The 144,179-nt window shown below is 39.4% G+C and overlaps 7 protein-coding genes across 13 annotated transcripts in view; 2 read left to right on the forward strand and 5 right to left on the reverse strand.

Annotated features, from left to right (window-relative positions):
* Positions 1–33,920: 33,920 nt before the first annotated feature.
* On the reverse strand, positions 33,921–38,205 carry LOC307134585 (uncharacterized protein). The gene is made up of 7 exons (XM_079830445.1): positions 38,145–38,205; positions 37,023–37,328; positions 36,485–36,805; positions 36,196–36,351; positions 35,990–36,067; positions 34,895–34,959; positions 33,921–34,809 (listed from the first exon to the last, which is right to left on the reverse strand). Exons 1-7 carry the CDS (start codon positions 38,191–38,193, stop codon positions 34,720–34,722), a joined length of 1,065 nt encoding a protein of 354 aa, XP_079686571.1. The 5' UTR covers positions 38,194–38,205; the 3' UTR covers positions 33,921–34,719.
* A 6,773-nt stretch (positions 38,206–44,978) lies between these two features.
* On the reverse strand, positions 44,979–61,613 carry LOC307135568 (uncharacterized protein). Of its 2 annotated transcripts, none has more exons than XM_079832142.1 (8): positions 61,535–61,613; positions 60,053–60,355; positions 59,571–59,885; positions 59,306–59,437; positions 59,046–59,123; positions 48,286–48,350; positions 48,058–48,198; positions 44,979–47,429 (listed from the first exon to the last, which is right to left on the reverse strand). In XM_079832142.1, the coding sequence occupies exons 1-7, from the start codon at positions 61,581–61,583 to the stop codon at positions 48,085–48,087; spliced, it is 1,056 nt and encodes a 351-aa protein (XP_079688268.1). In that variant the 5' UTR covers positions 61,584–61,613; the 3' UTR covers positions 44,979–47,429; positions 48,058–48,084. The 2 variants fall into 2 exon arrangements, with proteins under 2 accessions (XP_079688268.1, XP_079688269.1); XM_079832143.1 differs by having other exon boundaries at positions 47,397–47,416; positions 61,535–61,589.
* A 9,200-nt stretch (positions 61,614–70,813) lies between these two features.
* On the reverse strand, positions 70,814–85,783 carry LOC307135295 (uncharacterized protein). Of its 5 annotated transcripts, none has more exons than XM_079831614.1 (9): positions 85,714–85,783; positions 78,265–78,364; positions 77,318–77,620; positions 76,838–77,152; positions 76,606–76,704; positions 76,344–76,433; positions 71,925–71,989; positions 71,706–71,846; positions 70,814–71,042 (listed from the first exon to the last, which is right to left on the reverse strand). In XM_079831614.1, the coding sequence occupies exons 3-8, from the start codon at positions 77,361–77,363 to the stop codon at positions 71,733–71,735; spliced, it is 729 nt and encodes a 242-aa protein (XP_079687740.1). In that variant the 5' UTR covers positions 77,364–77,620; positions 78,265–78,364; positions 85,714–85,783; the 3' UTR covers positions 70,814–71,042; positions 71,706–71,732. The 5 variants fall into 5 exon arrangements, with proteins under 5 accessions (XP_079687740.1, XP_079687738.1, XP_079687741.1 ...); XM_079831612.1 differs by lacking the exon at positions 85,714–85,783 and adding an exon at positions 78,593–78,754; XM_079831615.1 differs by lacking the exon at positions 85,714–85,783 and having other exon boundaries at positions 78,270–80,779.
* A 17,248-nt stretch (positions 85,784–103,031) lies between these two features.
* Positions 103,032–106,574, reverse strand: LOC307134551 (junctional adhesion molecule-like). The gene is made up of 4 exons (XM_079830361.1): positions 106,384–106,574; positions 105,367–105,666; positions 104,895–105,209; positions 103,032–104,761 (listed from the first exon to the last, which is right to left on the reverse strand). The coding sequence occupies exons 1-4, from the start codon at positions 106,430–106,432 to the stop codon at positions 104,613–104,615; spliced, it is 813 nt and encodes a 270-aa protein (XP_079686487.1). The 5' UTR covers positions 106,433–106,574; the 3' UTR covers positions 103,032–104,612.
* An 11,801-nt stretch (positions 106,575–118,375) lies between these two features.
* Positions 118,376–127,005, reverse strand: LOC307134829 (junctional adhesion molecule-like). 2 transcript variants are annotated; one of them, XM_079830850.1, is made up of 8 exons: positions 126,769–127,005; positions 125,092–125,394; positions 124,613–124,927; positions 124,357–124,479; positions 124,099–124,188; positions 120,558–120,622; positions 120,330–120,470; positions 118,376–119,655 (listed from the first exon to the last, which is right to left on the reverse strand). In XM_079830850.1, exons 1-7 carry the CDS (start codon positions 126,815–126,817, stop codon positions 120,357–120,359), a joined length of 1,059 nt encoding a protein of 352 aa, XP_079686976.1. In that variant the 5' UTR covers positions 126,818–127,005; the 3' UTR covers positions 118,376–119,655; positions 120,330–120,356. The 2 variants fall into 2 exon arrangements, with proteins under 2 accessions (XP_079686976.1, XP_079686975.1); XM_079830849.1 differs by having other exon boundaries at positions 118,394–119,668.
* Positions 127,006–128,634: 1,629 nt separating this feature from the next.
* LOC307134777 (tripartite motif-containing protein 16-like protein) lies at positions 128,635–136,690 on the forward strand (the record flags this gene model as incomplete). The annotated part of the gene is made up of 4 exons (XM_079830774.1): positions 128,635–128,715; positions 132,236–132,466; positions 132,574–132,706; positions 136,137–136,690. The coding sequence occupies 4 exons, from the start codon at positions 128,635–128,637 to the stop codon at positions 136,688–136,690; spliced, it is 999 nt and encodes a 332-aa protein (XP_079686900.1).
* A 1,528-nt stretch (positions 136,691–138,218) lies between these two features.
* ginm1 (glycoprotein integral membrane 1) overlaps positions 138,219–144,179 on the forward strand; it is an 11,314-nt gene continuing 5,353 nt past the window's right edge. Inside the window, exons 1-6 of the mRNA XM_079831243.1 lie at positions 138,219–138,387; positions 138,664–138,726; positions 138,821–138,920; positions 139,034–139,179; positions 142,480–142,639; positions 144,082–144,179. The exon at positions 144,082–144,179 is cut by the window's right edge and continues 111 nt beyond it. Coding sequence (XP_079687369.1) covers positions 138,298–138,387; positions 138,664–138,726; positions 138,821–138,920; positions 139,034–139,179; positions 142,480–142,639; positions 144,082–144,179 — 657 coding nt within the window. The 5' untranslated portion in view covers positions 138,219–138,297. The remainder of the gene's footprint in view (positions 138,388–138,663; positions 138,727–138,820; positions 138,921–139,033; positions 139,180–142,479; positions 142,640–144,081) is intronic.

Raw genomic sequence — 144,179 nt, forward strand, 5'->3', positions numbered from 1 at the left:
ACTTTACTGGTGAAGTATTCACAATACAAGTAATAAACACAGGAACATACACGCTTTGCATAACTGTGACCAGACAACGAGTGAATGAACAGGGAGGAACTTAAATAGTAGAATAGAAACGAGATAATTAACAAGACACAGGTGAACAGAACTAGACTAACCAAGGAAACAGACAAGTGGCAGGAAACTAAGACAAAGGAACATGTGACAGAATCAAAAACACAACCAAAACAGACTAACATGTGACACATCTGCGTCATGATCTGCGTCATATTCTCGCGCATGCGTCGTGGAGGCATACAAGGAAGACAAGAACAAGTTGGATATAGGCAATATTTTGATTATATATATATATAAAGATTATTTATTAAGCCTACATAAATGGAAGAAATGGTCATATCTTCATGACAAAATCAATAATGCAAAATAATAGTCTCAAAAGCTTTAGATTTATTCACTATTAATAACAACCATAATAACATAAATATGCAGGGTTTCAGGGCTTAAACCTAATTACAACAGCAACCTTCTGTGAGCCATGTGCTTGAAGATGTTTATGACTTCGCTGTGATCCACTGGGATGTCCCTCTCTATGGCTATGAGCAGAAGATCTGAGAGTCTCTCCTCTGAGCAGAGGCTTCGGAGTTGGTTCTTAATTAACCTCAATTTTGAAAAGGATCTCTCCACAGTTGCTGTTGATACAGGTAGGGTGGCATATACTTTAAGCATTTCTACCAGTGTAGGGAAAATGTGCTGGCCACTGGTTTCTTTTAGAGTGGAAAGCATACTCTTCATGCCACTTGACTTGAAGGTGGTTTGGTAAACCTTCAGCTCTGTCTTCAGTTGCTGCTCCTCCTCAACACCATAAAAGTCACACAGTGTGTGTATGGCTTGGGCAGCCTCTGTGTTGGGTGTGCCCACCCAGTTGTCATGAACTGTTAGGCTGTGGAATGACTGCAGTATTTTCCCTGTGAGCATCATCACAGTTCCTCTGTGATTGTATCCAGGAAAGTGAAAAATACCTTGGCCCGGTAAAACTCCTCAACAGTTTGGAAAGAATGGCTGTCTTGAGCAGCTGTGGCGCTATGCATGTATCGTGCTGGCACTTTCCTTTTCCTTTCCTGGCCAGGAGGTACTGTGGGAATGTCGATACCTGCATCTTCTGCCTTTTCAGTGGCTTTCTGGAATATGGCTTTAAATTCCTCCTCAGACCTCAGATTCTTTACTATGTCCAGCACACCATCAGTTACAGTGTAGGCAGTGGAAAGATCCAGATCTTTTTGTTGCAGAGCATCAGAGGCCACTCCAGTTACCTGGAACACTGGGGTGGTGATTTCTAAGCAGACAAGGAATTCAAAGTCGATAGCCTTCAGGTACATCTTTGCATCACCAGCAGCTGTGTCAGGTGGGTCTGACTCACTGATGTCTGTCAGGAGCTTGATTAAAGGTTTCAGAACTTTATTGATGGCTTTCAGGGATCTTTCTCGGCAGGCCCATCGAGTGTCAGACAACTTCTGCAGCTCAATAACATGCTGACCCGGATACAAGGACTGCTGGCATTTTAAAAATGCTGCATGCCTCTTTGTGGAGCCAGTGCAGAAAACAAACAGTTTCTCCACCAAGGAGAAAAATGTCACAAAGTGAACATTGGACTTTGCACTCTCAACCAGGATCAGATTCAAGCAATGTGCCTGGCAATGAATATAAAGAGCCTTTTCATTGTGTGCACGTATCCGGGACTGTAGACCTTTGTACATTCCACTCATGTTTGCAGTCCCATCATATCCTTGGCCCCTGATGTTCTTCAAGTCAAGCCCATTTTCCTGGAGGAGAGAGATGACAACATTCTCCAACTCTTTTCCTGTTGTGGACTCAACAGTGCAGACCTGGAGAAAACGTTCCTTAATTTCCATGTCACTTACGTAGCGAACTACAAAGGAAACTTGCTCTTTGTGAGAGACATCTGTGGTCTCATCCAGAAGGATGGAGAAGATTTGAGCATCTTTGATTTCATTCTGTATTTCCCTCCGAATGAAGGTAACTATGGACGTTATAATGTCATTCTGGCTCCTGTTTGAGAGAAGGGACACTTGGGGTCTTTTCATGGAGGCTTGTTTTTCCTGGATGGCATCCAAATGCAGCTTCATTACGCTATCATAAAGGGCCAATGTTTTCACAAGTTCAAGGAAGTTGCCTTGGTTTGCACTTGAGCTTGACTCATCATCTCCTCTAAAAGCTTGCCCTTGTCGTGCCAGATACAAGGTAATATCAACCAAACGTGTTAGGATTTCCCTGTTCCTTTGTCTTTCTCTCTCTCGTGTTGCTCTCCCCTGAATATCTGATGTATCAAACGCAGCTTGTAGAGCTTTTTTGGAGTATATGTTCCATCTCACCATACTCATCATATGGGCCTCTGTGCTGGCATGCTCTTTAATTTTTCCAGTGGCACTCCTCCATGTATCTATGCCTACTGTCTTCCAGGCTGTTTTGTTCTTGAATTTTTCTTCTCTTAGAAAAACGCGACAGCTAAAGCAGTACATGGCATCATTTTGGGGTGAATACTCCAACCATGGGCGATCCATGTACCATCTTCTCAAGAAAGACCGTCCATCTGTGTTTTTTGGGAATGTCATAACAGGCTGGCAAGGTCCGACTTTCTCACACATCTCAATATATCTGTCACTATAATTAATATTAAATGTCTGCATGTGGGCAGGATCTGTAGGACAATTCAACACCACTAGTTTGGCAATTACATCCTCTTTATTTGCAGCAGTTCCATACTGGCTTTCTTCACTTGTTTTTTCTGGAGGTAACTCTCCTGCACTGGTCTCCATCACATTCTCCTCCTGATCTACACTAGCAGTTCCATGCTGGCTTTCTTCACTGGTTTCTTCTGGAGGTAACTCTCCTGCACTGGTCTCCATCACATTCTCCTCCTGATCTACACTAGCAGTTCCATGCTGGCTTTCTTCACTTGTTTCTTCTGGAGGTAACTCTCCTGCACTGGTCTCCATCACATTCTCCTCCTGATATACAGTTCCAAGCTGGCTATCTTCTCTTGCATCTCCTTCTGGTAACTCTCCTGCAGGGGCTCCTGTATCTTGTTCACCAGCAAAGTCTTGCACATCATCTATTGCTTCTCTTTCTAAATCTGAATTACTACTTCCTTCCTTTTGTTCTTCCCTGCTACAAACTGGCCTGATCCATGAAGTGAGTGAGCTGCTACCCTTGGCTGCCTGCTGTCGCTCCCTCTCCTTCTTTTTCTTATTTCTCTCTTTACGGGGCATTGCACTGCAACCACCAAGTAATCAAAATTCATATAAGTATGATCTTTAAAACTGTCATGATTGATATGTAGAAGTCACTAGAGGTAAGCAATGCAATGATGATTGAACAAGAGGTCTACATGTTATACACTAGTATAATGCATTGCATATTATATAAGCATGAATGGCTTTTAAAGACTACCTAATTTCTAAATCTCAAAGGTGGAAGTCAAGACTAATAGTCTGGAAAAAGGACATGGTATGATAGCTTGGCATTATACAAAGGATATCTGGCCTTCTAGATGTAAATTTGGCTATAACAATGTGCCTCCTGGGTGGTTGTCAGTATTATTTGTAGGGTCCTGTGTTTGTTAATTGCTCTTGTGTACTCCTTTTTAGAGTTAGCTAAAAATATATTTTTATTGAACTTTATGTGTGCAAAAGAGAAAAAAGTGTGCGTGTTTGAATATACACACACACTTTTTTCTCTTTTGCACACATAAAGTTCAATACAAATATATTTTTAGCTATTCTGTTTAGTGTTATAGGCTAATTTGTATTATTTGGTTAACATGTTTATGCATGACATTGAGAAGAGGGGAAGGTAGAGCAAGTATGAGCCAAGTATTTTTGACAAACTATTTTGAAATATAATTTAAATAATTATGTCCAACACAATTCCAGATTATAAGAAACTATAGCCACATCGTTACTATAGCATATCCAACATGTATCTGATCTGCCTACCTGACAAAAACTTGATACTGTGGAGGACCAGGGATGTTTGGTCTCTTGAAGGTCTCTTATTCACTACACTTTCCCTAAAATAACCCAGCACTGAAAAAAAAAATAGAGTGAAAAGTACAGTTGCCGTGAAAAGCAAATTAAAAAAGATTTCTGAAGGACCACGTGACACTGAAGAGTAGCTTTGGTCACAGAAAAAAAAAGACATTTTAAAATATACTCAAATAGAAAACAGTTATTTTAAATTGTAAAAATATTTCAAAATATTACTGTTTTTGCTGTATTTTGGATCAAATAAATGAAGCCTTTGGAGAGCAGAAGAGACTCTTTTAAAAACATTTAAAAAATCTTACCGTCCAAATATATATATTGCATTCTACATGATAAAATATAAATATTTCACATTGATCTGATTCTGTAATTTTTTTTTGTTACTACTACAACAAACCATGTTTTACTACATTTATACAAGACAAGCAGAGAGAGTATAGAACACTGTAGATAAAAAAATAGCTAGATAACGAATAATGTGTGCATATTAACAGCCTTGAATAATAACCATCATTTTATATTATTACCTTAACACGATTAAATGTTAATAAATCAAGTGTTTCATCAGCAATCATGAATCAAAGATATGTTACCTAGGTGACAACGAGGATCACACTAGTCGCTTTGTGTAAGTTCCAGTATGAAACAGCGCGGGGCGAAAAAAAAAACAAATTATATGTTGTTCATATGTTGTATTAATTATCAATATATTGTTAACATTTTACAAAAGTCGAACTCAAATGCTATGCAGTTAAGTATGGGGCGCCGTTTATAAAGCGGCTCATATGGGGCGCCGTTTGTAAAGCGGCTCACGCTGAAAATAACAGCAACATTTTGACACATTTAGCTTCAAACAATGTTTAAAAAACTGGTATGAATTTTTGGCGGTCACTTTTTTAGCACATTTACAACAATATTTGTCAACTTAGAGATATTTTAAATAGTTAAATCTAAATGTTAAATGTTAAATCTAAATGTTAATTGTTAAATCTAAATGTTAAATCTAAATCTAAATGTTAAATCTAAATCTAAATCTAAATGTTATATCTAAATGTTAAATCTAAATCTAAATGTTAAATCTAAATCTAAATGTTAAATCTAAATCTAAATGTTAAATCTAAATCTAAATGTTAAATCTAAATCTAAATGCTAAATCTAAATGTTAAATCTAAACGTTAAATCTAAATGTTACATCTAAATCTAAATGTAAAATCTAAATGTTAAATCTAAATGTTAAAACCGGTTATCTGCATTCTGAATTTGCATATTAGTTAAATATTTAGTTTCACCCGAAACATTTAGATTCAACATTTATATTTAGATTTAACATTTAGATTTAACATTTAGATTTAGATTTAGATTTTGCATTTAGATTTAACATTTAGATTTAACATTTAGATTTTACATTTAGATTTAGATGTAACATTTAGATTTAACGTTTAGATTTAACATTTAGATTTAGCATTTAGATTTAGATTCAACATTTAGATTTAGATTTAGATTTAACATTTAGATTTAACATTTAGATTTAGATTTAACAGATTTAACATTTAGATTTAGATTTAACATTTAGATTTAGATTTAACATTTAGATTTAACTATTTAAAATATCTCTAAGTTGATAAATATTGTTGTAAATGTGCTAAAAAAGTGACCGCCAAAAATTCATACCAGTTTTTTAAACATTGTTTGAAGCTAAATGTGTCAAAATGTTGCTGTTATTTTCAGCGTGAGCCGCTTTACAAACGGCGCCCCATAAACCAGATGCATTTAGTACACTTGTCCGGTTTCGTCTGAAATGCTTTCAGACCACCTTCTGAATTGGTTTGTTTGAGTGATCGGATTTAAATCCGTCTCGAAAGAATTTCAGAAGGCATTTAGACCTACTCCTAATAATTTCACAATCAGATAGATATCTGGTCAGAGAAAACGAATGAAGGGACCAGTTCTAAAAAGGCCATAAGGCCATATTCTTGCAGCTGCGCCGAAGGAACGCTCGCTACTGCTGCTGGCGCTGGCCGCAGACTCTAAACACTGTGCAAGGCAGTCTTGACAGTCACGGTAGGCTATCATGGTCTCATGTTGTTACCAACAGCGCAGCACATCTCATCTCAATGTTTCTTTTAATTAATAAAATAAATATAAAATGAAGGAGAAGCCTAAAAAAAGGCCCAAAGCCCTGCCTGCGTTTGAGGTATGACGTGAAAATTGGCCCAAGGCCAGGGTTAGTTCACCCAAAAATGAAAATTCTGCCATTAATTACTCACCCTCATGTCGTTCGACACCCGTAAGACCTCCGTTCATCTTCGGAACACAAATTAAGATATTTTTGTTGAAAGCTGATGGCTGAGAAAGGCTTCAGATAGGCCTCCATTGGCATTCAGTATATTTACACTCACAAGACCCATAAAAGGCACTAAAAACGTTGTTACAAAGTCCATCTCACTACAGTGACCCTACAATTATTTTACGAAGCAACGACAATAGTTTTTTGCGGATTCTTTTTTTTTTAAATAACGACTTTATTCAACACGTCCTTGTTTTCCGTTTTGGCCAATGCACACTTTAGTCCCATTTTGAGCAATACGCCAAGACCTAAAGCACGATCAATGTAGAATTCAACAGCTTAGATACGGCGTGTCTTCCTCTGCTTGTAAACAAATCTCCTCCTCGCTTCTGGGTCATGTGTCCGAACGCCGGATCTACGTCATATTCTCGCGCATGTGTCGTGGTGCTTCGTGAGTTCACGTCCGAAGCCTACACGGAAGACAAGAACTTGTGGAATAAAGTCGTTATTTAGATGTTTTTTTGCGCACAAAAACTATTGTCGTCGCTTCGTAAAATTATTGTAGAGCCACTGTGGTGAGATGGACTTTGTAACGACGTTTTTAGTGCCTTTTATGGGTCTTGTGAGAGTGAATGTACTGAATGCCAATGGAGGCCTATCTGAAGCCTTTCTCAGCCATCAGCTTTCAACAAAAATATCTTCATTTGTGTTCCGAAGATGATCGGAGGTCTTACGGGTGTCCAACGACATGAGGGTGAGTAATTAATGACAGAATTTTCATTTTCGGGTGAACTAACCCTTTAAAAAAGGGCTCTAGTCAAGAGTGTTTGGTCTGCACGCAAATATTTTATTACATTTTAATAAATAAGCCAAAGTGGATACAACTTCCATTTTCATCTCTGTTTTGTACCAAGTTTTCCATAAATTATGGTTTTCTTATTTGCCACATGGGATAGAAACACTGTTTTGTTTGCAAATTGTTTTTGCGAACTTGCGATATTTCTTCCAAGTTCTTAAGGAGGTATCTCCGCAACTTAGAGGGAAACATTTCAAATGTGTCATTCATCGACAGCTGATAATCTTCACAGAATTACATGTTTGCGTAAAAGGCTGTTTGCACTCAACCTCTTTGTGAATCAAATGTGTCATTTCAGAGAGAGAAGAAAGGCCTGCTGAAACTGCTGTCTAATAAAAAGAAGCTCCGCCCTTCTCCCCCATCCTCCCCTACACTGGAAGCGGAGCAATCTATTGCCATGGAGATGCCCCAGGGGGCCATTGGACCTGAAATGGCTCCGCCCAGCTCAGCGGCGGTAGGACACAATGGTCGTCCGATGGATTCTGAGCTCTCTGTGTCCTCATCTTCATCAAACTCCCAGGACAACACTGCCCCGATCGCCCCGCCTCCACGACAGCCATGCTCCTCCCTCCTCTCCATGCAGCACGACGGACGACCAATCGTGTGCGAAAGGTACAATAACACCCAGGAATCAACATTGACACCTCATACTTGCTTGAGCTCTAAACGTGGTATTTTACTATTCCTCCAGGTACCGCGTGGTGGTGTCTTACCCTCCCCAGAGCGAAGCAGAGCTGGAACTCAAGGAGGGCGATATTGTATTTGTGCACAGAAAACGAGAGGACGGCTGGTTTAAAGGAACACTACAGAGAAACGGTCGAACCGGGCTGTTCCCTGGCAGCTTTGTTGACAGTATCTGACGCACATGGTGTCGAAGAACATAGTTATTAGATATCAAATTCTCCATCACTGAAAATACAACACTGAACTTAATAGTTCAGATTGCTCGGTAGGACTGGGCTGCTTGTGACTGCGATCCAACTGCTGGAGTCTGCAAACTATGAGGCTCATCAGTTGCATGGATTTGACAAGAGTCTTACGAAAATCTCAAAACCACCTTGACCGTTCCTAGTGGGTCAGCATTAGATCAAATACTTTTCTCGAAACACACGGGAGCGAGAGATTTTTAGCCGTTCGCTCTAGGTACCCTATTTTTAGCACAGTAGATGAAGTCGTTAATTTATGCATCTGCAACATTTCAAAGACGTTTAATGTGTGCCTTGTACTGTCTCACTTTACTGTATATAAGCCAAGCGAAGCTGATCTGAGTCATGACAAGAACAATATGAACTTTTTTCATCTGAAAAACATTTAACTTATTTTTGTTTTGTAGGAACTGAGTTTTTGAGGGAAGGTTTGTTATGTGAGCCGATTGGTCAAATGCCTGTAGAGCCTGAATAATGTCACTGAAGAAATAAAACAAACATCAATACCAGATGAAGAACTCAGAAAGGTTGGTTTGACCATCCATATTTGCTTCAGCTTGCATGTAATTGGCTCTTTGAGTCATGATGAGGAGTTGAGACACGGCAAGCCTGTAGTCTCGTGTTCTGATTGGTTGTGGTGTGTGTAAACCGAAAAGGTGATATGACATTTGTAAAGGTTTACTGTAGCTACACTGAGTGAGGGAATGAAGGATGGCATTTTTTTTTTTTTTAAAGAACAAGATTACACTCTTTTAATCAATTACTAATAATTCTTTGCAATAACATTATAGTCTAATTGATGGTTTTGGATAATAGAGAAGTCGTTGAACAGAACAGAAACAATCACCCGGTATCTTACAGTGTTGATGCCATTATGCTTTCGTGCACATGTGTTTGTTCCCTGTTTAGTTTCCTTCAGAATGATGTACCGACCCATACATGGACACACAACTGACCTGTTTGACCTCCCGAAAATCATCTTCATTATTTCAGTTATGCCGTTGACAGTAGCCTTTACATTACATTACAAACGGTTTGATTTCATACGAGCGAGTTCAAATGTCCTTTAAAAACAAAGTCTAACCCCAAATTCACAAACTTTGGTTTTGCTTCTCTTTAAGTCGGGTCTGTTCTGATGTTGTCTGCTGTACTTTAGTATTTTATGTGATATTTTGTGTTCTGTATACTTGAAAATTGTGTTTGTGTATTTCTATGCTTTATACAGTAGATACAAATTTTATTATTATTATGAAAGCACAAAATTGATCTTTGATAGTTTTTTTTAGGATTGATAGATATGATTTATGCCCCTTAAAACATTGGTTCATTTTGGAGATTGCTCTCTTCTGTTTTTGTCTTGATGCCTTTACAGCGAACAAGATGGCCGTCAGTTGTTGTGTTAGTGAAGTTTACCAGACAGCCTGTTAAAAGGTTTTATTTGAATCATTATTCTCATGGACTGCCTGATGTCCCACTGATACATTACTGAGCCCTCTCTAGAAGAAACCAGGAGCATTTCACTGCTGGAATCAAGCGCTCACAGTCGATGCATTCAAAAGATTTCAGTCTCTAATCTCAGTCAAGAGTGCGAGTCAGTAAATGGCGTCACAGCAGAACAAAATTCACTTAACATTTAATTTAAACTCATTAAAGCTACACTGTGTAACTTTTTTAGTCTATTCTTAGCTAAAAACACTTAGTTCTTTCAAAAATATATGTGCTCATTAATGTATATTTACTTCTTTCAAGTAATAAAGTATTCTCGTAAGTTTATAATATGCCATTGAAAATACATAAGGTAATGGGATCTAACGGTGGTCGCCATGTTGCCCCTCCATCTTGAAAGTACATTAGCCAAAGAGGGACATACCCGTAAATTCAAGCTTCGCTTTTCGCGTTTTAACCGGTTTTAATACTCGATGGCACTGTACAAAATTCTCTGCCTCGCGCATGTGCGCGTCAACTTGTTCAGACTTGTCTGGTGCATGTGCAGAGAGTTTTCATCTCAGCAGCTCCAGTAACAGAGTTATACGGAGGTTTCCTGGCTTGTTTATTCCTCAAAAGTCTGTTATTCCTTGTGTGGTATTTCTGTGCGTTAATAACTCCGTAAGTAATAATAGTTATTGTCATTGTAGATGTGTTTCAGAGTGTGTCATCGCGTAATTCAGTTGATGTCACCTCAGAGGTATTTTTGTGTCAACATACAATAGCGTAATGCTCACCTATTTGAATAATCATTCAGTTATTTTGTTATCAACAATGTTTATTCGTTTATAGAAAATATTTGCTTGCAATGTATGTTGATGGAAATATGTATCAGGTCTGATCGGCATATTAACAATTGCGGTAAAAAACGGTAAAGCGCCGCACACACTTTTGTAATCCGACACCGCTTGTTAGCAGCAGCTGCGGCAGCTCCGGCGGTGTCGCAAATCGCAAAAATTGTGGCAAATCGTTTAGGCTGAGTGCAAAGTGAAGTTTCAGTACTTGTTTATTTTTAGGCTATAACTGTACGTTACCGTTGTAAGTTAGCCGACTAGCACTGACTTTGAATGTTTGACCGAATTGTTTGCTTTATTTCATGTGAAGCTTATTATACGTTTTGTATTATTAATCATACATAAACTTGCATTTAACAAAAAGAGACTGGGTTGTGTTTCATGTCATTTAATGTTATCACAGTGATAATCATATTGTCTGAAAAAACATTAACAAAAGATAAATCTCAGAGAGGCACGCATAAACAAAATTAGTTTCTAACATTTTTGGACAAAACGAATGGGCAATATTTCTCATGAAAAAGTGGATAAGTGTTCATACACAGCGCAGATCATAATGAGCGAGCGTGCTTTTAAATAAAGTTTGAGGAAGCTTGATGATGACGTTGATCCGCGACCATGGTGTGCTGTAGTCCGTTTATAGCCTACCGTTAGCATTTTATATCTGACGGCTTTATTTCGGCTTCAAAATGTATACATTTTGGATTAACTTGTAAAGATTATCTTGGTAGACAAAACGTGTAAGGGTCATAACTCTTTGTTGAACACAGATCTTATTTTTTGCGATTTTCCAAAAGTCTATGGGGAAAATGAATGGCTTTTTTATCGAGGGAACCCATGCGCCGCTAACTTCCGGGTTGGCCTACAAAGTGACGTCATTACTTCGGCACTCTATTCAACAGCTTGGTACCGTTTTTTTTTTACGGTCTATGGTACCGACAGAGCAAAAGGGCAAGCTGGCATTTGATAGGCACTTTTCAAACTCTTGGAGCCTTGTGCTTCAGCCAATAACAGACAGGTTTGACTCAGGTGCAAAACCAATCAAAACTCCCAGTTTAGCAGGGGGGCGGGGCGTTCAAACCGCGCATTCTGCTCGGGTTTTGAGTCGGTACCGCTGACGTTAAGTGATTGTAAGTGCGCTATGATTTTAAATGTTAATTTTGGCAGCTTCTGAAACCATTTATATTACCAGAGCACTGCAGCTGAAGTAAATAGGAAACTGGGCTCATACAAGGATGCAGTTATTGCATGGACGGAGCAAGAACAATGTAAGTGTCTGAAACGCATGCACACAGTTCAGTTTAATGGTAAAGCTTGATCTCTGTAACAATACAGTTAAACTAAATGTACGAAGCAAACTTTGTACAAAGCTAAAATAACCGCAACATTAACTTTATAAACAACAGTGAAATAAGAGCGCTTGGTTTATCTGTCAATCAGATGCTCGTAAAAGTGTAGTTTGTTACTATAGCAACAGTGGGCGACATTTTCGGTAAAACGAAAAAAAAAGCATTTTATTTAAAGGTCCCGTTCTTCGTGTTTTTTTGAAGCTTTGATTGTGTTTACAGTGTGCAATATAACATGTGTTCATGTTTCGCGTGTAAAAAAACAGTATTTTTCACACAATGTACTTATCTGTGTACCGCTGTTTCCACTGTCCTAAAAACGGCTGGTGATTTCCTTGTGCTATGAAGTCCCTCCTTCAGAAATACGTAACGAGTTCTGATTGTGCCAGCGGTTCCCGTGCTGTGATTCGACCACAGCTTAGCGCACATGAAAGCGGTTCCTGTGTTGTGATTTGACAGCAGCTTAGCGCATGTTGGAAAGGTCACGCCTCTTAACGGAGAGATGTATGCGTTCAATAATCTCTACAGCGTCCCTGGGAAAGCCAAACAAAGGTGATTTGACTCCTGGATGAAAATAACAGCGTCTCGATGACATGGCGATAAAGACACTCAACGCAACAGTTCCTTTTCTCCACGCGACCGTCCGCTTCTCCACGTGGGACAGCAACAAGACCGCGCCCCCTTTTTCGCGTTTCTTTGTGGGCGGAGGTTAGTCTGTTCTACTGCTCTACTGACGTAATTAAAGAAGGAAGTACCAGGATGTAGTCCAAACCGGCCGTTCGCTGTAGGCTTTGAAAGGGAACTTCTGTTAAATAAAATATCTCGCTTGGCATTGAACTTTGAGCTTTATAATTTTACAGGTATTATTTATGCTCTAACAGCAACATTACACACTAACTAAAGTTTGAACAATGGAATCGCGAAGAAGGGGACCTTTAACATGAACAAATGAGTAATGCATTATTAACATTCTAGTAACTACTATCAACTAACAAGAAACTCTGATTAAAGGATTAACTTAGTGAAAAATGAAAATTTCCTGATTATTTACTCACCCCAATGCCATCCAAAGATCATGTCTTTCTTCCTTCAGTCGAAAAGTAATTAAGTTTTTTGAAGAAAACATTCCAGGATGTTTCATCACATAATCAATGCGGTTTCAAAGCACTTCGAAGGGCTTCAGAGGCTATGCGTGATCCCTGAGGAATAGAGTCTTATCTAGTGAAACCATCGGTCATTTAAAAAAAAAATTTAAAATAAAAGATTATACTTTTTAACCTAAATTGTTCATCTTGTGCAGCTCTGCGGAGCTAAGGATGATGTAATCACGTTGGAAAGGTCACGCTAGACGTAGGCAGAAGTCCCACCCTCGTGCTTATGTGAAGACTAAATACAAACGCCCCTTTAGCAAAAACACTCAATTTTCAACTTCAAAATCGTCCGATATCGTTGTTTTAGGCTACCTTTTTTGGCTAAATTTGCTAAGCTGGGCAGGATGAACAATTTAGGTTAAAAAGTATATAAAATTTTTTTTTAAATGGCTGATGGTTTCGCTAGATTCATTTCGTTCACTCATTCTCAATTCCTCATCTGGGATCATGCAGAGCCTCTGAAGCCCATCGAAGCGCTTTGAAACTGCATTGATTTTTTGGACCTTCAGCATTTTGTTTGCAACTGAAAAGTATTATATGATGAAAAATCCTGGAATGTTTTCTTCAAAAAACTTAATTTCTTTTCGACTGAAGAAAGAAAGACATGAACATCTTGGATGAGATGGGGGTGAGTAAATTATCAGGACATTTTCATTTTGGGCAGAACTAATCCTTTAACTAATTAGTAAATTAGTTTATTGTGGTGGTAAAGTTCACTATTAGCTAATCTATAACTACTATTTATTTTCTACTACGAACTACTAAGAACTACTGTATACATATTCATAGTAATGTGAATAATGCAAAATATATATAATTAATTCTAAAGTTCATAGTAACCCACTATTAATTACTCAAGTATAACCAAAACCTTCAGAATGAATTACTAATTATTTGGATGAGTATTTTAAAGTGAAAAACATGATAACACCCTAATGACTGAAGTCACTTTTGAGGTTTATGGGTAGTAATGGGCTAATGGCTTCTAACGGATTTGGTAACACTTGAGTAATTACTAGTGGGTTATCATGATCTTCACTTTAGAATACTGATCCAAATAAGTAGTAATTACTTTAGAAGGATGTAGTAGCACTTCAGTCATGAGTCATCATTACTATCCAAAACTTTACAAAACCTTTAAAAGCTTACAATGACTTCAGTCATTACTAGAGAGTTTAGGGCATGTGTGAATAGTTTAACGATGGATAAAACGGTCGAAAAGGGTTGTACCTCGTTCTTAATGAGTCATGGGTGTGTTTTGGGCGTAACGTGCAATAAACCAATCAGAGTCTCATCTCCCATTCCCTTTAAAAGCCACTTGCGCTTGCACCGGCGGATTCACTGTTTACATGGGGGAATTTGAGCGGAAAGACTGAACGCTTCTCCAGAGAGAAATCCTTTATTTTTAATATTTAAAAATGTTTGTGTTTTGCTGCGCATCCCTGTGTGTGTAATAAGCAGAGTGTACGCCCATTGTGCACCCGCCTATAGGCAGCGGCCCATATTACTATTCACACATTTGTGTGTTTATTGTCTTTTATCTGTTATTCGGCCGTATCTGATGTCAATATAAGGGATTTCCTGGAACGTCATAAGTTTAATACTTCTATTAAATATTATTATTAGGCCTGCTTCTATTAAAATATTCTTTGAGCTGTGTCTCATTTCGAAGGCGTGCGTCCTCTGGAGGTCACGTTTGAAAACGTCATGGATGTCTTATTTAAGAAAAGTAACAATAATAAAATTGACTTTATTCCTCGTTGGGTGTGAAATGCTGTAATTTTCTTTCTCTTTCTGTAACTTTTCTGAAACTTTCTTTCTCTCTTATATCTAACAGTTACTTTTCTTAAATGCGATCGCCTCGATGAGGTGTACAGTAGAGACCCAACGACGCATAGAGTGCGGTGCGGGACTAGATTTGATGGCCGAGTGTGTGCGCGGGCGGTAAAGCGGGTTAAAGTGTGTGCGGGTTGTGGGAGATCCCGCAAAATATAAATATCTAAAAATCTTCATCTATTGCACAAACGCAACAAGAAAAACTAAAACTAAATAAAAACTATTCACAGGCACAAGCATAGGCAGAGTTTCTGTTTCTGTTTTTGCTGCATTGTGCAATGTAGTTGTCTGGCTATCACCAGATCAAGCTCAATTTGAGATTGAACATTGGTCTGGAGAGTCTGCTCTGTATTTTCTACTGCACAAGAGGCGTGATAAACGAGCATAAGTTAAATGACTCTGTACGCAATTGGATAGTCCTTCAACCAATCAGACCACAAGAGGCGTAATCAACTGGTAACGAGCCATCGCTTCTCTATCGGTCGTCGTGTTAAACCCGCCAATAGCACACCAGGTGGATAAGCCAGTCTGTGATTGGTTACCGCAAAAGTGTAACAGAAGCAGTAGAAATGAATGTACAGGTTTCTAGAGTTGCAGGGCGAAATCAAATCGCCAGCAGATCAGGCTGGGTTTACCCAGTCTAGCAATGTAGCCAATACATGTTTATTTCTAGAACCCAATGGCCAAACAGATGCATGTAAGATCCGCTCACCGCTCAAAACGTCAGAGTTTTTGCTCAGTGCTGAATCCTGTATCTTGGCAAATCCTCTGATTATAACAAAAAAAGATTAGACATAATGGAAGATTCATTGTGCAGTCATTTTCATTGATAACGGAGCTTTGTATGATTGCGATGAACTGAGATGATAGCTTTAGGAATTATGAAGGGAGCTCACTTTGCGCGCAAGCCATGCACGCTTTTGCCTTTATGTTAAATTATTAGTAATTTAAATTACTTTAAATAGAAAAAATCTATTTATACTTTTTTGCGGGCGGGAGCAGGACAAAACATGAATGTTGAGAAGGTAACATATTTTTCGGGAGCGGGACAGAATCCTGTGGGAGCGGAAAAATCCGTCCCGCACAGGTCTCCAGTGTACAGCCTTCAAATGCGACCTCTGGAGGACACAGTCTTCGAAATGAGACACAAGAAAAATAATACTAAAGTACTTTGAAACGTAGTAACTACGTATTTACTCTTACTTGAGTCATATTATGTTTCAGTACTTCTGCTTGTACTCAAGATAATTATTTCTTAAGTAGCAATACTTTTACTTAAGTACAATTCTTAGTACTCTTTTCACCACTGGAGCTGGTGTAGATGCGGTTTGAACATAGACTACAGTAGTATACAAGTCATCCTGGAAAGAGATGAAAAGAGGGGATGATTACAGACAGTATTGCATGTTTTAAGTAACCATTGAGCAACAGTGAGTTTGTTCTGACCTGATCATCTTGTTCTTCTTCATCACTCGTCTCCTTTTTCACATTTCTGCCTCCTACAACATAAAACATCTCAGCCAGAATATTTTAATGTCAATTTTAAACAGTCTTATGAAAATATTAGGGCTGGGACTGGGTAAAAAAAATATTGATTTCTCGATTTTAATCGATTCTCATTTTTACGAACCGATATTGATTCTTAAATCCCAAGAATCAATTAGTCTATCCTGTTTTCAGTTGATGAATGAACAAGCATTGTAGCGCGCATCCAATAAATCACAGTAATCTTTTGTGCTTTGTTACTTTTGATATGAAACAAAGTCTCAGATTTCAAATTACATCCATTTTATTACGAAATTTTGTGCTGTGAATTTTAAAGTTAGTATTAACTTAGTAATAACTAATATTATAATTTAATAACTATTAAAATGAGTAATAACTTTATTATTATAAAAAACATCCTTGAGTGTAATTTAAGTGTTTGTATACAAATTAGTTCATTTTAATCTTCAATATTATAGTAATGTAGTACCAACTGACTCCCTGTAGAGTTTACAACATTGGTTGAGAGATTTTATTTCCTTGAAAAAATTTGCCAAGTACTGTCCCTGATATATATATCCAAAATAATCGACATTGAATTGAATCAAAAGCTTATGAATGTAAATCGAACCGAATCGTGAAATTTGTGTCAATACCCAGCCCTAGAAAATATGTTGTAGCTTTTCAATATTAGTTGGTTGTGTACCGATTATTCTATAGTGTTTCAAGAGCACAGCTCCATTATCTGGTGTATATGGTGTATGCTCGAGTATATCTGTACAGAACGTGAGATTATGTGTGTTCATGTACCTCTGCATCTCCAGTAGATGAAAGCCAGAAACAGGACTGAGAGAATCACTCCCACCATAATGAAAACATCTGTGGAAAAAACATAGGCCTAAATGACATGACAAATGCATTTTTTAAAATGCATAAGGCTACACATTTTCCACGATATGAGCTCATAAAATCTGTTTGCAGAATTAATAAAAAGGATGAAATAAAGACACTTGAAAGATAAGAAAACTAATTTTTGTAATTGTTGCATAATGAAAACCAAACCAAGCCAATGACTTACACTGAGGTGTGTGTTGTGGCTCTCGAGGCGGTGTAAGTTCTTGTGTTTGGTGTGAAGGTTTATGAGTAAGTTCTTGTGTTTGGTGTGAAGGTTGATGTGTAAGTTCTTGTGTTTGGTGTGAAGGTTGATGAGTTGATAAACTGACTGTCTGGATGTGTGGTTTCTCTGTTCAGAGGAGAATAACTGTTAATGATAATATAACAATGCAAACAGCATTTCATCCTTTTAAATGTTTAGATTCTTCATAATCAACATGAATGATGATCAAAGTAACAGCATCAACACAGAACAAAACTACCTTTAACCTGAAGTCTGTAGAAGGAGATTTGAGATGAGACAGAACACGTATAGTCTCCTCCATGCTCTGCGGTCAGTGCTGATATGTGTAGAGAGAGATTTCCTGGAGTTGTTTGATTTAACAGTTTGACTCTGTTCTTGTGGCGCTCACTCTTTTCATTTGGGTAAATTTCCTCATAAGTGTTGTTCACTAGATAATACTCCCATCGTATCTGTTTAGGTTTAGCCTGTAGTTCAGTGCAGGAGCAGGGCAGAACCACAGACTCTCCTGAATATCCAGTCACAACAGTCCATGACTCTCTGTTCTGAACCAAATTACAGCCTAAAGAAATATTAAAAAGCCATGAATGACCCGCTTTGTAATTTGAAACTCAAAGGTCAATGGATGTAAAAATTTAAGTCTGTTTCTGGGTTTCCAAATTTCTTAGGTTATCTTTTTTATTCTCTTAAAAATAATAATAAAACATTTTAATGTCTATTCCTGAGCTATCAATCATGTCTAACAAGAGCTATTCATATAGAAGAAGCATTCACTTACCTTTAAATATTAACTGAATGTATGTGAGTTGTTCAGTCTTACACTTATAGTACCCCTGATCTTCCTCTCTGAGGTCAGAAATGAGAAGAGACAGATTGTTTGGAGAACCTTCATTAAACAGCACACGTCTGCCGCTGAACTTCTCATCCTCAAATACTTGAATCCATCGGTCACTATAGGTGTTAAACTGCCAGGTGAATGTGTCGGCTGTAGACTGAGGGTCAGCACAGGAGCAGGGCAGCAGCACTGAACCACCTGTGTACGCTGTTATTACTGTCGTCTGACTCTCATCTGTAAGAATACAGCCTGAGAACAAGAGAGTTTGTTAATAACAAATGGCTTTACTGGAATATATAATAATCAGATGAAAACTGAGAAGAGAGCAGGACTTTATTGAGCTTATTAGATCTATAAGTAATTATATTTCTGTTCTTTGAAGGTTGATATTTGTTGATATTAAAATGCCAAACATCATTTACATTGCATTAAACTACAAGTTTCTGATAGAAAATCCTTCATCAGAGAGGAAGTTATTGATATTATAAAGCCATTCATCCAGTATCATCAATGAAAATTATGTATGGATGTATGGCATTTTAATATCAAAATCTGATTTCTGATGAAGGATTTTCTATCAGAAACTTGTATTTTAATGCAATGTAAATGATGTAAATTAACATAATTTTAAACATTTCATGAGGACCTTCATTTAAACCTTTAGAACTTTTAATGAACATAGAAAGACAATGTTGCTCAAATCAAAAAAAAAAAAAAAAGTCATATGCACAAATAATAATTATTTTTAGTTTCTGTATGCACAACTTCCCTATTTAAAAATAAAAAGCTGCCTTCCTGATTTATTATAAAACAACCAAACTGTCCATTTCATCCTTTAGGAACTCAAAGATCATTTCAGTTTGAATGTCTCTACAATACAGATTAACTCAACGCTCTGCAGGTGTGAACAGACACAGTCCGGTCTTAGAAAAACTACAAAATACAATGTTCTTAAAAGATGATTTATTATGGTTTATTCATTTTTTTAATTGAACTTCACACTGATCTCACACCAATTCCTCCTAAATTAAAATAAATAAATACTAATAAAATCTTAACTTACCGGTGCTACAATGAATCATAAAGAAGAAAAGATATAAATGGTCCCTCATGACTGGTTCTCACTCACTAATGGCACGACTCTATTTTATTAGGTCCTGTTAACACTTCCAGCAGAAACCTCAACTTCATGAGGCTGGAGAGAGCAGAACTGAAACAAGCCACAACCCTTCAGAGGAAACATGAAGAGAAGCTCTGAAGGTGAGACAGATGACCACTCATCTATGATCTAAGGCACACAGATGACCACAATTATTTCTCCAGGTATGAAAATGCTTCTGCCTTGCCCTGTGGTTTTATTCATTATACTCTGTTTTGTTGTGTAAAAGCCTGAACGAAGCTGCATGAGAAAACAGAAGAAGAGCACATGATCAGCAGCTCTTGCAAATCACACATCTTTATATATTCTTACATTTGTGCAGTGTCATTTTCCACATGAAACCACAGGTACTCTCACACACACATTAATACACTCAGATGCTTCCTTAAAACACATCTATTCATATCAATCACACTCATGCCCACACAATAAAGTTGCACTATCGTTTTATAATGAGTGGAGTTTGCCTATGGCAGAGCATCACTTTTGCTCTCTTGAGTACTTATTCTTCTTCTTCCACACAGTTTGGCACGTAACTCGTTTTCACACACACACACACACACACACACACACACACACACACACACACACACACACACACACACACACACACACACACACACACACACACACACACACACACACACACACACACACACACACACACACAACTTATCTTATCAAGCAGCCAATAAGTAATGACCCAAAATCTTCATATCCACACCCTAGAAACCAGTTACAGGTCCCTAACAACCACTTCATAGACTTCCATTGAAAAATAGATGAGAGGGATATAAATGAATCAGAATCAGAAAGAGCTTTATTGTCAAGTGTCCACACACAAGGAAGCTTCCAGTGCACATATGCTATACAAACACAACAAGAACATAGTAATACAAATTCTAAGAATAAAAATATGAAAATAGTATAAAAAATATAAGGTCACAGTTACGTTTAGTCAGAATAGACATTACAGATTATGAACATATTTACAGTATGTGAGTAGTATGAATAAATATCACCTGAGTTTAGAGGGATTGCACTAAACAGTGGGAGTATTGCACTTACAGGCATATGCCTTGGGGGTATTTAACTGTTCAAGAGGGAAATGGCCTGTGGGAAGAAACTGTTCCTGTGCCTAGATGTTCTGGTGGCCAGTGATCGGAGTCGCCGTCCTGATGGTAACAGTTCAAACAGGCGGTGTCCAGGGTGAGCTGGTCTGTGATGATTTTCCCTGCTCTCTTCCTCACTCTGGAAGAGTACAGGTCCTGGAGGGTTGGCAGGGGAGCACCAATAATCCTCTCCGCAGTCCGGATTGTACGTTGTAGTCTCTTGATGTCTGATTGGGTAGCTGAACCAAACCAGACAGTGATGGGACTCAGTGACAGCCGAGTAGAACTGAATCCGCAGCTCCTGTGGGAGGTTGAACTTCCTCAGCTGACGAAGGAAGTAAAGTCTCTGCTGGGCCTTTTTCACAATGGAGTAAATGTGATTGTCCCACTTCAGGTCCTGAGAGATGGTGGTGCCCAGGAACCTGAATGACTCCACTGCTTCCACAGCGCTGTTCATGATGGTGAGTGGGGGAGAGCTGGGCTGTTTCTCCTGAAGTCCACTATCATCTCCACCGTTTTGAGTGTGTTGAGCTCAAGGTTGTTATAACTGCAGACTCATCACCGTTTGGGATGAGGCCGATGACAGTGGTGTCGTCTGCAAATTTCAGGAGCTTGACAGAGGGGTCTTTAGAAGTGCAGTCATTGGTGTACAGGGAGAAGAGCAGCGGGGAGAGAACACACCCCTGGGCGGCGCCAGTGCTGGTAGTGAGAGTCCTGGATGTGAGTTTCCTCAGTCTCACTCGCTGCTGTCTGTCAGGAAGCTGGAGATCCACTGACAGATTGAGGATGGCATGGAGAGCTGGGACAGCAATCAGAGTATCATAGAGACACATGGGTTTGGCTCTTTTGATTTGGGCAGACATGCAGTCTATTAGTTTAACACTGCTAACTGTCTAGTCATGCCCTAGCAACCATTTAGAGCACCCTAGCAACCGAAACAGAGTTAGGGTTAGGGTCTTCAAATGAATGTCATGGGATTGCTGTTGGTTTCATTCATACTGACAAGCAGCCTTTGAAATATCATCACCATTGGCAGCTGCCAAGCCACTCCATAGCAACCAAATAGTGTACCCTAGCAACCATTCAGCAATACCTATTTCTCTGCATCTGATCATCGTAGAGACATGGCTGTTGGCTTTTTTGACTTGTGATAGCAAACTGGACTTCCAACATGCTACACATGCTAGCAGTGGTAAGAACTCGATTAAAACTCCAAAGTAGCCATCTGTGGCAAATACCAAATGACCAGCAGCACCATAGCAACCACACAGAACACCCTAGCAACTGCCGAGCAACTACCAGAACACCATAGCAAACACCTAGCAACACCCAAACAACCACCCAGAACACCATAGAAACACCCTAGCAACAACGCAGAACACCCTAGCAACACTCTAGCAACCACCTAGAACATCTTAGCAACTGCAAGCCCAACTCACATTTTCTTAAGGAAATGTACATTTTAGTTCCTCTTCTTATAATTAGCTGGTAACACTTTAGAAGAATACCGTTCTGTCATTAAAGAGGGATCTAGATCTAATGCTATTTCATGCACTCCGACTTATTTAGTATTTACTCTGTTAAAGAGTTGGATTCTCATGCTAAACAAGGACAACATTTAAAAAATGAGTTGGACGTATGACGGAGTATTTCTGTGCCAAATACACTCCTTCAGGATTCAAACAAGTTTCGGAAAGTATATGTATGACGTCATAAAGGGCAGAATTTCTTATATGGGCACTTCTCCTGGATGAGCCTTTGAAATATCATCATCATTGGCAGCTGCCAAGCCACTCCCTAGTAACCAAACAGAGTACCCTAGCAACCATTCAACAATACCTATATCTGATCAAATAATGTCACTAAAGAAGTGTGTTTTTGAGGGAAAGATAACATTGTTCAGCTTCCCAAAAACCCCAGCGTTAAGGAAACAGTGGATGCAGTTTGTTTTCCCGGAGCAGCAACAAAGTTCTGCAAGTGTGTGTGTTTGTTCCTGGTCATGAGTGGAAACCGCAGGCGGTGAGTGAAACTGCATCAAATGTCTGTGTTTTGTTGACAATCGGCGCGTAAGTGCATATAATGTGAACAACAAAAATGCATAGTGAATCGGTTGTCCAGGGATAATGGCACGTTTTCATTGGTTGATTTAGTCATGTGATGCTCCGCTCTGTTTGTCATTGGCTCATTGTTTGATGGTTTACAGGTGTTTCTTGTCAGTGATTAGTCTGTGTAAATAGACCTCATGTCACCGTTGTCTTTTCTTTATCTTGTTTGTGTAACCCATTGTTGGTGAGTCTTTTGTTTGTGGTTTTTTGATCGAGTTTTTGTCAAGTCAAGTTCACGTTTATTTTGTATTTAGTTCACATTTATGGTAATAAAGAAACTGCACATGGGTTCTTAAATCGATTCAGTGGACTTTGTTACAAAAGTGAAGATCATGGAAACACACTAGTAATGACTCAAGTACTAAATCCTTCAGAAGGAATTACTACCGCATTTTCCGGACTATAAGTCACACTTTTTTTCAGAGTTTGGCTGGTCCTGCGACTTATAGTCAGGTGCGATCGGGAGCCTCGGGAGCGGCCTTATGAGTTAATCAGCCACACGTCTTCCCTCTGCAAGGCCTCCGGTATGGCGACGGCCATCTTGGCCGAAGATGCTGGGTGAAGGTCCATAACCGGTGTGTGGTGGGGCTGGACGATGGTGATGGTGTCTTCCTCCACTCTGCCAACCTCGAACGAAGACCCATCTATCCAGAGTGCAGAGCTGATATATTGTTCCAGCGTCCCTGATGCATCTCCCCGGGGCAGTAAATAGCAGGTCTCATCGTCCAGCCCATACCAAAATCCCTCCATAAGGGTTAGGTCACTGCATGTGGCTTGGTGGCAGGTGTCTAAAAACTCCTCCACATAGTCCTCTAGACACCTGCCCCCCTGGAAGATAAAAACAGTACCTCCTTCAAGAAGTCCATCTCCTTCTCCAGGGGCAACGTTGATGGAGGCTATCTCCATATATCCCTTGTTTGGTCTGGTCATCTGTCGCGAGTCGGCTCAGGCAGGAAGGCAAGGACAGGTAAATATACACTCAAAGAAACTTTACTGGTGAAGTATTCACAATACAAGTAATAAACACAGGAACATACATGATTTGCATAACTGACTAGACAACGAGTGAATGAACAGGGAGGAACATAAATAGTGAATAGAAACGAGATAATTAACAAGACACAGGTGAACAGAACTAGACTAACAAGGGTAACCAAGGAAACAGAAAAGTGGCGGGAAACTAAGACAAAGGAACACGTGACAGAATCAAAAGGCTTGTTCGACTTCACCCAGCGATGCGCAGACCGATCGGCGGCTGACTTGAAGCAGTGCATGCCGGTTAGAAATTTTGTCCGGATTGAGGCAGCGCCGACGCCACGTGACAGTGACGTATGTCAACAAAGTGCCGCGAGAGCGATTCGAGAGCAGCCGGCGATTACAGCCGGTGCAGTTTCTCGAGAGCGACTGCTTGAGGCTGCACGGGCTCTGATGACGACACAGCCGTTCCACGATTGGCCAGATTCACCGCATGACAGCGATCACGTGTGTTTCGTGTTTATTCTAAACCTTCAGCTCCACTAATGCGCACAAATCTGTTATTTATAACAGTAAAACCTCCTTTCATGTAGTCGCGATGTTATATTGTCATGTTTATCAAAATATAACTGATTAAAAACATAGACCCCACTTCATTGATAGTGTAGGCTTATATGTTGAACTTTATTCTTGTAAAAACACACGCTGTATTAAGCAGTGCATAAAGTATTACATGACAATAATGTCTCTGAAACATCTGTGTATTGCCAAATATTGCATTTATTTCACTTCAGCTGATAAAGTGTGCAAACACAGCGCGAGCGTCACCGCGGGAAGCAGAAAGTGTCCGACTTCACGTCTGTGTTTGCAGCTCCTCCCCGCCTGCACGCGGCTACTCTCGCCGATCAGTTGCATCCAGCCGCAGCCGATGTCGAACACACCTAAAAACACAACCAAAACAGACTAACATGTGACACTGACAAGAAAAAACATTACGTCTACAGCCGTGAGAGGGCGCTCTATGCTGCTCCTGTAGCCCACCCCTGAAAAAATGACCTGAAAACAACTGTTAACTGAAATATTAACTTTAAGACAACTGAGAAAGACTGCACACAAACAAAATGCCCCCCAAAAGAAAATCCTATTCTGCACATTAATTATTTGTCTATTATCTTCATCCAACAGTCCTTTAACAGCAGGTTTTCGCTATAAAATTTTACATGACAGTGATTGGTTTATTTTTATTTAGTTTGCTTCAAACATTTACCAGACATGTTTTTAAGAGTGGACTCCTCCAGGTGTTTAGGCTGGAGGGTTACCGAACAACTAAAGAAATGTTATCAGAAAGATGGAAGAAAACTGTACATTTCTCGTCTATTTCCACCCACTGCAACTTATACCAACGACGGAAATAAGTGCAGTTACAATAGCAAAATATGTGGGAGAGTGTTAGCGTCGTCATACTCAATTCTAGTCAGAATATGAGTCTGATACTGCTCTGTTGGGCTGTGATTATGGGGTGTGTTTCAACCGAACCAGGAAAGACCTCAATTGGATAGACCTACAACCAATCAGAGCAACGGAGCGACTGATAACGTTAGTTGTCAAATGTCAACAGAACTCAACTGCACTTTGTTGCCAAGTCCGCAGGTTGAAGTGACCCCAATTATGTGATATACAGACCCAGCAATGCGAATTTTAGCTGCCAGCCCTGCCAAAATAACACATATTTTACCCCCCAAATGCCTTTTTTTCCCGGAGAACCCCCCCGGAAAGCTATTGGGCTTGTTTTTGGCTAGTTTTGAGTAACGTTAGCAATTGGGCGGGTTTTGTTGTAAAAACTTGGCAACCCTGTCTGCACGCTGGAATAAGTAGCCTAACGTTAGAAGAAAAAGATGAGTGTAAACGATCTCTGCCGGTGTTGTAAAAAATAATTTAAGGATACACAGAGTACTTACCAACACGATCATCATTTCTGAGAGAAATAGTAAAGGTGAATGCATATACGAACAAGTTCTCTGTTTAGGATTAGAACAAATTCAACCCAAGCGCTCTTTGGTGACGTGGATGATTTACTGTGATACGTTACTGTTTATCATTTGTCCATCATCGTCTAAAGCCCGCCCTGACAATTTCATTGGAACAGTTTCTGTTCAGGCATAATTACTTCTCTACGGATCAAGTCCAGACCGAACTGCCCGAGTTAAAATGTTGTAGGCGGGGATAAGTTCGGCTGGCATCCAGGCTGGGAGATCGTTGCTATAATTTGACTATATTGTATTGTAATAGGGAGCACTTCAAAGTCAATGCCAAATCATGACTAGTTAGCACAGTATTTGTAATAGAAAGGATTTAATGACAAAATCTGGTTATGGGTACACTTTAAATAGTTTCAAAATGGATGTATGAGATGATAAACTTATACCGTTAATCATACACAGCATGAATAGAATGTTACCTGAGGGATAGAGAGAGAGAAAGAAAGAGAAGAAGAGAGCAAGAAAGAGAAGGCCCAAAGACCTCAAGAGCCAGAGAATAAAAGAGACAGAGCAACAGTTACAACTTATTTTTATCTCTCCTTGACCATGTGACTGAAACCAAATGTGAGACATTCAAAACTGACCAATCCGACCAAACTTCCCCCACTAAGGTGTGACACACATTTTGCCTGCAGGCCTTCAGCCTCCTTTGTCTTTAGGAATTCCAAATGGCCCTTCTGATAAGAAAGATGGGGGTTGACAACAGTAAAGCAAATTTCTTTGTTCAATTTCAAATATCAAATATCTTTGATTATTTTCAATTCCTTCATGTTGCACAAAACAAGGCTGTTTCAATACATAACTCAAAAAATGATCATTAGTAGATTCATTTTCTACATACAATTATAGACAAGATTTTTCTCTTGTTTCAATGGTTGCCACTTTTAATCAGGTGAATTTACATATCCTCAAAATGCAGTGAGTATTAAAATAAAAAAACTGAAAGACAAAACATTACTGTCATTCTAACATTGACACAAAGCTCTGTTACGGTGAATACAAGTAAAATGGGCATTTAAACTTCTATCCTATAATGCATCTATTATTCTTTATGCTAAATTGTAAAACTAGTATGGGATAACAAATGAACAGTGTCTCTCTGCTTTCAAATGTGTTGCAACAGTTTGGGGAGGTTCTTTCTCTGTTCCAGCATGACAACACTCATGCAAAAAAAGAGCACTCAGTTCTCTAGAATTTCCTTCTGTTGGGTAAGATAAAGACTTTTTTAGCAGAAATAAGTGTAACAGATCCCTACCTGTTAAAAAGAAGAGTCTCCCCATACTTTTGCCCATGCCGTGTACCATAATTGCAAAGGTCATAAGCTTGATGACGAAATATTTTGAAGGTGAATTCTGAGTTCAGTGGCGGTAGGACACAACGGTTGTGCTGCGGCCTGTCCGATAGATTTCTGAGGGAAAGTTTGTTATGTGAATCACAAACTTTGGTTTTGCTTCTCTTTAAGTCGGGTCTGTTCTGATGTTGTCTGCTGTGACATTTCGTGTTCTGTACTTGAAAATGGTGTTTGTGTTTTTCTATGCTTCTTAAATTAGAATTTATTTTGAAAAAAATTATCTTTGATATAATTTTTTTAGGATTGATAGATATGATTTATGCCCCTTAAAACATTGGTTCATTTTGGAGATTGCTCTCTTCTGTTTTTGTCTTGATGCCTTTGTAATGAACAAGATGACCGTCAGTTGTTGTGTTAGTGAAGTTTACCAGACAGCCTGTTAAAAGGTTTTATTTGAATCATTATTCTCATGGACTGCCTGATGTCCCACTGATACATTATTGAGCCCTCTCTAGAAGAAACCAGGAGCATTTCACTGCTGGAATCAAGCGCTCACAGTCGATGCATTCAAAAGATTTCAGTCTCTAATCTCAGTCAAGAGTGCGAGTTAGTAAATGGCGTCACACAGAACAAAATTCACTTAACATTTCTTTTAAACTCATTATGTGTGTGTTAGATGTGAGGGGTGTAGCCCTATAGTAATTTTGGGTATTTGCTAAGAAACACTATTTTTATTTTTGTTTATTTTATTTAAAATGTACATTTCATAATGTTAAAAAATGTTTAAATAATGTTTATGGGGGTTAAAAAATTAAGTGAGTTAAAATTCATGTACGCGGAGGAAAGATCCAATCAGGAGTGAGTGTGAGAGGTCACGGAGGAACGAGGGGATGTTGTGGAAAGAACGAGACGAGAGAGACACGAGAGAGACATGAGTGAGAACCACGCGGGGACAGACACGTTTATAACTTGGTAAAACACCAAATTAATGCGTGTGGGATAGTAAATGTACTAGTAATCTACACTAAGTGTGAGTTACGGACATTTCACTAAGTTTCCAGTGTAATAGTGTTTTGTTGTGAAGCACTCGGTTAGAGTTTTCCACGAGGAGGAAGAGTGAACGGCTTGTCAGCACGACTTAGTTACAAGGACATTGCGAGTGTGTAGCCTGCTCGGTTGCCCTTTTGTGCATCGCCTGGAGAAGCACTCATCTCCACAGCTATTGCCTGGCTAGCTGTCAGACGGCGCCCTCAATCACAAGCATCGCGTTGCCGAGGCGTGAATGACGACGCTCTGATCAGCAGTACAGCCGCAGTGAGTTTTGTTTTCTATAGATGCAAATTGTACTTTTTGTGATTCACAACCAGAAACTATCTTGCATCTTTTTTGGCATTGTGGTCATACAAGAAAACTTTGGCAAGATATTTGCCAGTTCATTGTAAACATTCAACATTCATAATAAACATTTAATAAACATTCATATATAAAGATTTTGAGCTCTATTTCAAGGATGTTTTGTTTGGGTTTTTCATTTATGAGAAGCAAGATGAAAATATTTTTTTTCTTTGCAACCTAATAATTTTTCTTGCTAAATATTTTATCCACAAATGTAAAACTATTAAAGTTACCCCCAATTTTTCTCACTTTCAAGAAGATGTTAAGATCTATATTAAATCTATATCTACCTCTTGTAACAAAAAGGCTACTAAAACTCTGAATGTATGCTCAAATTTTGGCGTTTTTGTTTAATTAATGTATTGGTAACAATGTTGATAATGTTGTTTCTTTCGGGTTTTTTTTTTTTTTTTTTTTTTTCTCATTTCATTATTATTATTTTATATTTTGTGGGAAGACTTGTGTTTAATTGATGCTTCCTCATCTGTTTATTTATTTTCATTTTTATTTATTTATTTTTCTCCAAACTCAAATTATGTAATGTTTCTCCGTCCCTGAACCTCTGGCTATGTTTTCTGGTTTATGGCTTCACCTTTGCATATTGTAAGTGAATGTTTAATAAAAAAAAAAAAAGAGTTTTGTTTTCTGCGCCACGGCGCGAAACGGCCATTGTGTTTCTGGTCTCACCGCTCGCAAGCAACATTACAGGCCTGCAACGTATCCTCATCTGACTGTCTCAGGGGTATTTATTTTATTTCATTGAGTGGCCATTTATTCATATTTGCCGGCTTAGTTTAAATTTTGGGAACTGGATTGTGTTTCATTTGAATGTACTGTTGTATATTTGATCTGTATATATGTACATACTATTTTTCTTAAAGTAAATAGTTCAAACGTATTTCTGCGGTAGCTTTGTACTACATTGTGTTTATGATATTGGAGGATTTTAATACTTAAGGCAAGGTAATATATAAGTTTACAGTATCCTGATTGAAAGTTAAAGTGTTTGATAATTCTGATTTAGATAAGTGACCTGTAAAGTGATTCATATTGACTAAAATAATTGATAGTCATTTAAAAGGGGTGAAATATTACTGTAACTATAGTGTTGACATTTGATTAACCGAGCACTTGAAATAATTCCCTACAATTAGTGTTATCCTCTAATTTAGCAATAAAGACATTGTATTGCCACTTTTCATTCAATTAAAGTAGTTATTCAGGTAAATGGTTACAAGTAGGTAATAATTAGAGAATTACATTTAGAGCATTAATTTCTCAATAAACAGGAATTCGGGGAGCGCACTCCACACTACTAGCTAGACACGCTAGGGGGCGCTACAGGGGTATAAATAAAGTGATAACTTTTATAAAACATGTTGTGAGTGAAGTGTGTTTGAGATCTATTTGAGCTTTGTGCAAGTGTTGTGTAATGAACAGACAATAGAACCCCCTTCAGACTGAGTGCATTCAAAAGCTCTTCTGAATCTTTTATTGCTCATCTTTACAGATTCTTACATTTATGCAGACATTTTACACATGAAACCACAGCCGTTCTCACACATAAAAAGATGCTTTAGGACACATACATTTGTGATGCAGATACATGTCCAGATGCCCACACAATAAAGCTCCACAATCAGATTATTGTATGCACGAGGAGTCACAACAGCCAGTATGATCTGATCTCCCCATCAAGTCCGTCTGTGATCACATGAAGAAACGGAGACAGACTAAATCTAGAAGAACTTGTCACACGGTAGTTGCAAGGGAAGTAGAGACAGGATCCAATTGCAGCAGATTTCAGGGTTTATTGCAACAAAGAACTTAAATGCCACAATAACAGGACTAAATACATGCTTAAATACACAGACAAACAGTGAATGGGATTAGTCAACATGAACTGGGTGTCACAGGCAAACATCACATGAACACAAATGAAAACTACACTTGAAACGTGACAGAACTGTGGCAACGTCTCCACAACGCTTGAAGAAACCAACCTGCATATCTACCTGAAAAACTGTGCACGTGAACTGAGGACAAAAGCTGTTGTAAATGGAAAGGGTGGTCACACCAAACATAAATTTGATTTAGTTAATGGAAGTGAATTGATAAATAAGATCTATTTAAGACGTTATCTTTGAAAGCTTCCTCACTTGACAGCATTTTTTCACAAGTGCCTAAAACTTTTCACAGTACTGTTGCTTTGCAGGAAGGTTTCTTCAAGCATTGAGGAGATGTTGCTGCAGTTCTGGATTTAGTCTGTCTCGGTTTTTTGTTTTTTCATGTAATCCCATACGGACTCTATGATGGTGAGATCAGATCATGCCGGCTGTTGTCAGACTTCTTGAGCATTCAAAAATCTCACTGTATTATAACAATTAATGGCAAATCGAATGCTTGGAAATGTAAACTGATATGTCTTTCTGATACAGCAAAAGATACAAATAACTGACTCAAAACCATTTTTTAAACCTTCAAACCATCTAGCCTAAGAATTTTGTACACTACTGTATATATATGAGACACTTTAGGGAACACATTCAATATTAACTACACTGAAAAAAATTACTTGTAGGATTTACTTGATATAATAGATATCATGCAGACACCACATCTACATGATAGAAGTAATACAGCATTTGAACACAGAGACTTGAATACTTGGTACACCATACACAGTGATGGTAACATTCAATAGATCGATTTGAGTATGCATGTGTCATTTTGAGTAGAAAATGAACTTAAGATGTCACAAAATTGCAAGTTACTAAACCTAACAACAAAAGCAATAATAAAACAGTGTAAATACAGCTGGAAACCAGAGAAAAATCAACCTTATTAAAGGGATAGTTCACCCAAAAATGTTTATCTGTTTGTGTTTATCCCTCAGGGCATCCAAGATATAGGTGACATATAGATGATATAATCCAAATTAAGACACGAAACGATTGGTTTGTGTGAGAAACCGAACAGTATTTATATCATGTTTTATAGGGGTGTAACGATTCGTTTTAACAACGATTCGATTCGTATCACGATTTGAGGTTGTCGATACGATTCAAGGACGATATTGGTTCATTTAGAACGATACGATCCGAAACGATTCAGTGACTTGAAATCGATTCAGTAACGTTTTAGCCAAAAATTGTGTGACTGAAATAAATATCTGGATACTGCTCAATGCAGGTGAAGTTTCCTAGATTCCTGTTGTTTCTTGTAAGGGAATCAGGTATCAATTAATTATGGATATAAACAAACAAGTAAACAACAATTAATGGCAAATGCATTCAAATTTTATTTGAATAAAGTGCAACCAACAGTTTAGGTTGAATTAAAAGGAAGTTAACCTTTTCTGCTCTCATCTTCAATTTTCAATACATTTTCAATAAAAGCACAGTAAGTGCAACCAACATTTCAACAGTAGGTTAACCTGCTACTTCTGCTTTTGTTTTCCAACATAAAAATATTACAATATTAGTATAAAAAATAAAGTGCAACTAACTACTCTTCAGGTTTAATTAATAGTAGGTTTACCTGCTATTTTTGCTGTTGTTTTACAACATTAAAATAATACAAATACAATATTAATATCAAAAATAAAGTGCAACCAACATTTCTTCAGTTTGAATAAACTGGCTGAATCTGCTACTACTCTCAGTTTAATAAACAAACAATATTTAACAAAGATAAAATGTAACCAACTACTCTTCAATGACTCTACAGATTTCTTTTTCACAAATATCAACATGATCTGACCTCAGAACACTTCTCTGTGCGTTCACTATGTCGCCAGCAGTACAAAAACTCGCTCTGCTGGCGCACTGGTGTCAGGAATGCACAGGTAACATTTAGCAAGGGTTGAAAGTACAGGTAACACGTTACTAACTTAGCTCTTTCTCCTGGTGGCTTGATAATTTCTCGCACGTTGGCTTCTCTGCCATCCGACATGCTATGTTTTGTTTTCTTAGCGCTGCTGCTGGTGCGTGCGTTGCGATGATGTCACAGATAGGCAGACTTAATCGAGTAACGTTTAACGGCTTTATCATTAAAAGTGCTAAGAAAAAATATCCATATAAAGTCTGACGTGCTTAAATCCAATGTGTTATTTCCCATGATCGATACAATCGATTGATTACCTTTTAAAACGATGTTAGATCGATATATGTCGTCCGGAAGGCCATCTTGCCGAGCACAGATCGATGTAGTTAGATCATAGGAAAATAAATCGATACATCGATGTAGTAGATGAATCGTTACACCCCTAATGTTTTACCTTTAATACACCACTATGTCCAGCAGCCTTGAGCACGCGATCACTTCCGGTGAGTGAGGTCTGTACACGATCTGGCGTAGTTTACATGTACAGACCTCACTCACCGGAAGTGATCGCGTGCTGAAGGCTGCTGGACATTGTGGTGTATTAAAGGTAAAAAAAATTATATAAATACTATTCGGTTTCTCACACAAAACGATCGTTTCGTGTCTTAAGACATCAATGTGTCGTCACGAGCCGCAGGGTCTAATTTGGATTTGTCTATGCATATTTTTTTTTTACTCTCATAGATTTTGTTACCATTGACATGTATTATACGACTGACACACTGCAACGGTTGGAGTTAAAAATCTCCATTTGTGTTCTACTGAAGAAACAAAAGGTCTATTCGCACGGGATTAGTATTATCTGGGGACCTCGTGTGATTTAGAAATTACTCCCCCACATCTGAATTTTGTGTGGCACATTCGCACGGGATAAGCAAGCCTGTGATTTTACTCGAATTTACTGACTTATCTCCCGGATATGATGTCAAGTCTTGTAAATGTTTTTTCGTTATAGATATAGCTGTATGAAATTATAAACAGTCGTATCGATATCATTTTGATTGTTTTATAATAATAAAAATAATTTAGTTCAGTTAGAGAACAGACGCTACAATTAAAAATTGAACTGAGCAATAATAACAATATACAGCGAAAAATTCTGTTTCAAACCTAAATGTAAAAGCGCCCATTTAAGCGAGTTTGTCATTGTCCTTTTCTGTTTTTGTGTTTTTCATTAAGAATAATATTAAACACACCATTCAAGCAATTTACTCCCAAACTGGTGCTCATTCTAAAGTAAAAGTATAATCCGCGCGGCCGCAAGGGAAGTCATAACGGTGCGCATTTTATGCAGCCTAGCTCCATTCTTCGTGAAAGATAAAGATAAAAATGCGCACAGGAAACAAAAACCTTGCAAAAATTATATACGATCCGCCTAATCCCGGCCAAATCACAGAGATGCCAATTTGCACAGGACTAATATTATCACAGGACCTCGGTGTTTGGCAAAATATGGTAGGTAATTTGCGGGGGAATTTTTACTTTACATACTACAGACAAGGCCGATTCGCACGGGATTAAGATCACAGACATTCACTGCAATTATTACAAATCACCAGAGGTCCCCAGATAATACTAATCCTGTGCGAATAGGGCTACAGTCACCTATATCTTGGATGCCCTGGGGGTAAGCAGATGAACATCAAACTTTCATTTTTGGGTGAACTATCCCTTAAATTAGTCATGCCCCAGTGCATGATGGGAACACCAGCATAAGAAAGTTGAGTAAGTTTTACTTAATTTTATATTCTTGATTTTTATGCTTTAATTTCTACATGCTTAAATTGAGTACTAATATATTTTATTCTTGCCTGAACTAACTTTTTCATATAGAAATTACATTTGGTTTTCTGAAGTATTTACTTAATAATAATAATTTGTTACATTTATATAGCGCATTTATGAACGTATAGATGAATTGTTTATTATGAGATCAATAATCATTTCATGGCAAATTTAAACCTTAAAGCTACACTGTGTGATATTTTCCCCCATCTAGCGGTGAAAAGGTATATGACCATCCAGTGAATATTAGTTTCTGTTCCTCTCAATTCCGATTTAGTTTTAACTCCTACGGTGGACGATTTAGTCCAAGAATAACATGGCTTCCAGTTCGACCTCGTCCACATTCGACACGGTGCCATTGAGTGTTAAAACGCGAAAGGCGAAGCTTGAATTCACGGGTATGTCCCTCTTTGGCTAATGTACTTTAAAGATGGAGGGGCAACATGGCGACCCGCATTTGAACCCCTCACCCGTATGTATTTTCAATGGCATATTATAAACTTACGAGAATACTTTATTACTTGAAAGAAGTAAATATACATTAATGAGCACATATATTTTTGAAAGAACTAAGTGTTTTTAGCTAAGAATAAACTAAAAAAAGTTACACAGTGTAGCTTTAAATGTGTCAATTACTAAATCAAAAAATTGCATTTTCTTCTCAAACTGAGGTTACACAAAAACCCTCAGTATAAAATGTACATGTTTCTCTCTCTTTAAAATGCTCACCATTAGTTTGACTATATTCTTTGGCGTTTAGCGCTTGACTTTGATTACTCTGTGTCCTCTGCTGGGTTACTCTGTGTGTGAGCTGATGTGGATGCTCTTTTAACATGGACTACAGCAGAATACAACACCTCATCCTGGAGAGATGAACAGATGGGATTATTACAGACTCAGTATTACATGTTTTAATAAACCATTGAGCAACAGTGAGTTTGTGCTGACCTGATCGTCTTGTTTTTGATTGAGTTCCTCATCATCACTGGTCTCCTTTTTCACGTTTCTGCCTCCTACAACAAAATATCTTAGCCAGAATGTTTTAACTCTTTCCCTGTCAGCGTTAAAACAGATATCATGGCCCAGAATATATTGTTGTAAGATCTAAACATGCAATATATCAAAAAATGTTTAAAAAAAAAATGTTTATGAACACTTGAATGTGGGTAAGTTAAAAAAATTTAAGCAAAAAGCTGAAAAAAATCACAGTGTGGGAAAGCAGTGCTCATTTACAATCATTTCTATCGCCAAAGGTACTTACTTATTTGAGGGACACGGAGGAGAAAAACAATGCATATGGCAAGAGAAGCTGTTGTACCTTTTATTTTACATTATATGTATATATGTTTCATAAACACTGCATCCGTAGGGGCTGCCATTGTTGTTTCGCGGGCTATGTGACGTCAGAGCTCGTAACTGGGAGTACATCGATCTAGTACGAGTGAGTTCATGGATTTGACTGCCGTCCCAGTGCACTTTCACGGGTAGAAGGAAAAACACGGCTTCTGACATGATAGCCAGGGGACTAAAGTTTTCACGGATGAAATAGTGCACATAGACCTACACTGTCTTTGATTTAGCACAACTATTCGCTGTATCACTGCCACAGTTTGACCAAACTCCCCTCCACAACCATTCCCTTTAAATAGACTATAATGGTTTGCCAGCTGATGTACCTTTGGATAATATAATTAAAAAGCTAACACACATCAGTGTAATGACAATTGTATTTTTTGCATGAAAACACTTCAATTAACAGATTTATATTCATATAGACTGAGATGTAAAGAAACATTGGCCACTATCGGAATGAACTGTCAGTGATAAGGTATAGCTAAGAGTGATCCAGCCCAACCTTACGAACGAATGACTTACAGAAGGCATACATAACTAAGAACTTTTCGGGAAACACGTATTAATATTATGGTACAGCTTAAGGTATAACTTAAGAACGACGTAGCGTTAAGAAGGTTTCAGGAAATGCAGCCCTGGTCATTCATGAGTTTATCTGTACAGAACGTGTGATTATGTGTGTTCATGTACCTCTGCATCTCCAGTAGATTAATGCCAGTAATGCCAGTAACAGGACTGAGAGAATCACCCCCAAAATAATGAAAACATCTGTGGAAAAAAATATTTTTAAATCTGTATGCTACAAATTTTCCACAATATGAGCTCATAAAAGCTGCTTGCATAATTATTTAAAATGATGAATTACAAACAAGATGATGAGAAGCAAACCAACTTACACTGAGGTGTGTGTTGAGGCGGTGTAAGTTCTTGTGTTTGGTGTGAAGGTTGATGTGTAAGTTCTTGTGTTTGGTGTGAAGGTTGATGTGTAAGTTCTTGTGTTTGGTGTGAAGGTTGATGAGTTGATAAACTGACTGTCTGGATGTGTGGTTTCTCTGTTCAGAGGAGAATAACTGTCAATGATAATATAACAATGCAAACAGCATTTCATCCTTTTAAATGTTTAGATTCTTCATAATCAAAATGAATGATGATCAAAGTAACAGCATCAACACAGAACAAAACTACCTTCAACCTGAAGTCTGTAGGAGACTAGTTGAGATGAGACAGAACACGTATAGTCTCCTCCATGATCTGCGGTCAGTGCTGATATGTGTAGAGAGAGATTTCCTGGAGTTGTTTGATTTAACAGTTTGACTCTGTTCTTGTGGAGCTCAATCTTTTCATTTGGGTAAATTTCCTCATAAGTGTTGTTCACTAGATAATACTCCCATCGTATCTGTTCAGGTTTAGCCTGTAGTTCAGTGCAGGAGCAGGGCAGAACCACAGACTCTCCTGAATATCCAGTCACAACAGTCCATGACTCTCTGTTCTGAACCAAATTACAGCCTAAAGAAATATTTAAAAAGCCATGAATGACCCGCATTGTAATTTGAAACTCAAAGGTCAATGGATGTAAAAATTTAAGTCTGTTTCTGGGTTTCCAAATTTCTTAGGTTATCTTTTTTATTCTCTTAAAAATAATAATAAAACATTTTAATGTCTATTCCTGAGCTATCAATCATGTCTAACAAGAGCTATTCATATAGAAGAAGCATTCACTTACCCTTAACTCTTAACTGAATGTATGTGAGTTGTTCAGTCTTACACTTATAGTACCCCTGATCTTCCTCTCTGAGGTCAGAAATGAGAAGAGACAGATTGTTTGGAGAACCTTCATTAAACAGCTCACGTCTGCCGCTGAACTTCTCATCCTCAAATACTTGAATCCATCGGTCTCTATAGGTGTTAAACTGCCAGGTGAATGTGTCGGCTGTAGACTGAGGGTCAGCACAGGAGCAGGGCAGCAGCACTGAACCACCTGTGTACGCTGTTATTACTGTCGTCTGATGCACATCTGTAAGAATACAGCCTGAGAACAAGAGAGTTTGTTAATAACAAATGCTTTACCGGAATATATAATAATCAGATGAAAACTGAGAAGAGCCTTCAGATTTCTGTTAATGAGCAGGATTGTATTGAGCTTATTAGATCTCTAAGTAATTATATTTCTGTTATTTGAAGGTTGATATTAATGGAGGATGATATTTGTTGATATTAAAATGCCAAAGGTCATTTACATTGCATTAAAAGTTTCTGATAGAAAATCTTTCATCAGAGATGAAGTTATTGATATTAAAAAGCCATTCATCCAGTATCAACAATGTAAATTATGGATGGATGTATGGCATTTTAATATCAAAATCTGATCTCTGATGAAACATGTATTTTAATGCAATGTAAATGATGTAAATGAAAAATTAAACATATTTTTGAACGTTTCATGAGGACTTTCATTTAAACCTTTAGAACTTTTAATGACCACAGAAAGACAATGTTGCTCAAATCTCATCAGATAAAGTTTTTTTTCATATACACAAATACAATTTTTAGTTTCTGCACTACCTCACTATTTATTTGAAAAAAAGCTGCCTTCCTGGTTAAAACAAAACCAACTGTTCATTTCATCCTTTAGGAACTCAAAGATAATTTCAGTTTGAATGTCTCTACAATACAGATTAACTCAACGCTCTGCAGGTGTGAACAGACACAGTCCGGTCTTAGAAAAACTACAAAATACAATGTTCTTAAAAGATGATTTATTATGGTTTATTAAAAAAAAAACACTGATCTCACACCAATTCCTCCAAAATTAAAATAAATAAATACAAATAAAATTTTAACTTACCAGTGCTACAATGAATCATAAAGAAGAAAAGATATAAATGGTCCCTCATGACTGGTTCTCCCTCACTAATGGCACAACTCTATTTGAGGTCCTGTTAACACTTCCAGCAGAAACCTCAACTTCATGAGGCTGGAGAGAGCAGAACTGAAACAAGCCACAACCCTTCAGAGGAAACATGAAGAGAAGCTCTGAAGCTGAGACAGATGACCACAATTATTTCTCCAGGTATGAAAATGCTTCTGCCTTGCCCTGTGGTTTTATTCATTATTCTCTGTTTTGTTGTGTAAAAAGCCTGAACGAAGCTGCATGAGAAAACAGAAGAAGAGCACATGATCAGCAGCTCTTGCAAATCACACGTTTATATATTCTTACATTTGTGCAGTGTTATTTTCCACATGAAACCACAGATGCCCTCACACACACATTAATACACTCAGATGCTTCCTTAAAATACATCTATTCATATCAATCACACTCACGCCCACACAATAAAGTTGCACTACCATTTTATAATGAGTGGAGTTTACCTATGGCAGAGCATCACTTTAGTTCTCTTGAGTACTTATTCTTCTTCCTCCACACAGTTTGGCACGTAACTCGTCCCGCACCGTTTGTCACAGACCCATGAATGAGGTGTAAAAGTGACCGGCTTATTGAGGAGAGGTGTGCTATCTCTTCTTTAAGCAATCGGACCTGCGATGTTCACACAGCGGATGAAAAAAGCAGGCTAAAAATGTTTAATGATTTTGAATCCCAACTGCCATTCACACACACACACATGCAAGGCCCTTAGACCCTTTCTCTTTCTCTCACTCATTTGGCTTATCTTATCAAGCAGCCAATAAGTAATGACCCGAAATCTTCATATCCACACCCTAGCAACCAGTTACAGGTCCCTAGCAACCACTTCATAGACTTCCATTGACAAATAGAGAAGAGGGGTATAAATTAATCATAGACACATGAGTTTGGCTCTTTTGATTTGGGCAGACATGTAGTCTATTAGTTTAACCCTGCTAACTGTCTAGCCACACCCTAGCAACCATTTAGAGCACCCTAGCAACCAAAACCCAAAGAGGGATATCTTCAAATCTTAATGTCATAGAGGGATTGCTGCTGGTTTCATTCATACCGACAAACAGCCTTTGAAATATCATCATCACTGGCAGCTGCCAAGCCATTCCCTAGCAACCAAACAGAGTACCCTAGCAACCGTTCAGCAAGACCTATATCTCTGCATCTGATCATCGTAGAGACATGGGTGTTGGCTCTTTTGACTCATGATAGCAAACTGGACTTCCAACATGCTACACATGCTAGCAGTGAATAACTAAATTCTAATAGTGATTAGCTAAGTGCTAAATCATTGTAAGAACTCTATTAAAACTCCATAGTAGCCATCTGTGACAAATACCAAATGACCATAGCAACCACACAGAACACCATAGCAACTGCCTGCGACGCCCTAACAACCACCCAGAATGCCTAGAACATCCTAGCAACCGCCTATAGAAACACCCTAGCAACTGAGTGCCGAGTTTTGCCATTGCATTCTAGTTCCTCTTATTATAATTAGCTGGTTACACTTTAGAAGAATACTTTTATATCATTAAAGGGGGATCTAATGCTATTTCATGCACTCTGACTTATTTAGTATTTACACTGGTAAGGAGTTGCATTCTCACGCTAAACAAGGACAAAATAAAAAATAAAAAAACGAGTTGGACGTATGATTAAGTATTTCTGTGCCAAATACACTCTTTCAGGACTCTAACAAGTTTCTGAATTTTTTTTATTTTAAGTATGGCCCTGTATGACATCATGAAGGGCAGAATTTCTTGTATGGGCACTTCTCCCGGATGAGCGCGTGCACACATCAACAAGGGGTGCGTTTCCCGTACAAATAAATAACTCACTGCTTAACTACCATAGTACGATGCATCGTTGAAGAAATCAACTAGATACTGACGACTGTTTTTCCCGAAACCGTATTGTTGCAAATTTGTCGTTCAACCACGTTGGTTAATGATGTCACACAGGTGGTGGAGTAATAACTTATTTGAATGAATCTGTTTAAGGTTGAATTAATGCAAAAAAATTATTATTTTTCTTTATTTGCAGATTCAATCATGGCTCGTTTTTACACACTAGTAGCGCATGTCTGCACATGCACAATCTTTAAAAACAGTGCTTTAAATCTCTTGACAAACTAAAAGACGTAAATGGCATTTGTATGTATTCTAAATAAAAGATATAGGTTGTACTGAATGTCAGCTTGCTTATTTTGCTTAAGGTAAGTATTTATTAGGTCCACATGTGCGGCGTTCTTGAGTAAGCCACTAGAGGGAGCTCTTGTGTGAGAGCAAGGAGGACACAAGGAGAAGTTAAGTAGAGTACATGACATGTGAGTGAATAATAAAAGACACTGAGTTCCAGTCACTGAGTTTGATTTATTTCGAGGCACTCAACATATTAGCGACGAGGATGGCTTTGAGTTTGAGCCAACCCACCCCTCTCATCACCGAAACTCAGTCTAGTTCGTTTTGAGGGCGATGCAATTGAAGTGAAAGGATGCCTGCCGACCAGCATTTCATATGGTGACCATTGCACTATTGCAGACCTGTGGATCGTACAAAAGGGATCAGCTGTGATGGGCAGAGACCTCTTTATTGGACTGTGTTTACAATTATGTGATAGACAGATCAGTACAACCCAATGTGTGAATCCTGTCTCGTCTGTGTCTGCAAGCTCTGAAAACAGACTGGGATGTGCAAGAGAATTTGTACATCGTGTCAAGATTCGGCCTGAGGTTTAGCCCATTCAACAGAAACTCAGGCACTTGCCTTTCTCAATCCGTGATGAGGTGTCCAAGGAATTACAGAAGCTTGTACAACAGGATGTTATCGAGTCTGTGGATGCATCTGAGTTGGTCTCCCCGATAGTGGTCACCAGAAAAAAAGATGGGGGGATTCGGCTCTGTGTCGACTTACGTGAGCCTAATAAAGCCATCGTAGTGGACAGTTTTCCTCTTCCGCATATGGAGATGTTCGCAAACCTATGTGGAGCCAGAATGTTTTCTACATTAGACCTCCAAAAGTGCTTACCATCAGGTTGTGTTGCATGAGGACAGTCGAAACATTACTGCGTTTATTATGCAAGATGGGTTATTTAGTTTTAAAAGGGTCCCATATGGACTGGCCTCAGCTCCAAGCTGCTTCCAGAGGATGATGTCTGAAATCCTTAAAGGTCAGCCTGGAGTTCATTGCTACTTAGACGACATGGTCGCAGGAGCAACACTCGAGGAACATGATGATAACCTGCAATCCGTGCTGCAGCCAATTGAAAAGGCAGGACTGAAACTGAACACAGCAAAGTGTCACTTCAGACAGCCAGAACTGTCATTTCTGGGCCACACGCTGTCTGGGAAGGGATTGCGACCTGATGCTTCGCATGTCTCCGCAGTGGCAGACGCTTCGCCCCCGGCTGACGAGGTTAGTCTTCGTTCATTTCTGGGGCTTACGTCATGGTGTTCTTAGTTCATACCAAACTTCGCTACCGTGGTGGAGCCACTGCGCATGCTTTTACGAGGCTCTGTTCCATTCATGTGGTCACCTGAGACTCAGGAGAGCTTTGAGACTGTAAAGAGACTGTGAATAGTGCTGCCCTCACACTTTTCAATCCAGAACTAACCACTATCGGGACCACAGACGCCTCAGACTATGGAATTGGAGGTGTTCTTACCCAGATGCATGCAGACAACACAGAGAAAACAGTGGCATTTGCCTCACGTACTCTTACAGCAGCAGAAAGGAAGTACTCCACGGTAGAAAAAGAAGCACTAACAGGTGTTTGGGCCTCAAAGAGATGGAGGACCTACCTGTGGGGAGGACACTTCATACTGCAGACAGATCACAGCCCACTGACCACTCTTTTGACATCTAAGGGTTAAGGCAGAGCAGGTATACGCATAGCCAGATAGTCAGCTAGGGCAGGCTGATGGCATTTACGTATGACATTCAGTATAAGCCAGGGCGTGAGAATGTGACTGCAGACTGTTTATCTCGCTTACCACTGCCTAGTACTGAACCGAGTCTGGAACATGATGTTGAAGTTGTAGCACTCACTTCTACGCTCACTGCAATAACCAGTTTCCAATAACTCTCTGCAGTTTAAGGAAAATATCATAACTGTTCTGTGAATATTCTGTGATGGTTATATTGAGAGTTTAGTAATTGCATGATAACATTTGTTTAACAAGGTTTTGATTCCAAATCATACTGTTGGGAGTACCATTATCAAAAGGCTAAAAAGGAATTTTTATCTTTACTGTTACTAGTAATAAGACAAAGTTGCTATGATATGTTTGTTCTTAAGAGAGAGGAATATGTGCTGTTCTAGTGCAAGCCACTAGAGAGAGCTCTTGTGTGAGAGCAAGGAGGACACAAGAAGTGAAGTAGAGTACATGACATGTGAGTGAATAATAAAAGACACTGAATTCCAGTCACTGAGTTTGATCAGATTTATTAAGAGGCACTCAACAACATGTTATGCAAACAAGAAACTATGCTTCTAACCACAGGTCGAGAGCTGTTGTTCCAACCCCGCAACTTTGCGATTCTGTTTGCGAATGTCTGTTGGAGCTATGGTTTCGGTAAACACTGACTCATTGAACTATGCTGATAACGACAAAATTTAGAGGATAACCATAGTTGGCTAACGACGCTTTCGTGAAACGCACACTTGAGCGAGAGCAAGAGCCGTCGGCAGCGCTGGCATTTTGTTTTTAGACCACAAAATCAACAATGACACTAAAGAAGTGTGTTTCTGGTTGTGAGGGAAAGATAACCATGTTCTGCTTCCCAAATAACCCAGAGGATGCAGTTTGTTTTTCCAGAGCAGCAACAGAGTTCTGCAAGTGTGTTTGTTTGTTCCCGGTCATGAGTGGAAACCGCAGGCGGTGAGTGAAACTGCATCAAATGTCTGTGTTTTGTTGGCAGTCGGTGCGTAAGTGCATATAATATGAACAACACGAATGTATAGTGAATCGAAAGTTATCCAGGGATAATGTGATGATGTATTCTGTGTGTGTGTGTGTGTGCTTGTGACTCTTTAGCTCCGCCCACTGCACGCCTGCACGAGTTCGGCTGTTTTCGAAAAGAATCGGTACAGTGTATCTGTCTTTTATAAATATGTTAAGACTAAAGACTCTTCAGAGATATGAATGATGCAATACTACACTATAGGTACTCAAGATTAACATGAATAACTACACATGAAAAAATAAGTAATGCAATTAATTAGTAAGTATTAGTGCGCAGTTGAATGTGGTAGTTCACTATTAGGTAATCAATAACTACTATTTTTTCATACCTCCCAGAGGACCAGTATATACAGGTTCATAATTAATGAGAATAATGGATAATAATTCATTCTAAAGTTGTCACAGTTGGTTTTGTGTCATGTTCATGTCTTTAATTTCTAAGATTATTCACAGTCATGGTTCCTGTTTGTCATGTGCTTCCCTAGACTCGTGTGTTGTTTTCATTGGTTGATTTAGTCATGTGATTCTCCGCTCTGTTTATCATTGGCTCATTATTTGATTGTTTACAGGTGTTTCTTGTCAGTGATTAGTCCTTGTGTATAAATAGACCTCATGTCACCGTTGTCTTTTCTCTAGCTTTGTTTGTGTAACTCGTTGTTGGTGAGTCTCTTGTTCATGGTTTTTTTTTTTTGATCGAGTTTATTTTTTATTTACTTCAAATTTATTGTAATAAATAAACTGCATTTGGTTGTGATGGCAAAATGAGGCTTCCTGAACCACTGAGACCTCGCAGCCCATTGGTTCATTACCCGAAGCTTCATTCATCATTGTTCACAAGTGACACCTATAGCTTCTGTACAAAGAAATAGACTAAATAGACAAATCCATTAATCCTGAGCCAATGACCTGAGCAGACATTTGTCCATTGCCTGGGTATAAAATAAAATATGCATCTTTCTCTGACTTTACTTGCACAAAGACAACTGTCAGACACACTAATGAATTATTTATTTATACTGTGATCAACCTATCCAGCAGATTCCAAAGGACACATAAAACACTCTATTAGAGAAAAACGATCTAACCTAATAGTAATAATGTAGTAGGCTATACTGTAGTATAATAGTATAATGTAATAATATATAGCCCTAACACATATGAACTACAATAATGACAATGGCACAACTCTCTGACACTTCTACTACTCCTGACACTTCTCTGAAACGCCACAACAACCTCAATGTGACACGAGTTTTGAACCCGAAGCGTCACTCAGACCAAACCAATGATGTATTTTACACAAACCGAGGCCTCCTTTGTCATTGGTCACGTGATTTCTCAGTTAACAACACAAGCCTCGAATCTGGGCTTCATCAGGCACGCCCATTTATTCTCGACACCAGCTCCGACACCTCGGTTCAAATGTCCCATCACTACATGTGGGTTTTTAAAGCTCGCCTTCAGTGGACTTACAAAAGTAAAGATCATGGTAACACACACTAGTAATGGCTCAAATACTAAATTCTTCAGAAGGAATGACGTATTATTCAGAACAATTATTTTCTATATTTACACAAGCTTTGTGTAAGTGCTATTTAAACATTTTTAAGAAAAAAGTGTCCATTTGCCTCTACTTGTCAAAATAACTACATTTTTATGTACAACAAAACCAACTTTGTGGTTTGATGACAACACACACAAAGTGACAGAGACAGAGAAACCTCTTCCTTCCTCTATTCTTGTTGACACTCATTTCTATCTTCATCCAACAGTCCTTTAACAGCAGGTTTTCTCTATAAAATCTTACATGAAAGTGATTGGTTTATTTTTGTTAGTTTGCTTCGAACATTTACCAGACATGTTGCACAAAACAAGGCTGTTTCAATACATAACTCAAAAAATTATCATTAGTAGATTCATATTCTACATACAATTATTGACAAGATTTTTCTCATGTTTCAATGGTTACCACTTTTAATCAGGTGAATTTACATATCCTCAAAATGCAGTGAGTATTAAAATAAAAAAACTGAAAGACAAAACATTACTGTCATACTAACATTGACACAAAGCTCTGTTAGGGTGAATACAAGTAAAATGGGCATTTAAACTTCTATCCTATAATGCATCTATTCTTCTTTATGTTAAATTGTAAAACTAGTATGGGATAACAAATGAACAGTGTCTCTCTGCTTTCAAATGTGTTGCAACAGTTTGGTGAGGTTCTTTCTCTGTTCCAGCATGACAACACTCATGCAAAAAAAGAGCACTCAGTTCTCTAGAATTTCCTTCTGTGGGGCAAGGTAAAGACTTTTTTAGCAGAAATAAGTGTAACAGATCCCTACCTGTTAAAAAGAAAGAAGAGTCTCCCCATACTTTTGCCCATGTAGTGTACCATAATTGCAAAGGTCATAAGCTTGATTAATAAATATTTTGAAGGTGAATTCTGAGTTCAGTGGCGGTAGGGCACAACGGTTGTGCTGCGGCCTGTCCGATAGATTTCTGAGAGAAGGTTTGTTATGTGAGCCGATTGGTCAAATGCCTGTAGAGCCTGAATAATATCTCTGATAAAATAAAACAAACATCAATATCAGATGAAGAACTCAGAAAGGTTGGTTTGACCATCCATATTTGCTTCAGCTTTCATGTAATTGGCTCTTTGAGTCATGATGAGGAGTGAGGACACGGCAAGCCTGTAGTCTCGTGTTCTGATTGGTCGTGGTGTGTGTAAACCGAAAAGGTGATATGACATTTGTAAAGGTTTTCTGTCGCTACACTGAGTGAGGGAATGAAGGATGGCATATATTTTTTTTAAAGAACAAGATTACACTCAGACTCAATTACTAATATTTGTTTGTGTAGTATGTAGCTGATTTGTAATGGCTACGCCACCCCGAAAACAGGGAAATTATCAAAAAGAACATACAAATAAGCTCCACTTGGAAAGGGCAAGCGGCATGAGTTTCCGTTTAAACTGATATTTTTGATAAAGTTAAAAAGAGTTTACAAAATTTAAAATCCCAAACACAGCATTTAATTGTTGTAGTCAGATGGAAAAGAAAACAAACCAAAACTTAATCAATGCAAGGGGGGAGGCTGAGGCTTCCTTTATGAGAAGCGGGCTAGTATGGTGCACCCAGTGCACAAAATAAATCCCACCAATCAGAATCACATCCAAAAAGAATCACTGCAAATAATGACCAGAAATAATGACACAGCAATAAATGACAACCCGTATTAAAGTGAAGCCTGTGCAACCCAGCACCAGCCCGCTCCCAAGGAACACTCAGCTCCTGCAAAGCACACAAGGAAGAGAATCACATTAGAAGACAAACAAACAGCAAAACAGTCAGAATCAAAGTACTGAACAGATATAAACAAAACCAAGAAAACGTACAATACTCAAATGAGCAAACTGTAAAAGTATTAATTAAAGAAGGCAACGTATACTGTCACAAGCAAAGATCAAACTCAGAACTTATCACGGCTCAAGATTGCAATATAACCGAGATCACTGATACCGCATAGCGGTAATCACTCCAATTAATAGTGACTGTTAACAAAACAGTCAAAATCACAAAAGGAACTGAGAGTTGGTGACAGTAATACAAAAGAAAACTCAATACAAATAAAAAAATTAAGCCAACCAAAATAACGACCACAACAAAACAAAAGAAAACAAATATCCGGCCCACTTAGCCAATGGACTAGAAGTGTTGATGACCCAAAGCAGCAGCGCGGCCCAGAGCGCGGATTTGACGTCATTTTGTTCTCGCAGCCCTGGGAGCGAGAACTTTTTTCTCTGTTCTTGCGGAGTATGTAGCGGCCTTAACTCTAGAAGAGCTTGCCACACGGTAGTTGCAAGGGAAGTAGCTCCAATTGCAGCAGATTTCTGGATTTATTGCACAAAGAGTTTAAATGCAACAATAACAGGACTAAATACAGGCTTAAATACACAGGCAAACAGGCGCGCTAACAAGATAATAGATGAGACTCAGGTGAACGGGATTAATTAATCAAACACAAGGGAGAACTAATGAGGAGACAGGTGAAAGATATGCAACAATGAAACACATCGGCAAACTTCACAGTACTGTAGTTTTGCAGGAAGGTTTCTTCAAGCGTTGTGGAGATGTTGCTGCAGTTCTTCTGGATTCAGTCTGTCTCAGTTTTTTTGTTTCTTCATGTAATCCCAGACAGACTCGATGATGGTGAGATCAGATCATGCCGGCTGTTGTCAGACTCTGTGTGCACAAATCTCACTGGATTATTATTACAATTAATGGCAAATCGAATGTTTGGAAATGTAAACTGATATTTTCTACTGATAAACTACAGCAAAAGATACAAATAACTGTCTCAACCATTTTTTGGTTCCTAAGACTTTTGCACAGTACTATATACATAAGAAACACTTTAGGGAACACATTCAATATTAACTATGAATTTTGGCTCAATAAACTCCTAATTACTGCTTACTGATAGTAAGTAAGGTAGTGCTGTAGTGTTATGTTTAGGTATTGGGTTGGGTTAAGGGATGTAGAATATGATCATGCAGATTAAGGGATTAATATGTGCTTTATGAGTAACAAACAGCCAATATCCTAGTAATAAACATGCTAATAAGCAACTAGCTAATAGTGAATATGTGTTCCCTGTCTGCTGTTGCCTGCGAAAATTACAATGAAGTGTAATAATAGAAACAGAAATAAAAATGAAATGTTGAACGTAATGAAATTGTTCATTATGAGATCAATAATCATTTCATGGCAAATTTAAACCTACTAAATCCATTTTCTTCTCAAATGGAGGTTACACAAAAACCTCAATATAAAATGTACATGGTTGTTTCTCTCTCTTTAAAATGCTCACCATTAGTTTGACTATATTCTTTGGCGTTTAGCGCTTGACTTTGATTGGAGCGTACTCTGTGTCCTCTGCTGGGTTACTCTGTGTGTGAGCTGATGTGGATGCTCTTTTAACATGGACTACAGCAGAATACAACACCTCATCCTGGAGAGAGATGGAAAGAAAGGATTATTACAGACTCAGTATTACATGTTTTAAGTAACCATTGAGCAACAGTGAGTTTGTGCTGACCTGATCGTCTTGTTTTCTATTGAGTTCCTCATCATCACTGGTCTCCTTTTTCACATTTCTGCCTCCTACAACATAAAATATCTTAGCCAGAATGTTTGAACTCTTTCCCTGAAAGAGTTTTTTTTTTAAATGTTTTTTTACCAGTGTTTTTGGTCATTTTCACAAAAATGTCATGGCCCCCAGAATATTTAGTTGTAAGATCTAAACATGCAATATATATAAAAAATGTGTAAACCTTTTTTTATCAACACTTGAATGTAGGTAAGTTTAAGAAAGCAACATTTTGAGTAAAAAGCTTAAAAAAAAATCACTTTTTTGTCAAAGACTACATTTGGATCAGATCCAGTGCGATGATCAAAACACAGATGGAGTAGACTGAGTCCATCAACACCTCAAAGCTTCACAGTCTTAACTACTTCCTGGGTCGACATTTCACTCGGTAACATTAGGCCGTTTTGAACGATTTGATTTATATGCTATTTATTGTTGATGATCGCATTATTTTTCATTTGCATCTGCTTACATATGAGATTCTTTTTTGCCTGTTTTGATCTGGAGATACTGTAAGTTACGTTTGGGAGATACATTAGCAATAGCATTACCCTACCTTATAACAGATAACACTGCTGAATTTATCAATGACTCAAAAATCGATTATTCACTCTATGCAGGGTCTGTTTAACTGTGTTATGTGAGAAAGCAGTGTTCTTTATAATAGAAGCACTTCAGAAATAGTTGAAATGGCATTTATCATGATCCAAATTGCAAACTAATGCTGCGTTCCAGGCAGGTTTTTGAGCCCGTAAGTTACAACTTCAAACCACGACTCACGACTTTGTAGCGTTCCCGGCAAAGTCACGCCAAACTGCCTGAGCTCGGGGAATTGTGGTAGCTAGATGTAAACAAAGCATGGCTGACTGTACTGGGCTTATGCTCATTTACAATCATTTCTATCGCCAAAGGTGCTTACTCCTTGCTTATTTGAGGGAAATGGAGGAGAAAAACGGTGCATACGGAAAGAGAAGCTGTTATACCTTTTATTTTACGTTATTTGTATACAGTTTTATGCAAAGGTTTGGGCACCCCTGATAATTATCATAATCTCAGTTTATAATTTGCTGGGCTTTCAAAGCAGCAACTTCATTTGGTTATAATTTATGCCTTATGGAAACAGTAACATTTCAGTTCTGAAATAACATTTATTGAATCAACAGAAACAATACAATGTGAGTCATAACAAAAACAGACAGGTGCATAAAAGTGGGCACCCCAATAGAATAATAACATTAATATTTAGTAGAGCCCCCTTTTGCTGAAATAACAGCCTGTAGTCGCTTCTTATAGCCACTGATAAGTCCCTGAATTCTGGCTGCAGGTATTTTGGACCATTCTTCTTTGCAAAATGTCTCCAGTTCAGTCAGGTTTGATGGTTTCCGAGTGTGGACATCCCGCTTTTCAAATAAGTCCATAGATTTTCAATGATATTCAAATCTGGGGACTGGCATGGCCATTCTAGAACATTGTATCTGTGTCTGTGTGTGAATTCCTTGGTAGATTTGGAGCAATGCTTTGGATCATTGTCCTGCTGAAACAACCAACACCGGCGTAACTTCAACCTCTTGACTGATTCTTGAACATTGTTCTTAAGAATCTGCTGATACTGGATGGAATCCATGCGACCCTCAACTTTGACATGGTTTCCAGTACCTGTGCTTGCCAAACAGCCCTAAAGCATGATGGACGCTCCACCAAAATGTACAGTAGGGAGCAGGTTCTTATCCTGGAACGCTGTGTTCTTTTTCCGCCACACAAAACTTTCTGGTTGTGACCAAATAGTTTAATCTGTCCACAGCACATTATTCCAAAATAATTCTGGCTTGTCACATGAGCCTTTGCATACCTCAAATGACTCTGCTTGTTGACAGTACATAGAAAAGGCTTTTTCCACATCACCCTTCCATTGAGCTGTTCCTTGTGCAAAGTACGCTGGACTGTGGAGCGATGACACCATCAGCAGCAAGATGTTCTTGGAGCTCTTTGGAGGTGGTCTGTGGTTTGTCTGTGACCATGAAACACTGAACGCGTGCGGCCTTCACCGCGGTTCGCTACCGATCCTTGGAGCGAATTCATGCGGTCTTACAGTTGGGGACCTCGACGTGATGTTGCGACTCAGACGAGCAACGTGTTTTCAGTGAAGTATTGGATTTAAAATCAACAAGAGATTTGAGCTTCTCTTTTTCAGCTGTTCTGTTGATCTTGTGAATGGATTAAAGCTGACCCTCCGACCAGAGAATGAGTAAGTAAACCTTCTTTGCCTTTTAGAATTGTTGAGGGAAAGTTTTATTTGCAACTCACACATATAGACACATTTCTAGAACGGGTCGGTATACCCACTATAGATCGGAACCGTAGAAATCCGATATTGTGTAAGAATTAGATGTGAAACATGACTTTTCAGGGAAAGAACATCAGCAGTGCAGATGAGGAAATTATGGCAATCTTAGGCGTACAATTACAAGATCTCCTCGTTCGATTAAGCGATAAAGGATTGAACCTGACATGGAGTAACAACGAAATTATATCCTGGTATTCTGCTAAGGGCGCACAACTAAAATCTGAATCAAAATACAAGAAAATCCCGCTGCAATTGTTTATTTGCTTCGTCGTAACGATCTCAAGACAATGGTCGAGAACGAACGAACGATAGCAAATATCAAAGAAATTGAAAGATTGCGATCTGACGAATTACAAAAGTTAAGATCAAAAGTCGAATCAGCCTCATACGAGCAACTTGAGTGGGCTAGGCAGCGTGAAGAAATGGCAACAAAAATTTATCAGTTACAAGGAAAACTTCAAACCGGCAATAATTACATATCTGCTCTCGAAGATTGTTGTGATAATGCAGGATTTCCAGTGGCCGCAGTAAAACAAGCAGCACTGGATGAAATTTCTGAACCAGCAAAGCCAAATGATAGTGATGACGATGATGCTGCGTTAGGATACAGGCCACAGAGAGAAACTCGTAACCGAGCCCCTGTGTTAATTCCTGAAGAACCAAAACAACGAAGCCCGATAAAGACTCGCACAAAAGCTAACAACACAGCGAAGAAATCTGTTAAGGTCGCCGTGCTTAAAAAAATTACTAATGCGAACGACGAAATCACAACGATCAGCCGCCCATTAACCTGAGAAGAATGCTCTAGACACAAACAAGTCGTTGGAGTAATGCCAAGAAAAGGGCCGTTTCAACCCTACTGGGAAACATTAATGTTACAGGCCACGGTATTTAAGCTAGAAGTTAGGGACGTGTGGCAAATAGCACTTCTCACTCTCCCTGAAGAGCTCAGACCGAAACTAACCGAAGACATGAAATCGGGCAGCATAATAGACCCAATCCGTGATGAAACGGACGAAGCCATATATGAACGACTAAAACAGGCATTATTAGAAATGAGGGGACCGACACACACAGATTGGAGCAAAATACTAGAAATCCAACAGGCGAGTGATGAAACATTTGAGACATACGCTGAGCGGTTATGGGTAACGTACAGAGAACACTCAGGATTAGAAAATGCAGATCGAGACCATGATGCGTTATTACAACTTGTGAAAAATAATGCTGGCATCCCAATCCAACGGGCTTTGTCAAATGGCGTCGATCCAGTCAAAAACACGTTCCAATCAATAGTAGACTGGGGCTCAAGAATAGAAAATAGATGGAAATCTAAGCTAAATGCTGAAAAGTGCATGACTCCCATAATGCTTAACAGCAATGGGATTAAAAAGCACGTTCACTTCGTAGATGAGGTGACTTGCTCTAATGAATCTGAAGCATTTAGTTCAGAAAATGCACAAGAAAGTGTGTCTATTTTAGCTCTTAAGGGGATGCAGGATGATTTGCAAGCATCCGAGAGTCATGAATGTACTAAAACTCCAGGAGAACGTAGCAGACAACCCAATGGCAAAGAGAACAGGTTTTGCAGATACTGTCAGAAAATCGGTCATGCCGAGGGAAAATGCTGGTCACTGGGTAACGGGCGACATCCGCCGTATTTTCAGAAAAATAGGAAGTTACTTTCTAAGGGCAAAGAACAGCGCTCATTTGCAGGTAAAACTCTCAGTGAGCTAACTGCAGTGTTCATGCAAGGGCTTCAGCTATTAACTTCACTTGCGAGCGGGCTAGCAGCCTCTTAGCAAGGAGTTTAATAGTAAAACATCCAGATTGCAAGAATCCTGTTTGTATTTTCAAATTTGTAATTGTATAACACATTGTGCGCATTAATTACACATAATAGTTGTTTGTGCTACAAGATACACATAGACTAGTCAAGTTTATTCTTTAAAACACATGATTGCTTTACTGTAAGTGATGAAACACTTAGGATAAAGGCCGTAGATGCTGCGCATCTTGTGTAAATTGGAATAACTTTAATACTGGAATTGTACAGCAATTTCAAGTTGCATGTGTCAATGTTGAATTTGTTTGTCTCCTATAATGCAAGCTCTGCTATTTCCCATATAGCTGCAGTAAACCATAAACAGGAACATAGAATTGCCATCTGGCTACAGTGTGAATTACAATTGCATTAACCATGAAAATGTCTTCATCACAACAGGACTTAAGTGCACATGGCACCAGGACACTCTAGGTCGTAGGTCAATGATCGACTTTGTGGTTGTTTCATCTGACCTGCGGCCGTATGTCTTGGACACTCGGGTGAAGAGAGGGGCGGAGCTGTCAACTGATCACCACCTGGTGGTGAGTTGGATCCGATGGCGGGGGAGGAAGCTGGACAGACTCGGTAGACCCAAGCATACTGTAAGGGTCTGCTGGGAACGTTTGGCCGAGTCTCCTGTCAGAGAGATCTTCAACTCCTACCTCCGGCAGAACTTCGACCGGATCCCGAGGGAGGCTGGAGATATTGAGTCCGAATGGACCATGTTCTCCACCTCCATTGTCAAAGCGGCCGCTCGGAGCTGTGGCCGTAAGGTCTCCGGTGCATGTCGAGGCAGCAATCCCCGAACCCGGTGGTGGACACCGGAAGTAAGGGATGCCGTCAAGCTGGAGGGGGAAGCAGTGCCCTACCAACGTTGTTTACAGTGGCGATGGGCGACTGTTGACCTCAACTGGGGATGTCGTCGGACGGTGGAAGGAATACTTCGAGGATCTCCTCAATCCCGCCATCACGTCTTCCATTGAGGAAGCAGAGGCTGGAGGCTCAGAGGAGGACTCGTCCATCACCCAAGCTGAAGTCACAGAGGTGGTCAAGAAACTCCTCGGGGGCAAGGCACCGGGGGTGGATGAGATCCGCCCTGAGTACCTCAAGTCTCTGGATGTTGTGGGGCTGTCTTGGCTGACACGCCTCTGCAACATCGCGTGGCGGTCGGGGACAGTGCCTCTGGGATGGCAGACCGGGGTGGTGGTCCCTCTTTTTAAGAAGGGGGACCGGAGGGTTTGTTCCAACTACAGGGGGATCACACTTCTCAGCCTCCCCGGGAAAGTCTATGCCAGGGTACTGGAGAGGAGAATACGGCCGATAGTAGAACCTCGGATTCAGGAGGAACAGTCTGGTTTTCGTCCGGGCCGTGGTACACTGGACCAGCTCTATACCCTCTACAGGGTGCTGGAGGGTTCATGGGAGTTTGCCCAACCAGTCCACATGTGTTTATGGATTTGGAGAAGGCATTCGACTGTGTCCCTCCCGGCATCCTGTGGAGGGTGCTGGGGGAGTATGGGGTCCGGGGTCCTTTGCTAAGGGCTGTCCGGTCCCTGTACGACCGAAGCAGGAGTTTGGTCCGCATTGCCGGCAGTAAGTCAGACTTGTTCCCGGTGCATGTTGGACTCCGGCAGGGCTGCCCTTTGTCGCCGGTTCTGTTCATAATTTTTATGGACAGAATTTCTAGGCGCAGCCAGGGGCCGGAGGGTGTCAGGTTTGGGGACAACGCGGTTTCGTCTCTGCTCTTTGCGGAGGACGTTGTCGTGTTGGCCCCTTCTAACCAGGACCTTCAGCATGCACTGGGACGGTTTGCAGCCGAGTGTGAAGCGGCTGGGATGAGGATCAGCACCTCCAAATCCGAGGCCATGGTCCTCAGTCGGAAAAGGGTGGTTTGCCCACTTCAGGTTGGTGGAGAGTTCCTGCCTCAAGTGGAGGAGTTCAAGTATCTAGGGGTCTTGTTCACGAGTGAGGGGAGCATGGAACGGGAGATTGACAGACGGATCGGTGCAGCTTCTGCAGTAATGCGGTCGATGTACCGGTCTGTTGTGGTGAAGAAAGAGCTAAGCCGTAAGGCGAAGCTCTCGATTTACCGGTCAATCTACGTTCCTACTCTCACCTATGGTCATGAGCTTTGGGTCATGACCGAAAGGACAAGATCCTGGATACAGGCGGCCGAAATGAGCTTTCTCCGCAGGGTGGCTAGGCGCTCCCTTAGGGATAGGGTGAGAAGCTCAGTCAATCGGGAGGAACTCGGAGTAGAGCCGCTGCTCCTCCACATCGAGAGGGGTCAGCTGAGGTGGCTCGGGCATCTGTTCCGGATGCCTCCTGAACGCCTTCCCGGGAAGGTGTTTCGGGCATGTCCAACCGGGAGGAGGCCCCGGGGAAGACCAAGGACACGCTGGAGGGACTATGTCTTCCGGCTGGCCTGGGAACGCCTCGGTGTACCCCCGGAAGAGCTAGAGGAAGTGTCTAGGGAGAGGGAAGTCTGGGCATCTCTGCTTAGACTGCTGCCCCCGCGACCCGGCCCTGGATAAAGCGGAAGAAGATGGATGGATGGATGGATGGACAACAGGACTCAATAACTCTGACCTTTGCTATTTCTAATTTGAACAAGTTCTAATACTTTTCATTGGTTCAATTCCCAGTGCCAAAAAGGAGGGGAGTTGTGCTGTTAAATGTGTTAAATGTGGCACAGATAATAGAAAACCAATTCATCCTTCACTCAAAATGACTGTAATGAAGTCTCAGATTGTGAAGGCTCGACTGCCAGAACAGTCTTAAGTGTTAATACACAGAAACAACAGCAGTAATTAACTGTGTTTCTCTCTAAATTTGCAATTCCTTGGAGGACGGACGGCCAAAAGGCCCCCCTCCCCCTGCATCTCAAAACTTGAGATGTGAGAGATGGGTGCGAATATCTTTATATATATTTGATGGGGTCAATCACACCTCACAATATGTCTACATGACCTCCCAGTGAAAAAAAAAACTGGAATTAAATTATGCAACACAGATTGATATTGATTAGATTCCACCCATCTCCAAAACATTAACACAGAACACACCCTACACTCACGACAACATCACCTGGAATAGACCAAATCTATTCAGGCTGAACACTACACATCATAAACGACAAAGATGACAGAGTCTAAAAGTGTTACTTCACTAAAGATCTATTGTTCATCCTTTCACACTAACAGATCCAGATAGCTACACACACACACACACACACACACACACACACACACACACACACACACACACACACACACACACACACACACACACACACACACACACACACACACTCTCTGTTACCAGGAATACCCATTATTGTATGACTACACATATTTAGATCTGCAGTAATTACATTGGAAGATTCCTGAACAAACACAGTGGTTATTTTATATGTGTATGCTCTCATAAATGTGATTGATTTGTTGTTATTCTTTTATGATTTATTGATGCATACCATCTTTTTTAATGTATCAATTGCACTGACTTTTGCTACATTTCCTTCGAGAAATTCAGACCAAAATGCTCAAATTCCACTACCACCAAAATAGTGGAAAGTTAGATGAACTTTGAGTTTGATTTCCGAGTCTTGGTTACACTGAATATTTTGCTAATACTCCTCATGAAAAAAGAGACTTAAAATCAACAATGATTTTGTTTTGTTATAATGCATTTTATTTCAGTGTTCCCAGAAACAATGTACGAGCTTGTGGAATCTTCTTTTATTCTCAAACCTTTACCACTTTATTAAGTATATTGATTTAAGGGCTTATTGCCAGAGACTATTTTGATATGACCACATCAGACTTCTGACCAATGAAAAATGCCATGTATGCTTTTGTTCTTTGTTGTGCTTAATCACAGAATACCTGCAGCAAAAGTTCGCTCCTGTGTCCTGCCTCAAAAAGAGTGAATGTTCTTGAGGTGTGAAGTAATCGATGGACGTTTTGCATATCAATGATGAAGTTCTCATGCAGGGCTACAAGGACAACAAAGGCTGAAAACTGATCAGCTGCTTTTGCAACAAGTCTGGACGAGAAGTCTGAAGAATAACATCTACACACAACAGAAAGCATATCTTTGTGGACAATGCCACCTTTGGACTCAATGATTGTGGCCAATGGTGCCAAACGGGGAACTGTAAGGTGGAAAATAATCAAAGATACAACAAGATAGAACAAAATCATCTGCTTTGCTGTTAGCAGCCATCGTCGTGATCAGGATATTGAAATTGACTCAACCCCCAATTTCAAAAGGTTCTTACACCTTTGATACAATGGGGGAAGTTTTGTCTGATTGGTTATTTTCAAATGTCTCACGGTTTGGTCTGATTGGTCAGTTTTACTAGCCTGGGAAAACCCAGACAACTTCCGGCAAATTTAGATTTGCTCTGCAAGTAGTCTGGCAAAGAGCCCATTCAAACTCATTTCTAAGCCCCAGAAATCGAGGCACCAATCAGAAACGTTGAGGCGGGCTTTACACGATGACGACAGCGCAGCGACAGTGAAGCAGATTCTGTACACTGACTACAAAGATGGATGCAGCAGTGGAACATCACTATCAGCTATCGCGGCTGTTTTAAGCGATTTAATCTTTTCCATTCCGTTAAAACCAGAGCAAAGAACAACACTAGAAGCCTTCATATCTAAAAAAGATGTTATCGCTGTCTTACCGACTGGATTCGGCAAAAGTCTGATATACCAGCTTGCTTGTCTTAGCGAGAGCCCTCTGGTAGTGTTAATGTTTCACAAAATATAGTTTTAAGTCCTTTTCAGGCGAGAATGTAGTTGTTTTTAAAGTTTAAATCTGTGGTTTATTTATAAAGAGAGCGCCTTTTTGAAAATTTGATCTGCCGTTTTCGGAGGTGTGAGCTCCAGTGAACCAGCGGCGCTCAATTGCTCAACCCCACCGAGAGGCGCCTTTCCTCGGCCAGTCCTTCTGCCATCTGCCGCTGGCTCTGATGTGAAGATATGATTCGTCTTGTGTAGATCTAACGGCTGATCTTTGCTCTCATTAATCTATAATTTGTTCCCTGACAGATCGTTTTGTCTGAGGGCAAAGTGAAGTTTCATAACTTTATATTTGTAAGCTATTAAACTTTATCGTTGTAGTCTCCTAGCGCTGACTTTCTTTGACTGAATTGCTTTATGTATTGTATAGCTTTACCTTTTACTTATACTTTTAAAATGGATATTGATCACGCATTAAACTAACATTTAACAAAAAGAGACTGGATTTTGTTTTATGTCATATCTCATTGTATTACAGTGATAATCATTGCCTATATATATGCACACATATTACATGTTTTTATTTTTTAATGTAAACGAAAAGAGGCCGGGTTTTTTAAATATTTCGTTTTGTTATATACATGCATTGAAGATAATATGCATTGCCTTCACTACATTTGTGTGGCTATAATATGTTTAATATGAACTATTACCGTCATCGGGAGTTCATTCTCCACGCAAGTCAGAAGTTCGCGTACAAAATATGTCATAAAACACCACTGCCTCATTTCATAAAAAAACAAAACAAAAACTTAAACATATTAGCCACACACATGTGGTTCAGGCAACGCGTAGTTAGGCCTACATTCATTATCTTATATATTTATAATAAAACGAAGTATAAAACACCCTGCCTCTTTTCGTTTACATTTTAAAAATAATTAAACATTAATATGTGGTTTAGGTAAGGTGACCAGACATTTCCTATTTGAGAACACAAGTACAGACCATAGACAGTGGTACAGACAAAAACGCATATTGAGAAACGGCCAGAGTAGATGTTTCTCCGTCGCTCTGCATAGGCTACGTCATCTCCCTCATCGCTCTGATTGGTTTTAGGTCTATCCAATTGCGCCCAGTGGCATTTGAGCGACGCCCGTTGGTGACGCCCCTTTGGAAATGATTTGTCTATGAAGCTTTGCCAGACCATAACTCAGTCACTACTGAGAATGGTCTGGTTTTAACCAGGCTACAGTTTTACAAGAGTCAGGTTTGAATTTGGTGACATCAGGGAAGAGGATAAAAGAGGATTTCATCTGTAGCTCGCGCTCTTTTGCGCACGCAGCACTTAAACATATCAGATCTTTACACACAGGCAAACACGGCTTGAGTAAAGCAGGAAAGCGCGTTCCTATAGTCTAGTAAAGTAGTGTAATTACCAATATTTTTAGTGTAATGCGTTACTTTACTTCATTACCCATAAAAGTAATATCGTTACTGTAATCCGTTATTTTGTAACTCGTTACCACCAACACTGAAAGAAACAGTTGCCACTATCAGAATGAACTGTCAGTGATAAGGTATAGCTAAGAGTGATCCAGACCAACCTTACAAACAAATGACAGAAGGCATTCTTAACTAAGAACGTTTCGGGAAACATATATTAACATTATGGTACAGCTTAAGGTATAACTTAAGAACGACGTAGCGTTAAGAAGGTTTCGGGAAATGCAGCCCTGGTCATTTACAAGTCATTCATGAGTATATATGTACACAATGTGTGTTCATGTACCTCTGCATCTCCAGTAGATTAATGCCAGCAATGCCAGTAACAGCACTGAGAGAATCACCCCCACCATAATGGAAACATCTGTGGAAAAAACAGAAAAAAACATGACAAATGCATATTTTTAAATCAGTATACTACAAATTTTCCACAATATGAGCTCATAAAAGCTGCTTGCATAATTATTCAAAATGATGAAATACAAACAAAATGATGAGAAAACGTATTTTTGTAATCGTTGCATAAAGAAAAGCAAACTGACTTACACTCAGGTGTGTGTTGAGATGATTGAGGCGGTGTAAGTTCTTGTGTTTGGTGTGAAGGTTGATGTGTAAGTTCTTGTGTTTGGTGTGAAGGTTGATGAGTTGATAAACCGACTGTCTGGATGTGTGGTTTCTCTGTTCAGAGGAGAATAACTGTCAATGATAATATAACAATGCAAACAGCATTTCATCCTTTTAAATGTTTAGATTCTTCATAATCAAAATGAATGATGATCAAAGTAACAGCATCAACACAGAACAAAACTACCTTTAACCTGAAGTCTGTAGAAGACAAGTTGAGATGAGACAGAACACGTATAGTCTCCTTCATGCTCTGCGGTCAGTGCTGATATGTGTAGAGAGAGATTTCCTGGAGTTGTTTGATTTAACAGTTTGACTCTGTTCTTGTGGCGCTCACTCTTTTCATTTGGGTAAATTTCCTCATAAGGGTTCAGAAAATACTCCCATCGTATCCGTTCAGGTTTAGCCTGTAGTTCAGTGCAGGAGCAGGGCAGAACCACAGACTCTCCTGAATATCCAGTCACATCAGTCAATGACTCTCTGTTCTGAACCAAATTACAGCCTAAAGAAATATTTAAAAATATTAAAAAGCCTTGAATGACCTGCATCGTATAAGCACAAGTGAAACTCAAAGGTCAATGGATGATAAATTTAAAGTCTGTCACTGTTTCTTTATCTCTTTTATTCTCTGAATAATAGTTTTGTTAATAAAAAGAAGCATTCACTTACCCTTAACTATTAACTGAATGTATGTGTGTTGTTCAGTCTTACACATATAGTTCCCCTGATCTTCCTCTCTGATGTCAGAAATGAGAAGAGACAGATTGTTTGGAGAACCTTCATTAAACAGCTCACGTCTGCCGCTGAACTTCTCATCCTCAAATACTTGAATCCATTGGTTTCTGCGGTTAAACAGCCAGGTGAATGTGTCGACTGTAGACTGAGGGTCAGCACAGGAGCAGGGCAGCAGCACTGAACCACCTGTGTACGCTGTTATTACTGTCGTCTGACTCTCATCTGTAAGAATACAGCCTGAGAACAAGAGAGTTTGTTAATAACAAACGCTTTACTGGAATATATAATAATCAGATGAAAACTGAGAAGAGCCTTCAGGTTTCTGTTAATGAGCAGGACTTTATTGAGCTTATCAGATCTCTAAGTAATTATATTTCTTTAAAAGTGGATATTAATTGAGGTTGATATTTGTTGTGATATTAAAATGCTATACATTCATACATAATTTACATGCCATTCATGCATTTTAATATCACAATCTGATCTCTATCAGAAACTTGTATTTTAATGCAATGTAAATGTAAATTAAACATAATTTTGAACATTTTGTGAGGACCTTCATTTAAACCTTAAGAACTTTTAATGAACACAGAAAAACAATGTTGCTCAAATTTCAAAAGATTAAGTTTTTTCCCATTTGTGCACAAATACAATTTTTAGTTTCTGTATGCACTACTTCACTATTTATTTATTCATTTCACAATTTAAAATGACAATGATTCAAAGTAATTTCAGTCATTGTGACAGACGATAAATTAGGCTAGTAATAATAATAAATATTATTAAATAATATTTGTGAATATAGATGTATTATTCAATATTTAATATTATAACAACAGTATAGCTTTAAAAGGCTGTGAGATGGGATGGATACAAATGTCTTCTTGTAGGCCTATAATATTTTATGTTCTTACATATTCTTTTATCATTTATTGATAACAAACATTCGGATGCTTTCTGTCTATTTTATCGTGCGCAATACAATATAATAGGCAAATATACAAATCTTTTTCTAAATAAAATAGGAAAATAATTATTATAGGCCTATTCATTATGATAATTCCAGGTTTTTATGACTGCGCAGGTTGTTTAAGGCATTTCACTCGTTGCCATGACAAATAAACCCAACATGTCCCCTCCCGGTCACCATATAAAAACCAAACTGTCCATTTCATCCTTTAGGAACTCAAAGATCATTTCAGTTTGAATGTCTCTACAATACAGATTAACTCAACGCTCTGCAGGTGTGAACAGACACAGTCCGATCTTAGAAAAACTACAAAATACAATTTTCTTAAAAGACGATTTATTATAATATTAAAAAAAAAAAATGTTAACTTCAAATACTTCACACTGATCTCACACCAGTTCCTCCTAAATTAAAATAAGTAAATACATAAAAATATCTTAACTTACCAGTGCTAAAATGAATCATAAAGAAGAAAAGATATAAATGGTCCCTCATGACTGATTCTCACTCACTAATGGAACGACTATATTTTAGTTCCTGTTAACACTTCCAGCAGAAACCTCAACTTCCTGTTTTATATTCTGTAAAAAGCCTGAATGAAGCTGCATGAGAAAACAGAAGAAGAGCACGTGATCAGTAGCTCTTGCAGATCACACATCTTTATATATTCTCACATTTGTGCAGTGTTATTTTCCACATGAAACCACAGATGCCCTCACACACACACAAATACACTCAGATGCTTCCTTAAAACACATCTATTCATATCAATCACACACATGCCCACACAATAAAGTTGCACTATCGTTTTATAATGCAATGCAATATTAACATTAATGCTATTAAGTGTACTATAAGTGTAACAGTAGTAAACTTTAAGTGCACAACTATTTCACGTTTCCCATTTGTACTGCATCTGTGCTACAAGTGAACTTATAAGTATACTAGTTTACTATTTTAACATTTGTAGTACTTTTTTTTTGTTAGTACTAGTTTAGTAGCCGCAAGTATACTTGTAAGTTTTCTTTAAGTGAACATACCATCATACTTAGTTTACTATTATTTTTGCACTTTAAGTATACTACTATGTTCCTATAGGTATTAATTTTTATACTTGAAATATACCGGCTTTAACTGTACTTTAACTCATTTTAAAAACATTTTATTATAGTTTCATGCATCCTTTTTTATCAACACTTGAATGGGTAAGTTTCATAAAAAAAAAAATGTAAGGAAAAGATGAGAAAAATCACATTTTTGTCAAAGAATACATCTGTCAGAACTATGATCAAAACCAGTGGCAGGTGGTGGAACATTTTCTAGGTAGGGCTGTGTTTAAGAAAAAAAGTTTAAGAAAAAAGGCTTAAAACATTTTAAATAAAGATAATTCTTTTACCAAGTTCGGGATTAAGTTTGAGGATGATTCTTACAAAACTGTATTTTCTGCAAACTGTTTTTCAAGGTAAATTAAAAACACTTTTTCATTTTCATAATTAACAATTCATGCATACAGTGCAACAGCAAAAACTGAGGAAAAAAATAAAAGTCAAGCTGCAATACCAAACAGACCACTATATATTGTGTTGGTCCCCCTTTTGCTGACAAAACAGCCCAGACCCGTCGAGGCATGGACTCCACTAGACCCCTGAAGATGTGCTGTGGTCTCTGGCATCAAGATGTTAGCAGCAGATCCTTTAAGTATGTTAAGATCCTATTTCAGTCGGGATTTCGGAAACATAGTACAGATTCTGCTCGTGTTAAATGTGTGTTAAATGCTCTTGTTATAAGTGTTAAATTATATTTTACTATGTTATCTGTTGATTGTGGTAACTCTGTAGTACTTTTGCTTTTAGACTAAGTAAAAACATGGTGGCACAAAATGGTGACTTCACTGTAAGGGCACCCGCGGTGTATGGAGATAGAAATGGCTCATTCTAAGGTAATAAAAACATTACGAAAACATAGTTATGTATATTATATTGCATTTCTGTCTATATATCCTCATAAATATATACACTCTGAACCTTTAACAATAGACAATACTCACTGCAGAGTCAACTTACATTCACCCCTCCTCTCTGGAGTTCAAGTGGGGAGGAGCTGTACAAACCTTGAGGCTTTTAATTAGTTAATTTAATGGCCGTTGTATCTGGATCATGCTCACAGTTGGTACATACTTGGATTGTTAGAGGTTTCATTTGGTTTAAACCATGCTCATTTCATTTGTGCATGAAAGCACAAAATTGATCTTTGATAGTTTTTTTTAGGATTGATAGATATGATTTATGCCCCTTAAAAACATTGGTTCATTTTGGAGATTGCTCTCTTCTGTTTTTGTCTTGATGCCTTTAGAACGAACAAGATGGCCGTCAGTTGTTGTGTTGGTGAAGTTTACCAGACAGCCTGTTAAAAGGTTTTATTTGAATCATTATTCTCATGGACTGCCTGATGTCCCACTGATACATTACTGAGCCCTCTCTAGAAGAAACCAGGAGCATTTCACTGCTGGAATCAAGCGCTCACAGTCGATGCATTCAAAAGATTTCAGTCTCTAATCTCAGTCAAGAGTGCGAGTCAGTAAATGGCGTCACAGCAGAACAAAATTCACTTAACATTTCATTTAAACTCATTAAAATGTGTTAGATGTGAGGGGTATAAATAAAGTGATAACTTTTATAAAACATCTTGTGAGTGAAGTGTGTTTGAGATCTATATGTGAGCTTTGTCAAGTGTTGTGTAATGAACAGACGCCACATACAATAGAAAACCCTTCAGACTGAGTGCATTCAAAAGCTCTTCTGAATCTTTTATTGCTCATCTTTACAGATTCTTACATGTATGCAGTTATTTTACACATGAAACCACAGCCGTTCTCACACATAAAAAGATGCTTTAGGACACGTACATTTGTGATACAGATACATGTCCAGATGCCCACACAATAAGGCTGCACAATCAGATTATTGTATGCACAAGGAGTCACAACAGCCAGAATGATCTGATCTCCCCATCAAGTCCGTCTGTGATCACATGAAGAAACAGAGACAGACTAACTCTAGAAGAACTTGTCACACGGTAGTTGCAAGGGAAGTAGCTCTAATTGCAGCAGATTTCTGCATTTATTTCAACAAAGAATTTAAACGCAACAATAACAGGACTTATGCTGCGTTCCAGGCAGGTTTTTGAGCCCGTAAATTACAACTTCAAACCATGACTCACGACTTTGTAGTGTTCCAGGCAAAGTCACGCCAAACTGCCTGAGCGCAAGGAATTGTGTGGTAGTTAGATGTAAACAAAGCATGGCGGACCATACGGGGTGTATGCTCATTTACAATCATTTCTATCGCCAAAGGTGCTTACTCCTTGCTTGTTTGAGGGAAACGGAGGAGAAAACAGCGCAGAAGGCAAGAAAAGCTGTTATGCCTTTTATTTTACGTTATTTGTATATTTGTTTCATAAACACTGCATCCGTAGGGGGCTGCCATTGTTGCTTCGCGGGCTATGTGACGTCAAAACTCGTAACTGGGAGTACATCGATCTAGTACGAGTTCACGGGTGGGAAGTCACGGGTTTGACTGCCGTTCCAGTCCACTTTCACGGGTAGAAGGTTGGAAAAACACGGGTTACGGGTTGCCTGGAACGCGGCATAAATACAGGCTTAAATACACAGGCAAACAGGCGAGCTAACAAGATAATAGGCAAGCCACAGGTGAACGGGATTAATTAGCTAAACACAAGGGAGAACTAATGAGGAGACAGAAGGGAAAGATGGGCAAACTTCACAGTACTGTAGTTCTCTTTCAAACATAGCTCGGTATCTCACATATGGGAACGCCCCCAGGCGTGATAGACTATGGAAGCACCAATTACACCACATCTGTCCGAAGGATGGACCAATCACAGCTCATACAAGGAGCCCACCCTCTCCCTATATATATTGCTGTGATCCCCGAAAACGGCATTCTTGTTCTCTTCCCCGTGAAGACAAACGTACCGTCAAGGTAGACGTTGCCGAACGCAGTGCAGACTAAATCTGTTGTGGATTTCTACTCGTTACTGAGTCATTTTCTTATTGTAGCTAACGCGTTAAGGCGAGCTAAACTTCATTTACTCACCATGTCGAAGGTGTCCAAGACCGCAGCGGAGAAAGAGGCCTCTTCGCGCTCGTGTCCGGCAGCATGCGGTTTCATGATCTCAGGCAGGGATTCGCATCTGATGTGCATCGCATGCATGGGTGTCAAGCACGCTCAGGCTGCACTGGCGGATGCGGAGAGTTGCGCGCACTGTCGTGTAATGCCGGCCAGGGTCTTAGAGAGAAGGCTTCGTGTGGCCGCTTCTTCTAAAGAGGATCCGGTTCTCTCTTCCGTCCCTCCTTCTACAAAGGTGATCCCGTCCTCTTCCACGCAGAATCCTTCCTCTTGGGGGGAGATTATGGACGTAGATTCACCTATGCCACTTTTCGATCAGCTACTCGCGGAAGGCGATGAGGGGGAGGGAGACGAGGAGGAGGATGAGGAGATGTTAGCTAGCCTCCTCCGTGATGAGCCGGATGATGAGGAAGATGATGCAATCCTGTCTGCGGCGCAAGCGTCCAGGCCAGTGAGCGCGCTAAGCGGCGACATGGCGTCAACGGTCGTAGACTGCGGCCTAGTGGAAGTTTGCAAACGTGCAGCGACCAAGCTTGGCATCGATTGGCCCGTAACTCCTGGGGATCCAGGAATTAAACGGGATATCTATGACGGGAAAAGGCTCCCTGCTCGCCTTCCACCGGCGAAACAACTTCTTCCCGCGTTGCCAGCGTGTGTAGCAGAGATGAAGCGATCGTGGGACAAGCCCTTTTCTCACCGGGTGCCCGTCAAGGGTTACTCGTCACTCAATGTGAGTGAAATGGAAGGGCTAGGGCTTTCTAACCCCCCCACGGTCGAGCAGTCAGTGGCCCACCACCTGCATCCAAACAGGCGGACCACTCTCTCATCTGCCAGTCCCTCCCTCCCGGGAAAAATGGAACGCTTCACCGCTTCCATGTACCAAAAAATATATAAATCCTCTGGACTGGCAGTGCGGGCACTTAATGTCACTTCATTGTTGACAGCCTATCAAGCCGAGTTGTTGGAGGAGCTGGGCACTCAGCTGGACGCCGGAAATCCAAACCCGGCTGTCTGGGAGGAGATCTGCAACATAACGGATCTCAATTTGCGCACCTCACGTGGCGCGGTGCAAAGCTGCGGCCGTACTATGGCTCTTGCCGTCGCAGGCGAGAGATCGCTATGGCTAAATCTCTCGAGCATCGGAGACAAAGAGAAGTTGGATTTTCTCGATGCTCCAATGGATGCTAGTGGGCTGTTTGGCACGGCCGTTGCAGCGATGAGACAGCGGTGCGACCTTCAGAAGAAGGAGGGTGAGGCGTTCGACATATGCCTGCCACGCAAGAGAGCACCGTGTCCTCCTGTTCCCCCGCGTCCTGTTCCTCCGGCGCAGAACAGGAGGTTTTTGAATGCATCCAGGTCCGCGAAACCCCAGAGCACGGAGCAGGCGGCTCGTCCCCCCGCTGCTTCAAACGCTAAACCGTGGGCAAAGCAGTCATTCGCGGCGACAGCCGCAAAGTCAAAGTCTGCTATCCCGTCCTACAAAAAGAGGAGGGATACCTAGGACGCAATTTCTGCATGGGAGGGACGGACAGCACCTAGGGTTCTCTGTGATGTCCCCTCCCGAGTCCGCCATATCTGTTCCCCCACCCGCGAAGAAGCGGAGGATGTGGAGTTTGGACGAGAAAATGGTTCCAAGTTGTGGTCAGGCCAGTTCAGCTTCCCCTCGACACACAAGGTTCCGTCGAGTGCAAAACACTCAACCACCAGTAGGTGGTCTGTTGGGTACAAGCACAAGTTCTCAAGTGCATTGTCACAAAGCACTTCAGCCCCTGGGTTTAAAAATAATAAAAAATTCTCTGTCGCATCCAGGCTCACTGCCGAGGGCGCAGAAAAACAAAAACAAAATAACAGCAATGAACCCAGAAATAAAGCGGTCTCTGAGCTTCACAGAGCCTGGCCGTTTTTCTCTCGGTCCACTAGATGGCGCCTTAACCCCATCTATGGATTCGGTTCAGCTGAACCCGTTGGCTCTTTGCCAAGAGGCTTGGAGACAGTGTTCTGCGCACCCGTGGGTCCTCACGACGGTAACCAAAGGTTACAGGCTTCAGTTTGCTGTAAAACCACCCCCGTTCAACGGGGTCATAGCATCTGTAGCAAATGGGGATTCAGCGCGTGTGTTGGAAGAGGAAATATCCTCCCTCTTAGAGAAAAGAGCTATAAGACGGGTTCCAGAGGGGGAAACTCAAAAAGGCTTTTACTCCCGTTATTTTCTAATTCCAAAGAAAGACGGGGGTTTGCGCCCGATAATGGACCTATGTGTTCTAAACAAACACTTGAGGAAGTACAAATTCAGGATGCTCACTTTCACAACTCTCATGCGCGCTATCCGCAGGGACGATTGGTTCATCGCGGTAGATCTCAAGGATGCTTACTTTCATATAAGCATCTATCCTGCGCACAGGAAATATCTCAGGCTTTCCTTTCGGAGCGAAGCGTACAAATTTGTTACCCTTCCATTTGGGTTAAGTCTTGCCCCCCGAGTGTTCAGCAGGTGCATAGAGACAGCGTTATCACCGTTGAGACACAAGGGGCTCAGAATATCGGCTTATCTGGACGATTAGCTGATATGCGCTCACTCGCGGGAGCGCGCGGAGCGGGACACAGAGATGCTCACATCTCATCTATCGAATCTGGGATTCAGAATCAACGAGGCCAAAAGCCAGCTGATTCCATCCCAGGAGATAGAATACTTGGGCTTACGAATAGACTCTGTGGCTTACCGCGCCATGCTCTCGGAAAGGAGGATCATGACGTTTTATCAGTGCCTTGCCCAGTTTCGCAAGGGAAACCTGGTATCGTTCAGGACCTGTCTCCGCCTTTTGGGCATGATGGCTTCGTCGCTATCCGTGGTCCCGCTAGGCTTGTTAAAAATGAGAGACTTCCAGCGATGGGTGGCAGCGAAGCGTTTGTGTCCTCATCGGCACCTTGCGCGCCGAGTGGGAATACACTTGGATTGCGTGATGGCTCTTCATCAGTGGAGAGATCCCTGTTTATTCCAGACAGGGATTTCCTTGGGGAGCGTGTTGCTGAGAAAAGTAGTGACAACGGATGCATCCCTGTTGGGCTGGGGAGCTGTTTTCCAGGGCAGGTCGGTAAACGGCCGCTGGATGCCCCAGCTTCGCAAGCTTCACATAAATATGTTGGAGTTGATGGCAGTCTTTCTGGCCCTGAAACATTTTCGCCCATTCTTGGAAGGGTTTCATGTTCTGGTCAGGATAGACAACACGACGGTGGTGGCCTATATCAATCGCCAAGGGGGAACGCGTTCGTTGCAATTGCACAATCTAGCGCGCAAATTGATTGTCTGGGGCGCGGCGCACTTAAGCTCGCTGCGCGCCACGCACGTACCAGGAGTCCTGAATGTGGGGGCGGATCTGCTTTCAAGGGGAAACCCGTTGTACGGAGAATGGGTGCTTCACCCGCAGGTGATGGATCAGATCTGGGAGATGTACGGCAAGGCCGCCGTAGATCTCTTCGCCTCGCAGGCAAACACAAAGTGTCCGCTGTATTTCTCTCTCAGGGACGAAAATGCGCCTTTGGGTGTGGATGCGCTGGCACACCCATGGCCGAACGTGTTGCTATACGCCTTCCCACCGCTGAGTCTGATTTCTCCCACCCTAGAAAGAGAGAAAACGGATTATCTCTCCTTTTGATAGCGCCCCGTTGGTCGGGGAGGCTGTGGCTGGCAGAGATTGTCCAGCTCCTCCAGGGCGAGCCCTGGCCACTCCCGCTGCGCCGGGACCTGCTGTCACAGGCGGGGGGGCAGATATTTCACCCTTACCCAGAACGAGTCAATCTTTGGGTCTGGCCCGTGAAGGGTTACATTTAAACGCACTCGGGCTTCCGCAGGAGGTTATAAACACTATCCAGAGCGCGAGAGCTCCAACCACTGTACGACCTTAAATGGCGTGTGTTCGAGGAATGGTGTACGCGCAAAGGAGTTATTCCTTTTCAGTGCACGGTGAGTGATGTACTTTGTTTTTTACAAAATTTTATGAACAATGGGAGAGCGTTTTCTACAATTAAAGTTTACCTGGCAGCTATTTCAGCTTGTCATGTAGGCTTCGATGGAGCTTCAGTGGGACGGCACCCTCTAATATGCCGTTTTATGAAGGGAGTGAAGCGTCTGAGACCAGTATCTAAACGCCTGGTCCCGTCATGGGATTTGTCCATGGTTCTGAATGCTTTAACTCTGGCTCCATTTGAACCTCTGGAGAGTGTGGATATTAAGCTCCTATCTCTAAAAACAATTTTACTACTTGCTTTAGTCTCAGCTAAACGAGTGGGTGAATTGCATGCCTTGTCAGTTCATCGAACATGTTTGAATTTTAGTCCGGATGACAGCAAAGTTACGCTGCTGCCTAACCCGGCCTTCGTTCCCAAAGTCAGCGATTCAGCTTATAACTGCTCTGCTTTGGAGTTACGTGCCTTTTACCCCCCTCCTTTTTCTTCGGAGAACGAGCGGAAATTGCACACCTTGTGTCCTGTACGAGCATTACGCTATTATGTTGACAGGACACGATCGTTCAGGAAGAATGATCAGTTATTCGTTTCATGGGCCACTCAATGTAAGGGTAAACCGATCTCCTCACAGCGCCTTTCCCACTGGATGGTGGAGGCGATCGAATTGGCCTATACGTCTATGGGCTATAATTCCCCAGCGGGCTTAAAGGCTCATTCTACAAAAGGTATGGCTACTTCTTGGGCTTTGTTCAAGGGGATTTCGGTAGGAGATATTTGTGCAGCGGCAAGCTGGGCTTCCCCTCATACATTTATCAGATTTTACCGTCTGGATGTCACTGCGCCTTCAATGGCTCATGCAGTTCTTAATGTGGCTCATTGAAGAATTGAAAGGTTATCTTTCGTTCTTGCCGGGTCTGTTCGGCGGCTTCGGAAAGCATGCGTTTCGGGAGTTGGCTATATCATTCCCATATGTGAGATACCGAGCTATGTTTGAAAGAGAACGTTAGGTTACTTACGTAACCCCGGTTCTCTGAGAACAGAGCGAGGTATCTCACCAAGCTTCCCTACTCGCATTACATGGGGGAAGAGCATGTTTAGAATGCCGTTTTCGGGGATCACAGCAATATATATAGGGAGAGGGTGGGCTCCTTGTATGAGCTGTGATTGGTCCATCCTTCGGACAGACGTGGTGTAATTGGTGCTTCCATAGTCTATCACGCCTGGGGGCGTTGCCATATGTGAGATACCTCACTCTGTTCTCAGAGAACCGGGGTTACGTAAGTAACCTAACGTTTTGCAGGAAGGTTTCTTCAAGCGTTGAGATGTTGCTGCAGTTCTTCTGGATTCAGTCTGTCTCAGTTTTTTCTGTTTCTTCATGTATTCCCAGACAGACTCGATGATGGTGAGATCAGATCATGCCGGCTGTTGTCGTACTACGAATTTTGGCTCAATAAACTCCTAATTACTGCTTACTGATAGTAAAGTAAAGGTAGTGCTGTAGTGGTTATGTTTAGGTAGCCTATGGCGTTGGGTTAAGGGATGTAGAATATGATCATGCAGATTAAGGGATTAATGTTATTATGGGTTGAAGGAAGATGGAAGACCAGGGAGGAGTGCAATAAACAGTTCTTTATTTGACAACAGAAATAGTCCTCGGAAATAAACAGAACAGAAAAAGTCCGGCGGTAAGCAGAGCCGGCGCCGAATCTGCCAAACGGCTGGTCAAAGATCGCTTAGAGATCAGAGAGGACGGAGGCCAGGGTCCCAGACGCCAATTGCCGTTCAGGGAAAACCTCAGCGGTAGTGAAGGTGGACAGCCACAAGCAGGCTCCGAACAGGTACTCTGCAAACAGGCACAGCTTGAACACACAGTCTATAGGCAGAGGATAACTCACGAGATCAACAGGCAACGATCAAGTGGACAGGCAGGGCAGGACAGGACAACATGAAAGTACTAGCGTCTCTCTATCAAAGTGAAACAATAATCCGACAACAAGACAGGAACGTAGAGGGAATAAGAAGCTGAGATAATCAAGGGAAAAGAGGAAGCAGGTGGGGGAATCAGAAGGGGAAGGAGAAACAGCTGTAACAGATAATGAGCAATGAAGATGCTGAGAGAGCGTAAAGTGAAAGTGAGAGCGTGGGTGACCACAAGAGAGAGACAGAGAGAAAGGAAAGAGAAGCCCAGGATCATAACAATTAATATGTGCTTTATACTAATAAACAGCCAATATTCTAGTAATAAACATGCTAATAAGCAACTAGTTAATAGTGAATATGTGTTCCCTGTCTGCGGTTGTCTGCAATTACAATGAAGTGTAATATAATAGAAATAAAAATGAAACGTATGGATGAATTGTTCATTATGAGATCAATAATAATTTCATGGCAAATTTAAACCTTACATATGTCAACTACTAAATCCGTTTTCTTCTCAAACTGAGGTTACACAAAAACCCTCAATATAAAATGTACATGGTTGTTTCTCTCTCTTTAAAATGCTCACCATTATTTTGACTATATTCTTTGGCGTTTAGCGCTTGACTTTGATTGGAGCGTACTCTGTGTCCTCTGCTGGGTTACTCTGTGTGTGAGCTGGTGTGGATGCTCTTTTAACATGGACTACAGCAGAATACAACACCTCATCCTGGAGAGAGATGAAAAGAAAGGAACTCAGTATTACATGTTTTAAGTAACCATTGAGCAACAGTGAGTTTGTGCTGACCTGATCGTCTTGTTTTCTATTGAGTTCCTCGTCATCACTGGTCTCCTTTTTCACATTTCTGCCTCCTACAACATAAAATATCTTAGCCAGAATGTTTTAACTCTTTCCCTGTCAGCGTTAAAAAAAAAAGATTTTTGTCATGGCCCACAGAATATTTTGTTGTAAGATCTAAACATGCAATATATAAAATAAAAAAACCTGTAAAAAAAATTTTTTTATCAACACTTGAATGTTAAAAAAAATGCAACATTTTGAGTAAAAAGCTAAAGAAAAAAAAATCACTTTTTTGTCAAAGACTACACCTGGATCAGATCCAGTGCAATGATCAAAACACAGATGGAGTAGACTGAGTCCATCAACACCTCAAAGCTTCACAGTCTTAACTACTTCCTGGGTCGACATTTCACTCGTAACATTTGAACGTTTTGAACGTTTTGATTTATATGCTATTTATTGTTGATGATCGCATTATTTTTCATTTGCAGCTTACATATGAGATTCTTTTTTGCCTGTTTTGATCTGGAGATACTGTAAGTTACGTTTGGGAGATGCGTAGCCTAATAGCATTACCCCAGTGATAACACAGGAAGCGTTTTCTCATAAAATACAAGATAACTTGTCAATTGTAACTTGTCAATTTGTCAAAGACATCAGTCTAAATATGTTGTAAAATTAGTTGGTTTTGTACCTATTATTCTATAGTGTTTCGAGAGAGCTGGGCTGGATACTATTGGGATTTTCCGATAACGTTATCTCTTATAAAGGTATAACTCATCTTAGGAGGTTGCTTAAGACAATGGTTCTCAAATGGGGGTACGTGTACCCCTGGGGGTTCGTGAAGGCACTCCAGGGGGTACGTGAGATTTTAAAATATAGCCTACATATATTTAAAAAGTAGCATCCGTGCAAAAATCCTTTAAAAATAATTATTTAATAAATATTTCAGGAAAATATAAGTACAAGTTCCTAAAATGAATTTTATATTCAGTAGGCAATTCAATTTCAGTATCCTAAAAACCCAGAGTCTCCCCTATACCAGGATGGTTTGACCCAACCTGTCATATGCCGCCTGGCATCACCTGTCAATCCCTTGGATCAACGATAGGGTGACCAGACGTATAACTTAAATATAAAAACCTTAACCCTAACCCCAAACAATTGCACTTGCAACCAAGACATGTAGAATACATATACTTTCTGCTTAAAATAATCCTAAAATGCTAAATAACAAGACCAATTAAGGACAGTAAGAATTATTTTCAAGCATAAACGTAACAACTTTTGAAGTAAAAAAAGTAATTTATATTGTATAAACTTAAATACAATTATAAAATGTTACAATATTTGTTGAATAGTTTTATTCATCATATTTAAGTTTTATTTTTGTAATGTGTTTTTGTTAAGTCATGTTACAATATTGTTTTGAACTGCTTATTTACAATGGTTAGCTTACCATTAACTGTTTTCATTGTTTGTTTGTTTTTTGTGTTTTTTATTGTATTAAATCCAGACCAAAAATCCTAATAATCAAACTAAATCATGATAATTATTTATGTTAATAATAATATAGGGACTCCACAACAACAACATTCAAAAATGTATTGTCCCTGTTTTTTAATTAAAATATAATAACAAATGAGATTTTAGTGATATTTTGACCACTCAAATAGGAAATGTCCCCGTTTCCATTTCAGAAATATGGTCACTGTTTTCACTACATTAGTTTGAATCACTACATTTTAGTGATGAGAAATATTTGCAATAAATTTAGTCATGGATTATTATCATTAAAAATGTTCTAAATAGTTTATTTGTTTCAAATGTTTGAATTTTGTATGTGTTTATCTGTTCCAAAGTTTAATAAGTCAGACACTGATGGCACAGTGCTCTGTTTTAAGTCTTTTTTTTCCAACCAAAAATGCTTTGCGCTGGTTAGGGGTATACTTGGCTGAAAAAATATTTCACAGGGGGTACATCACTGAAAAAAGGTTGAGAACCACTGGCTTAAGATATACCTTCTTAAGTGCGACGTTGCTGTCTGTGGCGGTGCTGCTGAATTGGTTTATCAATAACTCAAAAATCTATTATTCTCTATTACAGAAGATAATTTAATTAATTAATTAAATTTTTTTAGTTGATTTTATATTGTATGTGTAATTTCTGGGTGGGAGGGTTTCAGAAGGGGTTTAAAATGAGACAACTTGTAATCTCTTATTTTTCATTGAATGTATCATTATTAACTGTCTTGTTAAATACCAATAAGGGGCTGTTTAACTGCGTTATGTGAGAAAGCAGTGTTCTTTATAATAGAAGCACTTCGGAATTATCATAGTTGAAGTGGCATTTATCAAGACTCGTGAGATTTTATAAATATGATCCAAATTGCAAACTAATGCTGTGTTCCAGGCAGGTTTTTGAGCCCGTAAGTTACAACTTCAAACCCCGACTCACGACTTAGTAGCGAAGTCACGCCAAACTGCCTGAGCTCGGGAATTGTGGTAGCTAGATGTAAACAAAGCATGGCTGACTGTACAGGGCTTATGCTCATTTACAATCATTTCTATCACCAAAGGTGCTTACTCTTTGCTTATTTGAGGGACATGGAGGAGAAAAAACGGCGCATACGGAAAGAGAAGCTGTTATACCTTTTATTTTACGTTATTTGTTTATTTGTTTCATAAACACTGCATCCGTGGGGCTGCCATTGTTGTTTCGTGGGCTATGTGACGTCAGAGCTCGTAACTGGGAGTACATCGATCTAGTATGAGTGAGTTCACGGGTTTGACTGCCGTTCCAGTGCACTTTCACGGGTAGAAGGAGAAACACGGCTTCTGACATGATAGCCAGGGGACTAAAGTTTTCACGGATGAAATAGTGCACATAGACCTACACTGTCTTTGATTTAATTAGCACAACTATTCGCTGTATCACTGCCACAGTTTGACCAAACTCCCCTCCACAACCATTCCCTTTAAATAGACTATAATGGTTTGCCAGCTGATGTACCTTTGGATAATTTAAGTAAAAAGCTAACAAACATCAGTGTAATGACAATTGTATTCTTTGCATGAAAACACTTTAATTAACAGATTTATAATCATATAGACTGAGATGTAAAGAAACAGTGGCCACTATCAGAATCAACTGTCAATGATAAGGTATAGCTAAGAGTGATCCAGCCCAACTTTACGAACGAATGACTTACAGAAGGCATAACTAAGAACGTTTTGGGAAACACGCAACATTATGGTACAGCTTAAGGTATAACTTAAAAACGACGTAGCGTTATGAAGGTTTCGGGAAATGCAGCCCTGGGGCCCGTTCTTCGTACCTCGCTTAATACATCTAAGATGATTTGACAGATCCCAGATCTTTTAATCGTGATAACTGATCTCTGGCTAATTTGGTTCTTCAAACGAATTTGCGGATTGGATTAAAATATCTGGATTAAATGATCTAAGATCACTACGCGTTCTTGTGTTCCCTGAAGAGGGCAGATGCATCGATACTCGAAACCACGATCAGCAATGCAGCGATTGGCTGGCGTCAAGACAGCAACATAATGACATCATATAATTAAAAAGCCACCTGGCAAAAAACTTGACAAATTACACAAAAAACCCCCACGAATTTCTGAACCTTTATAAGGAAACAGCCAAACGACCAAACCAACATAAAAGCTATAATAGATAAATGATATATGTTTTTTTTTTTTTTAACATGATTACCAATTATTTATATTCACGATTTTATACAGTATTTGTACACCCTTTACATTTTTATTTCAATGTTGTAATTAAATTTTTAATTCAATTTGAAGCAGATTTGTAACGTGACAGTATTCAAGTTTCTTATGGGTCAAGATCAAATTATCCTCTCTTGCGCTGCATCAAGCCACTCCCATAATATCCGTGATCACTTAATGCACGGCTCAGATTAACTGTACAACATGTGTGTAAACCAATTAAAATAAAATTATATAAAGTAATATTCCATCACAAATAAATCGCTCAATCAAGTGGCTGTGTCTATAGTATTATACATTCTCATATACATATACAATATAACATTTTTATATTATTATTTAAAATTATTATTATTCCCCCTGGTTCAGTAATGAACTCTTGTAATAAAGTAGCAGTGGCTGGGACAGATTTTAAGTATCACCTCAAGATGCAATCTAATCCTGTTTACATGAAATAAGCTGCTCCCGAGCAGGTTTAATCTTACGGACCTGTTACTATGACAGCAAGTCCAGGATGAGCTTCGAAGAACCAAACAATCCGAGATCATGCCAAATCGTCAACAATCAAATCCAGCTAACTGAGTTAGCGACGTACGAAGAACGGGCCCCTGATCATTTACAAGTCATTCATGAGTTTATCTGAACAGAACGTGTGATTATGTGTGTTCATGTACCTCTGCATCTCCAGTAGATGAAAGCCAGTAATGCCAGAAACAGCACTGAGAGAATCACCCCCAAAATAATGAAAACATCTGTGGATAAAACTGAAAAAACATAACGACATGCATATTTTAAAATCAGTAGACTACAGATTTTCCACAATATGAGCTCATAAAAGCTGCTTGCATAATTATTCAAAATGATGAATTACAAACACAAGATGATGAGAGAACGCATTATCGTAATCGTTGCATAATGAAAAGCAAACCAACTTACACTGAGGTGTGTGTTGAGATGATTGAGGCGGTGTAAGTTCTTGTGTTTGGTGTGAAGGTTGATGAGTTGATACACTGACTGTCTGGATGTGTGGTTTCTCTGTTCAGAGGAGAATAGCTGTCAATGATAATATAACAATGCAAACAACATTTCATCCTTTTAAATGTTTAGATTCTTCATAATCAAAATTAATGATGATCAAAGTAACAGCATCAACACAGAGCAAAACTACCTTTAACCTGAAGTCTGTAGGAGACAAGTTGAGATGAGACAGAACACGTATAGACTCCTCCATGATCTGCGGTCAGTGCTGATATGTGTAGAGAGAGATTTCCTGGAGTTGTTTGATTTAACAGTTTGACTCTGTTCTTGTGGCGCTCACTCTTTTCCTTTGGGTAAATTTCCTCATAAGTGTTCAGATAATACACCCATCGTATCTGTTTAGGTTTAGCCTGTAGTTCAGTGCAGGAGCAGGGCAGAACCACAGACTCTCCTGAATATCCAGTCACAACAGTCACTGACTCTCTGTTCCAAACCAAATTACAGCCTAAAGAAATATTTAAAAATATTAAAAAAAACATTAATGACCTGCATTGTATAAGCACAAGTGAAACTCAAAGGTCAATGGATGATAAATTTAAAGTCTGTCATTGGTTCTTTATCTTTTTTATTCTCTGAATAATAGTTTTAATAAAAAGAAGCATTCACTCACCCTTAACTATTAACTGAATGTATGTGAGTTGTTCAGTCTTACACATATAGTTCCCCTGATCTTCCTCTCTGATGTCAGAAATGAGAAGAGACAGATTGTTTAGAGAACCTTCATTAAACAGCTCACGTCTGCCGCTGAACTTCTCATCCTCAAATACTTGAATCCATTGGTTTCTGCGGTTAAACAGCCAGGTGAATGTGTCGGCTGTAGACTGAGGGTCAGCACAGGAGCAGGGCAGCAGCACTGAACCACCTGTGTACGCTGTTATTACTGTCGTCCGACTCTCATCTGTAAGAATACAGCCTGAGAACAAGAGAGTTTGTTAATAACAAACGCTTTACTGGAATATATAATAATCAGATGAAAACTGGGAAGAGCCTTCAGGTTTCTGTTAATGAGCAGGACTTTATTGAGCTTATTAGATCTCTAAGTAATTATATTTCTGTTTTTTAAAAGTGGATATTAATTGAGCTTGATATTTGTTGATATTAAAATGCTATACATCCATACATAATTTACATGCCATTCAACAACAAGTTTCTGGTAGACAATCCTTCATCAGAGATCAAATTTTAATATCAAAATGCCATTCATCCAGTATCATCAATGTAAATTATGTATGGCATTTGAATATAAATAACGTCATCTCTATCAGAAACTTGTATTTTAATGCAATGTAAATTATGTAAATGTCAATTAAACATCATTTTGAACATTTCGTGAGAACCTTCATTTAAACCTTAAGAACTTTTAATGAACACAGAAAAACAATGTTGCTCAAATCTCTTCAGATTAAGTTTTTCCCCATTTGTGCACAAATACAATTTTTAGTTTCTGTATGCACTACTTCACTATTCATTTATTTTCACAATTTAAAGTGACAATAATTCAAAGGGATTTCAGTCATTGTGACAGACAATAAATTATATAATAATAATGTCACTGGCCTCACTGTTTGAATTGATCCAGCTATCCAGCCGCTAAACACTTCCACAATAAACTCCACGGAGGTGCAATTTATGAAGTTTAATCATGAATAGTGTGAAACTACAAAGAAGAGAAAATACACATATCAATTTCACAAAATAGATAAATCATCACACAAGGCAAAGAACCAACAACAATACAGTATATCAAAAGCATAGACTCATACTTTACAAACTTGAGTAGAAAAGATAACAAACATGCTGAATTAAATGCTATATTCGAAAGGTTACCAACACAGCAATAAAGTAATCATAATGTTCTCTAGACAAATCAAACAAAGTAACTTACAGATATTGCATTTCGAAGGACTTTGATAAGCATGATGAAGCTGGATGTCTGCAACCACATGGAGCACCTTGCACAACTCAAGCACTCAAGAAATATGGCATACTTCCTCTTTTAAACAGGAAACCATAGGAAAACTCAGAAATAAGTATCAAAATAAAAGTCCTTGTATAAACCAAAGTTTAAAGTCCAGCACACTCCCCGTCTGGGGTATGTAAAGAACCCATCTTAACTATAATATTTTAGGGGGAGTAAAGTAGAACCACTTCTGATATGGGGCGAATAAAGGTTTTCTGCATGCCTTCTCTGATAAATTTCAGCTCTACTTTTCGCACAAGACTATCTTTGCTTGGTAGTGTTTTTGCAATGATGGCCATAGGCCACTGATTTCTCTTGGCTTGGCCATCTTTCATTAACACAATGTCGCCTTCCTTGAGGCAAGGCTTCTTGTCTTGCCATTTCTGCCTACTCTGTAGAGTGGCAAGATACTCACGGCGCCATCTTGTCCAAAATGTTTCTGCAAGATTTTGCACTCTTTTCCACTCAGCCTTAAAAAGACCTTCATCGGTAAACTCGCCAAGTGGCGGAGGAATTGAACAGGTTTTCTGGGTCAGCAGAATAGCAGGGGTGAGTATCAAAGGAACTTCAGGATCCGAAGATACTGGCACGAGAGGGCGTGCATTAATGATAGCAGACACTTCAGCCATGAGGGTTACAAGAACGTCGTGTGTGAGATGCAGGGACTTTCTTTCAAGCAACATACAGTCAAGAATACGTCGGGCTATACCCACCATCCTTTCCCAAGCACCTCCCATATGTGATGCATGGGGAGGGTTGAATACCCATGTACAAGCATGTTCTTGTAGATACTTCTGAAGACCAGAGCCTGAAGTTTCTTTATTCATCTTGAGCTCCTGCACTGCTCCAAGAAAATTTGTGCCACAATCAGAGCGTATCTGCTTAGCAGGTCCCCTTATTGCAAAAAAACGTCGTAGAGCATTAATGAATCCGCTTGAGCTCAATGTCTCTACCACTTCAATGTGCACTGCTCTTGTGCACATACATGAGAAAATGACTGCCCATCTTTTGGAATTGGAGCAGCCTCCTCTGGTGCGGCGAGAAACAACCTGCCATGGCCCAAATACATCGACTCCTACATATGTGAAGGGTGGAGCCACTTGGAGTCTTTCTGCAGGCAAGTCTGCCATCTGCTGGAGCTCTGTAGGACGACGAAGCTTTCTACATGTCACACACTTGTTAAGTAGACTTCCAATGCATCTTTTGGCACTCATCAGCCAATACCCTGCTGCTCGTATTGCTCCCTCAGTAAAATGCCTTCCTTGATGCTTGACTGCTTGATGGTAGTGTCGAACAAGCAAGGTTGCTACGTGATGTTTCCCAGGAACGATCACAGGATTGCATTCTTCCTTCTCAAGACCTGCCTGAGTAATACGGCCTCCAACACGCAGAAGACCTTTATCATCCAGAACAGGACGAAGTTTCTGTATACTACTTTTAGGTGAGAGATTGCTTCCTGCTTTTATATCACTTAGCTCTTCGGGATAGGCTACATTTTGAACGCTCTTTAGGATCACAATCCTGGCTTTTTCCAATTCCTCATTTGTGGGACTGTTGCTACAGAGATGCCATCCACTACATCTTGGCTCTTTTGATAAATGGGAGAATGACTGGGAAATGTGGCTTAAATGAGCGATCGCTCTGATTAACTTACTCAAGCTGGAGAAGCGTTCAAAACGCTCAGGAGTCAGGAACTGATTAGGCACTGCAGTTAGACATGAAATCACTTGTGGTCGGATTTCTGGATCCAGTTCAAGATCAACAAGGTCATGGTTCTCTTGAAGGAAGGCATTTAAGGGTGGAGAGTTCAAAAGGAAGTCTGGCCCTGTAAGCCAATTTGTGCTACTGAGATAGTCAGCTGATACAGATCTTGACCCATGATCTGCAGGATTGACATCGGAGGGAACATAGTTCCATTGACTAGGGGTAGATGACTGAAGAATTCTTTGGATTCTGTTGTTCACATACACATAAAAGCGTTTTGTTCGATTATGAATATATCCAAGAACAACTTTACTGTCGGTGTAGAACTGGATACTGTTGAACTGCAAGCCTATTTCTTCTACAACCATGTCTGCGATCTCAACTGCTAGAACTGCTGCACAGAGCTCTAATCTTGGAACAGTCAGATCTGGCCGTGGTGCCAACTTTGTCTTTCCAAACACGAAACCAGTATCTATTTGGCCATTTTGAGATGTGGATCGCAGATAAGCTACAGCGGCAACAGCTTTCATGGATGCATCTGCAAATATACACAATTCTCTTGTCTGAACCTCTGAAGTAGGAAAAGATGAGTAAGTACGTGGTATCTTAAGATCTTGCAGGGTTTGTAAGGAGTTCCTCCATCTGATCCATTCGGGTTTTATGTCATCTGGTAATGGAGAATCCCAGTCTTCGGCCTGCATTGAGAGTTCCCGCAGCAACAGCCTGCCTTTGATGGTAACAGGAGCAATGAAACCACATGGATCATATAAGCTGTTTACGGTTGACAGTACACCTCGCCGGGTGAATGGCTTCTTATCAACAATAGCTTGGAAAGTAAATGTGTCTGATGCCAAGTTCCATGACACTCCTAGACTACGCTGGACTGGGGTATCTTCAAAGAAGAGGTCAACATCTTTGAAATCCACAGCCCGATCTTCAGGGTGAAATGCCTCAATTACTGCAGGTCGATTAGAGATTACTTTATGTAGCCTAAGGTTTGCTACCGCAAGCATGTCTTGAGTTTGCTTCAGAACACTAATGGCTGCCGTTTCAGTGGGGAAGGATTTCAGAGCATCATCAACATAGAAATCGTGCTCAACCAACTCTTTCATTTCACTGTTGAAGTTCTTTTCTTCCTCTTTGGCTGCTCTATGCAAACCATATATGGCAACAGCAGGAGAAGGACGATTGCCAAACACATGAACACACATTCTGTACTCCACTATTTCTTTACCTGGGTCATTGTCTTGATACCAGAGAAAGCGCAGAAAATCTCTGTGATCCTTTCTGACTAAAAAACAGTGGAACATATGCTGAATGTCAGCGGCAATCGCAACCGGCTCCCTTCGAAATCTTAGCAACACTCCCAGGAGGTTATTGTTAAGATCTGGCCCCTTAAGTAGGACATCATTCAAGGAGACTCCATCATAAGGTGCACTGGAGTCGAAGACCACACGGATCTTGTTTGGCTTCTTCGGGTGATAAACACCAAACAAAGGGAGATACCAGCACTCTTGGTCTTTCTTGAGTGGGGGAGCAATTTCTGCATGTCCGTTAACAAACATGTTCGTCATAAACTCAAGAAAATGAGCTTTCATCTGAGGACGTTTGTCCAAAGTATGACGAAGTGAGGAAAGACGGTTGTAAGCATACCCTCTGTTATTTGGAAGCCTTCTTCTAGGAACTTGAAACGGCAAAGGAGCCACCCAGCCATTGGATTCATCTTGGTAGAACTCTTTGTCCATTATGCTTAGAAACCTGGCATCATCCACTGACAGTGCAAGCTTGTGATCTCTGGATTTACGAACAAAGATTGATTGGCCCAGCTTCTCGCTTGCACATGTTGCTAAAGCACTTACACCTTTTGCTGTGAGATGATCTCGCAACTGAAGCTTGGCGCCATACTGCTCTTTTACATGGAACTGACTCTCACAGGGCCAGAAACAGCTGGGGCGACCACTTTCGAGTATGGAGGTCTTAAAAACATCTACACGAGCAGGTCGATGAGCACCTCCCAGACACACATCTCCAATAACTACCCATCCTAAATCTAACCTTTGAGCAAATGGAGCGTTGTGTGGACCATTAATCTGTTGACGGACCTTGTGGACCCTAATGAGGTCCCTGCCAAGTAGAAGGAGAATATTAGCATCTGGGTCTAGGGCTGGTATTTCCTCAGCAATATCCCTGAGGTGACTGAAATGACACGCTGCATCTGGAGTAGGAATTTCAGAACGAATGTTAGGAATCTGATTGCATTCTAGCAGTGTAGGAAGATGAAGGCTTACACTCTTATCCAATGACTCCACAATGTAGCCACTTGCTCTCCTTCCTGTGGTCTCTTTTAGTCCAGCACATGTCTTGAGTGAATATGGAAAAGAAGATCCTTTGATTTTAAACTCTTCAAAGAATTCTGTTCTTACCAATGAGCGATTGCTCTGATCATCCAGAATTGCATACATTCTTCTGGATTCTACCTTATTACCCACAGGATAGACGTTAACCAAACAAATCTTGGAACATGCTCTGGCACTCACTCCAGCTCCACACACTTCAGTACACTTTGATGTTACCTCTTGATCGAATAATTCTCTTTCCTCCCCGCCATCTTCTAAGACAGGAGAGATGGTTTTCCTCCAAGGTGCTGGACCTGGATGTAGAGCTGACACATGATGCTCACTATCACATTCAGTGCAATGGATTTGAGCTTTGCAGTTTTTTGCCATATGATCTGTAGAGGAGCAGCACCTGAAGCATACTGAATGTTCCTTAAGAAACTGTTTGCGATCTTCAAGACTTTTTGCTCTGAAGCCTCTGCATCTTTTTAGTGGATGAGGCTTGTCATGGATGAGACAGTATCGCTGAGGGTCAACAGTCCTTATCCTGTCCGTAGCATCTCTTGTCTCAAACATGTTAACTTGGGTTTTATGCACAGCTATAGAAGCTTGCCTGAATTTATCTGATCTTTCCCTTTTTTCTTGTGGTGCTGAATGAAAAATGGTAAAGCTGGGGTCTGTTCTTGTTCTTGCTTCTGAACGAATAAAGTCGGCAAACACAGAAAATGGTGGGAAGGCCACAAGATGCTCTCTCTTGTACTTTGATCCATACGATATCCATTTTTCTTGGATATTATAAGGAAGTTTTCCTACAATCGGGCTCAATCCATGAGCGGTGTCAAGGTAGGACAACCCAGGAAGATACCCATCCAGCTTGGCTGCCTCTAACTCTGCAAGCAGATCTCCAAGATCACGCAGCCTATACAGATCTTTACCTGATATTTTAGGGAAGTTTTCCAATTTAGAGAAGAGAGCCCTTTCAATTGCCTCTGATGAGCCATACATTTCCTCTAACCTCTCCCAAGCCATTTGTAAACCATTAAAAGGGTGCCTAATATTCACTGATTTTATTCTTCGTACCTGTTCAGATGATTCTCTTCCGAGATATTTGATGAGCAAATCTATCTCTTCCTCTGGCTTAAGGTCAAGGTCTGCAATGGTACTTTTAAAAGATGATCGCCAAGCCCAGTAGTTTATAGGTCTATCATCAAAAGAATTCAATCCAGAAGTTACCAACTGACTGCGTGCAAGGTATTTGGCCAGGCTGTAAGTGTCTGACATGTGCTCAGGACTGCTTCGTGCATTGCAGCTAGTAGCTTGATGTCTTACATAGTCTGCAGTGCGTTGGAGACTGATCTCTTTGGAAACCTCTGATGCTGATACATGGTCTACTTCTGTGAAGGCTGCTGCTAGAATTTCTGCTTCCGCTATAGCCGCATCTTTTTCTTTCTCTTCCTGCAGTGCCTCTAGAGTTGCTTGAAGTCGGGCTTGTTCCACTTTAAGCTCAATTTCTTTCTTTGCATGAGCCGCTCTTGCCTTGGCTGCCTCTGCCCTTGCACGAGCTTTCGTGATGGCTAAACTAGCCGTAGAACTTATTGATGAGGTAAAGGATTGAGAATTTGAGCAAGCATCATCACTTTCTTTGTGCATGCGATGGCGCAGTGATGATTTAGATTCTCTTGAAGACATGATCTTTGTGCAGGCTTACAGGCAGAGGTATTACTTTATCCCTCTGATAGATGCAGTTGTTAGACAGACATCCCATTCATCTTTCCAATTTGTTGCGTATCTTTTCACTGTCACTGGCCTCACTGTTTGAATTGATCCAGCTATCCAGCCGCTAAACACTTCCACAATAAACTCCACGGAGGTGCAATTTATGAAGTTTAATCATGAATAGTGTGAAACTACAAAGAAGAGAAAATACACATATCAATTTCACAAAATAGATAAATCATCACACAAGGCAAAGAACCAACAACAATACAGTATATCAAAAGCATAGACTCATACTTTACAAACTTGAGTAGAAAAGATAACAAACATGCTGAATTAAATGCTATATTCGAAAGGTTACCAACACAGCAATAAAGTAATCATAATGTTCTCTAGACAAATCAAACAAAGTAACTTACAGATATTGCATTTCGAAGGACTTTGATAAGCATGATGAAGCTGGATGTCTGCAACCACATGGAGCACCTTGCACAACTCAAGCACTCAAGAAATATGGCATACTTCCTCTTTTAAACAGGAAACCATAGGAAAACTCAGAAATAAGTATCAAAATAAAAGTCCTTGTATAAACCAAAGTTTAAAGTCCAGCACAAATAATACATATTATTAAATAATATTTTTATGAATATAGATTTAATATTTAATATTAATATTATAACAATAGTATAGATTTAAAAGGCTGTGAGATGGGATGGGTAAAAATGTCTTCTTGTAGGCCTACAATATTTTATGTTCTTACATATTCTTTTATAATTTATTGATAACAAACATAATTCGGATGCTTTCTGTCTAAAGGCATCATCGTGTGCAATACAATATAATAGGCAAATATACAAGTCATTTTTAATTCAGCACTTTTTCTAAATAAAATAGGAAAAATATTTATTATAGGCCTATTCATTATGATAATTCCAGGTTTTTATGACTGCGCAGGTTGTTTAAGGCATTTCACTCGTTGCCATGACAAGTAAACGCAACATGTTCCCTCCCGGTCACCATATAAAAACCAAACTGTCCATTTCATCCTTTAGGAACTCAAAGATCATTTCAGTTTGAATGTCTCTACAATACAGATTAACTCAACGCTCTGCAGGTGTGAACAGACACAGTCCGGTCTTAGAAAAACTACAAAATACAGTTTTCAAAATACAATACAATTAATTAAGCTTTATTTAAAAAAAAAAAAAAAAAAAAAGTATCTTCACACTGATCCCACACCAGTTCCTCCTAAATTAAAATAAGTAAATACATAAAAATATCTTAACTTACCAGTGCTAAAATGAATCATAAAGAAGAAAAGATATAAATGGTCCCTCATGACTGGTTCTCACTCAATAATGGCACGACTCTATTTTAGGTCCTGTTAACACTTCCAGCAGAAACCTCAACTTCCTGTTTTATATTCTGTAAAAAGCCTGAACGAAGCTGCATGAGAAAACAGATGAAGAGCACGTGATCAGCAGCTCTTGCAGATCACACATCTTTATATATTCTTACATTTGTGCAGTGTCATTTTCCACATGAAACCACAGATGCCCTCACACACACACACACAAATACACTCAGATGCTTCCTTAAAACACATCTATTCATATCAATCACACTCATGCCCACACAATAAAGTTGCACTACCGTTTTACAATGCAATGCAATATTAACATTACTGCTATTAAGTGTACTATAAGTGTAACAGTAGTAAACTTTAAGTGCACAACTATTTCACGTTTCTCATTTGTATTGCATTTGTACTACAAGTGAACTTATAAGTATACTAATTTACTATTTTAAATTTTTGTAGTACATTTTTTTTGTTTATGAAAGTGCACTTTGAAGTGTAATCACAGTGAACTAGTTTAGTAGCCGCAAGTATACTTGTAAGTTTTCTTTAAGTGAACATACCATCATACTTAGTTTCTATGTATATTATTTTTGCACTTTAAGTATACTACTATGTTCCTATTTAGGTATTAATTTTTATACTTGAAATATACCGGCTTTAACTGTACTTTAACTCATTTTAAAAACATTTTATTCTAGTTTCATGCCTTCTTTTTTATCAACACTTGAATGTGGGTAAGTTTCATTTAAAAAAAATAATAAAATAAATTCACATTTGTCAAAGAATACTTCTGTCAGAACTATGATCAAAACCAGTGGCAGGTGGTGGAACATTTTCTGTAGGGTTGTGTCTAGCTCCATGCTTTACTGGGGACTTAAGGGGTTGGGGATCATCAAACCTTACAATTGTTTGGCTTTAGAGCTAATTCAAATTATGTTGTAGTTATGCTTCCAATCTCATCTCATATTTAATGTTTTTCAAAATGTTGTACTTTATGTAGCAAATGAGAATTGTTAAAATTATTGTTTATATTTTGAGGGTCTTGTTAATGATTTTCAGTTTTGTTCAAAGTAAATAAAGCAACAGTTTTTCAATAACGGAAGATTATGTAAAAGTATGGTAATTGGGGTAAAAGGCACAATAATTACCATGATAATAAATTGTTAGCGGACTTTAACATTTGTTGACATGACATGGTTAGAATTAATCATATCATATATTAAGTTGGTTGTCCACCTTAGAGATGATCATCATATGTATAATGAAACCATCAGATTAAAAAAATATGATAATCATAATATAATAAAAAATATATTTATTTGTTAGGCTACTACTGTAAAGTATTATGGGATCACATTCATAAGCTTCAACTCCCACCTCTACCTTTTTTTTTAGTTTTTGAAAAGTTATCCTGCTTTCTCACTCTTAAAGTTCCACCCTGTTAGGCTCTGTTATGAAGAATGTTTGTCCGGTCAAAAAAATGTTAAAACATTTAAAGTGTTGTGTGATCACAAGATGCCTTAACCCCCCCTATGAGCACATGGTGATTAAATGTACAACACATTTATTTTATAGAAAGGAAAAGGGCAATCTCACTCAAAGAGCAGTAGCAGTAGTAACATTAAGTGACATGGCATCTGACGCACAGAGGCCATTGGCACATGTTGCTATGCTTAGTGACACACCCTGTGGCACTTCCGGTTCTCAGTGGCATGTGCCAGCAGAGAGTGGCATGTGTCACTGACATTGTCGCGAAACACTGACTCTGACAGTGACAGTGAGTCGCGGAACATCTCGCTGTATGTTGTGACACTCAGCAGTGACTGACAGATGAGCTGAGCAGCTGTTCTGGTGTATTTGTGCCACAAAAACCTAAACAAACTATTTTCGAGATATGTTTGAAATAAATGTCAATTGAACGTTTTAAAAGATCGTAATATATGACGTGTTGGTTTGTGACAATCTTCTGTATCTGCCACTGAATGTTAAATGTAATGCCATGAATGTTGTTGATCATGCAAACTGCACATCCTATAAAACACGAATAAACCATTCGTCATAAGTCAATAGAAATACCGCATTAACAGTCGCACACGTTACTGTAAACCTTTAAATTGTGCATGCAAGCATCATGATGCTGCACGCTCGCCTATAGGTGTCAGTATACACATTAGCCAGCGCAAAGATACACCATAACTTATTACAGTTGAGGAACATCAACGGTGTATTTGACATTTTGTTTAATTAGTTAGACGGCAATGCAGGGTCTGATATATAAATAGGCTAATTTGTAAATACTTTATCTGATTTAAATTATATAATGGTAGGCCTATATATAATTTATATTCTATAAATGATTTACTTATTATTTATATTAATATCAGTCTCTGATTACTTGTTTATTTTTGCATACCTACCTACTCATGGCTTTAATATTTCACAACTAATTTTATGGAATTATGTAATAAGAAAGAAACACATTTTTACAAATGTGAACGCTTTCCTTCTGGAGATTCCTGAATGTCACACCATGGTGGACAGTGGCATAAGTCAAAAGTTTTAGTGACACATGCCACTGTCCACTGACAAATGTCACTAGTTTTAGTGACACATGCCACTGTCCACTGACAAATGTCACTAGTTTTAGTGACACATGCCACTGTCCACTGACAAATGTCACTAGTTTTAGTGACACATGCCACTGTCCACTGACAAATGTCACTAGTTTTGTGACACATGCCACTGTCCACTGACAAATGTCACTAGTTTTAGTGACACATGCCACTGTCCACTGACAAATGTCACTAGTTTTAGTGACACATGCCACTGTCCACTGACAAATGTCACTAGTTTTAGTGACACATGCCACTGTCCACTGACAAATGTCACTAGTTTTAGTGACACATGCCACTGTCCCACTGGCATTTATGCGGAGTATGTTGCTGTATGACGTGGCCTACTGACACTGTCTGCCCATTATGTAGATGGCGTGGCATACGCACTTAATGTAAGAAGGACATTTAATTAATAATACGCTGATTTCAAACATTACATCAAAGTATTAATTGTTTTGTGTGTATGTATATTTACTATAAGTTTCTTTCTTTTTGTAAAAAGAAAAATTGACTATGTATTTAACTATACATTGTTTTGATAAAAAAAAAATGTATTTGGACATAGTACTGACACTTCTGCTTGGAACTATAAAAGAATATTTAGAACTATTTAGCCTCAACAAAAAAGTGAAACGTTCAAATTAAAGTGGTATCAACCACCATGGGTATGTGCAACCACAAATTGACACTTACCAATCGGGTATTTCATATAATTTTAAACTAGCATGAGAGAAAATGACCATTGTAAAGTGGCATTTGCCATTGTTAAAAGAATTATGAAAACTGGCACTAACCGTTTTGAAGTGTGCTGGACCTTGACACTGTCACCAACTCTGCTTATAGATAGGCTACTATCCAAAACTGGATATCTATTATAATGTGGCTTCAGCAAGTCAAACATTTTATCAAAACATCTCCAGAAGGAATGCATGTTCACATTGTAAAAAATTGGTTTATTTCTTATTACATAATTCCATAAAATTAGTTGTGAAATATTAAGCCATAGATGAGAACCACTTACCACATATTAAATGATACCTATTTTAAAAATAATTTGTGGTTATTGTAGACTAATCCCCAATGTTAAGTCAATCATGGCATATAAAATGTTTACACATTTTTCAGTAAAGTAGAGACAGAAAAGAGACTCAACAAAAATGCAAGTTAAAGCAACAGCTTTTTTCTTTTAATAGATAGATGCATACTTCAAATTAGTCAAACTTGACCATGCCAGAGGCCATTAAAAGTTCAACCGCATAGCGGCAAATCTTCTCCTTTCTTTGTACAAGAAGTATGGTCACCTTAAAAAAATGGGGAAAAAGTTTTCCATCAAGCAGCAAATAACACAAATCGACATCAAGTATTAAGATAATGAATGATTCCACATACCTCTGGAATCATAACATCAAATATGTAGTTCAGGTTTTCAAGATCTCCATCTGCATCCACTGCTCTCTTTATCTTATCAGCAAGTTTGATGAGCTATTAAATATGAGAAATTTAGGATAATAAGGAACCTCTTGTAGTAAAATAATAATACAATATACTGTAACTAAAATGTGAAAAGCGTTTAACAAGAAGCTTTTTACTCACATCACTTTCGCTGAAATAGCACTGTTTTGGCTTTAAGTGCTGCTTGAATTTCAGTGATGTCTCTGGATGTTTCCACAGATAAAACCGACAGGATTTGATGTCTTCATTGTGAAAAGCTTCATGTAAAGCCTGTTGGAACAGAATATGTTAAATAATTTTATATACAGGGAGTGCAGAATTATTAGGCACGTTGATTTTCTGAGCATATTTTTTTTCCAGGCACATTTGACCAATTCCAAACCACAGTAATCCTAATAACTACTATTGATTTAGTATTTAATAATGTATAAGTGATATATAATTGTTCATGAAGCCTGGAAATGAAAATCACCTTATATTCAGGTGTGCAGAATTATTAGGCATGTTTTCTTTTACAGATAAATTGAGCAAAAAAAGAGATTTAACTCAGACTGAAAAGTCAAAAAGTATTAAATGCCCATGAGAAGGATGCAATACTAATGCAATACTAGACATTGCAGTTAAGGCATGACCATTGGACAGTGAAATGCTCGTTGGGTCAGCAGGATCTGACAAAAACAGGTGGTGAAGAAAAGACACCTGTTAACTGCAAAATAATTAAGAATTAAGGTGAAGAATTAAGGGTGAAACCATCAGGAACCCTTTAGTCTCCAGCGCCACCATTTTCCAGAGCTGCAACCTACCTGGAGTCTCCAGAAGTGCAAGGTGTCAGGATCTCAGAGACTTCAGTTAGGTAAAGAATCCTAAAAAATGACCCCCACTAGATAAGAATCACAAGCTGAAGTGTTGTAAAATACATGAAGAAGGTTTTTTTATAGGCTTTATGGACAGATAGGTTGAGAATGACTCTTGAAGGACCAGCACCACATCCTCTAGTACCACTGTTTGAAGAATTCATCTTCCAGAATCTGGCAGTACGTTTTGGGAGTTCATTTTAGTCCATCCTGAAGTCCGTAGCTGGTAGCGACGTCAAAAACCGCATTACTTACCATTCATGTTTGACCGAGAGTAGTACAACCGTTCGTTATCTGTAGTTTAATATCAATCATATTAATTAATCAAGATTAGACTCTAGATAATGTTTTATAATGCAAACAAAATGTCAAATACACCACCCGTTGATGTTCCTCAACTGTAATAAGTTATGGTGTATCTTTGCGCTGGCTAATGTGTATACTGACACCTATAGGCGAGCGTGCAGCATCATGATGCTTGCATGCACAATTTAAAGGTTTACAGTAACGTGTGCGACTGTTAATGCGGTATTTCTATTGACTTATGACGAATGGTTTATTCGTGTTTTATAGGATGTGCAGTTTGCATGATCAACAACATTCATGGCATTACATTTAACATTCAGTGGCAGATACAGAAGATTGTCACAAACCAACACGTCATATATTACGATCTTTTAAAACGTTCAATTGACATTTATTTCAAACATATCTCGAAAATAGTTTGTTTAGGTTTTTGTAGCACAAATACACCAGAACAGCTGCTCAGCTCATCTGTCAGTCACTGCTGAGTGTCACAACATACAGCGAGATGTTCCGCGACTCACTGTCACTGTCAGAGTCAGTGTTTCGCGACAATGTCAGTGACACATGCCACTCTCCACTGGCACATGCCACTGAGAACCGGAAGTGCCACCGGGTGTGTCAGTGTTTCGCGACAATGTCAGTGACACATGCCACTCTCCACTGGCACATGCCACTGAGAACCGGAAGTGCCACAGGGTGTGTCACTAAGCATAGCGACATGTGCCAATGGCCTCTGTGCGTCAGATGCCATGTCACTTAATGTTAATACCGCCTCTCTCAAAGAGGCTGCTTATTTCTATGTTTAACAGGTATGTTTCCTATGTTGTGAAAGGTATCATGTTTATGTTTTTCATTGTTAATTGCCCCTTTTGATATTGTAATCTCATGGGAGAGAAAGGAAAAGGGCAATCTCACTCAAAGAGGCTGCTTATTTCTATGTTTAACAGGCAGCAGCAGTGATTAAAGATCCAGTGAACTGTCGTCTGTTGTCCCGTGTCCACATTAATACACAACGCAGATAAGTCACTCCTAACTGGTGTCGCTGGGAAAGTGCGAGTCGACCGGTCACATAAGCAGTGTTTGAGTGCCGCTCTACAGTAGAGGCGCGCGGGCTGAGTTTTGTGTGGTGAGAGCTCTCACTTGTGGGGAACGCTAACCGGCCGCTCGGGACAATTAGTGTCTCCGGCGGTGAAGATAGTCAGTAAGCGGGGGGCAAATGTGTTAGATAGTTAGGAGTTGACTCGCTGGCTAGGAGAGCTCCCAAGGACACTGAGAGAACTGTTGAGTGACCCGGAACCCGGAAACTGGGCTGCGGATGATGCGAACCTGAGACCAATCTGCCTACTGTGTGACGTAATCGACAAGGGGAACCCCAGAGAGCCTTCCCTGCTGACGTGAGCTCGCGTGTGACTGCGCCTACTGACACAAGGGCGGTAACGTGTTTTATGAGCTTATGCTGTGTTTTTAACGATTAATAAAGTATTGTGTGTAAACTACCATCCTGGTGTAGTGTCCTCTACTGTTACAATACTTTAAAATATATAATATATAGATTTGTAATTAAATCAACACATTAGCTCTGATTATGGATGAAAAAAAATATATATTGGTTTACTTTTTTCCGTAAGGCCACACACTCTCTGAAAGGACCATATTTGGCTCGAGAGCCATTTCCGAACAGTGGAAAATCAGCTGTCAATCAAAACGCACGCAACCCATAGCAACGCGTTATGGCAACGCCTCAACAGAAATTGTCCGACTTTTGAGCCGTTCGTTACTATTGTATACATTGTCATGTTATAATAATCACATTTATTTAGTTTTATTGACCACGATATTATCATTGATATTTGTCGGAGAGGGGCACTTTTGATTCATTTTGAAAAATTGTAACAAATTATATAGTTAAACAATTACAATAACTATATGTTAGTTCTAAGGCTGAGAACAAGTTAGAAAGAGCTTTAAAATACGGACCTTCTTGAATTATTGACTAAACAATCCCCCCATAACCACGCCCCCAACAAAGCCCTGCCCCCTCTGGTGAGTACAGGGGCACGTTCAACGCTCAAACCGGTGCGCAACGTTTTGCTACGGTTTCCGGTTGAACGTCATGTTTCCTGGAAACGGTGTGCAACGGATTTGAGATGCGTTTTATCTCGTTTGGTGGGTGTGTCAAATATGTCAGCCCAATCAGTAGCAACATGTATATAAACCACGCGGTATTAAAGAGACAGCTCACAAAATGTGTCCAAGTAAAGATGTTTACAAATGTGTCCGCCTGCATGAACAATCTTTGCTCTTCTTTGAGTTTTGTTGTGGCCATGATGTTGTGGCCCGGGAAAAGTTTGATTTTCCAGCTCGCTCCGTTAGTGGTGAAGGAGTTGCTGAAGCCCTATTCGGACGGTAATTGTTTCTCATGCGGTTGGAAGGTATTGTCGTCATTTACATAATTTTACCACCACCTGCGTAAAAATCCCCGGCCGAATTACTTACTGCTTTTGACAAACACCAAGGTCGTGTGGTAGTTTAATTGCTCTCCGAATCCACATCTCTGAGTTTTCAAGAATATATCTTATAGCTAATCTATATCTTTGACCAGAATATAACCTTTTTGACCACTGCAGAGCACCGTGCGGTTGCGCTTCGCTGTAATTTGGATGCATTTCTAGACTAGTATTTCTTTAAATGCTGGCAAGTATTTACAAAAGCAATATATTCCATCACCGCTCAAAAAAATAAAAAAGAAGAAAAGCACATAAACATTTGAATTGGGGCGTTATTTACGGCAGCATTTATTCTTATCATATGACCTTTTATTTACAGCATACAATCATGTTACGGACCACGAGAACGTACTCGGTTACTTAACGTAACCTCGGTTCCCTGAGATAAGGGAAGGAGTACTGCGTCTTAAGACGCCATGGGTAGGTTCTCCTACTCTCGAATATACTGAAGTAATTGTAAAATCACGCAGTGCTACTGCCCAGTCAAAACAGTGTCGAGACATCTCGCACGCTATTGGCTGGCCAGTGGGAACTGCATGAACCAATGGCAGAACAGCGTAATCTGAGCGAACCAATGGGCACAAAGCCCGCGAAGCTGAGCGCAAGAGCCCGCGAAAGGGGCATATAAAATACGCTGTAACTGTCAAAAACGTCAGGTTAAATCGACTGAAGCGACGATCACCCGAGTCAGCGCCATAGCACGGCCGTCTACGCAGTACTCCTTCCCTTATCTCAGGGAACCGAGGTTACGTTAAGTAACCGAGTACGTTCCCTTTCGAACGGTCAGTTCGTACTGCGTCTTAAGACGCCATGGGAACCTGTAAAATCCCGCCGTGCTATGATAAGCGCAGTGATATGTACTCCCTCAAGTTTGAACACTTATTAGAAAGGGCTCAAGACTAGAGTTACTGACACATCATTTATATATATAATATATATGTACACACGTCTTATACTACTGGGCTCATAGAGGCCGGTAACTATAAGGAATGTGTAAGCATTGAAGCATATGAAGGCCCCAATGCCAACTTATGACGGGGACGGGCTTACAAGGCCGTCTAATATTCGTTAGGCCATCTTAGTATTTTCATACAGCGAGGACTTGTGCCTGCAGTGCAGGGACATCCAGACTGAAGAATCTGGTTAAAGTAGATGGTGAGGACCAACTTGCCGATCTACAAATGTCACCCTTAGAAACTCCACTAGACCACGCCCAAGAGGAGGCCATGCCTCTGGTGGAGTGAGCTTTGACACCTATGGGGCATTGGAGGCCCATAGTGTCATATGCTAACGCTATCGCGTCCACTAGCCATCTGGCTAGGTTTTGTTTGGTGACCGGAAGTCCCTTAGTTCGGTCACCAAAACTTACAAAGAGCTGCTCCGGCTGTCTAAAGTGGGAGGACCGCTCAATATATGCTCCAAGCGACCTAACAGGGCCGAGCAGGTGTAACTGTCTCTCATCCTCCGAAGTGGGGAGGGCAGAGAGAGTGATTGATTACCTGTGCTTTGAACAGTGTTGAAAGCACTTTAGGTACATAACCATGCCCTGGTTTGAGGATGACTTTAGAATCGCCTGGGCCAATTCTAAACATGACGCGTTCACGGATAACGCTTGAATGTCACTGACACGCTTAACAGATGCCAGTGCTAATAGCAGGGCAGTTTTCAGCGAAAACGGCTTTAATTCAGCCATCTGCAATGGCTCGAAGGGAGGTCTTTTTAGTGCTCTTAGGACCAATGAAGGTCCCAGGATGGCACCATAGGAGGGAGAAGGGGGTTAAGCCTCCTGGCTCCTTTTAAGAATTTTATGACCATGTCGTGTCTGCCTACTGATTGGCCAGCTATAGGCGTATGAGATGCGGCGATAGCTGCCGTGTAGACTTTGAGTGTGGATGGAGTGTGTCCTGCATCCAACATCTCTTATAGAAAAACAAGAATTTGTGATATCTCGCATGACACTGGGTTATAGTTCCTGACTGAACACCAGTCAGAGAACACTGACCATTTAAGGGTATAGAGACGTCTAGTAGACTGAGCTCTAGCTTCACTGATGGTGCTCAGGACACTCACTGGGAGGTTCTCGAGCCCCCCTTGAGTGGCCAAACATGTAACGCCCACAATTTTGGGGTGGGGGTGCTGGATTGTCCCGTTCGCCTCAGAAAGGAGATCTTTCCTTAGGGGAACAGGCCATGGGGCTGCTGATAGTAACTGAATCAACTCGGGAAACCTGATTTGGGTTTGCCAGAGTGGAGCCACTAGCAGGACTGTGTTTGCTCGTATTCCCTGATCCTTTTTAAAATCTAGGGAATGAGCAGTACTGGTGGAAAAGCATAAAGTATGCAGCTGGGCCATTCGTGGGTCAGCGCATCCTTGCTTTTTGAAAAATAGATTGGGCAATGACGGTTGTCTTCGGAGGCGAAGAGGTCGACCTCTGCCCTCCCAAAAACACTCCATATCATTTGAACCATTTAGGAATGGAGGGCCCATTCCCCTGGGGACACGAGGCCCCTGGAGAGCATGTCTGCTCCCTGGTTCAGTCTGCCTGGCACATGCACTGCTTTTAGTGAATGTAATTTGCCTTTTGCCCATAGGAGGAGATGTCTGACCAGTTGGTTGAGCCATCTCGACCTGAGCCCGCCTTGGCGGTTTATGTAGGAGACCACAGTCGTGTTGTCCGTGCGGACTAGAACATGGTGACCTGAGAGACGTGGTAAAAAAGTCTTGAGGGCTAGCACTACTGCCAGCATTTCTAGGCAGTTTATGTGCAACCGTGACTCCGTGCTCGACCATGAGCCGAAGGCCGGTTCGCCTCGTACAGAGCGCCCCAAACCGAGTTGGAGGCGTCCGTGGGGACCACCATCCGTCTGGAAACTGTTTCCAAGTGACCACGGGGCCAGGGCTTTGACACAGCCGCGGCCCACTTTGATCCAAAGTTGGACTGAATGTCACGCTTGGGAAGGAACCCGTGATTTCAGCCAGTACTGCAGGGGGCGCATGTGCTTCATACCCAGCGGAAGTACTGGAGAAGCTTTTGCCATTAGGCCTAGCATTCTCTGAAATTTTTTAGGGGTGTGTTGGTTCCCATTTTGAATGAACATGCAAGCTGCTGTGTAGTCAGAGCGCGTTCGTCCAATAGCCACGCCCTCATTTGGGCTGAGTCTAAAATCGTTCCCAGGAAGGAGGTTCTCTGCCTGGGAAGCAATGAGCTCTTGGCTGTATTTATTCTGAGACCCAGGCATTCTAGATGGCTGAGTAGCATAGATTTGTGAGATTTTATTTCTTCCTCTGACTGGGCCAGTATGAGCCAGTCGTCGAGGTAGTTCAGAATGCGCATTCCCGCTTGTCTTAAGGGGGAGAGAGCTGCATCCATGCACTTCGTGAAAAGACAGGCCAAATGCCAGGACTGTGTACTGATAAGCCTTCCCGTCGAACACGAATCTCAAAAACGGTCTGTGACGTGGGATAATTTGGATATGAGAGTAAGCATCTTTCTGATCCAATGAGAAAAACCAGTCCATCGGGCAGATTGGTGCGATGATCTGTTTTAATGTCAGCATTCTGAAAGGCCTTTTGATAGAGCCTTGTTCAGGTGTCTGAGATCTAAGATGGGCCTGAGGCCACCATCTTTTTTTTTTTTTTTTTTTGGGAACAAGGAAGTAGTGGCTGTAAAAAACCCTGACTCGCTCTGAGCTGGAATTTTTTTAACTCGCCTTTATGGCGGTAGAATGCAGGGGAGCACGCATTAAAGCGGACTCGTAGTTTACATTCATTGCATGAAAAACATTCAGAACAGTATTTTTCTCCCTGACCGGAACAAAAACGGGCCGAGGGGAGAGATGTGACACTGTGCAGACAGCACTTATGTGTAGCGGCACACACCTGTAGTGGGCGCGTGCTCTACATATAGAGCGCTCTCGGCGTGAGCAGTAATCTGTGAGAACAGTGCTTATGTGCAAGGTGCATGTATTTTAGTAAAGTCATTGTTAAAACACAGCGTTGATGTGCAGGCGAGCGTGTTTGACAACAGGCTAGTTGACTGCAATATTTACATCTCCAGTCGCCTGAACCGAGGGGATTGAGAGAATGTAAAGTAAGTCTGTAGTGGTAATCCGGCCACAGCAGGACTTTTGAGTGGTTCTATAGCGCTGAATTAACAGTGCTTATATGCAGGGGTACACCCTATGTAGGGGACACACTGCCTGCAGTCTGGGGCGGCAGTGGCTCAGTGGTTCATGTAGGTTGTCTACAAACCGGAAGGTTGGTGGTTCGATCCCCGGTTCCACCTGACCAAGTGCCGAGGTGTCCATGAGCAAGACACCTAACCCCAGCTGCTCCCGACGAGCTGGATGGCGCCTTGCATGGCTGACACCGTCGTCGGTGTGTGAATGAGTGTGTGAATGTGAGGCAAAATGTAAAGCGCTTTGGATGGCCGTAGGTCTGTTAAAAGCGCTATATAAATGCAGTCCATTTACCATTTACCATTTACCATAACAGCGGAAAGAACTCTTAATTGTTTATTAGGATCACCAATAATACAGCGTTCTGTGTACAGGCTTGCATGTTTTATAACAGGCTCGTTTACTGAGAGAAGTGGTTGAAGGCTTGGCCGCCACTAAATTCACTAAATTGAGACTCACTGAGAAACCTGTGAGAGCTGGGCTCGAACCAGCAACCCTTTGTGCGAAGTACACCGTGACAGCAGAGGGCGCGGCTATGACGTAAGTCGCGCTCTTGACGGTGTTTTCAGTGTGTGTGGCGTGCGTGTTTCATAACAGGCTCGTTTACTACACTGTTGAACCTTTCCAGTCGCCTGAATAGGGGACTGAGAGAAGTGGTTGAAGGCTTGGCCGCCATTCACTAAATTGAGACTCACTGAGAAACCTGTGAGAGCTGGGCTCGAACCAGCAACCCTTTGTGCGAAGTACACCGTGACAGCAGAGGGCGCGGCTATGACGTAAGTCGCGCTCTTGACGGTGTTTTCAGTGTGTGTGGCGTGCGTGTTTCATAACAGGCTCGTTTACTACACTGTTGAACCTTTCCAGTCGCCTGAATAGGGGACTGAGAGAAGTGGTTGAAGGCTTGGCCGCCATTCACTAAATTGAGACTCACTGAGAAACCTGTGAGAGCTGGGCTCGAACCGGCAACCCTGTGTGAAGTACACCGTAACAGTAGAGGGCGTGGCTATGACGTAAGTCGCGCTCTTGACGGTGTTTTCAGTGTGTGTGGCGTGCGTGTTTCATAACAGGCTCGTTTACTACACTGTTGAACCTCTCCAGTCGCCTGAATAGGGGACTGAGAGAAGTGATAGAGTGAAAAAGACGCAGGGCTTGGCCGCCATTCACAACGCCATTATGCGCTAGACAGCGAGGCAGCAATGACGTAAGTCGCGCTCTAGATAGTGAGCGCGCTGGGAGAGAGAGAGGGGCGCACGCGCTGCCGCTGAGGAAGCGCGAGCTGCAGTGACAACAGCCTGTAGCGTAAGGCGCGCTCTCAATATCTCCAGCAGTCTGAGAGAAAGTAATGCGGGAAGCTCCGGCATTAGTTGCTCGTCCACTCTGGCTTTCTCTGTCCGCGCGCTTCTTAGCGCGGCCCGAGTGAGAGAAGAGGAAGAGCGAGACATTGGTAATAGTGCGGATTCGTCTTCCTCATTGCCGCCGAATGAGACCAAGCCCTCGGCGTCGAGCGGAGGGAGCAGGTCCGATCGAGGGAACGTCACAGGGGAAACGTCTCTCTGAGGTGAAGACGAGTCACGCGGGCACTGGGCCGACGTGAACTCGCTAGCCTCGGTATACTCAGCCCTCTGGCTCCGCCGTTCTTTCCCGCCGAGGCTCGGGCGGAAAGGGGAATGGGAGAGCGCGAGGGCCGGGGTCGCGCTCTGAAAAGAGCGCTATCCGCGAACGGAGGGAGGAAATGGGCATACCCTCGCAGTGAGAGGGCAGCCGGACCCGGCGAGAGCAGCGTCCGCGTGGGCCTTGCCCAGACAGATCACGCACCCTTCGTGGTTATCCTCCTAGTGCAGGTAAGTACTGCACACAAGTGATATGTTTTTCTCAGTATTGTACAAAAAGGATACACCGTAGTGTTTCACCAAAGAGCGCAGGGGAAAGGCGTGACAGCTCGCGGGATCGCTGGCGATTTGAGCGCGCTGAAAAATACAGCAGTCCGCTGACTCTCGCAGGACGTCCGGGCTGGTAGTTCGCTATTCCGCTGCAGGCTCGTCAATTCACGGTGAAGGTGGTGTAGTTCGAGTTTATCAGTGAGGACCGTAGATCGTCGCTGAAGGAGATTAATCTGACGTTTTTGACAGTTACAGCGTATTTTATATGCCCCTTTCGCGGGCTCTTGCGCTCAGCTTCGCGGGCTTTGTGCCCATTGGTTCGCTCAGATTACGCTGTTCTGCCATTGGTTCATGCAGTTCCCACTGGCCAGCCAATAGCGTGCGAGATGTCTCGACACTGTTTTGACTGGGCAGTAGCACTGCGTGATTTTACAATTACTTCAGTATATTCGAGAGTAGGAGAACCTACCCATGGCGTCTTAAGACGCAGTACGAACTGACCGTTCGAAAGGGAACAGCGCGTTCCCGATCACAAAACTCTCCCCTCAACTGTGAATAAATCACAATCTGAATGCACAAGTTTTAGGTTTTATCACTGAGGTGGCGTTCACAATCTGACCAGTTATTAGGCTTGTTTGAGATGCGCCGCGCCTCGCCTCGCCTGCAGTTCAGCCGAGACTAGGCGGCTGCAGTGAGGGGAGGAGTGAAAAAAGTGCAGGCAAGCCGGACAGTTCTCTCTTCTCATAGTGGATCCGACACCTGCGAGATCAAAGGCGGATATCGCGGGATTCACACTCGTGCGCTTTGTTGTTGATAAACTGGATGTAATTTAAGTTCTGTTACTTTTATATGAAAATAAATATGATGAACAAGACACCCAAAGTTTTTGTTATTTATTTCCATTCGAAAGACGTGTTTATCAATCATTTTTACTTTAATTACGCCTACATACATGTTTTTATATATATATAGGCCTATATATTTATAAATATGACAACAATCACATAACCCACAGAGAGATCGCCTTTTTTAGAGAGTTTGGGAATATTCACACCTAAAAACATGATATCAGAGTTTTAAAATCAAACATTTTTAAAAAGAACCATACATCACGGTTGTTTAAACCAATAAGCAAAGCTGTGTCGTCAGCAAGTCGTTTCCCATCATGCTTTTGCTCAGCGCAGTCTGTTAAGAGCAGCTGCGCTCGACTGCAGAATCCGACACATCCGCCTTTCGCTCGCGAGAGTTTTTTGACATACGTCTGCATGACATCAGAGCAAGGCGGACCGCCCTCGGACACTTTTCTAACCGGAATGCATCTCGCGCTGATCACCGGTGATCGGTTCTTCGCAGATTTCGCTCATCTCAAACAAGCCTATTGAGTAGTAGTGGATTTAGACTTTAAAACTTGTATTATACAGTTAAGAACACATTAGAATGGTGAACGCTTGCTGTGTTATGAACTGCCATAGCCGCTCTTACAACCTGCGTGGACAACGTATCTCAAATCACGCGTTTACCAGCTTGGAAATAACAAAAGTAAGTGAAAGTAATGCTGCCTTCACGTGCTATCGGAAATTTGACAATTCCCACTTTTAAAGTCGTGATTACGAGCTCATCCCATTCATATTTCGAAGGTGTAGTGCGTTCACGTGCAATTTTTACCTAGGAAACTCTATTTACGATAATTCCGAGAGCACGTGAAGGCAGCATAACACTCGGAAATAAACAACTTAGCCAAAATGTGTCTTTATAATTTGTATTTATAACAGATATATTACAGATTAATATTTTCTGAACCGCTTGAATGTGCTCACACCATAAATAATGCATGAAACGCGTCTGGAAATGCATCATTGTTCAGCTTCTCTCAGTAGAAGGAAATATTGTACTTGTTCCATTTAAGTCCAGTAAAACTTTTTAGTACTGTAGGCTAAATCGCTTTCAAATACAAATAATTTCAAAGCTGCATTACGAGCCATAATCTGTTATCCTTTAATGCTTTAACGTTAAGGAATTAGGGCGATATGATATAGGCTATGTTGATTGAATAAATTATCCACTGGCTGAGATCAAGCTATAAGTATACTTATTATTTTATATATCAGATACAGACTTTTTAGTTAGGCTATTAAAAAATAAACTGCAAAAGACAAACCAATGTGTGGTGCGATAGAAGGCGGCCGTCTGATTTCTGATCGTATGAAACGTGATGAATATGTGCAGTGTCCTGGCCGCACGACTGAGCGCTCATGTACGTAAGAGATTCAAATATTAGTCAATTTATTATAATTGAGTGCAAGCAAGAGTTCTTAAAAAGCATTAAAGTAAATACAGTCGTTTTTTCCTCAGGTGATTCGCATTTGTTATCATTGTACGCTCCTGAGCGTGTCCTAAAACAGGGGTTTTCAAACTGGGGTCCGGGGACCCCCAGGGGTCCTCCAAAAGGTTCTAATGGGTCCCCAGAAAATTTCAGAGATGAATGCAGCAAAAATAGATAAAGTCTACCAAACATTCGAACGGTTTCATTTCTAAATGTTTCTGTCCTTTCTTGCCATATACATACTTTCCAGAATTGTATATGTTTGCTTTGTATCTTTCTAGTGAGTTTTTCTCACTATAGTGCCCTTTATCTTGCTCACTGGGGTTGTAAGGCAGTATTCTTAATGCAGTACGTAAACTGATTACTTATATTGTGAAAGTTGCTCATACAAATATTTTTTAATTGAAAATGTTCTTCAGGTTTACATCCAACATTAAGTATAGCCAATTTAAGTTAGGAAACAATATGTTGTATTTATAATGTCACACTTACTATTTATCTAACCGTTTAAATGTTTTTTCATACATAAAAAAATAAATAGCTGGATTTTAGGAAGGGGGTCCCTCATAAAAGGTTCATCATATTTGGGGGTCCTTGGCATCATAAAGTTTGAAAACCCCTGTCCTAAAACATGGCGGCGACTACCCATAATGCAATGCGCAATGACGTAGTTTCCCAGACTCTATAGTTTTAAACTTGAACAGAGTTCCCGCCTTCAAGGAAGTTAACGCTTGTCAATGGAGAGTGGCCAGACTCAAACCCAGGCTAGAGGAGAACAACAACAGGCAACAGCAAACGTTAAAGGACATTATTGTAAGTGTTTTTGTTTTGACATGTGTTCATTATATATCTACATTATTTGTTATCATGTGTAGGAACCGTGAGATTTTAGCTAGTAACAGTGTAGAATAAGCAATGTTGTGGTTAGCTTAACATGCTACATGTACCTGTAGGTATACCTTTGATGAACATGAAACATGTGCAACTTATTATAATTTGTTATGAAAGCCACAAATATCCTTTAACTCTTTGGATCATTATGATATGAAAATATGAGTTTTTGACTTGATTTGTATAGCACATTTCAAAAAGCCATAAAACATAAACTCAACATTAAAAAGACAATATAAGAAGACATTTAAAAACACTTTAAAATAGTTCAATAGAAAATAAAAACATGATAAAACAGGAGAGTAAAAGTTACAGTGCAGTGTAAGAAATCTATCATTATTCCTTTCCAGTTAATAAAAGGCATCTGCAAACAGTAAAGTCTTTAACCTTGATTTAAAAGAATTAAGAGTTGCCGCAGAACTGCAGTTTTCTGTGAGTTTGCTCCAGATATATCGTGCCTAAAAACTGAATTCTGCTTCTCCATGTTTAATTTTGACTCTGGGTACAGAAAGCAGACCTGATGGTTCATAATGCAGCAGAAGATCAGAAATTGACTTTGGCCTAAACCATTCAATGCTTTAAAAACCAGCAGAAGTATTTTGACATCAATTCTTTGACTGACAGGAAGCCAGCGTAAAAACCTCAGAACTGGAGTGATGTGATCCACTTTCTTGGATTTAAAGACACTAGGTTGATTGACATTGTCCAGCAACCCGTCAACAAAGCACAACAATGAATATACAGAACAGAACACTTACATGCACAGCACACACAAAGGAATAAAATCAGCTTTCCCAATTGTCTATCTCGTAATGCAACTTGGTGGCTACAACATGTTTTGAAACCAAAAATGAAAATCCTGTCATCATTTACTCACCCTCAAGTTGTTTCTTTCGTCTGTTGAACACAACAGAAGATATTTTGATGAATTTGGGTAATCAAACGGGGAATTGAATGAATTATGAATGATGAATTATGGGCCCCGTTGACTTCCATCGTATTTATTTTCCTACTATGAAAGTCAATGGCTATCAAATGTCTGGTTACCAACATTTTTCAAAATATATATTTTTTGTGTTTGTTCAACCGAAGAAAGAAAGCCACACAGGTTTGGAAAAACTTGAGGGTGAGTAAATGATCTCTTTAAACATGTCACATACATGTATCTTAACTCTATCTCTCCCAGCTCTAGTGGGCATCCAAGCAAAAGAGAATGACTTCGTCACAATTACTGTAAATCAAGTAAAACATGATGTCAACAATGCTTTTCTCGTGCAATTTGTTTTTTCTTATTTGGCAGATGCCGTGATGACCGACTTCCCAGCGGAACTAATGCAACTGGGGGCCATTTTAAACAATGGAAATAAAGCCAACATTTAACCATGATGTTTTATACACCAACAAAAGGGTCAACCTTTTTTTTAAACTTGAAAGTTAACTTTAAACTTTTTATTTTGTCATTCTTTATATTTTTATTATGTTGTTAATGTTCCATATTTTTTATCCTCATTTTTATATTTATTTTATTTTTAACATTTTATTTTGTCATTTTTATGTTTTAATCTTTTTGTATTATCTTTAGTTGTCTATGTTGGTAATGTTCTTTTTCTAAATAAAACTTTATATTTGTTTGGATGGATTGTTATTTATGAGAACCTGTTATATTTGAGTGAAAAGAATCCTTTAGCCATCATTTTGTCTATTAGATGTATATTTACTAGTAGTCATTTGTTAGCCGTCTAATCGATGATTATCTATTCTTGGGCTATGATTAGACGTCTAATAGATTTACACTGACAGCCTAAATCTAGCCTTGTTTTAGCCTAGACGTCTGGGCTGTTTTGACGTCTGTTAGATGTCTTTTGGATGCAAAATTGCTTGCTGGGTTGAGGCTCTCGAGGCGGTGTAAGTTCGTGTGTTTGGTGTGAAGGTTGATGAGTTGATACACTGACTGTCTGGATGTGTGGTTTCTCTGTTCAGAGGAGAATAACTGTCAATGATAATATAACAATGCAAACAGCATTTCTTCCTTTTAAATGTTTAGATTCTTCATAATCAAAATGAATGATGATCAAAGTAACAGCATCAACACAGAACAAAACTACCTTCAACCTGAAGTCTGTAGAAGACATGTTGAGATGAGACAGAACACGCATAGAATCCTCCATGATCTGCGGTCAGTGCTGATATGTGTAGAGAGAGATTTCCTGGAGTTGTTTGATTTAACAGTTTGACTCTGTTCTTGTGGCGCTCACTCTTTTCCTTTGGGTAAATTTCCTCATTAGTGTTCAGATAATACTCCCATCGTATCTGTTCAGGTTTAGCCTGTAGTTCAGTGCAGGAGCAGGGCAGAACCACAGACTCTCCTGAATATCCAGTCACATCAGTCCATGACTCTCTGTTCTGAGCCAAATTACAGCCTAAAGAAATATTAAAAAGCCATGAATGACCCGCATTGTATAAGCACAAGTGAAACTCAAAGGTCAATGGATGATAAATTTAAAGTATGTCACTGGTTCTTTATTTTTTTTATTCTCTGAATAATAATTTTGTTTTAAAAAAGAAGCATTCACTCACCCTTAACTATTAACTGAATGTATGTGTGTTGTTCAGTCTTACACATATAGTACCCCTGATCTTCCTCTCTGATGTCAGAAATGAGAAGAGACAGATTGTTTGGAGAACCTTCATTAAACAGCTCACGTCTGCCGCTGAACTTCTCATCCTCAAATACTTGAATCCATTGGTTTCTGCGGTTAAACAGCCAGGTGAATGTGTCGACTGTCTGAGGGTCAGCACAGGAGCAGGGCAGCAGCACTGAACCACCTGTGTACGCTGTTATTACTGGCGTCTGATGCACATCTGTAAGAATACAGCCTGAGAACAAGAGAGTTTGTTAATAACAAACGCTTTACTGGAATATATAATAATCAGATGAAAACTGAGAAGAGCCTTCAGGTTTCTGTTAATGAGCAGGACTTTATTGAGCTTATTAGATCTCTAAGTAATTATATTTCTGTTCTTTAAAGGTTGATATTTGTTGATATTAAGATACCATACATAATTTACATTGTTGATACTGGATGTATGGCATTTTAATATCAATAACAATTTCTATCAGAAACTTGTAGTTCAATGCAATGTAAATGATGTAAATGTAATTTTAACATAATTTTGAAAATTTTGTGAGGACCATCAACTTTTAATGACCATAGAAAGACAATGTTTCTCAAATCTCATCAGAAGTTTTTTATTATTATTTGTATCCACAAATACAATGTTTAGTTTCTGTATGCAATACTTCACTATTTAAAGAAAAAAGCTGCCTTCCTGATTTATTATAAAACAACCAAACTGTCCATTTCATCCTTTAGGAACTCAAAGATCATTTCAGTTTGAATGTCTCTACAATACAGATTAACTCAACGCTCTGCAGGTGTGAACAGACACACAGACACTACAAAATACAATGTTCTTAAAAGAGGATTTATTATGCTTTATTTTTTTTAAAACTGAACTTTAACCACTTCACACTGATCTCACACCAATTCCTCCTAAATTAAAATAAATAAATACTAATACAATTTTACTTACCAGTGCTACAATGAATCATAAAGAAGAAAAGATATAAATGGTCCCTCATGACTGATTCTCACTCACTAATGGCACGACTCTATTTTAGCTCCTGTTAACACTTCCAGCAGAAACCCCAACTTCCTGTTTTATATTCTGTAAAAAGCCTGAACGAAGCTGCATGAGAAAACAGAAGAAGAGCACAGATCAGCAGCTCTTGCAGATCACATATCTTTATATATTCTTACATTTGTGCAGTGTTATTTTCCACATGAAACCACAGATGCCCTCACACACACACAAATACACTCAGATGCTTCCTTAAAACACATCTATTCATATCAATCACACACATGCCCACACAATAAAGTTGCACTACCATTTTATAATGCAATGCAATATTAACATTAATGCTATTAAGTGTACTATAAGTTTAACAGTAGTAAACCTTAAGTGCACAACTATTTCACGTTTCTCATTTGTACTGCATCTGTATAGATTTTTTTTAGTTTATGAAAGTGCACTTTGAAGTGTAATCACAGATTAGTAGCCGCAAGTATACTTGTACGTTTTCTTTAAGTGAACATACCATCATACTTAGTTTACTATGTATATATTATTTTTGCGCTTTAAGTATACTACTATGTTCCTATTTAGGTATTAATTTTTATACTTGAACTATACCTTTAACTGTACTTTAACTCTTCCCATTTTAAAAACATTTTACCCTAGCTTCCTGCATCCTTTCAACACTTGAATGGTAAGTTGAATTTCTTTGTTAAAACAAAACAAAAACATTTTAACCAAAAAGCTGAGAAAATCGCATTTTTGTCAAAGAATACGTCTGGATGGGTTTCAGAACTATGATGGAAAATTTTCTAGGGCTGTGTTTAAGAAAAAAAGGCTTAAAACATTTTAAATAAAGATTGTTTTACCAAGTTCAGGATTAAGTTTGAGGATGATTCTTACAAAACTGTATTTTCTGCAAGCTTTTTTTCAAGGTAAATTAAAAACACTTTTTCATTTTCATAATTCACAATTTATGCATACAGTGCAACAGCAAAAACTGTGTGGAACAAATAAATGTTACATTTGTTGTACAAGTCAAGCTGCAATACCAAACAGGACCACATGGAGATGCCAACAGACCACTATACTAGCCGTCTTAACCATAGACCGTAAAAAAATAATATTAACCTTACAGCATACGGATATACACCCATCAGGCATAACATTATGACCTAATATTGTGTTGGTCCCCCTTTTGCTGACAAAACAGCCCTGACCCGTCGAGGCATGGACTCCACTAGACCCCTGAAGGTGTGCTGCATGTGGTATCTGGCACCAAGATGTTAGCAGCAGATCCTTTAAGTCTGTTGGACCATTGTCAACACTGTAAGTATTAACACCGTTAGATGAAGGTTTTGTTAAATTTTTCTATTTTTTGTGTTAATATATTAAAGCATCAACTGAACTACATTATATTATGTTTTATTTACTTAAGAACATTGTTTATATATTCTTACTATTAAAAAGAAAGGTAGAGAATGAATGAATTTAGGACCTGGAAACTGGTATTGCCCTCATCTCAAGACTCAGAGTATTATGAGGCACTGGTTACTGTAGCTAGGAAACCTCAACCAGACCTAACAAACCTGCTACCCAACCACATGACTGAAGTTTCACTTTTTATTTATGATATCACATTGAGAACGCAGTATCAATTAATGTCCACTCTGTCCCTGAAGTCATAAAGGAATATGTGTGTGTGTGTGTGTGTGTGTGTGTGTGTGTGTGTGTGTGTGTGTGTGTGTGTGTGTGTGTGTGTGTGTGTGTGTGTGTGTGTGTGTGTGTGTGTGTGTGTGTGTGTGTGTGTGTGTGTGTGTGTGTGTGTGTGTTTTCTTCCACAGAATCACATTCAGAAGATGCAGAGCACAATCAAGCACAAAGTCCAGGAGAAACAGAAAACGATAGAGGAGCTGAAACAGGCTGTGAACACACTGAAGGTTAGAGATGGTATTTTACTTTGTCATTCATTTAAAGCGACAGTTCACCCAAAAATGAAACTTCTGTCATCATTTACTCACCTTCAAGATGTTCCAAACCTGTATGAATTTCTTTCCTCTGTTGAACAATATGATATTTTGGAGAAAGTCAGTAACCAAACAGTTGATGGACCCCATTGATTTCTATAGTATGGGGAAAAAAATACTATGGAAGTCAATGAGGTCTGTCAACTGTTTGGTTTGGTGTTCAGCAGAAGAAAGAAATTCATACAGGTTTGGAACAACTTGAGGGTGAGTAAATGGTGTCAGAATTTCCATTTTCGGGTGAACTATGCCTTTAAGTACCCTAGTGAAAAAAAATTGTTAAACCAAAATGTATTTAAAATATATTTATTTCATAGTATACTACAAATCCATTAAAGGTCCTGTTCTTCGTGATCCCATTTTTCAAACTTTAGTTAGTGTGTAATGTTGCTGTTAGAGCATTTATAATACCTGTAAAATTATAAAGCTCAAAGTTCAATGCCAAGCGAGATATTTTATTTAACAGAAGTTCACTTTCAAAGCCTACAGCGAACGGCTGGTTAGGACTACATCCTGGTATTTCCTGCTTTAATTACGTCAGTAGAGCAGTTTGTCGACTAACCTCCGCCCACAAGAACACGCGAAAAAGGGGGCGTGGTCTTGTTGCTCCCGCGTGGAGAAGAGGAAGTGTTGCGTTCGGTTGCGTTTGTATAGTTTGTTTGTCGCCATGTCGTCGAGACGCTGTTATTTTCATCCCGGAGTCAAGTCACCTTTGTTTGGCTTTCCCAGGGACGCTGTACTTAGAGATCATTGAGCGCATGCATCCCCGTTATGGTGAGAGGCGTGACCTTTCCGGTAACGTGCGCTCTGCGTGTGCTAAGCTGCTGTCCAATCACAACACGGGAACCGCTGGCACAATCAGAACTCGTTATGTATTTCTGAAGGAGGGACTTCATAGAACAGGGAAATCTTTCAAGCCGTTTGAGGACAGTGAAAACAGCAGTATACAGATAAGTAAATTGTGTGAAAAATACTGTTTTTTTACACGCGAAACATGAACACATGTTATATTGCACACTGTAAACACAATCAAAGCTTCAAAAAAACACGAAAAATGGGACCTTTAACATATTTACTGGCATATCACTTGAGACTTAAATTAAACTTTATTTGGAGTACTTTATTGCACAATGCACATTTCTTAATATTATGCCTAAAATGTGTCTTTAAATGCAAGATATTTAAAGTGTACCTCAAGTATACTTGCAATAGTTCCACTTTAGCACAATCAAATATACTTATATCTTTAGTTGGACCTCAGCACTATTTCCAGATATACACCGATCAGGCATAACATAATGACCACTGACAGGTGAAGTGATTAACACTGATTATCTCTTGGGTCAGAGCATCTCCAAAACTGCAGTTCCCGGTCTGCAGTGGTCAGTCTCTATCAAAAGTGGTCCAAGGAAGGAACAGTGGTGACCGGCGACAGGGTCATGGGCGGCCAAGGCTCATTGATGCACGTGTGGAGCGAAGGCTGGCCCGTGTGGTCCGATCAAACAGACGAGCTACTGGAGCTCAAATTGCTCAAGAAGTTAATGCTGGTTCTGATAGAAAGGTGTCAGAATACACAGAGCATCTCAGTTTGTTGTGTATGGGGTGGCATAGCCTTTCAATGTCCACAATAGGTCAGGGTGCCCATGCTGACCCCTGTCCCAGGCTGAACGCATCAACAGTGGGTATGTGAGCATCAGAACTGGACCATGGAGCAATGGAAGAATGTGGCCTGGTCTGATGAATCACGTTTTCTTTTACATCACGTGGATGGCCGGGTGGCACCAGGATGCACTATGGGAAGAAGGCAAGCCGGCAGAGGCAGTGATGCTTTGGGCAATGTTCTGCTGGGAAACCAATCTAATCGAGCATCTGTGGTATGTGCTGAACAAACAAGTCCGATCCATGGAGGCCCCACTTCGCAACTTACAGGACTTAAAGGATCTGCTGCTAACATCTTGGTGCCAGATACCACAGCACACCTTCAGGGGTCTAATGGAGTCCATGCCTCGGCAGGTCAGGGCGGTTTTGGCAGCAATGGGGACCAACACAATATTAGGATAATGTTATGCCTGATCGGTGAATATAATATATAGTATACCAACAGTACAATTGCAGGGTATTTATATTAAATACATACATATGTTAATGTATATGTAGTATACTTAGCATAAAATAAACATTTATTTTTCACTAGGGTACAATACCATTCAAAAGTTTAGGGTCAGTAAGATTATTAATTTTTTTAAAAAGAATGAATACTTTTATTTATTATGCATTAAATTGGTCAAAAGTGGTAGTAAAGTCATAATGTTACAAAATATTTTTATTTCAAATAAATGCTGTTCTTTTAATCTTTATATTGATCAAAGGTTTCTGACACCAAAAAGTATTTTCAACACTGATAATAATCAGAAATGTTCATATGATCATGTGACACTGAAGACTGGAGTAATGATGCTGAAAATTCAGCTTTGCCATCACAGGAATACATTACATTTTAAATATATATTAAAATAGAGAACAGTTGTTTTAAATTGTAACAATATTTTAGGTAGAAATAAAGGTGTCGAAAATTAAAATTAACCCTTTACCTTTACACCTTCATGCAGTTCTAATCATGGATGACTTTCTTTCTTCTGTGCAACATATGAAGATAATTTGACTCTTTGGCTCTTTTCCATGCAATAACAATGAGTGGTGACACAAAAGCAGCTAGGATCATTTTGAGGAGCAGACCTAAATCTAAACCTGTCTCTCTGTGTCTCCTCACTCAGCTCTCCGTTCAGACCGCAGTGGAGAACAATGAGAAGATCTTCACTGAGATGATCCTCTCTATCAAGAAAAGACAGCATGAGGTGACAGAGCTGATCCGAGATCAGGAGAGGACTGAAGTGAGTCGAGCGGAAGGACTCGTGAAGCAGCTGGAGCAGGAGATCGCTGAGCTTGAGAGGAGAAACGCAGAGCTGGATCAACATTCACACACAGCGGAACATTTTCATTTCAAGGTAAAACCGCTGAGGCATCTTCTCTTGTCCAGTGCAAACACATGCATGGGAATCTATAATGCAAATTGTAAATACAGCAACATAGTCTAAATCAATATGAACTTTCCAGAATCTCTCTGCTACTTCTGAATCCAAGGAGTCATCCAATACATTTGATGGCTTGAGGAAATCTCTCTCTGATCTAAAACAACACTTTGAACATTCATGTCAGGAGGACATCAGTAAAATCATCTCTGTTGGTGAGAGAATTCATCATGCATCAAATCATTTTAAGGAGTTCTCTCTCACAAGTTTTTTCTTGTTACTATTTATTCTAAATAACTTGTGAATGAACAGATGTTTTATTTCATTTTATTTTGCACTACATGTACAGCATGCATACAGTATTACTATAAACTTGATATTTATTCCATAGTGGCAAGAATTCAGATTTTACCAATATCCAGAAATCACTTTAAACAGTGTAAGTATTTTTTTTTAAAACCTTATGACTGTGTATTAATTCATAAGTTTAGTATTTAAAATTTAAATGTACTCTATTTAAGTTTACAAAATAGTATTAAAGGCACAGTATGTAAGTTTGGCCACTAGAGGTCGCTTATTCAAAACAAACTCGTGGCTTGCCGTGAGTGAGCGTGGAATCATGGGAGTTGTAGTTCTGACTCTTCACCTCCACAGCCGATGGAAAGGAATCCGACGGACTCTGGCAGAAATCATGTTCATGAATGAGTGAATGTATTAAAGTTTTATTAGCGTTATGGTGGTATGAAGCAGGACGGGCGAGAGCCCTTGTGAGTGAATGCTAATGAGAGAGACCTGCGCCAAACACCGTCTCTGAGCTTTTATTCTGCTTATGCTGCAGTCGCCGCTTCCGCTCTTTTCGTTGTGTGTGGGGGAACGCTGCGCTGTTTTACATGCTTAAAACAATCATACTAAACACATCTGAGTGTGTTGAGAGTTGTTATAACACTGTGCGTTCGCTCGGCGGTTGCTATGAGAGACTCTAGATCTGCACTCACCTAAAGGATTATTAGGAACACCTGTTCAATTTCTCATTAATGCAATTATCTAATCAACCAATCACATGGCAGTTGCGTCAATGCATTTAGGGGTGTGGTCCTGGTCAAGACAATCTCCTGAACTCCAAACTGAATGTCAGAATGGGAAAGAAAGGTGATTTAAGCAATTTTGAGCGTGGCATGGTTGTTGGTGCCAGACGGGCCGGTCTGAGTATTTCACAATCTGCTCAGTTACTGGGATTTTCACGCACAACCATTTCTAGGGTTTACAAAGAATGGTGTGAAAAGGGAAAAACATCCAGTATGCGGCAGTCCTGTGGGCGAAAATGCCTTGTTGATGCTGGAGGTCAGAGGAGAATGGGCCGACTGATTTAAGCTGATAGAAGAGCAACTTTGACTGAAATAACCACTCGTTACAACAGATGTATGCAGCAAAGCATTTGTGAAACCACAACACGCACAACCTTGAGGCGCATGGGCTACAGCAGCAGAAGACCCCACCGGGTACCACTTATCTCCACTACAAATAGGAAAAAGAGGCTACAATTTGCACGAGCTCACCAAAATTGGACAGTTGAAGACTGGAAAAATGTTGCCTGGTCTGATGAGTCTCGATTTCTGTTGAGACATTCAGATGGTAGAGTCAGAACCCATCCTCTGATGGCTACTTCCAGCAGGATAATGCACCATGTCACAAAGCTCGAATCATTTCAAATTGGTTTCTTGAACATGACAATGAGTTAACTGAACTAAAATGGCCCCCACAGTCACCAGATCTCAACCCAATAGAGCATCTTTGGGATGTGGTGGAACGGGAGCTTCGTGCCCTGGATGTCCATCCCACAAATCTCCATCAACTGCGAAATGCTATCCTATCAATATGGGCCAACATTTCTAAAGATTGCTTGTAGGAGCCATACATTGGGTTTGATTGGTCTTTTATGGTATTTCCCTTTCTTTCTATACTGTTGTGTATGTGCGTGCGCTAAGTGACGTCATCGGTTACTGTGGGTGGCACTGGGGGGGGCGTGGTGTTTGTATTAATGTGTGTGTTCACCTGTGTGGCGGCTAAGGGTTTTGGATCATGGCGGCAGGGTGAGCATGGGGTGAAACTTTCTGTTGACCGTCAACGCCACCGTCACTGCACCTTCACAGCCACTGTTACCATCATTGTCCTCCTCAACATCTCCTGTGATTTCACTGAGGTATTTTGTACAGTTCATGAAGAACATCTGTTGAAGTAAGTGTTTGTTCCTTGCGAAATAGAGCAATAAAGATCTTTTATAGTGGTTCAGCGTGACGCGTCTTCAGTGTTAACCCACATGTTTTAGCCTGCCGCGGCGTTTGGATTGATTTAGATTTTATACGCTGCAATAATGCTTTCAGCACCTTGTTGAATCAATGCCACGTAGAATTAAGGCAGTTCTGAAGGCGAACAGGGTGACTTAAGCCGCGTTTCCACCGCAGGAACTTTACCCCGGAACCAGGAACTTTGGGGGGGAACTCGGTGTGTTTCGACCGCAGGAACCAGGGTCTAAATGAAGTTCCGGGTAAATATTTCCCCCTCCAAACGGCCCTGCTTGCGAGGTGGGACTTTTCAAAAGTTCGCGAACTTTCGGGGGTGGGACTTGGGCGCTGAACATGCTGATTGGTTGAGCTCTCGCAGCTATTTTTTTTTTTCCACCGCCATATTTACAAGTCTTTTGCGAGGTGGGTTCCGTGGGTTTTGCGTTCAGTAAATATTTTTTTTTTAACAATGGAGTTCAACAAAAAATTCGACCGATGGACCGACGACGAGGCTCAGGCTTTATTGAGCATATAAGCGGAGGAGGACATCCAGCGGGAACTGGAAACTGTGACCCGCAATGAAAAGGTATAGGCTACCTGAAGATATCGACTCGGTTCCAGTCACACTGGAAAACAGTGCAGAGAGAAGTTGAAGAAATTAAGACAAGATTACAAGAAATTAAAGGATCATAACAACCGGAGCGGTTCCGACCGGCGTATCAACAAGTGTTATGACCGCCTGGACGCGTTGCTGGGACACAGACCGTCCTTTTCTAGGGCAGCGGTAACGAAAGACTCGGCTAGTGCGTTGTTGGAAACCATCCCGGAATCTGAGTGGGTTGAAGGTAAACATCTCATCTTGGTATCATCTATTAAACTCGTTGCAGTGTTTAAACACGTTGCAGTAACTTTTTTCAACGTGCTTTTCCAGACGTAACGAGTGGCCCTGATGAATCGCAGGCAACGGAGACCAGCGTGTTTTCCCCCGCGGTCACCAGTGCGTTATAAAGCTGACAAAAATGTGTATATATTTAAAAACTGATGTGTAATCCTTAATGGTTTTGTTGTTTTTAATTGTAAACTTAAATTGCCCATGATAAAATTTGCACACTGGGCATTGTTCAAGCTGGCCAAACAATTGTTCATTATTTGTAGTGAAAACACTTTAAATAATTCATTGATGGTTTCTATTGTTTCATGGTTGCCTTGTGTTTTAATTTCCATGTGTTTCTGTGCAATTTTTCTACTTCAAGAAAAGGAAAAGGGACTGTGACTTTTTTGATGCACTGAGGGACATGGAGGATGCTAACCGGCCGTCCTGCAGCATGGACAAGAACTGACCAATATATGCAGCTGTTACTGGATGGCCAGGCCGAGGAGAGATGAGGAGGCAAGAGCTGGCATTCCACCAGTCAGAAGCGGAAGAAAGCAGAGGGACTTGCAGACCGGGTTTCTGTCTGTTCTTGGACAGTTTGTCCAGTCGTTCAAGAAGTAGCCACAATGACCAGCCGCTTGAATGAAGCATTTGCTCTACCACACTTGTACTTTATATATTGTACGTGTTGGCACAGCTCTTGGAAAGGTTACTGAAAAATACACATTTTTTTATATTGTTGTTTTCACATTTTATATTTTCATTTTATTGTTCTAGTAATTTATTTGTCTTTGCACACTTATTTTAATTTTGTAAGAACTAATCTGTCTAAAATAAAGTAAAATGTCACTGTGTCTTTAATTTCCACATTCTAACTATATAACCACATTCTAATTGTATTCATATAGTGTAGGAAGCAAATAAAAGGGCTGCTGCTCGCAAGTCTTTCTGAAAATGCACATAAACATATCTAGAAAACCCAAATATTATATTTTTTAATGTATAACTATGTGAATGTAGTATAATAACTTATAACCACAACTTAAGTGAAGCCATAAGTGTGGTCCTGCTTCATTTCAAATTTGAGGAAGAAGTCTCTAAAATTATGCATTTAATGAAGCATATTGTAAAACTAGTCATGTGACTTTTTTTTTTTTTTTTGTGAATGTTAAGAGATGTTATTGTGATAAAAAATAAAATACTTGCAGTCTAGTACCTAATCTTTCAACCGCTTAATTCAGTCTATTGTTTTCATTCAATTAACTTTTCACACATCTGTCATGAATGACTGAAACCTCATTATCCTTTTATAGAAAATATTTTGTTTTGGAATTGAGCTATTACAACACATTCAGATTTTGGATTGCCCATCATCCCATTTTGCATTAAAATGGTCAAACCAGGTGAAAGTGCACGTTTAAATAAGGAGTGTTGGTAATGTGTGTACATAATCAGCAAAAGCAGCGCTGCTTGCATCAACTACACTTGTTATTGTTGCAGACAGTATCGCGCAAAAGTGATTACTGTCCGTCGGTGACTGGGAGAAGCAGCCGCGCGCATTCCCACGTCACCGGACTATTTTGCCTAATCTCCCCGGTACTTTAGACCGCGATGGAAACGCAGATTGTAGCAGGTCTGGGGGAGAAAAAGTTCCTGGGAAAAAAGTTCCTGGTACAAATAGTTCCGGGTAATTTCGGTGGAAACGCGGCTAAAATAGACAAATCCATTAATCCTGAGTCAATGACCTGAGCAGACATTTGTCCCTTGACTGGGTATAAAATAAAATATGCATCTTTCTCTGTCTGACTTTACTTGCACAAAGACAACTGTCAGACACTGTTAATTAAATATTTATTTATACTGTGATCAACCTATCCAGCAGATTCCAAAGGACACATAAAACATTAGAGAAAAACGATCTAACCTAATAGTAATAATGTAGTAGGCTATACTGTAGTATAATGTAATAATATATAGCACTAACACATATGAACTACAATAATGACAGTGGCACAAATCTCTGACACACACTTCTACTACTCCTGACACTTCTCTGAAACGCCACAACAACCTCAATGTGACACGAGTTTTGAACCCGAAGCGTCACTCAGACCAAACCAATGATGTTTTTTACTCAAACCGAGGCCTCGTTTGTCATTGGTCACGTGATTTCTCAGTTAACAACACAAGCCTCGAATCGGGGCTTCATCAGGCACGCCCATTTATTCTCGACACAAGCTCCGACGCCTCGGTTCAAATGTCCCATCACTACATGTGGGCCTTCAGTGGACTTACAAAAGTGAAGATCATGGTAACACACACTAGTAATGACTCAAATACTAAATCCTTCAGAAAGAATGACTAATTATTCAGAACAATTATTTTCTATATTTACACAAGCTTTGTGAAAGTGCTATTTAAACATTTTAATGAAAAAAGTGTCCATTTGCCTCTACATGTCAAAATAACTACAGTTTTATGTACAACAAAACCAACTTTGTGGTTTGATGACAACACACACAAAGTGACAGAGACAGAGAAACAGCTTCCTTCCTCTATTCTTGTTGACACTCATTTCTATCTTCATCCAACAGTCCTTTAACAGCAGATTTTCTCTATAAAATCTTACATGACAGTGATTGGTTTATTTTTGTTAGTTTGCTTCAAACATTCAGACATGTTGCACAAAACAAGGCTGTTTCAATACATAACTCAAAAAATTATCATTAGTAGATTCATATTCTACATACAATTATAGACAAGATTTTTCTCTTGTTTCAATGGTTGCCACTTTTAATCAGGTGACTTTACATATCCTCAAAATGCAGTGAGCATTAAAATAAAAAAACTGAAAGACAGAACATTACTGTCATACTAACATTGACACAAAGCTCTGTTAGGGTGAATACAAGTAAAATGGGCATTTAAACTTCTATCCTATAATGCATCTATTCTTCATGTTAAATTGTAAAACTAGTATGGGATGACAAATGAACAGTGTCTCACTGCTTTCAAATGTGTTGCAACAGTTTGGGGAGGTTCTTTCTCTGTTCCAGCATGACAACACAAAAAAAGAGCTCTCAGTTCTCTAGAATTTCCTTCTGTGGGGTAAGATAAAGACTTTTTAGCAGAAATAAGTGTAACAGATCCCTACCTGTTAAAAAGAAAGAAGAGTCTCCCCATACTTTTGCCCATGTTGTGTACCATAATACCAAAGGTCATAAGCTTGATCACTAAATATTTTGAATGTGAATTCTGAGTTCAGTGGCGGTAGGACACAACGGTTGTGCTGCGGCCTGTGTGATAGATTTCTGAGGGAAGGTTTGTTATGTGAGCCGATTGGTCAAATGCCTGTAGAGCCTGAATAATGTCACTGATGAAATAAATCAAACATCAATATCAGATGAAGAACTCAGAAAGGATGGTTTGACCATCCATTTTTTTCTTAAGCTTGCATGTAATTGGCTCTTTGAGTCATGATGAGGCGTGAGGACACGGCCAGCCTTTAGTCTCGTGTTCTGGTCGTGGTGTGTGTAAACCGAAAAGGTGATATGACATTTGTAAAGGTTTGCTGTAGCCGAGTGAGGGAATGAAGGATGGCATATATTTTTTTAAAGAACAAGATTACACTCAGACTCAATTACTAATAATTGTTTGTGTAGTATGTAGCTGATTTGTATGTACGCCACCCCGAAAACGGGGAAATAATCTAAAAGAACACACAAATTAGCTCCACTTGGAAAGGGCAAGCGGCATGAGTTTCCGTTTAAACAGATATTTTTATTAGAGTTAAAAAAGAGTTGACAAAATGTAAAATCCCAAACACAGCATTTAATTGTTGTAGTCAGATGGAAAAGAAAACAAACCAAAAAATGAATCAATGCAAGGGAGGAGACTGAGGCTTCCTTTATGAGAAGCGGGCTAGTATGGTGCACCCAGTGAACAAAAGAAATCCCACCAATCAGAATCACATCCACAAAGAATCACTGCAAATAATGACCAGAAATAATGACACAGCAATAAATAACAACCCGTATTAAAGTGAAGCCTGTGCAACCCAGCACCAGCCCGCTCCCAAGGAACACTCAGCTCCTGCAAAGCACACAAGGAAGAGAATCACATTAGAAGACAAACAAACAGGCAAAACAGTCAGAATCAAAGTACTGAACAGATATAAACAAAACCAAGAAAACGTACAATACTCAAATGAGCAAACTGTAAAAGTATGAATTAAAGAAGGCAACGTATACTGTCACAGAAGCAAAGATCAAACTCAGAACTTATCACGGCTCAAGATTGTAATATAACCGAGATCACTGATACCGCATAGCGGTAATCACTCCAATTAATAGTGACTGTTAACAAAACAGTCAAAATCACAAAAGGAACTGAGAGTTGGTGACAGTAATACAAAAGAAAACTCAATACAAATAAAAAAATTAAGCCAACCAAAATAACGACCACAAAAAAAGAAAAGAAAACAATTATCCGGCCCACTTAGCCAATGGACTAGAAGTGTTGATGACCCAAAGCAGCAGCGCGGCCCAGAGCGCGGATTTGACGTCATTTTGTTCTCGCAGCCCTGGGAGCGAGAACTTTTTTCTCTGTTCTTGCGGAGTATGTAGCGGCCTTAACTCTAGAAGAGCTTGCCACACGGTAGTTGCAAGGGAAGTAGCTCCAATTGCAGCAGATTTCTGGATTTATTGCACAAAGAATTTAAACGCAACAATAACAGGACTAAATACAGGCTTAAATACACAGGCAAACAGGCGCGCTAACAAGATAATAGATGAGGCACAGGTGAACGGGATTAATTAATCAAACACATGGGAGAACTAATGAGGAGACACAATGAAACACATCGGCAAACTTCACAGTACTGTAGTTTTGCAGGAAGGTTTCTTCAAGCATTGTGGAGATGTTGCCGCAGTTCTTCTGGATTCAGTCTGTCTCAGTTTTTTCTGTTTCTTCATGTAATCCCAGACAGACTCGATGATGGTGAGATCAGATCATGCCGGCTGTTGTCAGACTCTGTGTGCACAAATCTCACTGGATTATTACAATTAATGGCAAATCGAATGTTTGGAAATGTAAACTGATATTTCCTAGTGATACACTACAGCAAAAGATACAAATAAATGACTCAACCATTTTTGGGTTCCTAAGACTTTTGCACAGTACTGTATATATAAGAAACACTTTAGGGAACACATTCAATATTAACTATGAATTTTGGCTTAATAAACTCCTAATTACTGCTTATTGATAGTAAGTAAGGTAGCGCTGTAGTGGTTATGTTTAGGTATGGCGTTGGGTAAAGGGATGTAGAATATGATCATGCAGATTAAGGCATTAATATGTGCTTTATGAGTAACAAACAGCCAATATCCTAGTAATAAACATGCTAATAAGCAACTAGTTCATAGTGAATATGTGCTCCTAGTTCATAGTGAATATGTGTTCCCTGTCTGCTGTTGTCTGTGAAAATTACAATGAAGTGCAATATAATAGAAATAGAAATAAAAATGAAACGTATGGATGAATTGTTCATTATGAGATCAATAATCATTTCATGGCAAATTTAAACCTTAAATATGTCAACTACTAAATCCGTTTTCTTCTCAAACTGAGGTTACACAAAACCCTCAATATAAAATGTACATGGTTGTTTCTCTCTCTTTAAAATGCTCACCATTAGTTTGACTATATTCTTTGGCGTTTAGCGCTTGACTTTGATTGGAGCGTACTCTGTGTCCTCTGCTGGGTTACTCTGTGTGTGAGCTGATGTGGATGCGCTTTTAACATGGACTACAGCAGAATACAACACCTCATCCTGGAGAGAGATGGAAAGAAAGGATTATTACAGACTCAGTATTACATGTTTTAAGTAACCATTGAGCAACAGTGAGTTTGTGCTGACCTGATCGTCTTGTTTTCTATTGAGTTCCTCATCATCACTGGTCTCCTTTTTCACATTTCTGCCTCCTACAACATAAAATATCTTAGCCAGAATGTTTTAACTCTTTCCCTGTCAGCGTTAAAAAAACCACACAAAATTTTCACAAAATGTCATGGCCCCCAGAACATGCAATATATCAAAAAATGTGTACAAAAAATTTATCAACACTTGAATGTTAAAAAAATGCAACATTTTGAGTAAAAAGCTAAAGAAAAAAATCACTTTTTTGTCAAAGACTACATCTGGATCAGATCCAGTGCGATGATCAAAACACAGATGGAGTAGACTGAGTCCATCAACCTCCCCAAAGCTTCACAGTCTTAACTACTTCCCGGGTCGACATTTCACTCGTAACATTTGAACGTTTTGATTTATATGCTATGTATTGTTGATGATCGCATTATTTTTAATTTGCATCTGCTTGCATATGGGATTCTTTTTTGCCTGTGTTTTTATCTGGAGATACTGTAAGTTACGTTTGGGAGATGCGTAGCCTAATAGCATTACCCTACCTTATAACAGTGATAACACAGAAAGCCGGATAACACAGGAAGCGTTTTCTCATAAAATACGAGATAACTTGTCAATTGTAACTTGTCAACTTGTCAGAGACATCAGTCTAAATATGTTGTAAAATTAGTTGGTTTTGTACCTATTATTCTATAGTGTTTCGAGAGAGCTGGGCTGGAAACTATTGGGATTTTCTGATAATGTTGTCTCTTAGCGCGCTATGAAGAAAGGTATAACTCATCTTAGGAGGTTGCTTAAGGTATACCTTCTTAAGTGCGACGTTGCTGTCCGTGGCGGTGCTGCTGAACTGGTTTATCAATGACTCAAAAATCGATTATTCACTCAATGCAGGGTCTGTTTAACTGTGTTATGTGAGAAAGCGGTGTTCTTTATAATAGAAGCACTTGAGAAATAGTTGAAATGGCATTTATCAGGACTCGTAAGATCTTATAAATATGATCCAAATTGCAAACTAATGCTGCGTTCCAGGCAGGTTTTTGAACCTGTGAGTTACAACTTCAAACCACGACTCACAGCTTTGTAGCGTTCCCGACAAAGTCACGCCAAACTGCCTGAGCTCGAGGAATTGTGGTAGCTCATAACTGGGAGTACATCGATCTAGTACGAGTGAGTTCACGGGTTTGACTGCCGTTCCAGTGCACTTTCACGGGTAGAAGGAAAAACACGGCTTCTGACATGGTAGCCAGGGGACTAAAGTTTTTACGGATGAAATTTTCACGGATGTCTTTGATTTAGCACAACTATTCACTGTATCACTGCCACAGTTTGACCAAACTCCCCTCCACAACCATTCCCTTTAAATAGACTATAATGGTTTGCCAGCTGATGTACCTTTGGATAATTTAAGTAAAAAGCTAACAAACATCAGTGTAATGACAATTGTATTCTTTGCATGAAAACACTTCAATTAACAGAATTATATTCATATAGACTGAGATGTAAAGAAACATTGGCCACTATCGGAATGAACTGTCAGTGATAAGGTATAGCTAAGAGTGATCCAGACCAACCTTACGAACAAATCTACCATCCACATTGGACTCACACCAGTTTGCCTACCGCAGCAATAGGAGCACAGAGGATGCCGTTTCCATGGCACTGCACTCTGTGCTCACTCACCTGGACAATAAGAACACTTACGCACGCATGCTGTTTGTTGACTTCAGCTCAGCATTCAACACTGTCATCCCAACCAAGTTAATTGCCAAACTTGGAGACCTGGGCATCAATACCTCAATGTGCAACTGGATTTTGGACTTCCTAACTGACAGACCCCAGAATGTTCGTTCAGGATCCACCTGCTCCACATCCATCACACTCAACACTGGTGTACCACAGGGCTGTGTGCTAAGTCCGTTTCTCTACTCCCTCTTCACCGCCGACTGCAAGCCTGTGTATGGATCTAATTCTATCGTCAAGTTTGCGGACGACACAACGGTGATTGGTCTCATCAGCAACAACGATGAGACTGCCTATAGGGAGGAGATCCAGCACCTGGCCACATGGTGCGCTGATAATAACCTGCTCCTCAACACCACCAAAACGAAGGAGCTCATCGTGGACTTCAGGAAGGAGTCAAGAGGCACACACGACACCATCCACATCAATGGAATGGCTGTTGAACGTGTCTCCAGTTTCAAGTTCCTGGGGATCCACATCTCGGCGGACATGTCGTGGACGACCAACACCTCCAGCCTGGTCAAGAAGGCTCACCAGCGCCTCTTCTTCCTGAGGACACTGAGGAAGAATCAGCTCTCCTCGGCTATCCTGGTGAACTTCTATCGCTGCGCAATAGAAAGCATCCTGACCAACTGTGTGGCAGTGTGGTATGGGAGCTGCTCTGTTGCGGAGCGCAAGGCACTGCAGCGGGTGGTGAAAACTGCCCAGCGCATCACAGGGACTCCACTGCCTGCCATCGAGCACATCCAGAGGAAACGCTGCCTGCATCGAGCTCGCAGCATCCTCAAGGACTCCTCTCACCCAGCCCACAGACTGTTTTCTCTCCTGCCCTCCGGCAGGCGTTTCAGGATCCACCGGACCAGGACCAGCAGACTTAAGAACAGTTTTTTCCCCAGAGCTGTCTCCTTACTGAACTCAAACCCCCGCTGATCCACTCCCCTCATATACTGATAACTCTCCTACCTCACATCCACCTTCACTTTGTTATTTGCACTACCGACTGTTTATTACAGTAACAACTGTTTACTTATTCATTTTGCACTACCACACCGTAACTGTATTATGCTCATTTGCACTGCCGACTGTTATTTACAGTACCTACTGTTTACATTTGTATTTTGCACCGTACTTCTAACTGTAATATGCAATCACTTCCACTGCACTTTTACACTTTTTTTTCGGATAGCTTCTGTCCATAATTTATTGCACTACCTTAATCCACTGCCATATTCCTCATATTAGCCTAACATATCATTGTATACCTCTATCTGTAAAATTCTGTTTATAGTAATAGCCATCTGTATATTATATTATATTCATAGTACATATCCACCTGTAAATTCTGTTTATAGTATTAACCATCTGTATATTATTCACTGTACATATTCACCTGTAAATTCTGTTTATAGTAATAACCATCTCTCTATTTATAGACATATTTATATATACTCAGTACATATCCATGTCCTGCACTTATGCAAACGTTGTATATCCTGCACTTGCTGCTATTGCACTTCTGGTTAGACCTAAACTGCATTTCGTTGCCTTGTACTTGTACTTGTGTAATGACAATAAAGTTGAATCTAATCTGAATCTAATCTAAAATGACTTACAGAAGGCATACTTAACTAAGAAAGTTTCAGGAAACACGTATTAATATTATGGTACAGCTTAAGGTATAACTTAAGAACGACGTAGGGTTAAGAAGGTTTCAGGAAATGCAGCCCTGGTCATTTACAAGTCATTCATGAGTTTATCTGTACAGAACATGAGATTATGTGTGTTCATGTACCTCTGCATCTCCAGTAGATTAATGCCAGCAATGCCAGTAACAGGACTGAGAGAATCACCCCCAAAATAATGAAAACATCTGTGGATAAAACTGAAAAAACATGACGACATGCATATTTTAAAATCAGTAGACTACACATTTTCCACAATATGAGCTCATAAAATCTGCTTGCATAATTATTCAAAATGATGAATTACAAACAAGATGATGAGGCATAATGCTCATAATCGTTGAATAATGAAAAGCAAACTGACTTACACTCAGGTGTGTGTTGAGGTGGTGTAAGTTCTTGTGTTTGGTGTGAAGGTTGATGTGTAAGTTCTTGTGTTTGCTGTGAAGGTTGATGAGTTGATACACAGACTGTCTGGATGTGTGGTTTCTCTGTTCAGAGGAGAATAACTGTCAATGATAATATAACAATGCAAACAACATTTCATCCTTTTAAATGTTTAGATTCTTCATAATCAAAATGAATGATGATCAAAGTAACAGCATCAACACAGAGCAAAACTACCTTTAACCTGAAGTCTGTAGAAGACATGTTGAGATGAGACAGAACACACATAGTCTCCTCCATGATCTGCGGTCAGTGCTGATATGTGTAGAGAGAGATTTCCTGGAGTTGTTTGATTTAACAGTTTGACTCTGTTCTTGTGGCGCTCACTCTTTTCATTTGGGTAAATTTCCTCATTAGTGTTCAGATAATACACCCATCGTATCTGTTTAGGTTTAGCCTGTAGTTCAGTGCAGGAGCAGGGCAGAACCACAGACTCTCCTGAATATCCAGTCACATCAGTCCATGACTCTCTGTTCTGAACCAAATTACAGCCTAAAGAAATATTTAAAAATATAAAAAAAAACATGAATGACCTCATTGTATAAGCACAAGTGAAACTCAAATGTCAATGGATGATACATTTAAAGTCTGTCACTGTTTCTTTATCTTTTTTATTCTCTGAATAATAATTTTGTTTTAAAGAAGCATTCACTCACCCTTAACTATTAACTGAATGTATGTGTATTGTTTAGTCGTACACATATAGTTCCCCTGATCTTCCTCTCTGATGTCAGAAATGAGAAGAGACAGATTGTTTGGAGAACCTTCATTAAACAGCTCACGTCTGCCGCTGAACTTCTCATCCTCAAATACTTGAATCCATTGGCGTCCGGTGTTAAACTGCCAGGTGAATGTGTCGACTTTAGACTGAGGGTCAGCACAGGAGCAGGGCAGCAGCACTGAACCACCTGTGTACGCTGTTATTACTGTCGTCCGACTCTCATCTGTAAGAATACAGCCTGAGAACAAGAGAGTTTGTTAATAACAAACGCTTTACTGGAATATATAATAATCAGATGAAAACTGAGAAGAGCCTTCAGGTTTCTGTTAATGAGCAAGACTTTATTGAGCTTATTAGATCTCTAAGTAATTATATTTCTATTCTTTAAAAGTGGATATTAATTGAGGTTGATATTTGTTATGATATTAAAATGCTATACATTCATACATAATTTGCATGCCATTAAACTACAAGTTTCTGATAGAAAATCCTTCATCAGAGATCAAATGTTGATATTAAAATGCCATTCATCCAGTATCAACAATTTAAATTATGTATGAATGTATGGCATTTTAATATCAATAACTTAATCTCTATCAGAAACTTGTATTTCAATGCAATGTAAATGATGTAAATGTGAATTAAACATAATTTTGAACATTTTGTGAGGATCTTCATTTAAACCTTTAGAACTTTTAATGAACGTAGAAAGACAATGTTGCTCAAATCTCTTCAGATTAAGTTTTTTCCCATTTGTGCACAAATACAATTTTTAGTGTCTGTATACACTACTTCACTATTTATTCATTTATTTCACAATTTAAAGTGACAATAATTCAAAGTGATTTCAGTCTTTGTGACAGACAATAAATTATATAATAATAATAATAATAATAATAATAATAATAATAATAATAATAATACACATTATTAAATAATATTTTTATGAATATAGATTTATTTTTCAATATTTAATATTAATATTATAACAACAGTTTAGCTTTAAAAGGCTGTGAAATGGGATGGATGTCTTCTTGTAGGCCTATACTATTTTATGTTCTTACATATTCTTTTATAATTTATTGATAACAAACATCATTCGGATGCTTTCTGTCTATAGGCATCATCGTGTGCAATACAATATAATAGGCAAATATACAAATCATTTTTAATTCAGCGCTTTTTCTAAATAAAATAGGAAAAATAATTATTATAGGCCTATTCATTATGATAATTCCAGGTTATGACTGCACAGGTTGTTTAATGCATTTCACTCGTGGCCATGACAAATAAACCAAAAATGTCCCTCCCGGTCACCACATAAAACGACCAAACTGTCCATTTCATCCTTTAGGAACTCAAAGATCATTTCAGTTTGAATGTCTCTACAATACAGATTAACTCAACGCTCTGCAGGTGTGAACAGACACAGTCCGGTCTTAGAAAAACTACAAAATACAATGTTCTTAAAAGATTCTTTTTATTATTTTATTATTTATTCTTTATTTTTTTTAAAAACTGAACTTTAACCACTTCACACTGATCTCACACCAATTCCTCCTAAATTAAAATAAATAAATAAATAAATCAATACTAATAAAATTTAACTTACCAGTGCTAAAATGAATCATAAAGAAGAAAAGATATAAATGGTCCCTCATGACTGATTCTCACTCACTAATGGCACGACTCTATTTTATTAGGTCCTGTTAACACTTCCAGCAGAAACCCCAACTTCCTGTTTTATATTCTGTAAAAGCCTAAACGAAGCTGCATAAGAAAACAGAAGAAGAGCACAGATCAGCAGCTCTTGCAGATCACACATATTTATATATTCTCACATTTGTGCAGTGTCATTTTCCACATGAAACCACAGATGCCCTCACACACACAAATACACTCAGATGCTTCCTTAAAACACATCTATTCATATCAATCACACACATGCCCACACAATAAAGTTGCACTACCGTTTTATAATGCAATGCAATATTAACATTACTGCTATTAAGTGTACTATAAGTGTAACAGTAGTAAACTTTAAGTGCAAAACTATTTCACGTTTCCCATTTGTACTGCATCTGTGCTACAAGTGAACTTATAAGTATACTAGTTTACTATTTTAACATTTGTTGTACTTTTTTTTTTTAGTTTATGAAAGTGCACTTTGAAGTGTAATCACAGTGAACTAGTTTAGTAGCCGCATAGTATACTAGTAAGTTTTCTTTAAGTGAACATACCATCATACTTAGTTTACTATGTATATACTATTTTTGCGCTTTAAGTATACTACTATGTTCCAATTTAGGTATTAATTTTTATACTTGAACTATACCTTTAACTTTACTTTAACTCTTTCCATTTTAAAAACATTTTACACTAGCTTCCTGCATCCTTTCAACACTTGAATGTGGGTAAGTTTCATTTTTTTAAAAACAAAACAAAAACATTTTAAACAAAAAGCTGAGAAAATCGCATTTTTGTCAAAGAATACGTCTGGATGGGTTTCAGAACTATGATGTAAAATGTTCTAGGGCTGTGTTTAAGAAAAAAAGGCTTAAAACATTTGAAATAAAGATTGTTTGACCAAGTTCAGGATTAAGTTTGAGGATGATTCTTACAAAACTGTATTTTCTGCAAGCTTTTTTTCAAGGTAAATTAAAAACACTTTTTCATTTTCATAATTCACAATTCATGCATACAGTGCAACAGCAAAAACGGAGGATTTGTTGTACAAGTCAAGCTGCAATACCAAACAGGACCACATGGAGATGCCAACAGACCACTATACTAGCCGTCTTAACCATAGACTGTAAAAAAATAATATTAACCTTACAGCATACGGATATACACCCATCAGGCATAACATTATGACCTAATATTGTGTTGGTCCCCCTTTTGCTGACAAAACAGCCCTGACCCGTCGAGGCATGGACTCCACTAGACCCCTGAAGGTGTGCTGTGGTATCTGGCACCAAGATGTTAGCAGCAGATCCTTTAAGTCTGTTGGACCATTGTCAACACTGTAAGTATTAACACCGTTAGATGAAGGTTTTGTTAAATTTTGAAATAAATATTTTATTATTTTTTCTATTTTTTGTGTTAATATATTAAAGCATCAACTGAACTACATTATATTATGTTTTATTTACTTAAGAACATTGTTTATATATTCTTACTATTAAAAAGAAAGGTAGAGAATGAATGAATTTAGGACCTGGAAACTGGTATTGCCCTCATCTCAAGACTCAGAGTATTATGAGGCACTGGTTACTGTAGCTAGGAAACCTCAACCAGACCTAACAAACCTGCTATCCAACCACATGACTGAAGTTTCACTTTTTATTTACGGCATCACATTGAGAACCCAGTATCAATTAATGTCCACTCTGTCCCTGAAGTCATAAAGGAATATTTGTTTGTGTGTGTGTGTGTGTGTGTGTGTGTGTGTTTTCTTCCACAGAATCACATTCAGAAGATGCAGAGCACAATCAAGCACAAAGTCCAGGAGAAACAGAAAACGATAGAGGAGCTGAAACAGGCTGTGAACACACTGAAGGTTAGAGATGGTCTTTTACTTTGTCATTCATTCAAAGTGATAGTTAACTCAAAAAAATTTCTTTCCTCTGTTGAACAATATGATATTTTGGAGAAAGTCAGTAACCAAACAGTTGATGGACCCCATTGACTTCTATAGTATGGGGAAAAAGTACTACGGAAGTCAATGAGGTCTGTCAACTGTTTGGTTTGGTGTTCAGCAGAAGAAAGAAATTCATACAGGTTTGGAACAACTTGAGGGTGAGTAAATAATGTCAGAATTTTGGGTGAACTATCCCTTTAAGGACCCTAGTGATTTTTTTTTTATTATACCAAAATGTATTTAAAATATGTTTATTTCAAGTAAACTACAGTATACTACATATAGTATAGTATACTACACAACCATTAACATATTTACTGACATATCACTTGAGACTTACTGATATAAATATTATAATTAAACTTTATTTGGAGCACTTCTTTATTGCACAATGCACATTTCTTAATGTTATGCCTAAAATGTGTCTTTAAATGCAAGATATTTAAAGTGTACTTCAAGTATACTTGCAATAGTTCCACTGTAGCACAATCAAATATACTTAAGTATATCTTTAGTTGGACCTCAGCACTATTTCTGGATATACTGTACACCGATCAGGGATAAACATGTGAAGGTGAAGTGATTACAGTTTTTTACAATCGCTATGACAATTTTTTCAATACTTTTAACAATTTTCCTAAACTCTTAACGCAGTTAGCACAACATCTGTCTGTGTAAGCTATACAATTAACACATTTTGTGTTGCTTTACACGAAATGCATACAGTTAACACAAATTTAAAATGCTTGAACTTCTTTTACACACAAGCTCAACCAAGACCAAAACAATGGATTTTTACTGCCAAATTTACCAATGCTTTAATGTCAGAAGAGATAACAACATGTTCTAAACCTAACCTTATAGGCTAAAGTCAAGGTACAACGCTGTTTATATTGTGAATTGAAATCAATGATATCTCCTGTATTATATTTCATTGTTACTGAGAAACAGCAGATTGAAGTTATGCAGAGAACATAAGATAACGTGTTATGGTTTTGGTAGACATAGTGTATTGTGTTAGTGAATTACAGTTGTTTACAGACGCTACATTTCTCAATACTTAGGTCACTTTTGCAAAAGTCTTCACACAGTGAGCACAACAGAAGTCTATGTGGGCTAAACTGAGGATCAATTATCATTGCTTTGGCACAAAATGCATTCAATGACTGCATCTCTCAAATTTCATGAATTCTTTTCTCACTCAGACACAACAACTGCCAAAACTCTTTGTACGTACAGGCCTACATGTTTTCAAAACTGTTAAACCTATGTTCAAAACAATAACATGATACAAAACTGAATAAGACAGCAATTTTCTACATTCCTACAGTAATATTTTCATGAAATATATTTTAAATCTTAAAATGAAATGCTATAAAAACAATTGGACCAGCCACAGCTGATTCTTATTGTAGATGGTGGATGGTGTGTTTACAAATTCTTATATTTTGAGAATTACTCAAAAAACTGCAAAAAAATGAATAAATAAATAAACGACATAAAATATTGACGAATTCTGCATCATGTCTGATTCATTCCAGTAACATATATTGCAGTGAATTATAAACAGAGATGTGTCCTTGTTTTACACAAGAAAACATTGTATAATGCTACATGTTGTTAGTGTTTTTTTGGTTTTTGTGGGTGACAAAGTGTGTTTGTCGGCTGTCAACCTTTGCTAGTGTTCTGGAAGAATGAGTTGATTTGAGACCTGAATAAAGTGTTTGGTAGTTGTAGTGCATTTTGAATGTGAAATGAACTGCTTTGCCAAGCTGAAAGTTGGCTAGGAGAACTGTGTGTAAAAGTGACGTAAGTATTGAGAAATGTGTCCTAGCGTCTGTAAAAAACTGTATTGCATTTTGAAAATTATTTTTGAGCATGAAATTAACCGTTTTGGCAATTGTGTGATGTAGGTGTGTTGGTGTGTTAAGAGTTTAGAAAAATTGTTAAAAGTATTGAAAAAATTGTCATAGCGATCGTAAAAAACTGTAACACTGATTATCTCTTGGGTTAGAGAATCTCCAAAACTGCAGCTCTTGTGGGGTGTTCCCGGTCTGCAGTGGTCAGTCTCTATCAAAAGTGCTCCAAGGAAGGAACAGTGGAGAACCGGCCACAGGGTCATGGGCGGCCAAGGCTCATTGATGCGCGTGGGGAGCAAAGGCTGGCCCGTGTGGTCCAATCAAACAGACGAGCTACTGGAGCTCAAATTGCTCAAGAAGTTAATGCTGGTTCTGATAGAAAGGTGTCAGAATACACAGAGCATCGCAGTTTGTTGAGTATGGGGCGGCATAGCCGCAGACCAGTCAGGGTGCCCATGCTGACCCCTGTCCACCGCCGAAAGAGCCAACAGTGGCACGTGAGCATCAGAACTGGACCACGGAGCAATGGATGAAGGTGGCCTGATCTGATGAATCACGTTTTCTTTTACATCACGTGGATGGCCGGGTGGCACCAGGATGCACTATGGGAAGAAGACAAGCCGAGGGGAGGCAGTGATGCTTTGGGCAATGTTCTGTGGGAAACCAATCTAATCGAGCATCTGTGGGATGTGCTGAGCAAACAAGTCCGATCCATGGAGGCCCCACTTCGCAACATACAGGACTTAAAGGATCTACTGCTAACATCTTGGTGCCAGATATCACAGCACACCTTCAGGGGTCTAGTGGAGTCCATGCCTCGACGGGTCAGGGCGGTTTTGGCAGCAAAAGGGGGACCAACACAATATTAGGATAATGTTATGCCTGAGTATACCAACAGTACAATTGCAGGGTATTTATATTAAATACATAAATATGTAAACGTATATGTAGTATACTTAGCATAAAATAAATGTTTATTTTTCACTATAGGGTACACTACCATTCAAAAGTTTAGGGTCAGTAAGATTTTATATATTTTTTAAAGAATTAATACTTTTATTTATTATGCATTAAATTGGTCAAAAGTGGTAGTAAAGTCATAATGTTACAAAATATTTTATTTCAAATAAATGCTGTTCTTTTAATCTTTTTATTGATCAAATGTTTCCGACACCAAAAAACTGTTTTCAACCTTGATAATAAACAGAAATGTTCATGTGATCATGTGACACTGGAGTAATGATGCTGAAAATTCAGCATCACAGGAATCAATTACATTTTAAATATATATTAAACTAGAGATCAGTTGTTTTAAATTGTAACAATATTTAAGGTAATATATAACAATGTTCACTGTTTTGTTGGGTTAAATAAAGGTGTCAAAAATGAAAATTAACCCTTTACCCACCTTCATGCAGTTCTTAACATGTTCTTTCTTTCTTCTGTGCAACATATGAAGATCATTTCACTCTTTGGCTCTTTTCCATGCAATAACAATGAATGGTGACACAAAAGCAGCTAGGATCATTTTGAGGAGCAGACCTAAATCTAAACCTGTCTCTCTGTGTCTCCTCACTCAGCTCTCCGTTCAGACCGCAGTGGAGAACAATGAGAAGATCTTCACTGAGATGATCCTCTCTATCAAGAAAAGACAGCATGAGGTGACAGAGCTGATCCGAGATCAGGAGAGGACTGAAGTGAGTCGAGCGGAAGGACTCGTGAAGCAGCTGGAGCAGGAGATCGCTGAGCTTGAGAGGAGAGACGCAGAGCTGGATCAACATTCACACACAGCGGAACATTTTCATTTCAAGGTAAAACCGCTGAGGCATCTTCTCTGGTCCAGTGCAAACATGCATGGGAATATATAATGCAAATTGTAAATATAGCAACATAGTCTAAATTAATATGAACTTTCTAGAATCACTCTGCTACTTCTGAATCCGAGAAGTCATCCTTGGATACATTTGATGGCTTGAGGAAATCTCTCTCTGATCTAAAACAACACTTTGAACATTCATGTCAGGAGGACATCAGTAAAATCATCTCTGTTGGTGAGAGAATTCATCATGCATCAAATCATTTTAAGGAGTTCTCTCTCACAAGTTTTTTCTTGTTGTGAATGAACATATGTTTTATTTCATTTTATTTTGCACTAGGCCTACATGTACAGCATGCATACAGTATTACTGTAAACTTGATCTTTATTCCATAGTGGCAAGAATTCAGATTTTACCAAGATCCAGAAATCACTTTAAACAGTGTAAGTAGGCCTACATTTTTTTTACACCTTAGTACTGTGTATTATTTAAAATTTAAATGTACTCTATTTGAGTTTACAAAATAGTATTAAAGGCACAGTATGTAAGTTTCGCCACTAGAGGTCGCTTATTCAAAACAAAGGCACAGCTTGATGATGCCGTGAATGAGTGTGGAATCATGGGAGTTGTAGTCTTGACTCTTCACCTCCACAGACGATGGAAAGGAATCAGACGGGAAATCATGTTCATGAATGAGTGAATGTCAGGCACGTGCAGAGGGGGGGGCTTTGGGTGCTCGAGCCCCTGCCCTTTTTCAAAATGAATCAAAAGTGCCCCTCTCAGACAAATATCAATGATAATATCGTGGTCAATAAAACTAAATAAATGTGATTATTATAACATGACAATGCATACAATAGTAACGAAAGGCTCAAAAGTCGGACAATTTCTGTTGAGGCGTTGCCATAACGCGTTGCTATGGGTTGCGTGCGTTTTGATTGACAGCTGATTTTCCTCTGTTCGGAAACGGCTCTCGAGCCAAATATGGTCCTTTCAGAGAGTGTGTGGCCTTACGGGGAAAAAGTAAACCAATATTTTTTTTTTCATCCATAATCAGAGCTAATGTGTTGATTTAATTACACATCTATATATTATATATTTTAAAGTATTACACAATCACCAATGCCCGTTTGTTAGTGTATAATACACCAACCAATCGTGATCTGGCAAAGCAAGTTCAAATTCCATTGGGCGATGTGAAGTGGAGCGGTAATTTTCTGTTCTTATTCATAAATCGGTTAAAAATGACACGGACAGACGAACTAACGTTTGTGGAACGATTTCCTGCGGTTTGTCTCATTTTATTAATTGCATCACTGACAAAATGGATTTTAACAGACAACAAACAAATCCCTGCACAAAACCATGCAGCAGCAAAAGTCGCATTAATGGTAAGTAGTGTTAAATTCACTTGTATTTATGTAGCCTATATTGATACACCGTTTACTATTTCATGAAACTATCAAAGTTAACAAAACCCAAGTGCCACCGGCACCTACAGGCCTTTATGTGAAGTGTAGGCTGGCGAAATGGTTACGTGAAAGGACTTTATTATATTAACGTTAACATTTTTGAATATTATGCTGCATTATGAAGTCTCTTATGTTCTTCAAGCCTGCATTTATTTGATAAAAAAACAGCAATATTGTGAAATATATTAAAATAATGGTTTTCTATTTTAAAATAATTTAAAATATAATTTATTTTTGTGATCACAGTTGGATTTTCAGCATAGTGTCACATGATCATTCAGAAATCATTCTAATATGAGGATTTAATGTCAATGATGGAAACTGTACAATATATATATTGCCCCTTTTTTACATTTGAGCCCCTGCCCCTGAAGAACTCTCTGCACGGCCCTGGTGAATGTATTAAAGTTTTATTAGTGTTATGGTGGTATGAAGCAGGACACGCGAGAGCCCTTGTGAGTGAATGCTAATGAGAGAGACCTGCGCCAAACACCGTCTCTGAGCTTTTATTCTGCTTATGCTGCAGTCGCCGCTTCCGCTTCTTTTCGTTGTGTATGTGGGGGAACGCAGTGCTGTTTTACATGCTTAAACCTCCTGGGACCCAGGAAAAAAAAGTTTTTTTTAATGTCATTACATTGTTTAGACTAGAGCATAAGAAACAAATGAAAAAAATGACATTTTTGAAAAATTCTATTTTATTCACGTTATGATATTGATACCAGGACTCAGTTATTTTAAAAATAAAATGACATGAAATTCCATGTAAAGGCAAAAACAATGACATTTATTTTTAATTCATCAATCAATTTTTAGGTTTCAGGATTTGTTTTAAACAAACTTTGTTTGAAGATGATTCTGAACTATGTTATGAAAGATATAACGGAATGAGTTGATATACCATTTTACTTTATGCAATATGTGGGTAAAATGGCCATTCTTGGACTTTCCCATTCAATGCAATGCATCTATACACTGTATCTAATTTGCATATTAATGTGTTCTTGGAGCAACATGTAATGAAAGAACTGTAATAATGGGAGTAATAATTGGCAACATTTTCATAATAATATCTAATATTTTATAGGAATAATTAAATGTAATTTCTTTCCCTATTCACTTGTGTCTCCTAAAATGCCTGATAAACATGCTTTAAGTCCTGGTGTCCTCTACAGTGAACATTTATGAAATCAATGCCCTGTTTCATAACAGAAAGTAATGTTTTCATTAGAAACCCCATAACATTTTCCTGAGATGTTGATTCATAACAAACAATTTGGAAATTAATCAGATTTAAATTATAATTACAAAATATTATCATATTTCCATAAGAGTGTTAAACATTAATGTCAGTCATTTTTAAAGACCAAGAAGAAGTTCCCGGTGAAGCCTCCAAACAAACTTTGGTCTCTCTGCAAAGCCCCGAATGTGCTCTTTACAGGACATCCAGACTTAAAACTGTGACTTGATGTCAGAGAAATTCACTCAGATATATAATTCTAATATAAGTCTATTCCTGGGTCCCAGGAGGTTAAACAATCATACTAAACACATTTGAGTGTGTTGAGAGTTGTTATAACGTTACTCTGTGCGTTCGCTCTGCGGCTGCTATGAGAGACTCTAGATCTAGATCGATATTAGAATATCATATTAATTAGAACAGGGTGACTTAATGACTGTTGCTAAATGAGATGCAATTAATTTTAAGATATATTGTATGATGGAGGAAGCTGATATAGTGTGTCTCTGAGGCGTGGTAAAAACATGGTAAATCAAGAAAACAAGCGATTCAAACAATACGACTAACCGTGTTTCTGTATAACAATGATTAGTGTTCTATTGATAAATGTATATCCAAACAATTGCTGTCTTATAAAATACATACTATATTAAAGCATATTTGGTGTTTCCATGGTTTCTACGGAAATCAAGGGTAGCGCAGATATGACGTCATTGATGGGTGACGCAAGGAAATTATCCGGTCCATAACACTGGTTAAAATAGAGGATTTCTCTGGATTTAAACATTGTTGGAAATGTTTGGGATAATGTAAGTACACAAGTCAACAAAATATATAACATTGTTCTAGTAGTTTTTGGGATATTATAAAAATCTTACATATTGTGCCTTTAAACATTCTTTTTTCATTGCTAGTGTAACAACAATCGCAACATTCTTGGATATTTTTTTCTTAGATTTTTGCAGCTTTACCCTCGATCCCAACTCAATGATTGATCACCTTGTCCTCTCTGAGAGCAACAGACAGATGACGTACCCTGAGCATTGTGGGAGATACACGTTCCCCTGCAAGGTGTTTTGTAAGGAGAGTGTGTCTGGACGCTGCTACTGGGAGGTGGAGTGGAGCGGGAGATGCGTGCACATATCAGTCTCATATAAAGACATGAGTGGCAGAGGAAAGGGAATAGTCGGCATGTTCGGAAACAACAACTCATCTTGGAGTCTGCAGTGTTTTCCCAAGCCTGTTTTCTGGCATAAGAGCATAAAAACTGAGATCTCAGGCATTTTATCCCATAGGGTAGGTGTGTATGTGGACTACAAAGCAGGAACTCTTTCTTTCTACAATGTCTCTGATACAGTGAGTCTCTTACACCGTGTCCAGACCACATTCACTCAACCCCTCTATCCTGGGTTTTGGTTCAGTGCATCAGGTTCTGGAGATCTGCTCAGCCCAGAGTGCTCTGGGTTCAACACCAATACGTTCTCCTCAGTCAAATTGTGTGATCTATAAACAAGTAGGCTACTGGGGGAAAATCTGTGATCCCTTCACCTAAAATCAACATCTAACCCTATCCAACATTATCAACATCATACAATATAAACCAATCAGGCATAACATATGACAGGTGACTTGAATAACACAGATTATCTCTTCATCACAGTGTTAGTGGGTGGGATATATTAGGCAGCAAGTGAACATTTTTGTCCTCAAATTGATGCGTTAGAAGCTGGAAAAAGTGGGTCACAACCTAATGTGTGGCTAGTTGTATTACACATGGTTTAAAAGTTTCCACACATGCCAGCTGGACAAAACTTAGTGTATTTATTTATTGCTAAATCGACATTCTGAATATCAATATTCAGAAAATTATTATTCATTATTAGTTTATAATTTTCTTGAATAAAATGTGTTTGAGTTTATTTGATAGGAACAATGTACAAGTACGCCAAATCCTTCTCTGATAAGAACCAGAAGATGCTTAATCATATATATCTTTACACCTGTAGTCCCCAATAACATGTTCAACACTGCAGAAAAACTACCATGCCAAGAACCCTTTGACTAAAATCTTTATTAGTTTCAGTGGCATTTATTAATTCACTCTAATTCAGTTTTTATTTTATTTTACTCAACAAACTTTGTTTAGTCACTTTTTTGGGAAGGTTACAACTTTGGTGTTCAGCATATTGTCTCAGAAATGCAAACAATTAAAGATAGTGAAATTTCAAGCTTCATTTGTTTGGATTTATGTTGTTTAAGTTAGCTTTAAGAAAAGAAATACGACTATTTGTTAAAGGAAATTTTATTATTGAAGGTTTTAAAAGAGGTAAATATCTTTACAATTTCACATGTGTTTGATTCAGATTCAGTTAGATGGTTCAACTTACCTACTGACTCGGATCTACTTACCCCTAACATGGGGTAAATTAAGAAGAAAAATTACTTTTTTTAAGAAGCCATGTTTTTAGAAACCCTTTGTCATAGATGTATTCTGAATATAGCAAACATCTTGAAATTACGTTAGATACTTTGATTATACTTCTGCCTTATTTTCTCTTATCTTGAGGACCACATAAGTAAAATAAATGTCTCATCTTACCCCACTCTCCCTATTGTTAGACAGGTATTTTTAAACATAAAAATTGTTCACACAGATTTGAATAGGGGAAATCAATAAGGACTGTAAGTTATCACAATGAATTAAATGGTGATTTTTTTTTTTACCACTAGGAGTTCATGGAATTGTGATATTCATGTTAATCTATTTAAATAAAAAAGTATTTAAATGCAATAATAACAAATGTATCAACGGAAGTATTTCACAAGTGAAAGCGAAAAGATGTGAAATTCATTATATTTTTTTATAAGGTTAACATTACTTTTACAATTTCACGGGCTACTTAGGGTTCACAGGGGGTTCATCTGACAAATTTTTTTTGCAAATGCTAAAGTTGTTTCAAAATGAGGGCTAATGTTGTGTGAAGCTTCATATAGTACCTCTAAAGACCAATAGGGGGCTCAAGAGTTAAACAAATCTGCGTCACTGCCGTCACGTAAACTGTGCGTCATGCGCGCATGTTAATTCACGTATTGTTAGTAACTAGCGTGATAAAAAAATGGCGTCTACATGGAAAATACATTTAACGATGTTTTATCTGATCGTCTTGTGTATCCTGGTTAACACCCAATCAAAACAAATAACCACGGTGGGTCATATTTCATATGTTTTGAGGTAGTCTTTCTGTTGAATCACATGTGTAGCTACTCAAAATGCTTATCCGATAAATAACTGACGTTATTAGACATTAATTTGGTTTATATCCATGGTTTGTCTGCCACTGACAAATTGAAGTCAATCTGATATTCACGGTTAATTAACCCAAAGCAGTGGCCATCAGCTTTGAAAACTTCAGGGAAAGACTGTCAAGTCAGAACCATGTAAACAAACGCGTCTGTTATCATGTATGCTGTTTGTTTCACAGGAAACCGTCGTGTTAAATGTGACTGCGGTTAGTGAAAATAACCAGACAAAGTACAGTGTACAGGTAAGAAGTATTTTAGGGGAATGGTGCTTTACATTCATAAATATTTTTTGTAAAGGATGTATAATTTAAAATCATCTTTCATTCTTTCTCTCAGATTAATTTGAATATAGGTTTCTTGGACAATGAAACATTTATTAATGGAGCTCCTCTCAAGTCTACAGGAGTCACGAGGATGATGTGTCCTGCATTGTTGTGTATGCATCTTTGTCTTTTTTTTTCATTTACTAATCAAATGTATCTCTGTATTTAAAGTCTAGTCAAGATAAATTATAGTGATGGTGTTTATCACTGTTCTCTGTGTTTGCAGTGGATGGTCCTAGCGTGAGCTCTGGTAGTCCGGTCAGCAGTGAGCTGAGGCTGATGGTGAATCAGTCATATGTTCACAATGATGCTGGAGAGCAGGTTCTGCTACTCCTCCTGAGTCAGGAGATAATCCAGTTGGCGGATGAAAAGGTTTTAACCGTTACCCTATAAATTATTACTGAAATTCTCTGTTATATGGCGTTCGCAAAGTAATTCAAGTGTTAGTTCACCCAGAAATGAAAATTCTGTCATTAATTGCTCACCCTCATGTCGTTCCAAACCCGTAAGTCGTTCGCTCAATTTTTGATAAAATTTGAGAGTTTTCAGACCCCACATAGACAGCACTTTAATATCCACTTTCAAGGCCCAGAAAGGTAGTAAAAACATCGTTAAAATAGTCCATGTGACTCCAGTGGTTTAACTTTGGTTTTATGAAGCGAGGAGAATACTTTTTGTGCGCAAAAAACAAACAAAAATAATGACTTTATTGAACAATGTCAGTCTCCTACACTGTTGACGTAATAAATACAGTGCAGCGCTTCCGAGTTATGTCAGAGCTACGCCAGAACGCCGGCTTACCATTGGCCGATGCTGTTCACGTGAGCACCACGACACAGGAGCTGGAGCTGACGAGAAGAAATGGTTGAATAAAGTCGTTATTTTTGTTCGTTTTCAACGGCAGTGAAAAGAGAGAAATATGTTCATTTTCACCATCACTCCCATAGACGCTGTATTAGAAACACCCTCACAGCAGCGGTAACTTGTTTTTGTAATTTGATGCAAAAGTAATAAAATACAAAGTATTAGTGTTATAAATGTACATATATTTAAACAAAAATTTAAAATACAAAAAACGTTGCAGGATTTACGATATTGATGACCATTAAAACGCGTCATCACAGTCTGTGGAAAGGGTCTATTCTCATCGTTTCATAACATTAAAGGAACACGCCGACTTTTTGGGATTTTAGCTTATTCACCGTATCCCCCAGAGTTAGACAAGTGCATACATACCATTCTCATCTCCGTGCGTGCCATAACTGTGTCTGACGCACCCACTGCTAGCTTAGCTTAGCACAAAGACTGGAGGTAAATGGCTCCAGCTAGCCTACTGCTCAATATGTGACAAAATAACGCCAACATTATCCTATTTACATGTTGTGATGTGTATAGTTACATTTAGGGCTGCAGCTATCGATTCTTTTTGTAATCGATTAATCTAGCACTTAATTGATCGATTAATCGGATAAATTTTTTTGTGTTTTTAAACAACCAAAACAAATAATGCATAACGAAAATGAAGAGGAAAAGCAACTTAATTTATTAACATGCTCAACAGGTTTCATGCTGTAATCTAGCCCTGACATCAAAGTAAATATCTGTTTTATGTAGATTTCTACACCTGCAGCATTTACCATTAGGCTACTAACAAATAATATATAATTTCTGGGGTGAGCCTATTTGCTATTTGCAATGTATTTAGCCTTATAATCTTTGATCAAATATGTTAACTTTCCCTCCCCCATGAAACGACTTCTCTTCTCTCCCGGTCATCTGCTATGGCGCGAGGGTGGGGTTATCGCCCCCTGTCTTGTTTCTGCACCGCCTCTCAGAAACCTGTCACTGATCGTAGCAATATCGTGGTTAGGTGCATTTTTCTCGGTGTACACAATACCTTCTTCAAGAAGGACTTGAGGCAAAAAGAGAGAAATATATGAGAAATAAAAGCTTTTTTTATGTAAAAATTACTCAATATAGTCGGACGAACAGCTTGTCGTGACAGCTCGCACTCAGGAATGCAGCGTGTGTGAACGCGCTTACGCTTATAAGGGAGAGCTGAGAAAAAAGTTTTACAGAAATAAAGCCATAAAAAGCTTAAAATAAGTGAAATCTGTAGCATAAATCAGCGAAAATTGAGGAAATGTGCTCAGTAACATATGTAGAAAAGATTTAGAGAGAAAATAGATTTATTTAAGAGATAGATCGAGTTTTTCTCCACAACTGAGTGCAAACATCAAATCTGCCTCCATTTTGTTAGCAACTTCCAACGATCCAATCAATTCCCGAAGGATGAAATCAAGCCTCGCCCTACATTTTTTCTAATTTCAGAAGCCGTTTCACTCGGATATACGTCACAATAAGGAGAAAAAGACGATCTTAACTTCCGTTTTACGCCGACTTTAAGCATATGTGATGCATTGCCGTGATTGGTCTGACTGGCGCTTGAGAGAGACGAGGGTGCATGTGTGTGTGAAGGGGTTCTTTTTTTTAGTCTATACTCTCTTTCAATTGAACGTGAATACATTTACTACTTAAAAACATCAAAGCTAAACATCATATCTAGTCAAACCGCATCACGCCATCGCTACAAATACAGTATGGGATTAAAATCAGCGAACATCAATGTATAGGCTTAGGCTACGTTACCATTGAAGCCCTACCGCTGTGAAATGCCAGGTGTACTTTGCAGTAGACACATTGCACCTTGTTCTCTTCTTTTTTAAGAATGTAATGATCCCATACTTTAGACATTCTCTGCTGTTTATGGACATCTTTACTCTCTGCCATCGCGCCAACTAAATTCAAAATGTATCACGTGTTATAATCAGATCCCTGCGCGTATAGAGCGCGTCATAGGAATTTAACGAGGCTTCGAGGCAGAGTTTTTGCCACGAGGAATTTTTGTAATCAAGTTAATCGAGTAACTCGATGAATCGTTTCAGCCCTAGTTACATTGTGTATTAAGACGGACAGAAAATTAAAAGTTGTGATTTTCTAGGCCAATATGACTAGGAACTATACTCTCATTCCTGCGTAATAATCAAGGAAATTTGAGCCGTACCATGAGTGCAGCGGCACAATGATATTACACAGCGCCTGAAAATAGTCCCCAGCACGCTAGCCTATTTTCAGGCGCTGTATAACTGCTGCACTCATGGTACGTAAATAGGAAAATGTTGGCGTTAATTTGTCACTCATTGAGCAGTAGGCTAGCTGGAGCCATTTACCTCCAGTCTTTGTGCTAAGCTAGGCTAGCGGTGGGTGCGTCAGACAGAGTTATGGCACGCACAGAGATGAAAATGATATATATGGACTTATTTAACTCTGGGGGATACAGTGAATAAGCTAAAGTCCCAAAAAGTCGCCATGTTCCTTTAAGGTTGAACCACTGGAGTCACATGGAGTATTTTAACAATGTCTTTACTACCTTTCTGGACGTTGAAAGTGGTAATTATATTTCGGTCTGTGGAGAGGTCTCGGATTTTATCAAAAATATCTTCACTTGTGTTCTGAAGATGAACGAAGGTCTTCCGGGTTTGGAACGAAATGAGGGTGAGCAATTAATGACACAATTTTCATTTTTGGGTGAACTAACCCTTTAAACAAAATTACATCTTTAATGCTATGAAAAGAAAGCGAACTCTAGCACTTGATGTCGTAATTCTGTAGGTTCAGCAGCCTGACGTGTGTGAGGTGGAGATCCGGTGGAACCAGAGCTCTGAGAAGATCACACAGATCACCAGTATTTACCCTTCATCAAGAAGCGAGCTCTCTGTCATTCCACGAGAGAATGACGTCTTGGTTACTGATGCATCCATACGTAATACAGGTATAATAATACAGGTTACTCTTGTTTGTAATCTGAAAAGTGACTATGGTGCTTTAACTGGAAGGATTTCTATTAAGGGTGTAACAATATAGTGTCACAATATATCACAATACATAAATGCAACAATATGTATCATGGATATTGACAATGTGTTGTGAATAGTTCACCCAAAATTAAAATGTAGTTTTATTGTCAGTAGATTAAACTACTATATATAATGTATAATAATGCAATGGGGTAATATTTGTGGGTCCTGATAATAATGCCAAATGTCCTTTGCTACCAGTAAAAAGTGGCCTAAGTTATTTTAAATATATCTAGTCAGTGACAGAGTGTAAGCATATTTGTCTAAAATAATTCTGTATTTTCAGCTTCAGAATCATGAATATTTTTATTCTGGTGTCACTGTTGTCCTGAGTTACCAGCACCAAGTCCAAGCCTATTAATTTCCACCCCCAATGTAACACCAAATTTAGCATTTTAATCATCAGTACATTTTTGTTAAGCTTTTACCATAGAGACAGAGCGACACGCGTCATAATCTGAAGACCACGCCCACCGGGGGGGAAAACATTCAAACCATCTCCACTGACTTTGCATTGCGTGAAGCAGCCTTTTTGTCATTTCGGACTTATAACAAAAAACTGAACAATGTATAAAAGCTGATATGTGACAAGGTGTACAGCAAACAAGCTAAACAAAACCCAGAAGCAAAAACCCGAACAATGTATAAAAGCTGATATGTGACAAGGTGTACAGCAAACAAGCTAAACAAAACCCAGAAGCAAAAACCCAGACATTTTTATAAGCTGTTGACCCAAAAAACGAGCGTTTAAGTACAAAAAAGTGGATTCAGGCCATTGAGACAGAGCGCGCGGGTCATATTATACTGAGAACTACGACGACTAGAGGGGAACGTGATCAGCGACAGTAAATATAATATATAAAACGGACATTTGGATATTTGACTTAACAGTGACAAAATGTTTACTGCACACATAGACATATTGAGGCATACTGAGTGTCAGGATCCCAAAATTTACCCATTCTTCCTGCTGAAGCTTCACTTCGTATTGCCTGTATCCATTTTTATCTTCTTAAACGCTCGTTTTTTTGGGTCGATAGCTTATAAAAACTTATTTATGTGTTTTTTAGCTTGTTTGCTGTACACCTTGTCACATATCAGCTTTTAGACATTGTTCTGTTTTTTGTTATAAGTCCGAAATGACAATGAGGCAGCCTCACGCAATGCAAAATCAATGGAGAGCGTTGGATTGTTCCCCCCCCCCCGGTGTGTGCGTGGCCTAAATACGCTCTGTCTCTATATGGTGTATGGTTTTGGTGTATCACAATAATATTATGAGTTCAGCATCGTGATATGTATCGAATCGTGACATGAGGGTATTGTTACACCCCTAATTTCTATGTTTTTTTCTTCACAGTTGAAGACCAAGTGCATAACACCACTAGCCACTACCTATTCAAACACGCAGAGACCACCCAGGAGGAGATTGCAGCTCCAGGGAAACTTCCTGAAACA

This window comes from Gobio gobio (assembly GCF_949357685.1).
Source record: "Gobio gobio genome assembly, chromosome: 12".
Classification (NCBI taxonomy): domain Eukaryota; kingdom Metazoa; phylum Chordata; class Actinopteri; order Cypriniformes; family Gobionidae; genus Gobio; species Gobio gobio.

Bases quoted from the DNA above. Each gene is read 5' to 3' on its own strand.
- LOC307134585 (XM_079830445.1), bottom strand. From the start codon at position 38,193: ATGAGGGACCATTTATATCTTTTCTTCTTTATGATTCATTGTAGCACT. The intron at 37,329-38,144 runs GTAAGTTAAAAT...TCTTGTTCTCAG, and splicing joins TATGATTCATTGTAGCACTG to GCTGTATTCTTACAGATGTG. The intron at 34,810-34,894 runs GTCAGCACAAAC...TCATCTCTCCAG, and splicing joins ATCAAAAACAAGACGATCAG to GATGAGGTGTTGTATTCTGC.
- LOC307135568 (XM_079832142.1), bottom strand. From the start codon at position 61,583: ATGAGGGACCATTTATATCTTTTCTTCTTTATGATTCATTTTAGCACT. The intron at 59,438-59,570 runs GTAGTTTTGTTC...TCCTCTGAACAG, and splicing joins CTACAGACTTCAGGTTAAAG to AGAAACCACACATCCAGACA. The intron at 48,199-48,285 runs GTCAGCACAAAC...ATCTCTCTCCAG, and splicing joins ATAGAAAACAAGACGATCAG to GATGAGGTGTTGTATTCTGC.
- LOC307135295 (XM_079831614.1), bottom strand. From the start codon at position 77,363: ATGTGTAAGACTGAACAACTCACATACATTCAGTTAATAGTTAAGG. The intron at 77,153-77,317 runs GTGAGTGAATGC...ATATTTCTTTAG, and splicing joins CATTCAGTTAATAGTTAAGG to GCTGTAATTTGGTTTGGAAC. The intron at 71,990-76,343 runs GTACATGAACAC...TTTATGTTGTAG, and splicing joins CATCTACTGGAGATGCAGAG to GAGGCAGAAATGTGAAAAAG.
- LOC307134551 (XM_079830361.1), bottom strand. From the start codon at position 106,432: ATGAGGGACCATTTATATCTTTTCTTCTTTATGATTCATTGTAGCACT. The intron at 105,667-106,383 runs GTAAGTAAAATT...TCTTGTTCTCAG, and splicing joins TATGATTCATTGTAGCACTG to GCTGTATTCTTACAGATGTG. The intron at 104,762-104,894 runs GTAGTTTTGTTC...TCCTCTGAACAG, and splicing joins CTACAGACTTCAGGTTGAAG to AGAAACCACACATCCAGACA.
- LOC307134829 (XM_079830850.1), bottom strand. From the start codon at position 126,817: ATGAGGGACCATTTATATCTTTTCTTCTTTATGATTCATTTTAGCACT. The intron at 124,928-125,091 runs GTGAGTGAATGC...ATATTTCTTTAG, and splicing joins CATTCAGTTAATAGTTAAGG to GCTGTAATTTGGTTCAGAAC. The intron at 124,480-124,612 runs GTAGTTTTGCTC...TCCTCTGAACAG, and splicing joins CTACAGACTTCAGGTTAAAG to AGAAACCACACATCCAGACA.